This window comes from Dasypus novemcinctus, chromosome 15, assembly GCF_030445035.2.
Source record: "Dasypus novemcinctus isolate mDasNov1 chromosome 15, mDasNov1.1.hap2, whole genome shotgun sequence".
NCBI lineage: Eukaryota > Metazoa > Chordata > Mammalia > Cingulata > Dasypodidae > Dasypus > Dasypus novemcinctus.
Window position 1 is genome coordinate 58238367 of NC_080687.1, and position 144179 is coordinate 58382545.

At 36.3% G+C, this 144179-nt stretch overlaps 1 protein-coding gene across 6 annotated transcripts; it reads left to right on the forward strand.

Annotated features, from left to right (window-relative positions):
* Positions 1-8676: 8676 nt before the first annotated feature.
* On the forward strand, positions 8677-97424 carry RBM26 (RNA binding motif protein 26). 6 transcript variants are annotated; one of them, XM_071208239.1, is made up of 24 exons: positions 8677-9089; positions 36701-36819; positions 37483-37619; positions 41633-41721; positions 42282-42499; positions 44619-44879; positions 45607-45846; positions 46282-46422; positions 46756-46911; positions 52622-52733; positions 53899-54058; positions 59123-59287; positions 59971-60102; positions 61328-61399; positions 67539-67664; positions 67994-68068; positions 69798-69965; positions 71475-71579; positions 75518-75718; positions 77028-77114; positions 86990-87103; positions 88702-89861; positions 90498-90556; positions 94278-97424. In XM_071208239.1, exons 1-22 carry the CDS (start codon positions 9019-9021, stop codon positions 88789-88791), a joined length of 3039 nt encoding a protein of 1012 aa, XP_071064340.1. In that variant the 5' UTR covers positions 8677-9018; the 3' UTR covers positions 88792-89861; positions 90498-90556; positions 94278-97424. The 6 variants fall into 6 exon arrangements, with proteins under 6 accessions (XP_071064340.1, XP_071064341.1, XP_071064342.1 ...); XM_071208240.1 differs by having other exon boundaries at positions 59980-60102; XM_071208241.1 differs by having other exon boundaries at positions 46771-46911.
* The last annotated feature ends 46755 nt before the right edge of the window (positions 97425-144179 follow it).

Consider the following 144179-nt stretch of genomic DNA (forward strand, 5'->3'; position numbering starts at 1 on the left):
GTACAATACAGTGAACCCTTTTGTAAACAATGAACTATAGTTTTTAATAGTATTATTATAAAAATGTTCTTTCATGCATTATATCAAATGTAGACACTAATGCAAGGTGTTAATATAGGTTGGTATATGGGAAGTCTGTATTTTATATTTTTATGCATGAAACTTGCAACTCTAATAAAGAAATTATTAATTAAATAAATAGAAATGCAGTAGTGGTATGGGCTAACTGGAATAAAATATTTTTGTCAAGAAACCTTTGACCCTCAATCAGGGCATCCCTATTTTCAAAGGGATTAAAATTTAGAGGGATTCTAACTTACATAAAAAACAACTACTAAGTACTCTTCTCCCTTTCCTAAATAATACCAGGATATGGAGAAATCCCCCTGAGAGACTCTATTCCTAGGACAGGTAAAAATACAAAGCTGTATCAGGTGGTCCTTTACAGAGAGAAATATTAGACCTTGTAAAGGAATTGTGTATAAATGATAGATTGAAATTTATTTTGTTGTTGCCTGGAAAAAACTCTTCTTCTAGAGTTTAGGACAAGAAGGGAGGCTGGACACCACCCAGGGGAGACTGGGGCAAAGGAAAAGAATCAGGAGGGCAAAACTGTGAGTTAAATGCTGCAGCTGAAAATGCTGGCGCCCTGCCCTATGATATAGACACATTTGATCAGGCCTCAGGGCTGGTGGCTACAAAGGGGATCCCAGGGATCTATTTCCCCAGGAAAGGGGAGAGAGAGGGACACAGCCTAAGGCTGACTCAGCTTCTGACCCATAAATTTGGTCTAGTGTGTCCCACAGCCCTTCCAGGCAGGGTGGGGCTGCACCATTGTTAGCCTTGGGAGCCTGCAAGGGACTAAAGGGATCAGACCCTCTCAATCTCCCTCCCTACTGACCAGTGGTTGTGGAGGATGCAAAGGGGAGTGGAATTTGTTACTATTTGGGAAAAGGGAGTGGGCTGCCTGCAAAGGTTGGAGAACTGCCTCTGAAAATGTTTGAATTACAAGGCTCTTAGCCTCCAGGCAGGAACCAGTGTCACATTGATCTGGTGGATTTTGCAGCAAATGAGAAAAAGAAATTATAGTCCAATATCTCTAATGAATATAGAAGGAAAAATCCTCAACAAAAATACCTGCAAACAGAATCCATAAGCACATTAAAAGAATTATAAACCATGAAGAAGTGGGTTTTATACCAGGTATGCAAGGGTGGTTCAACACAAGAAAATCAATTCTTCTAATAAAACACATTGATAACTTGAAGAAGAAAAATCATATGATCCTCTTTGTTGATGCAAAGGCATTTGACAAAATACAGCACACTTTTTTGATAAAAGCACTCCAAAAGATAGAAATAGAAGAAAATTCTCTCAATATGGTAAAGTGCATATATGAAAACCTACAGCTAGCATTATATTCTACAGTGAAAGACTGAAAGCTTTCCCACTGAGATCAGGAACAAGACAAGGATGCCCACTGTCACCATTATTACTCAATATTGTGCTAGAACTTCTAGCTAGAGCAATAGGTGAGGATGTGGAGAGATAGGAATACTTATTCACTGTTGTTTAGATGTAGAATGGTACAGCCACTCTGGAGAACTGTTTGGCAGTCCCTAAGGAAGCTGAATATAGACTTGCCGTGGGACCCAGAAATACCATTGCTAGGTATATACCCAGAAGTACTGACAGCAGTGACAGGAATAGACATCTGCATACTGATGTTCCTAGCAGCATTATTCACAATAGTAAAAAGTTGGAAACAACCCAGGTGTCCATCTAATGATGAATAGATAAATAAATAGTGGAGTATATATATAATGGAATATTATGCATCAGTAAGAAGAAATGAAGTTGTGAAACATATGACAACATGGATGAACCTGGAGGACATTGAGTGAAGCAAGCCAGACACAAAAGGACAATACATTCTGATAGCCCTATTATGAACTAAATATATTATATGAAATATAAATTATGTGAAATATGAATACAGGTAAAATTGCATATATAAGACCATTTTCCTTGGAACTTGAACAAATGTAGTTTAATACTATGAAATATTAATATCAGAAAAGAAAAAAACCATTATACTAAGTGAAGGAGACCAGACAGAGCTCTAAATATTGTATAATTCCATTTATACAAAATGTAAATATAAATCAATTTATAAAGATGAAATTAGATTAGTCATTATGTAGGGCTGGGGAAGGAATGCTAAGGGGTGGGGAGTCTTTCTTTTGGAGGAATGAAACTTCTAAAATTTTTGAGATGATGAATGTACAACAAAACATTGTACTCTTGTAGTCAGTGGGGAAAGGATGAAACCTTTCCCTCTAAGGTCAGGGACTAAACAAGGATGCCCTCTGTTACTGTTGTTCTACAACATTGTGCTAGAATTCTAGGTAGAGCAATTAGACAAACAAATAAACAAATAAATAGACAAATAAATAAATAAAAGGCATCCAAATAGGAAAAGAGGAAGTAAAACTCTATTTATGGATGACATAATCCTATATTCAGAAAATTCTTAAATGTCTGCAACAAAACTACTTGAGCTCACTAACAAGTTAAGCAAAGTGCCAGGATATAAGATCAAAATGAAAAGCTCATTAATATTTCTGTACACTAGTAGTGAACAATTTGAGGAGGAAATCAGGAAAAAATTCCATTTACAATAGCAACAAAAAGACTCAATACCTAGGAATCAACTTAACTAAACATATATAGGACCTATATGCAGAAAACTACAAAATAATGCTAAAAGAAATCAGTTAAGACCTACAGAAGTGGAAAGACACTCTATGTTCATCAATTGGAAGACTAAATATCATAAAGACGTCAATCCTAAACAAACTGACTTATAGATTCAAAGCAATACAAATTAAAATTCCAAAATCCTACTTGACAGAAATAGAAAAAGCAATCACCAACTTTATTTGGAAGGGAAAGTGAACCTGAATAGCCAAAAGCATTCTAAAAATGAAGGGCGACATGGGAGGAATTTTAATGCCTGACCTTGAAACATATTACAAAAGCAACAATGGTCAAAACAGCATGGTACTGGCATAAAGATAGACACATTGATCAGTGGAATAGAAATGAGAGTCTAGAAATAAACCCTCATCCCTATAGCCAACTGGTTTTTTATTTTATTTTATTTATTTTAAAGATTTAAAGATTTATTTTATTCCCTGCCCCCCCCCATTTGTCTGCTCTCTGTGTCCATTCGCTGTTGTTCTTCTACGTCTGCTTGTATTATCAGGCCACACTGGGAAACTGCCTCTCTTTTTTGTTGCGTCATCTTGCTGTGTCAGCTCTCCATGTGTGATGTGCCTCTCTCAGATGGACTTGCTTTTTTCATACAGGGCAGCTCTCCTTGCAGGGTGCACTCCTTGCAGGTGGGGTTCCCCAACGTGGGGGACACCCCTGTGTGGCACAGCACTCCTTGTGTGTGGCAGCACTGCATGTGGGACAGCTCACCACACAGGTCAGAAGGCCCTGGGTATAGAACCCTGGGCCTTCATATGCTAGGTGGATGCTCTATTAGTTGAGCCACATCCGCTTCCCCCAACTGGTTTATGACAAACTTGCCAAGTCCAAGTTGATGGGACAAAACAGTCTCTTTAAGAAATGGTGCTGGAAGACCTGGATATCTACAACCAAAAGAATGAAAGAGGACCTCTATCTCATTCCTTATACAAGAATCAACTCAAAATGGATCAAAGACCTAAATATAAAAGCCAGGACCATAAAACTACTAGAAGAAAATGTAGGGAAACATCTTAAAAACCTTGAGGTAGGAGGTGGTTTCTTGGACATTATACCCAAAGCACCCGCAACAAAAGAAAACATAGATAAAAGGCACTGCCTCAAAATTCAACACTTTTGCACCTCAAAGGACTTTGTCAAAAGGGTGAAAAGGCAGCCAACTTAATGGAAGAAAATATTTGGAAATCACATGTCTGATAAGGGTTTATATCCATCATATATAAAGAAATGCAATAACTCAACAAAAAAATGGCAAACGAACCAATAAAAAATGAGCTAAAGACTTGAACAGACATTTGTTCAAAGAAGAAATACAAATGGCAAAATATATGAAAAAATGTTCAATATCACTAGTGATTAGGGAAGTGCAAATCAAAACTATGAGGTATCATTTCATACCAATTAGACTGGCCTCTATTAAAAAGTCAGAGAACTGTAAAGGTTGGAGAGGATGTTGAGAGATGGGAATGCTTATTCCCTGTTGGTGGGAATGTAGAATAGTATAGGCATTCTGGAGGACTGTTTGGCAGTTCCTAAAGAAGTTGAATATAGATTTGCCATGTGACTTACCAATACCACTACTGGGTATATGAGAGCAGTGACACAAGCAGACATCTACACATGATGTTCACAGCATTATTCATGCTTGCCAAAAGTTGGAAATATCCCAGGTGTCCATCAAATGATGGATAAACAAACTGTGGTGTAGTTATATAATGGAGTATTATGCAGCTGTAAGAAGAAATGAAGTCATAAAGCATATGACAACATGGATGAACCTGAGGGACATTAAGTTGTGTGAAGTAAGCCAGAAACAAAAGGACAGATATTGTATGATTGTGCTATTATGAACCAAATATATTATATTAATATAGTGTCATGAAGTTACTAATTTGAATTTGGGTCAGCAGAAAATACAATGAGTTTAGAGAATGGAAAAGTGTGGGTTAACTTGTTCAGAACTGGTAATCTTCAGAAATGAATAGAAAAGTTGAAAGCCCAACATAATGTTTTTAACTAGCGGTACTATTATGTGGGTATGAAAGTGGTTTTTTTTTTTTTGTTTTTTTTTGTTTTTTAAAGATTTATTTATTTATTTAATTCCCCCCCTCCCCTGGTTGTCTGTTCTTGGTGTCTATTTGCTGCGTCTTGTTTCTTTGTCCGCTTCTGTTGTCGTCAGCGGCACGGGAAGTGTGGGCGGCGCCATTCCTGGGCAGGCTGCTCTTTCTTTTCACGCTGGGCGGCTTTCCTCACGGGCGCACTCCTTGCGCGTGGGGCTCCCCCACGCGGGGGACACCCTTGCGTGGCACGGCACTCCTTGCGCGCATCAGCGCTGCGCATGGCCAGCTCCACACAGGTCAAGGAGGCCCGGGGTTTGAACTGCGGACCTCCCATGTGGTAGACGACGCCCTAACCACTGGGCCAAAGTCCGTTTCCCCTGAAAGTGGTTTTAATTGAAAGTCTAGGTGGCGGACTTGGCCCACTGGTTAGGGTGTCCGTTTACCACATGGGGGGTCCGCAGTTCAAACCCCGGGCCTCCTTGACCTGTGTGGAGCTGGCCCATGCGCAGTGCTGATGCGCGCAAGCTGGCCCATGTGCAGTGTTGATGAGTGCAAGGAGTGCCATGCCACGCAGGGGTGTCCTCCGCATAGGGAAGCCCCACACGCAAGGAGTGCTCCCCGTAAGGAGAGCTGCCCAGTGCGAAAGAAAGTGCAGCCTGCCCAGGAATGGTGCCGCACACACAGAGAACTGACACAATAAAAAGAAACACAGATTCCCGAGCCACTGACAACAACAGAAGCGGACAAAGAAGACAAAGCAAATAGACATAGAGAACAGACAACCAGGGGTGAAGGGGGAGGGGGAGAGAAATAAATAAATAAATCTTTAAAAAAAAAAAGTCTAAGGTCATGTATATTATTAAAAGGAAAACTAAAAAATATAACATGGAAATGTATAGCATAGTAAAACCACATGTGAAATATGAATACGGGTAAAATTGCATATACAAGACCATTTTTCTATGTAGCTGAACAAATATATGTTTATACTAAAAATATTAATATTAGAGAAAAAAACACATTACGCTAAGTGAAAGAAACCAGACATAAAGTACTACATACTGTCAGATTCCATTTATATAAAATGTAAATACAGGGAATGGCTGTGGCTCAGTGGTTGAGCACTTGCTTTCTATATATAAGGTCCCAGGTTCAATCGCCTGTATCTCCTAAAAAAAAAAATTAAACATAAATCAGATCAGATGAAATTAGATTAGTGGTTATGTAGGGCTGGGGAAGGAATGCTAAGGGGAGTGAAGTTTTTCTTTTTGGAGCAATGAAATTGTTCTAAAATTTCTTGTGGTGATGGATGCACAGCATTGTGATAATACTAAAAACCATTGATTATATACTTTGGATAGATAATATGGCATGTGAATATATCTTAATAAAACTGCTTAATGAATAAATAAATAAATGTGCAATAGCCAGAAATAGCAGCTATGTACTGTAGGGCAAACAGAGAGGTTAAGAGGTGAAGAATTTTGTTTGTTTGTGTTTACTCATATTCATATTGAAATAATGAAAATGCTCTAATAATGATTGAAGTGATAAATGCACAACTATGTGATTATACCAAATACCACTGATTAAATACTTTGGATGAATTATGTGCTTTATGAATATGGATCAATAAAATTGATTTGTTTAAAAAAAGTGACTGAAGTTTCTATCTGATTAGTAAGCTGGGTATAGACTCAACATACCATTGAGCTGATGAATACAACATACTTATTACTATAATGATGTATTCATTGGCTAGGAAAGAGAACAGGAAGAACCAAAGGAGTTAAACACAGCATAGAAAATATGCCTGGGATTAGGACAGTTTAAACGGTTAAGGCAACTCATGGAAAGAAACCATAAAGAAATATAGGTTTGTTAGGATATATATCTTCTTGACTTGTTATCCAAAATATTTTTCCCTGCCTTTGTTTCCTTCTTACTTAAAAGGAAGCACATATTACTCAATATACATTTCTGAGTGCAGTACACTGCTAAATGCAGGAAGTACCAGGAGGAATAAGCTTGAGTTCTTTTTCTTATACAGCTCATAATCTAATTAAGTAGACAGAGGAGAAAACACAGTGTTTTAACTTCTATTCTACTGGTAGAAACAAAGAAGCAATTATCCTTTTACAACATGTTAAAGAATTTTGATTTTTATATTGAAAATGTGGGAGCTGATGAAGATTCTAAGTAGGGAAGTGACAAGATTAGATCCATTTATTTTGAACGCAATGTGAAGATGAACTGACGTGGGGCACTCCAAGGAGCAGAGAAATTAAAATGTAACTGCAATTGCTTAGGAAAAATAAGACTTCAGACATGACAGTTGCAGTGGGATCAGAAAAAAGGATGGGCAGGATTCAAGCAGTCAGAGAAAGAATTCCCTGTGGGAATTGATATGAGCAGATGTTTGGAGAAAGGGAGGATGAGTAAATCAATTTACCTGGAGTATACAGTATTTGATAGAACAGTGAATAGATTAGAAAGGCTGGAGTGGAGAGTCAGTGTCATAGGACAGTTAGTGAAGTTGAAAATATTGATGGAATCAGTCTGTGGCAAGACTATTCAACAAATAGGCTAAAGAATAAGATTTTTATCTTTCCCTCAGCAATATTAAATCTATAAATCACTTTAATCAACCCCCTTGATATTCAATAGTTAAGATTCAAATTTGCAAACTACTCTACATGCAAGATTTTAAAAACAAATGTCTAGCTTTTCTTACTTGATAACCTTTTCCACCTATTGCTTAAGGACAAGTTATAAACTCAAAGAACATAACGAAAATTTAGTCCATTGCTGTGTCTGCCATGCAGAGATTTTACTGGGCTACTTAGTGTAAACGTCTTTGTGACTTATATTTATCACTATAGTTCACCTAGACTCTGCAAAATTCCACCTTATACTTTAACGGTAGTATTTAAGTTAATATAACAACTCAGGCAGGAATCAAAGTTATCTAACCACAATGGAAAACTCTTTAGGCCAGGAGTGGGGAAGTTTAATTGGGATGCTCGTATGAAGGCACACCCTCTCTTTTGGTACTATGTAATTTCCCTATCTGGGGCTGTCTGCTCCAAATGAAAAAAAAAAAAAAAAAAAAATCCCCCTTTTCAATTTTAGTTGAGGTAAAGTCCAAAAGAGAAACATTTGAGATCTCACCGTTCTCTTGGGACACCCCTAGGTCATAAGTGCGTTCCCAAAAAGTCGAGTAAATTTGGACACGACACTAATCATTTGGAGGTCTCAATGGGTTAGACTGTCTTGTACTTCCCAATCGTTTCCACATCATAGCACACACAGAATATGACACTGGGGTAAACGGAGGAGGCCACACTAGGGAGCACACCTGGAACCCTCCGGCCGCACCCATGCTTCATGGCACACCGGCGTGGAGGTTCTGAAAGAGTGCTCATCAATCAAATTCATTTAGCAGATGCGATAGGGCCATCTCTTACAGAGACCGAGCTGGGGCTCCCGCTCTTTCTGAAGTTAGCAGCCTGATAAAGTGAGGTTGTCTTTCGCCCTCTTTGAAAAGAGAAAGCCTTTATTCACTAAGAGAACCGAAGGATGAAAAAGCATCAAGACCGCGAATCACACACTAACTAGGCTCCCGCCGTCCGTCTGCGCGTTCTCCGCCGAGCTTACGTCTCTTCCCAGCAGGCTCCGGGAGTCGCCGCGAGACTTCATCAATTCTCGCGAGATTTATCGGCAGCCATCTTCTTGGGGGTGCTGGGAGCCGGAAAGACCCCCTGAAACGTCCCTATTGAGCTGTCCTTCGTCTTCGCTTTCTTCACTTTTCCTTCTTCTGCGTTGCCAACAAGCACCTGGTCCCGAGACTGAGAGAAAACCCAGGTCTAGGCGCGTGCTGCGCTCCCGCTCCGGGAAGATTATCTGGGGTACAAGGAAGGGGGAGGGCCTGGGCAAACCGTCGCTACCTCAGCCCCGGCCAGGCTCCGGGGAGGTGCGCTCTTGGCACCCTGTGCACTCGCGGCCTGCTCCTGTCCCCGCGGAGCTGGTCGACGAACGGGACTCGCGGGAACCTGCCACCGGCGCCTCCCACCGCGGCCCACGCGGGCGGCGCGCGGAGGAGGGGGCGGGGGCAGCGGCGGCTGTAGCGGCCGCGACCTGGGAGGGCAGAGGAGGAGTGAGACGGGCCTCGGGGCCGCTGTGGATGGTTTCTAAAATGATCATTGAAAACTTCGAGGCTCTCAAATCCTGGCTGAGTAAGACTCTCGAGCCCATGTGAGTATACCTGGGATATCCTTGTAGGGATAGCAGTGGGTAATAAGCGGACACACAGACCTGTACCGTTTTCCCTAGTGCTTGAGATGGAGGCCGAAGCGGTGAACAGAGTTCCGGGTGCTCTGTGTTCTCTTCCCCTTCCACCCTCGCTCCCAGGTTGAGGATACCCCTGAGAGCCTGGACTGACCTTTCTTTTCTATCTGAACTGGTTCTTAAACCGCTGTCTCCCGCTCTTGTTCTCCCGTTACGTGTAGAGTGAATCCAGCCTCCACGCATACACCCACATGAACATACTTAATTTTGCCGAGGGCCCTAAAAACGGTCTCTTTACTTTAGTGAAATAGGGCATAGCCTCATGTCCACAGACTGTTTTATCCTCTTTCTTTAATGAAGTGACGGCCCTTATTTATTAAGACAGTTGTAGTCTAAGTCACGTCTTATTTAAATACTATCTCTGAAAGAAAGGCCACGTCTCCCATGTGCTTTCTGGTTTAACAACACCTCTTTTAACTGAAGACGTAACAGGTGCTAAGGTACCAGGTAAAATCCTCCTTTTCTGTCTACACGTTCATTCATTGGAGAAAAATTCAATCTCCATCCATATGGAATATTTAGCAGTTTCAAGTGGGATACTATAGGTAGACTGTGGGTGTGGGAGTTGAGAGTGCCGAATGTCTTAGATTGGAAAATTTAAGGAGTGTTTTAAGAAGCTATCTATTAATACACAAAAAATATATCAGGAGGCAGATGTTTTATGTGAATTGGTTGATACATAAAAATAAAATGCATTGGGAAAAGTTCATTAATTTAATGTTTATAATCTCTACTGTGTAATGCCGGAGGCTTTGGAGAGAGAGCATTTGTATTCCAAAGGAGGCAAGGTGTAATAATGATAAACAAATAGATATTTTCAGATGATTATATGCACTGTGAAGATTGTAATATTGTAAAAGAAAAGTAAAAGACTGTTGGAGCAGCCTCACATTGGGTGCTCAGGGAAGGTATCTCAGAAAGGTGACATTTGTCAATGATATATATTTCTACCATTTTTTAAAACAATAGCCATTTTTCCACATTAGTTCAGGAGTAGCTTCAAGTTTTATGTTTCGGGTAAATTCAAGACAGTCTGTTTATAAGTAACAGTTTCCTGACAGAGGCCCCCTCCTCCACCCCTAAAAATTTCTGTATCCTAAGTGATAAACTCTTCTTGTACATTCAGCAAACTTTACATTGGAAAAGGAAAAAAAAAAAACTGAGATAGGTATTTCCTTTTCTTTCATGCACAGTAATAAATATAGCTGAGCTTCTCTCTTACTTTGCAATGATGTTTACATAAAATCATATCTTATCAAGTTACAATGGTGATTTCTTCAAATGTAGATATGAAAGCTATATAATCCACTGAAATTCCCCCTCTACTTTTTAAATCTGAAATTAAACCATCATTATAAAGAACGGTTTCATCCCAAGATGCTTCCCCTTTCCTTTAAGCAACTTCTCTCTACAAGCTGAATCCTCTCTCAGAAGAATAGTTGACATTTGAGAAGTACCTAAGGGACAATCCATGTGAATGTCTGGGGGAAATAGTGTATTGTGTAGAAAAAGCAAGTGCAAAGGCTCTGTAGCAGAAATGAATGTGGTATGTTCAGGAAGAGAGAAGCCACTGTGGCTGCATGGAGTGTCCTAATGGAGAGAATAAAAGGGTATGAACTTGGAAAAACAGACAAATCCATGAAGGATCTTCTAGACCATGGTCAAGAGTTTGAAGTTCATTGAGAGCATAATGGGAAGATGAGATTTAAAGCAGGCAAGGATTGATATGATTGTGTTTTACTTCTGCCTGCTTTGTGGAGAATAAGGGAATAAAAATAGAAGCAAGGAGACCATAGTGAAAGGTATCACAGGCAGAGATGATGGTAGCTTCATTAGACTGATAGTAGAGACATAGAGAACCAGATAATATTTTATATCTGGATCTGATAGAGCTTGCTGGTGGATTGAGAAAGGGAAAATTGATGAAGACATCTAAGAAGTTAGTCTAAATAACTGGATGGATGGTGGTAGAGAAGACTGGGAGAGAACAGGGTTAAAAGAGGAGGGAAGGGTAATTAGGTTTGGTCATTAAGTATGAGGGGTGACATCTTGGTGAGAGTTCAGATGGTTTAATAGATGAATTTAGATTTCAGAGGCAAGGACAGAAAGATTTGAAGTGATGTTGCTAGTATTTAAAGCCATGTGATTGTGGGATTATTTCCTAGGAAAAGTGTGTAGATAGGGAAGAGGGCCCACGCCTGAGGTAGTAGGAAAACTGGGAGATACCGTGTCACTAAAGAAAAGAACAAATAAATTTATTACAAAAGAGGGGAGTGTCACCTGGATTGAATGCTGTGTTGCAGAGTATGTGAAAAAGAAGGACGCAGGTAAGTCTCCCTTAGATTTGTCGTGGTTGAAGTTATTGGTGACCTTTGCAAAATCTCTGTAGTAGAGTGCAGATAGATGCCCTATTTCATTAGAGACAGAGTGGGCAGTTTAGTGTAGTGGTTGTATGAGAGGGAGAACTCTGCCAGCATGGCAGGTTTAACTCTCCTAGCAGCTGTATAAAAATGGATAAGTTACTTATCTCAGTGCCTCCCTTTCTTCATCTGTAAAACGGGGAAAATACGGAACATATGTTAAGAAAATCTTGAGTTACTGCTTGGTGTATAATAAGCACTGCATAATTACTAGGTAAATAGATAATTTTTAAAAATGTTTTGGGTTGAAATTTCCTTTTTTTAAAAGACTTTAGTTTTCCATTATTTATGAGCTTTACCATTTTTTTCACTAACCTAAAAGATAAAATTTATAGTTACTTAGTGTGTATGCTTGAAAAGTTTTCATAAAACATATTCCAGGTAGATAGCAGTCATTACTGTTGGAATAAAGAAGGCACCACTGGTAGAGCAGTGGTAGGAATTGGGATTGGTTCTTTTATAATGTACATTGCTGTGGTTAAATTTAGTCCTTATCCAAGTCTCTGTCCCTTTAATTGCATCTTAGGTGGATCCTTCTAGGTGATGACTTAAAAAAGCTGATTTCAATTATTTAAAATCAGTGGTTTTTAACCTTGGTTTTGTGAAATTTTAAAATGTGTTATCTAAAGGAGTGTTTTTGTTTTACTTTAAAATTGTAATCACCAAGTATCACCTGTTTGAGGGAGGAACATTTGAAAGACCAAGGATAAGGTATAACTCAAAAGTTGTATAGGTACTTTTTAGTTATTGTATGCTAGTAAAGTATCTCATGATTTTGAATATATCCTGTATTTTGAATATTTAGCAAACTTACTGAGCATTTAGCTTACTATATGCCTATCAATGTGCTAGACATTGGGAAAATAGTAAGAAATCAAGAAATTAGTATCTTCATATTGTTTACCATTCACCAGGGAAGACATGTTGAACAAGTAATTACAGATCTAGTTAGTGTTGTAGAGAAGTCTAGAATGCTGCCATATATATGTCTGGGTAAGTCAGGAAAGACTTTCCCTGGCACGGTCATTTCATCTTAGTCTGGAATGATGAAGAGCGGTGTTCTGGAGCAGACAGATGGAATGGGATCTAGTAAGAGTATTCTAGGTTTTGGAGAATAGATTGTATGAAGCCCTAAAATGAAAGGAATAAGGTGCCTTGGAGAATTGAAAAAGTAAGAGCAGCCACAGCATTGGATAACTCCAGAGAGAGTAGCCAGATCATACATGGCTTTGTTGAGTCACGATAGTGGGAAGTCAGTGAAGGGTTTTAAGGCAGGAGAGTTTTTGGGTTGAGTTAAAAAAAAAAAGTATTATGTTTGATTATAAGTGCTGTAGAAAGTATTATGTTTGATTGTAATGTTAGATCATCATGGTTTTGAGTTTACTTTTTCATAAATTTTGGAAAATGTGGGTGTTAAAATTGTCTTGAAATAATGTATGATATTTTATTCTCACAATTTGCTTTATCAGACTTGCTAATAAAACTAGATGTTCATCTTCTAATTTACATTTTTTTTCCATAAGGTGCATTTTGTTGATTTTTTTTTAAACAAAAGTATTTCTGGTATATTTTAAAACTTTATGTGTTTACATAGTACTAAGTGTAGTAATTCGATAAATCATTAACTTTTTTAGTTGAAGGGAAACTTCAAGATCTCATAAACTACCTTAATTTTTCAGAAAATAAGTTGAGAGCAGATGAATATAATTATATGCCCAGATTGTGACTTTAATAGTAAAGACCAGAATTCCGAGTCTCTTGCTCCTTCCATTATTGTAGTGCTGTGAAGGTAGTAGTAGTGTTTAGTAGAAAGAAAAGATGCTTTGCAACCACATACATCAGTGTTCAAATCTCAACTCTGCCATTTATTACCAGGGTGATCTAGACAAATGAATCTCCCTTTTCCTTATTGCTGTGATGGGGAGAAAATAAACTCCTTTCCATCTATAGTTGAGAGGATATATTTAGAGCCCAGCCTTAGGGCTCCTTAACCACTGGTTGATTAAAAACAGAGAAGTTACATTACTCCTATTGCTACTGTTACTGTTGTCATCTCCACTGCTGCTATCACTACCACCTAACATTTGTATGCATTGCTGTAAGAGCTTTGTATGTATACCTAGAGTTCTATGACATACGTAAGCATTATCTCAGTTTTGTAGGTGCTGAAACTGAGACACTGAGGCTGGAAGTTAAGATACCCATAGTTTCATGGCTTTATCATGTGACTAAATAGTGGTTTAAACTTGGACTTTTTTTCCTCCAGATCCGGTGTTCGTAATTTACTGTACCATACAGCTTCCTAGTATTCTCTTTTATTACTGTATGCTACATTTTACTATTACATTTTCGTAGTAGAACTTATGTTGTTGCAGAGGAGCAGTCTATGTTATAAAGCACCATAGTTATCCGAGCTTTACAGAGTTTATGAAAGAAATCTCTGGTGTTTTTGCACCTTGTTGTTAATGTAGTCTTTCCCACTTCATCCACACTTAATTACTACACCTTTCTCACGACACTGATTTTTTTTTTTTATATACAGCGGATTGATCCCAAGACCGCTTATGTGGGAAACAGTTGATTAACCACTGAGCTACATCTGCTCCCCAATGAGAGTTAGGTTTTTTTCCCATTTTTTTTTTTTTTAGGAGTTACTGGGATCGAACATGTGACCTCGTACATGAGAAGCAGATGCTCAGTCACTTGAGCCACATCTGCTTCTCTGAAATTTATTTTTGTTCCTGTCTTATAGAGCTGTTCTTTTGGATATGCAAGGTGTTTGATCTTTTTTGCTCCTGAAGTTTTGATCCCATTTCACACCTTTGATCTTTCCCTTTCTACCAACACCTCTTGGTTTATAGAGTCAGTCTCCTATTAAGGAAGTAAAACACTCAGCAACAAGGACAGCAAAACCTAAAACAAACAAGAAACATATGTATTGTCACTATATTGCTAGCTTTCTTGACCTTTAATTTTTATTTTACTTGTCCCCAGCCATTTATTTCTTAATACCTTGTGATGTAGTTTCTTCTCACTTATAGTCATTTATCTCAGTGAATTTATATTAAAGTTTTTAATCAATGAATTTGTTTATTAAAGACTTTATATGCTTTATATTATTTGACCTGTTGTGTAACACTAGACCAAGGATTCTTAACCAGGGGTCCATGGAAAGATTTCAGGGGGTCCATGAGCTTGAATTGAAAATTCAAAAAAAACATTATTCTTGTGGGGACGTGTTGGTGTGGACGTGATGTATTTGTTAAATAATACACAGTGTAGTGTGAACTTAGTATGATTCTTATTTTGATGTAGCATATTCTTGAGTGCAGTGGTTAACTGCCTGCAAAAAGGTTGGGAAGGATGGCAGAGGTGGTTTTATGACACCATGGGAAAACTCAAATTTCTAAACATTTGCCAGAAACGACCATTGAACAGAGGTTGAGCTGTTGAGATTATCACGTATTAAAATTATGGGAAGGTTGTAAATTGTAATTTTGAATAATCCTAAAATTTAAAGACATGCCAATGTTGGGTGTTATAAAACTATCTGCCACTACATTCTGAGAAGGGGTCCTTGGATCATAAAGGGTTAAGAACCAGGGAAGTGGATTTGGCTCAACGGATAGAACATCCGCCTACCACGTGGGAGGTCCAGGGTTCAAACCCAGGGCCTCCTGACCCATGTGGTGAGCTGGCCGATGCGCAGTGCTGATGTGCGATGCGCAGTGCTGATGTGCGATGCGCAGTGCTGATGTGCGCAAGGAGTGCTGTTCCACTCAGGGATGTCCCCCGCCTAGGGTAGCCCCACATGCAAAGAGTGCACTCCGTAAGGAGAGCTGCCCAGCGTGAAAGAAAGTTCAGTCTGCCCAGAGTGGCACCTCACACACACAGAGCTGATGCAGCAAGATGACGCAACAAAGATATACAGATTCCTCGTGCCGCTGACAAGAATACAAGCAGACACAGAAGAACATACAGCGAATGGACACAGAGAGCAGACAACTGGGGCTGAGGGAAGAGGAGAGAAATAAATAAAAAATACATCTTTAAAATAAAAAAAAGGTTAAGAACTCTTGCAGTAGACATTGTTGATTCTGACTTTTAAAAAAATTTCTCATTTGTCTTGAATCCCTAACACCTTGGTTCTCTCCTCAAATCATTCCTATTCCCTTTTTGTTCCTTCCTCTGCCTTCTAATTGTATGTTTTGAAGTTCTGTTACCAGGTTGTTTTCCCTTTCTCTCAGCCATTTCTATGCCTAACATCTCATTCATTCCCAGTGGTGGATTCTATTACAATCTATAACGCTTGCCCTTTAAAACCTTTCTGCGTGCTATAGATATTTGAGAGTTTCGTTAAAGAATCTTTTGCCATTTAGTTGCATATGCTTGCAAATTTGCGTTGAATTGTAGAGCTTTTTCAACCTCTTGAGCCTGTTAGTGAACTCCAAATTAGATCCTTCATGCATTTATTTTTCCACATAAGTATGTTTAAATAATTTAACTGCTTTTCATAATATTAAACCTTTTTTTTTTAAGGAGGTACTATAGGGGATTGAACCTAGGATCTGCCACGAGTGAAGGACATGCAGTCACTGAGCTGCACCACCTTTCCAAAACTTTAAGCTTTTATTTCCACTTGTGAGCTGCATATCCACCTTATCTCTCACATGAACTTCAGACGGATTCATTTATTTCCATTTATCCAAATTATCTAGGCTTAAAATTTTATTTCATTTTTTACTAGTACTCTCTGTTCCCCATTCAGTTAATCATTAGGTGTGCTTATGTGCGCTCTCTCAAGGCATTGTCTATCTAGTTGAGGGCCTCCCCTTCACACTCTTTACCTAACCATTGCAGTTTTTTTAACTAACATCCCTATATCCAGTTCTACCTTTCAGTTTTTCCATCATGTTCAACTTTGTTTATATTCTGTTGCTTGATAAAAACCTTCAGGATTTCTTATAATAAAAATTGCACACTCTTTAGCTTGGCTTTCAGAACTCTGATTTTATTCAAATGATCTTTCCAGTTTATATTGTCCATCTTTTCATTTGAGTCTTAATTTCGGCAACACTGAACTTTTCATCATGATTGTCACTTTGTTTTTATTGTTCCTTCCCCCCCATTTTAAATAGTAGATAACATTCATCAGGTGTTTACTATATACCAGTCATTGTGCATTAGTTGTATATGGGATGGGTCTGTTATCCAAATTTTTAAAGATGAGGAAATTAAGTTTTAAGGTTAGAATAAAATAACACATAGTAAGTGATGGAGACAGGATTCAAAACATTTTGATTCTAGAGCCTTTCTCCATTTCCTTTATATATGTTGAAATCAAAGATCAAACGTGAGATGCCAGTTCTTCCAGAAAGCTACTACCTATGATCTATCCACCTGGGAGCAGTGATCACTTCCCCAGGGCTCTCCTCCCCCAGCACTTGTTTGTATCATTTATGACACTAATCACTTGCATACTTACTTAGTTGTTACTTATTTTATCTTCATTATTAAAGTCTAAGCTTCTTGAAAGCAGACTCCAAATTTTAGATTTAGAGGTCTCTGTTTTGTACAGCACCTAAGCACAATACCTTGTACATGGTATGCTCTTGAGTATTAAATGCATTATTTCTAATTTCTAGTTTGTGTACCCATGGCCTAAACAGGGAAGAGGCAATCATTTGTATAAAACTGTAAGATTCCATTCTACTATACCTTGAGTTTTGTTTTGTTTCAGAGAAGCAGAGATGTGAGCAGTTTGAAAATTTATCTCTGCCTCTATTTCTCTTTGTTTTGTTTTGGTTTTTTTGTTTATAGCACTGTCAGATTATGTAAAGCTTAAATTCAGGTAACTTGCTAATTTTTGGGCAAGGTGGGAGGATACTGAAGAGTAGTATTCTTGTTGAATACTACTCATGCAAGATTGCAGGCTTCCATGAAGCTGTACAAAAGAAAATTACACAACAGTCTTACTTGATAAATTTTAGAGCTAGTGGAAGGGTTAATATTTTATAATTATTGGCTAAAATACTCTTTATTGCTTTCCTCTTTTTTTGTTTATTTAGTTGGGTTTTTTAAAAAAATATCAATGTTAAATTTACCCAATTAAAACAAGATAATTACAATAACAATAAATCTGCTTTAGGCACCCATTACACTCCCTGCTTACTTTTGTTTGTTCCTCAATCTTGAGGGATTTGGGACAATGTCTACTCTGCTTCAGGCTGAGAAGGGATGTAGCTGTTGTGGGGCAGAGTGTTTTGTTTGCAGTTGAAGATAAACCTTGCTCTGGGGATGGGGCTGGTCTTTCATATTGTTTTGTTAGTTGTCCCTGGCAGGCCCAAAGAACTGGAGAGTAGGAGTTGGCTGCATATCTGCTGGTTTCAGAGCTCAACTGGCTAGGAACAATCCAAAGACTTTAAGTCTCAGAAATACACTTAGCAGGTAAATTGAAAATTATATATGCAAATAAAAGAAGAGAAGAATCTTGATTAGAGGATTTATAAGTGAGTATAACTGTTATGTTGGGGAAAGAGTTTTTCTTATAGTCCTGAATAGAGACTTTACTTTTGATGAGTTGACTTTCATTGCCTCATTTAATGCTGCAGTTTCATTTGGCTTTTTCATCAGAGTGCTGAATAGTTAAAATGCATTTAGTGTTTTCTATATTTTTTTAGCACTTTATCTTCAGCTTACAGTACTTTTCAAACTTATTTTATATGCATAAGCCAAGAGACAGGGACAGTATTGTGAGTGCAATGGAAAATAAGATAGTCTTTTGTTTGGTGTGAAATACTTAAATGGCATCTAGAAGCTTTTTTATTTTTTACTTTTTTTCCCTTCCTCCCTCTGCACCAGAGGAAAGGGAATGAATGAGAGAAATGAGTGGGTGGGGATGGTAAAAACTTTCTTCTTACTACCATCTTCCTTATTTCTGTGGAAAATCCTTTTCAATTTAAAAACAGTCAATTTCTGAAGGAAGTTTTATTTTTAAGTTGGGATTATAGTTATTTGTGTATATGTGTGAGATAATGGAATAGTTTCTAGACCTATGACTCTTCTACAGATGCTTTATATACAGGCAAATTACGCGTATGTATTTTTTATACAATTGATGGCATATTAGAAATCATTTTAAATAATATGTAAAAGACTTGCCTTTTTAAAAAAGGTAGCATAGTGTCTTAAAGTAATGGATAAATTGTAATTAACCATCCCCCGTTGATGAACTGGACAAATAATGCTGCAGTGTAAATAAGTTTATATTAACATAAAATGAATGGCTCCTAAGTGTTCAGTTAGATAAGCTTCAACAGTTATACATCTGTATAATGACCACCACCCCCAAAATCTAAAACGTTATCTAGAAAAGTCTTGTGTCCTGTTCCATGCATCCCTTCCCCCTACACCAACAAAGGCAATCACTTTTCTGACTTTTGTCACCATAGATTAATTTTGCCTGTTTAGACTCCATGTAAGTAAATATTATGTACTCTTTTGTGTCTGATGTTATTGCATTCCTCCATGTTGCTTCTTCAGTAACTTATTTGTTGCTGGAAGGTATTCCATTGTGTGAATATATTCTACAATTTGTCCATCCTCTAGTTGATTACTTTTGGGTATTGAATCCTGTCCTTCATAAAAGGCATGTTCAGGTGCCAGTCCCTGGTCCTGTGGGTGTCGGTCCATTTGTAAATAGGACCTTTGATGTTATTAATCAAGGTGTGTCCAAACTGAATGAGGGTGGTTCTTAATCCAGTATGGCTGAAGGCCTTATAAGGAAAAGAAATTGAACACAGAAGAAGCCACAGGTGAAACCAGAAGCTGGAAGTGAATGGAACCCCACCCCTGGTAACCTCTACTCCACTTTTTGTCTCTAATATTTTCTTTGTGTTACCATGAATCTTAAATTTAACATCTTAAAAATACAACAGTCTCATTTGCTTTGATACCAATTTCAATGGCAAAAACTGTTCCTATATCAGTGTCCCTTTTTATGTATTTATCACAAATTATATGTTTATACATTGAGTCAAATCATTGATTCATACTACATTTTTTGCATTTGCCTTTTAGAATCCTGTAGGAAATAAAGAATGGAGTTACAAATAAAAAATAGAATACTGCTAATATTTATATATATGTATGTCATTATCTTTGCCAGAGATCTTTATTTCATTATGTGACTTTAGTCAGTTGTCTAGGGTCCTTTTAACCTGTGAAACTCCATTTAGCATTTCTTATAGGGCCAGTCTAATGGTTAGGAAATCTCTCCGTTTTTCAGCTTTTTTTTTTTTTTTTCAAGGAGGTACCTGGGATTGAACCCAGCACCTCATACATTTGAAACATGCACTCAACCACTGAGCTATACCCACTCTACCTTCAGCTTTTGTTGATTATCTGGGGATTGCTTAATCCCTTCCTCATTTTCAAAGACAGCTTTGCTGGACACAGATTTTGGTTGGCCGTTTTTTGCTTTCAGCGCTTTATGTCTTCTGCTGTCTTCTGCCTCCTTAGTTTCCAATGAAAAATTGGCATTTAATCTCCCCTATGTATGATACGTTGCTTCACTTGTGTGGCTTTCAGAATTCTTTATCTTTTCCATTAAGCAGTTTTGTTTTTTTTTTTGAAAATGATAAGTAAAATTACTTTATTCACAGGTGACATGATCATTTATGTAAAAACCATAGGAAGTCTACCAAAAAAAAAAAAACTACCAGGATGAATAAGTAAATTTGGTAAGATCACAGAATATAAGGTTCAATCTATAAAATTCAGTTGTATTTCTATATACTGGCAGAAAACAATTGGAAAATAAAAATTTAACATAATACCATTTATAACAGCATTGAAGATATTTAAGATTGAATTTAGCAAAAGACACGACCTCTATACTGCAAATTACAAAATAGTGTTGAGCTAAATTAAAGAAAGCTTAAGTAAATGGATCCTAAGACTCAGTGTTTTTAAGATATTAACTCCCAAAATTCATCTACAGATTCAATATAATCCCCATCCGAATCCAATTTCAAGAAACTTTTTTTGAAGAACTAGGAAGCTGATTGTAAAATTATTATGAAAATGCAAAATATCTGTAATAGACAAAACAATTTTGAAAAAGAACAAAGTTGGAGATCTCACTGTATCTGATTTCAAGACTTATTAAAAGCTGTGGTAATCAAGACAATGATAAGGATGTAAGGATAGACCTATAGATCAAGGGAACACAGTAGAGAGGACAGAAATAAACTCAAACATAAACAAGAAATTGATCTTTGGCGAAAGCAACAAAGCAACAAGGAATTGAATGATAAAATAACGTTTCTAACATATGGTAGTAAAATAATTCAGTAAACATATGAGCTAAAACTGAATCTTGATCCGTACTGCAAACCTTACAAAATTCATTGTTGGTTATAGACTTAAATGTAAAAACCTAAAACTACACAACTTCTTGAAGAACTCATAGGAGAATATATAAACTGCTTTAGGGGTAGAAGAACATTTATTAGACAAGATAGAAAAAGCACTAACCATAAAAGAAAAAGTAGATTAATTTGAAGTAATTAAAAACATAAATCTTCTCTTTAAAAGAAATGATTAAAAAGAAGAAAAGACAAGCCACAGTCTGACAGATGACTTGGGTTAAAAAATATATAAAAAACAACTTCAAGTCAAAAAAATACCAGCAACCTAATAAAAATGTGCAAAAACTTTTGAACAGAATCTTCACCAAAAAAGATGTACACATGCCCAATTAGCACATGAATATATGCTCAGCATATCAGCAGTTTGATTGTAACGTGGCACAGTGTGGGTCTATTTGGGTTGATCCTTTTTGGGGTTCATTTTGTATCTTGGATGTGTGTATTCCTGTCTTTTGTTAAATTTGGAAAATTTTCAGTCATTATTTCTTTGAATATTCTCTCTGCCCCTTTCTCTCCTCCTTATGGAATTCTCACACCGTGTATATTGGTGTGTGATGGTGTCCCACAGGTTGCTCAGGCCTTGTTCACTTTTCTTCATTTCTTCCTACTGCTCCTTAGACTAGATAATTTCAAATGTCTTATCTTAAAAGTTAACTGGTTCTTCTGCTAACCCCGATCTACTATGGAACCCCTCTAGGGAAATATTAATTTCTTGTATTATTGTCATCTGCTCTGTTTTGTTCCTCTTCATAATGTCTGTCTCTCTTTTGGTACTCTCTTTATGTTCATTTATCATTTTCCTGATTTCCTTTGGTTCCTTGTCCATGTTTTCCTTCAGCTTTGAGCATATTTAGGGCCTTTTTTTTTTTTTCCCCCTTGTCTTTGCCTGGGATGTTCCAGGTCTGGTCCTCCTTGTCAATGGTTTCTAATGCTTTAGCTTTTTCCTTTGTCTCAGTCATTGCTTTATGTTTCCTTGTATTTTTTGTTTTTTTTTTTTTGTTTTTTTTTTTTTTTGAGGTACTGGGACTGGGGATTGAACCCAGGACCTCATATGTGGGAAGCGGGCGCTCAACCATTGAGCTATACTGGCTTCCCTTCTGTATTTTTCGTTACCTTTTTTTGAAACCTGGTTTGGTATTTTAGTGTGCTGTCTCTGGAGTTTAGACACTGAGATGTTTGTTCCATAAGTTTGTCTCTGGTTCATGTTAAGACAGAGCTTTCCTTGAATATCAGGAGATTAAAAAAAAAAAAAAGATAAAAGACACTTTATTTTGGAAAGTTCTCTGCTCCATTTTCTCTCTTCTTTCTGAGATTGTATATTAGATTGTTCGATAATGACTTCCATGTCTTGGATGTATTTTTTTTTTTTTTAATTTTTTTCTTCTTTTGCTCTTGGTTTGGATACTTTTTGTTTTCCTAACTTGAAATTCACCAATATTTTTCTCTACACTGTGGACTGTGCTTTAAAGCTCATCTAATGAATTCTTTGTTTGAGATATATTTTTCTTTTCTGAGATTTTCCATTTGGCTCTTTTTTAATAGTTTCTGTGTCTCAGCTGAGGTTTCCCATCTCTTTATGCATGTTGTCCATCTTTTCCAATAAATTATTTAGTATTTTTATCGTAGTTGTCTTAAAGTTCCGGTTTGGAATTCTCTTTATCTGAGACATCTCTGGGTCTTTTTCTGTTGACTGTTTCTTCTCATATGGTTCACAGTTTCTTGCTATTTCATATGCTTTATTTGATTGTGTGCTGGGCTTTTTATGTAAAAGAACTGTAAAGACTGAAGTAAATGAGATCTGTCTTATTAAGGGACTTGTCTTTTCTTTTGTTAGGTCACTGGGATAGAGACCAGTCATTTTCTCTGTAGTTGAACTGGTTCTGGGCTTTTTTATAACAGCTTTAGTTTAATTCAGTTAACCACTGTCTTCAAATATTTTGCGATCAGAATTTTCGCTTTGGCAAGGCCTAGAATCTGAACACTACTGAGATTCTGGATATCTGCCTGAGCTTTACCTCCAAGCTCCTTGCTTTTGGAACTGTGGGTGATGTCTCTTTGTTTCACTGCCCTGCTGCCAGATTTTTGAGTTGCTGAGATCTCTTCAGTCCCACTTCCTCCCTTTAATACTTAGGCGCATTCTTGGCATGAATTATTTCTTCTCCTGTCTTTTGTAAAATAACCACTCAATACTTTGCTTAGCCCTCCTGCCCTTCCTCCAGACTCTGGCAGTTGAAAACTGGAAGTGCCTTGGCAATAAATTCAAGTTCTTTCTCCCTTCTTCCAGTTTTGGAAGAAGAACTACTCCTGAGTTCTTGGTTGGAGAGTAAGGTTTTTTACTTCACATAATGTTTCTGAGACTTATCCAGTGTTCTGTATATCTAGTAGTTTGTTCCTTTTTATTCCTGAGTAGTGTTCCATTGTAGAAGCATGCCATGATAATGGATGTACTATTTTTAGGCCTGATAAGTTAATTTAACACAGTTTATTTTCAGATCTTTAAATTAAAATTAATAAATGTGCCCCCAAAACCTACTTAAATAGTATAGAAATAAAGTGAGTCTTCTAACCCCTTACCAAGGCACCATAAGTAAATATCTGAATATACATATATCTGTAAAAATAAGCATACCTAGTTTGTATGTGTTTTAAAAATGTAATTTTTTACATTGATGGCATCATATTCATGTTTCTGCAATTAATATTTCAGTTAACACACTCTGGACAGCCTTTCATGTAAGTACATTTCTTAAGTAGGTTCCCCTTTTCCACTGGTTACATACTATTAAGTCATGTGACTATTCTTTCATTTGTTTTAATAATGCTTTATTTATGATGTGCCCACTACTTTATAGGAAAAAATTGCCTTTTTAAAAATTTATTAAAGTACTCCCTGCATATAGTTAAAATGAAGGAAACTTACCAGGGGGCTCTGAATTGAAACATAAAGTCCTCTTCACACTTCCTACCCCAGCACTTTTAGTATTAATACATAGTCTTTATACTTTAAAAACAGCTGAGGGAAACAGACTTTGGCCCAGTGGTTAGGGCGTCCGTCTACCATATGGGAGGTCCGCGGTTCAAACCCCGGGCCTCCTTGACCCGTGTGGAGCTGGCCATGCGCAGTGCTGATGCGTGCAAAGGAGTGCCGTGCCACGCAGGGGTGTCCCCCGCGTGGGGGAGCCCCACGCGCAGGGAGTGCGCCCGTGAGGAAAGCCACCCAGCGTGAAAAGAAAGAGCAGCCTGCCGAGGAATGGCGCCGCCCACACTTCCCGTGCTGCTGACGACAACAGAAGCGGACAAAGAAACAAGACGCAGCAAATAGACACCAAGAACAGACAACCAGGGGAGGGGGGAAGTTAAATAAATAAATAAATCTTTAAAAAAAATAAAAATAAAAAATAAAAACAGCTGAAATCCAATTTTACTGAGTTAACATACCATAGTTTACTTAACTGTTATTATGTTTTATGTGTCATTTAGGTTGTTTTATTTTTGTTTTTTGAGGTAACAGGGCTGGACATTGAGCCTGGGACCTTGTATCCTCATATGTGGGAAGCCAGTGCTCAACCACTGAGCCACATAGGCTTCCCTGAGTTGGTTTTTTCGTTTGTTTGCTTGTCGTTTGTTTTTGTTCTTCTAGGAGGTGCCAGAACCAAACCGGGGACCTCCTATGTGGGGAAGCAGGCACTCAACTGCTTGAGTCACATCCACTCCCTGTTATTTTTTAAGTTTTACTCTTTATAATAGTAGTCAGACCGTGAAAGAGTATATCCCATTTTGAAAACGACTTCGTAAACTTGCTGTAACCAGTCTGTAAAGATTTTCATGTACTTTCTCGAAGTGAATTGTACTAAAGCTTTGATGCTTCTGGTGACATTAAGTAACCCAAATTGGAAAAACAGATAATGTCTGTGAGAATACTTGGTGTGGGGGAATTAGGAATATTCAATATGATTAAAGAGTAGGAAAAGTCTTTTCAATACAGCTAGCTTTGTTGGTTTCAGATTAAGAAGGGGTTTTATTGCCATGTTGAAGTGTTTGGATGTTTTGGGTGGTGTAGGGTATGGGATACTGAGGAAGATTATTTAAAGCAGGGGAGTAACTTTGATCAGATCTCTGTTTTAGAATGATGCTTTTGGAATGTGGCGATTTAATTAGATTGGAGCATTTTAGAGAAAGGAAGACTAGCTAACAATTTTTTATTCTAGTTTAAGGGTGAGTTGTGAAATGCCTGAACTTGGAATGTGTGCACGGGCTGTCTAAGCATTATATGACTTTGGAGTTGTCCTAAATGATATTGCAGGGTCAGATGCTGGACATTATATATCCAGCCATAACCCGCTGAATGTATCGGGGAATAGTGTGAACTTCAGAGTAAACTATTATCCACGTGGTGCAACAGTGCTCCAAAATGTGTTTGCCAAGTGAGATGAGTGTGCCACAGCAATGGGGGAGGTTGTTAGTGTGGGAGGAGTGGGTGGGGGGAATACGAGAAACTTTTATGTTTTTAATAATGTAACCTTTTTTGTGATGTCCGTATCTTCAAAAAAAATACAATTTACAAAAATAATGGGGGTGGGATGTGGGTTATATGGGAACCTCTTATGTATTTTTTTTAAATGTAACATTCTATGTGATCTATTTAATTTAAAAAAAGGTAAGTCTGAAGGACTTGTCAAAATGTCAGAGAAGTTATTATCGATTTCTTTTTTATATGTTACAGATCTGAGAACTTGTTAGTACACCTTTATATTTCATCATAATTGGGTTTGACATAAACTGTGAGAGTTGTTTTTTGTGAGTTTTGGTTAAAACACTTCTCATTTAATATGCCCTTATATATAATGTCGGTATGGTTGGTAGATAACTTTTAAACACATCCTGATAGGTTCTGGGGGAAAAGGGGAGTATTTACTTAGAATCCCTGTAGGGGAAACAAGACAAACATACCAATACTTCGAATGTAACTGTGGTTAGAAATATGTACAGCTCATTAAGCTTACAGAGAAGATATCTAACTGGGATGGGCAAGTTAGGGTGGAATACACAAAATACTAATTTTAGTTACTCTTTAACCCTCTCAAAGGTTCAGAGGACCTGCACCGTGAAGAAATGGTCCCTTGAGATTCTACTAGTCTGCATACTGAATTACTTTGAAATTCAGTTAAATCGGGGTTCTTAACATTTTTGTTCCACGGTAGCCTTTGACAGGAAATGAATAATACTGTAATTTATTTATTGCATTCATTCATAAGTGAAGGAAATGCTAGATTTCAGTTAGAGGTCAGAAAAAATATAGTAAATTTTTTTTTTTCCATTCAAGCTCACGGACGCCCCCTGAAATCTTTCCGTGGACCCCTGGTTAAGAATCCCTGAGTTAAGTAAAGTTACTGGGGAGGGAGTACAGTGATGGTGAAAGCTTAGCATTTTATTACTGAACAGAACCCACTTTTTCAGATCATATTCACAGGATCAGTGACTTCCTTTTAAAAATGAAAATACTGAAGCTCAGGGAAATATAATGCTAACCCAGGATTATATAACTAGTGAACCAGTCTAGAAGTCTGAGAACTCCACTTTTTTGACGTCCAATCCAGTGCCCTTTTTTTTTTTTTTTTTTTTTTAATAGCAATATTAGCCTGCCTCATGGAAAGGCTAACAGTTTGGCTTAGAAGACAGATTTTAAACCAAGCATATTCTTAGGGTTTTGGCATCTTATAACTTTTAAAAGGTTTTATCATATTCCATCCATTAGTAATTCCTAAATATTTGTTATGGTGTTTGGCAGGCTTATAAAGTGCTTTCTTATTTGTAATCTTATCCGTCCTTATTTGGCCCTCTGATTATTTCTAAACTGGCAGCCAGCTCTTAACTCAGATGAAGAAACTGAGGCCCAGTTTTCTTAGTCCTGGAGTCCGTGAGCTAAAAAATGTGTTGAACAATTTGTTTTTAAAGGATGATTTTTCAACATGATTTTGGCAGCAATATTAGAAAAGGACTGATAAGTGAATATATGCCATATGCAGCCACATTGCAATAGCCAGACCTTTTCCCCTCTTTTTTTAAATATATGAAGAAACAGGTCTTAAGGACTCAGCCAAGTTGACACAGTGTAACTGAACTAGCATTTTCAGATTTCTGTCCTCCTAGTGCTGTCTCTTTTGGGTAATTCTGCTGCTGTGATCATGAGAGAAAATGTTTCCCATCCTCTCTTCTCCCTTTTTAGTAACTGAAGGGATGAATTACCTAGGCTCTGCTTTGTAACTAGGTGGTCTGTGCACTGGCATATCAGTAAACAAAGGGGTAGCCTTTAGGAATCAGCCCTTTCCCAGAAAACTTAACTTTTCCTCAACTGTGAATGGAATAGAAATATGCCTAAATGTGGAGTTACATTTTGGGCTGCCATATTAGCATTTCATTGCAGTTCCACTTCTCTTTTATGAGGTAATTCTGTAGTATGCTGAAACTGCAACTGTCTGTGCTGTTTGCCATTTGGACTACTACTATTTGTACTCAACAGTATAGGGTTTTACTTTGGTTTTGTCATTTAATTATTTGAGTATGAAGATTGTCTTTGTCTTTGAATTTGACACTTAATAGATGTTTTCTAAGTAAACTTCTAAAACAGTGTGGTCTGAGAACTCCTGGAGTTTCCTGAGACCCTTTTATGGGATCTTTGAGGTCCTTACTTTTTCAATTATGTATATGTAAAAGCAGAATTTTCCTCACACATTTCAACCAATCACCATATCACAACAGATGGAATGCAGAAGCAGATACGAGAATCTGTTGGTCTTCTATTAAACCAGACATTAAGGAGATTTGCAAAAATGTAAAACATTGATACTTTTCTCACTGAAGTTTTGTTTTAGAAAATATATTTTAAAATAAAAATAGGTATTTATCTTAAATTGTAATAGGTTTATTTTTTACACTAAATACTTAAAACTTTTTCAAGTTTTAATTCTTAATATGGTAGTAAATATTAATAGTTATAACCTTTTCAAACCAAAGCTCTTTGGAGTTCCCTGTACTTTTTAAAGTGCAAAAAGAGCCTGAGACCAAAAAGTTTGAGAATCACTCTTCTAAAGAAGGAATCACTGCTATTTGTTGTGGTCTAGGGGAATAAAGGAACTGACTTAGAATATTTTTCAGTGTTATAATTACATATTGTGATGAGTTTTTACAGTAGTAAAAGTGGTTTGTGTGATGCTCATTGAGGGTATTTAGATATGCTTATTTTGTGATGGTGATTTTATTTTGTAGGATGAACTCTATATAATAATTTAACCGTAAGTTTAACTTTTATTCTAATTAATATGTACAAATGACCTCGTTTTGCCTTTCTATTTGAATTGATTGAAGCTATATAGTAAACTGAGGTAACTGAATTTTTCATTATATGTGTTACATTGTTTGCAGTGAAATTTGGATTTTTGAAAGGTAATCCTAAGTTCAGAATAATAAAATCATGACTTTGATGCAAATTAGATATTTTTCTTGAATATAAAATGAAAATTTGGTAGGAACAGATGTGGGTGTATATCCGTGTTCTAAAGTTACTGAGTTAACATATTTAAATTTAATTTTTAATTCCCCACTACCACCCCCAGCTTCTCCTTTTTTGAAGGTTACTGAAAATGGAAGCTTGGGTTAAATTCCATCAGTTATCTTTTACCGAATTCTGAAAGCTCCAAGAAACTTGAACAAAACAACAAACTTCTTTTCTATATATTTTGTGTTTTAGCTTTCTTTATTTTGTTTTATTACTATTTTGAAAAATGTAAATTATGTAAAAACTAAAACTAACATTAATATATGATTAGTGTGGTAGGAGGATTAATTTCAACCTTTATATCTCTGGGTAATTTGATTCATATTATTTAAAATATTAAGAAAATGCTGTTCCTTTGGGAGATTTTATTATAAATTTATTTTCTGCATTGCTTTGGCTTCTCTAACTGATGTAATTGGGTCTATATCCCTCCCCATATACAAATGGTCACCCCTGTGCTTTTTAAGGGTGGGTATACATGAAGCTGGAGCCTTCAACTCATTTCTTAAAATCAAAATGCTTTTCTTATTCTGTCCTTAATACATGTATTTCAATATTGATGGAGGTTTTATTTTTATGCCTTTAAAATCACTGGTTTGGATGACTTTATAGTGATTTGGATATTACATTTGCCAAAGGTCACTAAAGTTATCTGCTATGTGTCAGACACTGTTCTAGATCTGAGATATATAACTTAGAAGAAAAAAAAATAAAGTCCCTGTCCCCACAGAATTTACTTGGGGATATAAGGTGGGAAGAGAGTCTGTAAATGCACAAATACATACATACATACAATATATCTGGAAAAGGGCAGCCTAGGCAGAAGGACCAGACAAAAAGGGCCCTGGGGTAGGATACTTACATAAATAAGGAACAATAAGGAGTCCAGTAGGATGAAGCAAAGTGAGACTTTCATAAACACTTGGATTTCTAACCTCTTACTTCTCCAAATATTGCAGCCCCACTTTTCTTCCAAACATTTTCAGGATGTTAGCAGTGTAGCATAGGGTGAAGTCTAGCTGTGACAAGAAATGTAACATTTATATCACAGTACATTTGCTACAGTTCATGAAAGAACATTTTAAAAAATAATTATACCATTAACTGTAGTCTATTGTTTATAGTTGTTTATGATAGGTTTCACTGTTTGTGTTGCGTAGTCCTATTGAGTCATACGTTATGTTGTCTTTTTTCCCCCTTTATTCTTTAAAAATTTTATTTATGTGTTTTTTTGTGTGTCTGGCTTCTTTCACTTAGTATGATGTTTCCAGGGTTCATCTGTATTATAGAATGTATCAGTACGTCATCATTTTTTATGATTAGATAATATTCCATTGTATGGATATACCACATTTTATTTTTCCATTCATCAGTTGATAGGTGTTTGGGTTGTCTCCGTTTTGGGGATATGTTAATAATGTTGCTGTTCTCCCTGTCACTTCTACTGGACCTGTGTTGGTGCTGGGATTTAGTGTATACCTGGGACCTGAATCTCTGGATAGCCAGGCCCTGACCCTCAACAGACTTGCAACTCCTACCCTCTGGTTTATTGGACTTACCCCAGCCAGCAACATGGAGGTGAAGAAGGTCAACCACCACACCAGGGAGCCAAGAGTGCCTACAACTAAAAGCAGGAGAATTGCATCCAGCATCCATGTGGAATCTAAGCCCCCTCTTGATATAGATATGGAGTGGACATAACCATTCCAGGGTCCACAGGATGGAGGAATAGAGTTTGGATTAGAGTGGACTTACTGATACTCTATTCATGCACTATTGTGATTTGTAATCAGTGAAAATGTAGCATTGACGTGGAGAAAGTGACCATGGTAACTGCTGAGGGTGGGGAGTGGGAAGAAGAGATGTGATGTGGGGGCATTTTTCAGGACTTGGAGTTGTCCTGGGTGGTACTGCAGGGACAGTTACCAGACATTGTATGTCCTCCCATGGCCCACTGGATCGACTGGGGGAGAGTGTAAACTATAATGTGGACCATTGACCATGTGGTGCAGCAGTGCTCAGCGATGTATTCACCGAGTGTAATGAATGTCCCATGGTGATGGAGGATGATGGCGGGTTGGGGGGTATATGGGGACCTCATATTTTTTTAATGTAACATTAAAAATAAGACAAAAAAGTAATGTTGCTGTTAACATTCATATGTTAGTCTTTGGGTAGATAACTAGAAGAGGAATTGCTGTGTCTTACAGTAAATTTTTATGAAACTGACAAACTATTTTCAAAATGGCTGCACTGTTTTACATTCTTACCAGCAATGTGTAAGAGCTTCAGTTTCTTCATATGGTTGCCAGCATTTGTTATTGTCTTTTTTTTTAGGAGAAAAAGTTGAGGTTTACAGAAAAATCATGCATTAAAAATACAGGGTTCATGTGTGGAGCTGGCCCATGCGCAGTGCTGATGTGTGCAAGGAGTGCCGTGCCACGCACGGGCGTACTGCGTAGGGGAGCCCCACGCGCAAGGTGTGCGCCCCGTAGGGAGAGCTGCCCAGCGTGAAAAAGTGCAGCCTGCCCAGGAATGGCACCACATACACGGAGAGCTGACACAGCAAGATGATGCAACAAAAAGAAACACAGATTCCCATCCCGCTGACAACAACAGAAGCGGACAAAGAAGACACAGCAAATAGACACAGAGAACAGACAACCGGGGTGAGGGGGGGAGAGAAATAAATAAAATCTTTAAAAAAAATACAGGTTCACTCATTTATAAATTCTCCACATATGGCTCTTCTGCCCCTTTTATTTGAACCTGTAATTAGCACTGTACTTGATAAATACATGTCCCAGAGAAATCCTTGGTCCGTTCATGTGGCATTTGAACCCTGAATGTCAGCAGAGTTGCAGCACCTACTCTCCAGTTCATTGGACTCACCCAGGACAACTAACAAGGAGATGATGATGGACAACACCCATCACAAGAAACAGAAGAGTGTCTGCAACTGCAAGCAAGATGGTTCCATCTATCTGCCCCATGGTATCTGAGCTCCCTCTCAGAAGCAGAATGGGCATCACCATCTCCAAATCCTCAAGATTGGGGAATGAACAATGGACTAAAGTAGACTTTATATTCTCTTATAGACTTCTTATTATTCTAGCAATGGAAGAATTCTTATTAATTTAAAGGCAGTGGCCACCAGAAGTTCTGACGGATGGGATAGGGAAGAATAGGCTTAATATGGGGGCATTTTTGGGACATTGGATTTGTTCTGCATGACATTGCAGTGAAGGATACAGGCCTGGCCTTTATATATTTTGTCAAAACCTACTATGTGGGACAGAGTGCAAACTATAATGTAAATTGTAGTCCATGGGTAGTAGCAGTGCTTCAATATGTGTTCGTCAATTTTAACAAATGTACCAGACTATTGAAAGGATGTTAATGTGAGAAGGTATGGGAGGGGGAGGAAGTGGGGCATATGGGAACCCCTTATATTTTTTTATGTAACATTTATGTAATATGAAGCTTCTTTAAAAATTAAAAAATTAAAAAACAAACACAGTGTTCCCATGTACCACCATATTATTAGCTCCTTGCATAGGTGTGGTGCATTCATTACAGTGTTTAAAACATTTTTTCTTCCCTAATGCAGACATTTTTTAAAAAATAACCGACCCCTTATTATCTGAGTAAAATCTTTTGATTAGGTAATTTAAATGTTTTTATTCCATTAATTTTGCAGTGCAGCTTATTGCTACATGTTCAAATAACACAGCCCTGGTACTTTTAATTAATAAGACAAAAAGGAGATCACATGTCCCAGATCTATAATATTCTGATATATTATTTTAAAATATGATTCATTTTTTTATTTTATATTTGCAAGTATATGCTTTTCTTTGTTTTCAAATATATTGAAATAAAAATTGAATGGCTTATAGGACTTAAGAAAAATTGCAAATACAGCTGTTGCTGCTAAATGTGAAATTTATTATAAAACCTGGTTTCTGTTATATATCTTGAACTCTTAAAATTTTAAAATTAACCTGCCATTCGGACTGGAATTTTTGTGTGTGGTAGTTGATTTTGTGTGTGGTAGTTGATTTGTTGTTATTGTGGCTTCATTGGGGTTTTTATTTGATTCCAAGTGATTTCCTACAGATGAAGTTGAGCAAAGAATGATCAGAACACGTAATATGAAATTGTATCTTGCTGTTTTATAAAGCTGTTGTCTGTAGACCTTAATAATTACAAAAATCACAAAGGTCTTTCTCTAGATTCTTAGCAGCTAACATTTTTATTCACTAATACAGTGTCCTATTTTTAAAACAATAGGGTGGAGAATGGAACAAATTTGGTGTTTGATTAAGAGAAATGTAAAATGACATTTATAAACAGCAGTAGCAGTGTAACAGAATATAACACAGATGATAGTGTTATATATCATGATTTCCAGCAAACTAAATATATTTAGCTTGATGTCAAACTAGGTTGATATCTAGTTGATTATGCTGATTCAGGTTACCTTAATATGAATAAGTACTGTTTCATGGTCTTGTGCAAATTTACCAGTTTGCCGATGCATGTATATCCATAGACATACCATAAGGATATTGTCTCATTTTGTCATGCTCATTTCATCACAGATCTAAGTATTTCCATGTGCATTAAGATAAAACATAAAAAATTAATTTATTTTATGCCATTTCGTGTGTATTTATAAAGGTTTTTTTTTTGTAAGTATATAAAGTAAATTTGAAAGAAAAAGTAAAAGTTTTTTAAAATCTCTTATGTGCCATTAAAATAGATATTATTTTCCCTGTTTCTTGTTTTGGTCATAACTTAACTCAGGTCTTAGTAATAAATGGAAATAGATTTGTGAGAAAAGTTGATTTATGATTACTGAGTAATAAATTACCCTGAAACTTAGTAGCTTTAAACAGACATTTGTCATCTCACAGTTTCTGTGGGTGAGGATTTGATAGCAGCTTAGCTGGATGTTTCTGGTCAGTCTCTCATGAGGTTGCAGGCAAGCTGTCAGCCGGGGCAGTCTTCTCAAGGTTCAGCTGGCACTGTAGACTCCTCTTCTAATTTCATTTATGCATGGCTTTTGGCTGGAGGACTCATATCATCACCACATGGTCCTTTTCATAAGTTTGCTCAAGTGTTTTTGGGACATAATGGACAACTTCTCCAGAACAAGTCATCCAAGAGAGAGAAAGGATGCCACACTGTTTTTTACGATATAATCTCAAAAGTTAGATACGGTTACTTCTGCCATATTTGTTAGAAGCAAGTCACTAAGTCCAACTCCTTCCTTCAAACTTCTGTGCAGGCTTTATAAAACAAATAACAGAACACAGATGGTTAAATTAGGTCTTTTGATTCACTTGTGATTACCTATTTTTCATAGGTGGTTATACTGTGCAATCAAAGCTGTCTTCTGTCTTAAGATGTACGTTAAAGTCAATGACGTGGCTTCTATATTTTTATAGAATTATATATTCCAGATATGTTTAAAATGTGTTTTTGATATGTGTTCATTTTTCTAGATTTATTTTAATGTGTATGGGTTCTTCACTAATACTACAGCATTTGTACTTTAGGTACAACATGTGTAATCTCTTTTTTGTGTTTATTGTTAGAGTTAAAATTGCCCACATTCCAAAAATAAAGCAATAAAAATGAAGGAAAGAATGTTAAATATATCATGTATGTATCTGTTCCTCAAATGAACTGCTAAGTTATTCCTTTCTCAGCTGTTATCTCATGTCACTTTCCTCTGTTCTGCTTCCCTTAGTGCCATTCCTATATCTTTTTAAAAGCTGATTGTTAAACTTTTTTGTGTTATCAGTATCATTGAAAATCTGATTTATTTACCATCACTTATGGCATGGAAGTAAGCCATTGTATTTTTGCTACCAAGCTAGGAAATTAAGTCTAAGCCGAAACCTTTGATTTGATTACTAGGTTGGGATTTTGCCACACTTGTGAGATAGAAGACTAATGGAAGGAAAGTGAGGCACAGGTGGTTGAGGAATTGTTTAGAGGCAACTTAAAATAATGGACTTTGAAAATTAAGCTTGAAAGGGGAGGTTCCTGGAGGATGTAAGCTGTAGGAACTGTGTCTTGGGCAGCAACTGAGGATGAAAGGAGGTGGAGGCATTGTGGATAGTTTTTAAAAGGAGTAATTGGGTAAATGGGGAGTTGATGGCTGACTCTTGATTTTTACAGCAGTAGTAAAATGCAGATCTGGTTTCTGGATAGCTTGTAAAAGTTTACTTAACTGTTGTGGTTAAAGGCATGGACTTTGGAATAAGAGATATAGGTTTAAATTCTCATTCTGTTACTTGTCATGTTGTCTTTGGCAGTGCTTAGCTTTTTCCCAACCTCAGTTTCTTCATTTATAAAATGAGAGAGTGCTAAATACGGTATGTAACACAAGGACCCACTGTATGGCACAAACTAGGTTTTGAGTAAATGTTAGTGGTTAACCGTCGCTGCTATTTTATTATTTATTTAACCTACCTTATAAAATGATCTTTACTAGAAATTTTTTTAGCTTAGTTAACAATTGTTAACCTGTTTTTTTTTTTGAGTAGCATGAACATAGTTCAGGTACCAGAAACTTCCCTTCTTGATCCTGTCCCCCTTCACTTATTTCCCATCCCCAAACAAGTAGACCATTGTTATTAGCTATTTGTTTATCCTTTCATGTATTTATTATTCAAACATAAAACCATTCCAAATATATTATTTCACCATTTTTCATGTAACTGGTAACATACTGTGCAAATTTTTTCTCTGTCTTGCTTTTGAAGCTATATATATTGAAATTTTCTCCAAAATACAAAAAGTTCCTCATTTTTTACTTTTATATACTTTTGCTGTATGCCATTCCCTTTTGTGGATTTAGTATAATTTATTTTTCCAGTCCTTTGTCAGCGGATATTTGTTCATTTTTTCCTTTACAGTATTGCGCCAATGGATAACTTGCATCCACGTTATTTTGAACATATACATATATCTGTAGGATAAATTCATAGAAGTAAACTTTGTATCCACGGGTGTAGATAGGCATTTGTGACTCTGCTAGATAACTGCCAAAATACTCTCTAGGGTACTACAAGTGTACTTACACCAGCAGCAATGTATGAAATCAGCCTATAGTTTTGCCTCCAGAATATATTTTCCTATTTTTTTGGATTTTGCCAACCTGATAGTAAAAAATAGTATTTTTCTGTAGTATAAATGCATTTATCTTATGAACAAGGTTGTAGTTTTACTCATGTTTTAGAGCCATTTCTATTTCTTTTTCTATAAAGTATCTGTTTATATCCTTTGACCTTTCTGTCTTGTGGGGTTGGTCTTATTAATAGAAACTCTGTATTTTAGGGAGATATATTTGAGCTATTTTCATGTCTTTTGACTCTTCATTCCAGAGTTTTAAAATTTTATATAATTAACCTTTTTCATGTGTGTATTTTATATCATGATTTTATTACTTTATAGTTATAAAATAACTTTAATGTTTTCTTCTAGTACTCTAATGATTTCATGTTTTTACATTTTAATCTCTAATTGTGATATAAGGAATGAATTATGGGTCCAGATTGATTTTATAAAAGATAACTGCGAAGTTGTCTTAGCACCATTTATTGTAAAATCTCTTCCTTATTGATTTGGTGGATGCTACTTTTATAAAATCTAAATTTCTTTAATTATTTGGGTTTATTTGTAGACTTTTTTTCTACTGTTTGTTTAATATACTGTACAGTGTGGTTTCCCTTCATTCTTCTCTATCATTTTTCGGGGTCTGTTTGTGTGTGTAGAGTAGCCTTTTCGTGTTTATTAGAACCATACTAATTATATTAGTTTATGATGCTTTAATATTGTTTATACTTTGTTATGATTTTTAAAAATAAGACATTGATTTTTTAAAAATATAAATAGTATATATTATTTGGAAGGATGCTGAATGATGATTACATATACCATGTAATATATGTTAATATAAAAGAGACAAACTTCTGTTTGTACATATATTAAAATATTTAACTATTTTATCATATCTACTAAGTTAGTTTGACTGGAATTTGTAAAATTTGCAGCTTTTTAATGGCTAAATTTTCTTAATATTGCTTTTTTCTTCAGCTGTGATGCAGATCCATCAGCCCTAGCAAAGTATGTTCTGGCTTTGGTAAAGAAAGACAAAAGTGAAAAAGAGTTAAAGGCATTATGTATTGATCAGCTAGATGTATTTCTTCAGAAAGGTAAGATCTTCTGTTTAAAAATATTACTTTTATTTTTTAAAAATTATTTTAAAATAAGAATATCCAGAGTCCTAAAGAAATCCAGTAAAAGACAGGATCTAATTGTAACAAAGTTGAACAAAGTTATTACTGATTATATCCGTAGCTCACCTAAAATGGAAGCCATCTGTTCTATTAGGATTCTTATGTTCATTCTTAAAGTATGCTGATAGTTTTCCTTACATAGGTAAAAAGATGAAGAAAATGACTGAACCCTTTATTTAAAGATATTATTGCCTAGGAAACTACTTTGAATAATATATTGCATATTACTTCTCAACTTTTTTCACTTTGCTTATTATGTCTGAAGAATGATAATATTTGTGTGTGGCACAATGGGTAGGGTATATGGAAAAGACTGGTCCTGGCTAGAAGCGACTGGCCCTTAGGCTTTGGCCATTCCAACCTCCACCAACGTGAAAGTTGAAGTTGAATGGATCAGTGTTAAAATGGGGCTTGTGTTATGGTACACTGGTTGCAGAGCTATTACTAGCTTTAGTATAATTTCTAGATTTATAAATGTCCAGTTATCTTTCACCCTGTTAGAGGTCTGATGTGTAGAAGTGGAGAATTAGTATCTTAGCACATGTCTTTTAATATATGGCACTTTGGTTTTACTTTTAGAGACACAGATATTTGTGGAAAAACTTTTTGATGCTGTGAATACAAAGAGTTACCTACCTCCTCCAGAACAGCCGTCATCAGGAAGCCTAAAGGTAGAATTTTTTCAGCACCAAGAAAAAGATATTAAAAAAGAAGAGGTGAGGATTTGTGTTATTCTTTAATGTTCTTTAAATACATATCAGGAAAAATTAAACAGTTTTATTTTCTTGGGAGTCCCCAAGACCACCTACAGGTTTGATGATTCACTTGGAAGACTCATAGTTTATAGTTACATTCATGGCTGTATTTATTAGAGTGAAAGCCTATAAACAAAATCAGCAAATGAAAAAGGCACATGAGGTGAAGTCTGGGGAAAAACAAGTGCAAACTTTCAAGAGTCCTCTCCCAGTAGAGTCATCAGGACACTTTTAATTCCCCCAGCAATGAGTTGTGGCAACCAGTGTGAAATGTCTACCAAGGAAGTTTATTAGAGTCTCAGTGCCCTGAATTTTTATTCAATTATGGTCACATAAGTACCCTCTGCCTAGAATGTATCCAAATTCCAGACTCTCAGAAAGAAAGCAGGTATTAACCATAAACCATATTGTTTATAAAAACAGTTCAGGTACAGTAAGCCACTCTTATCTGGAAATGATGGGAACTCTTCCAAAATGCAGGTTCCCAGATGACAGACAGCCAAGGGCTGGCCTTGTGAGCGACCTTTCTAAGGATAAGTCTCAGGCCTGCTATTAATGCTTTTCTGCACAGGATTTAATAGCCATGGAGTCCTACCAGGATTCTATGAAAATAATTAGACTGATAGATCTGCTTCTGTACTACATGCATTTATTAGGTGACTTTTTCTTTTTCCTTTTAAAGATTTATTTTATTTCTGCCCCCATCCCCCATTCCCCCTGTTGTCTGCTCTCTGTGTCCATTTGCTGTGTGTTCTTCTGTGTCTCCTTGTATTCTCATTAGGTGGTTCCAGGGACCGATCCTGGGACCTTCCAGAGTGGGAGAGAGGCACTTCAACTCTCTGTTCTGCTGTGTCATCTTATTTTCTCTCTCCTGTCTCTCTTATTGTGTCATCTTGCTGTGCCAGTGCTCCGTGTTTCCTGGCACTCCTCTGCAGGGTGGCTTTCCCATGTTGGGCAGCATTCCCATGCAGAGCGGGTGGCACTCCTATGCCAGGCAGCATTCCTGTGTGGGCCAGCACTCCCGCATGGACCAGCACTCTGCTTGGGGCAGCTTGCTGTGTGGACTAGCCTGCCCTCACCAGGAGGCCCTGGGCTTTGAACCCTGGACCTATCCTATATGGTAGGCAGGAACCCAATTGATTGAGCCATGTCCGTTTCCTGGTGACTGTTTTTTAAGATAGTCAAACGAACTTTCACAGGGCAGTGGATTTCATATTTTCAAATTTTTTCCTGTATTATATAAGCCTCTCTATTCACTCTATAATAGTTTCATCTAATTCTGATAGTCTCAATTTGGTTTTAAAACTTCTGATTACAGCAAAAATAATTTCTGACAATTAAGCTGTTAGATTTCTTCAGTTAGCACAGCTTTAAACAAATCTTCGTTAAAATTTTGATTCTACTATCCCCTGCTTCATGACCTTGAGAACATTACTTTTCTGAACCTCAGTTTGCTCAACTGTGAAATGGAAATATCAGAGTTGTTGTGAGGAATAAATAAAACAATGTATATAATATTGTAGCAGTTTGATATTATTGATAAATTCCAAAAAGAAATATTGGATTATGTTTGTAAACTGATCTTCTCCTCAGTGCATATTAAATTATATTGGATTCATAGGTTTACTTGATTAAGTTACATGTAAACCTCTTGTGCCAGTAGGGCATTGAGTCCCCACCTTTTGGTGGGTGGGGACTCACAGATAAAAGACATGGCAAAGGACAGAGTTGAGGGTTTTTGATGTTGGAGTTTTGATGTTGGAATTTGATGCTGAAGCCTTAAGCTGGAGCCCCAGGAAGTAAACTCACAGAGGCAACAGAAACAAGCCTGGGGAAGGGAGGAACCCAGGAATCCTGAACCCTAGCAGATATCAGCAGCCATCCTGCTCCAACACATGAATATGGACTTTGGTGAGGGAAGTAACTTACGCTTTATGGCCTGGTACCTGTAAGCTCCTACCCCAAATAAATACCCTTTATAAAAAACCAACCAATTTCTGATATTTTGCATCAGCACCCATTTTGGCTGACTAATTCAATGACCTGGTAGGTTCTAAAAAAATGGTACTGGTTATTATCATTAGAAGATTGTTGTGCTGTGGAAACTGGTTGTGACCTTTGTTTTCTTTCCTGATACTCTGTTATTCTTTTCCCAGATATATAAGTAGTACATATATATATTGCAATGATACATATACTATTATATAATAATTCACAAATATATTTTTCCATCTCTGTATGTCTGAATGTGACATCCTGTAATATTTTTCATATATATTACTCTAGTTTTTCCTGTTCCTAAGAATATTTCCCCCCCCAAATACTATCATACTGTATAATTGGGACACTTGCTTTTTTTAGTTAAAAATTTCTTAAATCTTTTTTATATTTCATTGTTTATATTCTTTTAAATCAGCGACATAATTTTATACGGTGTAATGTATTGGAATTAGATTCAGTTTATGATACTAATAGTAAAAGCACAAAAGATCTATTTTTCTGTGATATGTACAAGAGTTCTGAAGTAGACAGCTGGGGTAGAATGGTGGTTTCAGATCTTAAAGGACCTGGAGTTCTTTAATTTTCTTCTGCACCATCCTTAGTGTCCATCTACCTGGAATGCAGGCAGGATAATTGGGTGGCAGCAGTAGGAAGGAAAATAGAGCAAGGACAAGGGGTGTGCATCCCAACTGAGTTAGCCACCTTAAAAGAACTTTCCTGGAAGCTCCCACTCACTGCCTCTGTTTACTCTTCACTGGTCACTTCTATCTGCAAGAGAAGACCAGAAGTGTAGTTTTATAACTATATATTTCATAACCAAATGTATAGGGAATTTGTTAGTAAGAAAGAAAGGGAGAGTGGATATTGTGTTGGCAACTGTTTATGCCACAGAGAGATGATATAGAATCATTTATTTGTTTGCCTGTTGGTGGGTGTTTGGATTGTTTCTGCATTTTTGCTATATAAATTGCATATATATTTAGAGAAGTTGTAGAATTATATTTTAATTCTCAAAAAATCTTTAATAAATTAAAGGGCTCTTGGTTTGAGAAGCAGTCTTCCCTTAAAGTAATACTTCACCAACCTTTTGTTTACCAGTTGTAGAAGATATTTATCCTTGATCTTTCTGAACTGTTAAAATGTCAGCTAGCAGTCTGGGTTTGTTTATTTTTTTTATTTTTTTTCAGTCTGGGTTTTTTGTTGTTGTTTTTTCTTTATTCGGAGGTACCAGGGATTGAACACAAAAGTTCATTCCACTGAGCTATGTTTGCTCCCCAGTAAGAGTTGTATTTTTTTTCTTTGTTTGCTTTTGTTTTTTTAGAAGATACTGGGGATTGAACCCAGGACCTTGCATGGAAAGTGGATGCTCAACCAGTTGAGCTACATCTGTTCCCCAGTCTGGGTTTTAAATGTAGGTGTAGTGAAAGTTCTCAAATGTGAAATATGATGATTGGTCAATATAAATTACTTGCAGGAGTACAAATAGAAGGGAAGTGCATCAGGAGGGTTATGTTTGTACCTGTTTTCTTCAGCAGGCAGAGGGAGATGTAGAGGTAGGTAAGGAAAGTCCTTAAATGAGAAAAAGGCAAACTATTAAGAGAGAATGTTGAAGTGTTTTTTTCTCATAGTTTGGCCTCTTAATAGGGTTTGCATATATTCTATCATTCCAAATGGGACACTTTGGCTTTTCACTCATTTTCTCAAAATGAGGATACTTACTTAAAATGTTTTCTCACCACCGTTATCTAGGGTGAGCATTTATGAGTTTCTTTATCATTCACTTTAACTTTTAAGAGGCATGCCTTTGTGGCTAAGTAGAATGATTATACTTTGTAAAGGAATTAATTTTGTTTCAATAACTTTTAAAAGAAGACAGTTTAGCTCCTGTGTTTTAATATTTAAGCCATTAAAAGAGCACTGTGGCAAAGAGTAACTGTTGCTAAACTTCTATACATTTTTTTTTTGTACTGCAGATAACAAAGGAGGAAGAGCGAGAGAAGAAGTTTTCCAGAAGGCTAAATCACAGTCCTCCCCAGTCAAGCTCCCGATACAGAGAAAATAGGTGATCCGTTCATTGAGCGATTCTCAATATAGTAGCAAGTAATTTATACTCTAACTAGTATAGGAAAGTTCCTTTTTTACCAAGAAAATCTAGGTCAAATTTATAGATCATTGAAGTGACATTTAGAGCAGTACATGACATACAGAAAACACTTGATAAATATTAATTTTTATTTTTATTTCTACCTTCAAATCTTAATGTGAGACCTTTTTCTTGCTGGAAGTTCTGTTGAATGTGAATACATTGTTTTTTCACTTGAAGGCTTCAAAGTCATTTAGAATAGAATGTATGTGATGTGTTCCTATATATGTATGTGACTAAGTATATAAGACATTTTGTTCTGTAAGTAGTGTAAGACAGATGTCTATATTTAAAGATCCCTTTAAAGGGATATTAGAGTGCTTAAACAGCTTATTCATTTTTTCTTCAATTGTCTTTCAATATTTATTTTCAGATAGTGGGATAAAGAATAATGGTACAGTAATTGTGACTTTTGCGTTTAATTTTCTGTTTTATCCCTTTAAAATTATTTACATAAAATTAATCATGTATTTTTTTAGGAGTCGTGATGAGAGGAAAAAAGATGATCGTTCACGGAAAAGAGATTATGATCGAAATCCTCCTCGAAGAGATTCTTACAGAGACCGATACAATAGAAGACGGGGACGGAGTCGTAGTTACAGCAGGAGTCGCAGTCGAAGTTGGAGTAAAGAGAGGTTGCGTGACCGGGATAGAGATAGGAGCCGGACTAGGAGCAGAAGCAGAACACGGAGCAGGGGTAAATAATACATATATATGTGCATTTTGTTGGTGGTCTTTTTTGGCATGAGAAAAACTTTTATTTGAAGATTTTTGTTGCATTTTGTTAATCTTTTCCTTTTTTTTTTTTTTCTGTTTTTCTGTTTTCATGCATTTTGTGGTCCAAGTGAATGCTTTTTAAAATTTCTTAAAAAAATTTTTTTTTTTTTAAAGATTTATTTATTTTATTTAATTTCCCCCCCTCCCCTGGTTGTCTGTTCTTGGTGTCTGTTTGCTGCGTCTTGTTTCTTTGTCCGCTTCTGTTGTCGTCATCGGCACAGGAAGTGTGGGTGGCGCCATTCCTGGGCAGGCTGCACTTTCTTTTCACGCTGGGCGGCTCCTCACGGGCGCACTCCTTGCGCGTGGGGCTCCCCCACTGGGGGACACCCTTGCGTGGCATGGCACTCCTTTGCGTGGCATGGCACTCCTTGCGCGCATCAGCACTGCGCATGGCCAGCTCCACACGGGTCAAGGAGGCCCGGGGTTTGAACCGCGGACCTCCCATATGGTAGACGGACGCCCTAACCACTGGGCCAAAGTCCGTTTCCCTCTTTAAAATTTTTAATACCGTGAAAATTAAAATTACATTGAGTTACTACTACACACCCATCAGAATGGATAAACTTAAGAGACTGAATATGCCAAGTATGGGTAAGGATGGAGATGAACTGGAACTCTTCAGAAAACAGTTGGGCAGTATTTTCAAATGTTAAACATAGACCTTTCATATGAGCTAGCCATTCAACTGCAAGTATTTACCCAAGAAAATGAAAGCATATGTCTACCCAAAGACTTGTACATAAATGTTTAATGCAGCTTTATTTGTAATAGCCAAAAACTGGAAACTGTATATCAACATGTGGATGGGAAAACAGATTATAAAGTATTTGTACAATGGAATATTACTCAGCAATAATAAGGAACGGACTGCTCATAGATGCAACAGCATGGATGAATCTCAAAATAATTAAGCCAAGTGAAAGAAGCCAGACAAAATAGAGTATACATATGTATATAAAATTTTAGAAAGTGCAAACTTAATTTTTGGTAACAGAAAGCAAGTCAATGATTGCCTAGGGATGGATTACAAAGGGGCATGAGGAAACTTTTGGGGATGATGAGTATGTCATTATCTTCATTGCAGTGGAGGTTTCACAAGTTTATACATAGGCCAGAACTTATTAAATACACCTTAAATATGTATACTTTATTGTATATCACATACTTCAGAACTCAGAGAAATGAAAAAATTAGATGTGCATGTTCATGAGAACATGTTATTTCCAACATGTTTCAATATGTATTATTGAAGATGTTGTAGGCAGTAAAACAACTAAAATACCTGTGAGTAAGGCACCATTACTCAAGCTTAGATTTTTGTTACTTTTGGAACCTTTTTTGTACATTTACCTTCAGGTTTTAGAAACCACTGTTTTTGGCATTTTATGATGCCAAAGTTATTATAAGTTCTGTATTTCTTGGTTAATTATTTTCTTAGGGGTGTTCCCCTTCTACAGGCGTGCGAGACCTCTCTGCACATTACTGTTTGTCTAACCTCCTTTGTTCTTTTCTCGTTTCTTGAGATCATATAAAGCCTAGTTAGTGTCTTTGTTCATGTTTAATATGAATTCCTCTGCTTTTCCTCTTTGCTTGTCCGTTTTTATCTCCAGTAAGTAGTGGTCAATGTAGGAAGTCCTACTAGGGTCTTTAGTTGCATTGTAACTAAATGTTCATTTCAGGAAAAATAATCATGCTTTTACATGCATGTTTTATTTTATGGGTTGAAGTAATTATGCATACTAAGGTTGTGATGAAGAAAATTTAAAAAATCTTTTTTTTCCAAAAGCAGAAACTCCAAGAAAAAACACAATTGCAATAGCTTTCTGCTTATTTTTATAGTTTAGGTCATATTGAATAGAAATAACTTATCTTGGAACATTAGGGATTATGTGAACGATTTTTAAAAGAAGAGGTTTGTGCAAAAATGTAAACAGTTTGTTCATATTTAACAAAATATCACTATTATTTAGAACTGGGACTTCCTTTTGTTTTGTATTTAATAGTGTATAGTTTTATAAATCATTTCTGTTTTGTTGCAGAAAGGGACCTGGTAAAGCCCAAGTATGATCTGGATAGGACAGATCCATTAGAAAACAATTATACTCCCGTGTCTTCAGTACCTACCATTTCATCTGGCCACTACCCTGTACCTACATTGAGCAGTACTATTACAGTAATTGCTCCTACTCATCATGGTAATAACACTACCGAAAGTTGGTCTGAATTTCATGAAGACCAGGTGGACCATAACTCTTATGCAAGACCACCAATGCCAAAGAAACGATGTAGAGACTATGATGGTGAGTCTTTTGACTGCTTCATGAAGTACTGAATTAATATTTAATGTCAGACTTACCTCTGGTATTGGCAGTAGTAGGAAATTACTGCTAACCACTTCATGAATCCCTTAATATTATTGAAACATTCTTCAGTCATCGGTATTGTTTATCAAGATAATGTTTATTTGTATGTCAGTATTAATCTATTGTTGTAATTTTCCAGTTAAGAATAAATATCTCCTGAAATATTTGTCAGAGGGAGTATGGTACTGAAACATGGTTGCCAGAACCCACTGGTTCTTGGAATGTAGAAACGAATGGGTGTTCCATATAGAATGGTTATTGGCACATAGGTAGGGTCTAGAAATGCGAATATCACTGTATCACCTATGTAATAATTTTATAAAAGAATAGAATATAAGACTTTAAGAATTTACTCTAAAATTTGGAAAATAATATTAAAACTGTAGTAGTATGAGTATTCTTAAAGTTTTATGTGAGCAGTTTACATGAAGCATGTTTCTAATGACAAAATATGACAAAATTTGATCTCTTTCTAGCTAGGTATATATACATAATTTGGTATTTAGATATATTATCACTTGTTAATAATGGAATTAGCCTAAAGCTCTTAGAAATGGGTGTATCTATTAAAAATGCTTACACTTAAAATAATCTTATTTAAGTTAGCTTAGGGAACATTTATATATCTGTGCTTTTCACATTTCTTAATTATTTTTCCTCACAGAAAAGGGTTTCTGTATGAGAGGAGACATGTGCCCTTTTGATCATGGAAGTGACCCAGTAGTTGTAGAGGATGTGAATCTTCCTGGTATGCTGCCTTTCCCAGCACAACCTCCTGTTGTTGAAGGACCACCTCCTCCTGGACTCCCCCCACCTCCACCAATTCTTACACCCCCGCCTGTGAATCTCAGACCCCCAGTGCCTCCTCCAGGTCCATTACCACCCAGTCTCCCACCTGTCACAGGTAAGTAAATATGTTTGTTTGCCTATATTTATGGTGTGTCTGTTCATAGTCTTTTTTTATATAATGAGTTTGATACTTGCTTTTGTTAAAATTTAAACTAATCCTTATAGATGACTGCTAGAAACTAAGAGGCAGATGCTCCCATTTGGAATACCCCAACTTTGTAGGGGATGCCAAACCGCTTAACTGTGGTTTGGAGTGGATCTAAATTATGCATGTCTTTGACAAACCCCCCTGCCTGCAGTCCTTTATTAATTAAGGCAAACCTGTTTGGAATATATTAAAAGGGTATTTTGCCTAAGAAAACTAGTTTAGTTGTGAGAGTTTGGTGATTATAGAAATGATTAATGGAAATACTGTGTTTGGATATACATATAGTAACTTATTTTATTTGTTTGCTTTCAGATGATATTTCTTATTCTTTGGTTTTGACAGGACCACCCCCTCCACTTCCTCCTTTGCAACCATCTGGCATGGATGCTCCCCCAAATTCTGCAACCAGTTCTGTTCCCACTGTAGTAACAACTGGCATTCATCATCAGCCTCCTCCAGCTCCACCCTCTCTTTTTACTGCAGGTGCAGTTTTGACCCTTTATATATTCATTAGTTATTATAGCTTTAGATGAGAAAATTTAAAATGTCAGGGAATGAGTTGCTCTGTTAAGACAATGTTGTCCAGTAAAATTATATATAAAATGCAATGTAGATATGGTGAGTATCTATTAAGTTTAAGTCATCAGCTGTGAGTTTTTTTAAGGAACTCATATTTTCTTTTTAAAAATAAAATTTTTTATTTTTCTAAAACTTTTTAGATTATATATAACATTATATATTAGTAATATGTTATGTAGTTTTTGTATTATTATTAAAATTACCAAGTGGAATTTTATAATTGTTTTTTAATTACAGTTTTTGTATTACCAGATACATATGACACAGATGGCTACAATCCTGAAGCTCCAAGCATAACAAACACTTCCAGACCTATGTATAGACACAGAGTGCATGCACAAAGACCTAACTTGATAGGACTTACATCAGGGGATATGGATTTGCCACCCAGAGGTACTATGATTAATCTTTCTTAGAGTTTTCATAATATTGAGAGTGGCAAAACATTTGTAAAGAACGGACAGTCCTTTGTTTATTGGACTTGAGTAAAGGATGGTGATTATGTTTATTCCCTAAATCCTTTGGTCTCCCTTCAGAAAAGATAAGGTTCCCTGTTTGTTGTTTCGATGATACTTTTTACTACCATCGAGAAAGGAATTTCTCAACAGTACATATTTGCTCAGGTAGTTTTTTTTTTTCATTTGTATTTTGTGTGATTCTTAGTCTTAATTGGTTTGTTTAAACTCTTTGAAGTAATACTTTATAATTTCTAAAGATTTATAATTTCTACAGATTTCTAAAGATATACTTTCTAAAAACTCTTCCCTAGTTTGTATAATAATATCAACTATAGGAACTTAAACTTTTTGCATACTTTATTTTTGTTTATTTTTTACATATTAGAATTTGATATTGGTTGACTTATTGTTAAAGCAAAAGGAATACTGTTTTAGGTGACACATTACATTTTAAAATTTTTTCTTAGAGGAGACAGGCTTTTTCATAAAATTTCTAACAGGAAGAGGACAGCTGGTACAGTCATAAGCTAGGGCTGCATAAATGCTATACTTGAGATGCAAAGTGATAGAGAAAGGTTAGAAGAAGAGAGTTCACATTAATTTGAAAGATGTAGCCTTGCTACAGATAGCATTTGAAATAGGGAACCAAGAGATTGTCAGACGTAATAGAAAATATTGTGTGAACTATTTTCTCCCAACCAGCTCGACTAATTTTCAAATCCCATTTTCTTTCCTATCTTTTCTAGTCAGAAAAAAATCATTCCTCATTAATCATGAAAAAAATTCCAACTTAAATAGTAGCTGTTAATGGATAATGTGGTTTAGAGATTTGTCATTACTTTGCATATCTTAATTTGTCCCTTGGAAGGTGTCTGTTTAAGGTATTCAGAGCATCTGCCTAGAATGTTTAAGGTACCTTTTATGATGAAGTATGAGGAAAATTTTAATTCAGATTTATATCTTCTTTGAGATCATAGGACATTCAATGTAGACCTCCACCTTCTTGTTAATTCTCCTTGAGGCATTGCAATAGGTAGCATTAACAACAACAGCAGAAAAATATTTTTAACTTATATGCAGATTACGTGTAATTGAAAAGTGGTGACTTGATATTGTGGCTGTTCGTGATGTTTATCCATCCTCCAAACCTCCCCCCCCATCTTCTGCCACAAACTGCTCCCCTGCTCCCTTTCCCTCTTTGACTTACTGCTTGGCATTTAATTCCTTTACGTTATACCGGTACTTCTTGATTTTATTGGGGCTCCTACTTTGTCCTCTCACCTGCTCTGGAAGTAACTATATGCCACCACAGATGAATATTTATTAGATCCTTTCCAATGCTAGGCCAGTTTCTGTTTGTGATAGAGGGAAGGAAGAGTGGCCAAACCTTTTGCGTATAAAGCTTATCCTGTAGAACTTGGAGTTATGGTAATTTTAACTCCACATGCCTATAATGACAACTTACAGAAAGAGGCCCTGTCTAAAGAAATGTCTGTGTACCTATTTACAAGTTAGGATGTTTTTTCTCACAGAAGTATTTTTGAAAATAGTGATTATTTTAGTACTGTTATTTAGATAAATCATGGCCTTTTTTTTAGCTAATTAGGAATTTGTTTTCCGTTAATAACATTATTTTTATGAACCAGACAACTAATTTAGCAATCCATTCTGAAAATGGTGATTATTTTAGTACTGTTCTTTAGATAAATCATGGACTATTTTTTTTAGCTAGTTAGGAATTTGTTCTCCATTAATAACATTATTTTGTGAACCAAACAACTAATTTAGCAATCTATTCAAATTGAAGCTTTCCTATATTCCTTATCTTTTTTCAAGCCCTGCCTCCCCATCCCCAGTATGCATTCATCTGTTCCCCATTTGGATTTGAAATTTACTGCCCTGGATTATAACAGATTTTCGAAGGAAATGTTACACAAACATGATTTTATAATCATTAGAGTCGTGGTCCTTAGGATTTTTTGTTATATAATTAGTATAAATTACTGATAGCCTCTAGAAGGTCTTTATTTAAACTTGCTATAGACTCTTTTGTGGTAATTGTATTTTTATGCTGAATATTTTAAATCTTGCAGGGAAATTATCATTATTAAAAAATTGAAAAATGTTCTAGGGTCTTTTGGGCCATGGAGTTAAAGTACAAATGTGATTGTGGCCCAGGACTCCTGATAATTGTTCTTTGCAGATTTCTGAAGAGGTGGAGAGCTTGATAAAAGCTTCCATGATAGGTAGGAGAAAAGGTTAAGTAGTTCACAGCTTTTGGGGAAAAAACACATTATTGCCTCTCTTACTGGCTATACTACATATTTTTTTCCAGGGATATTAGGTAGCTCAAAGACTCTAAAAAGGATAGTGAACTGGGCTTGAGAGGCTATTTGGGTAGAAGAAGTCCTTCAGAATTGGTTCTATGAAGATACACCACTAGGCGAAGAAGCTGCAGCTTGCATTGTGCATTTCACCAATACAAGATACTGAATATTCCCACCTATTCTGCTGAGGAGTTAGCCAGAGAAAGGGTTAAAGTGGGAAGTGAATAAGATTTAAGCTTAGTGAAAAGAATTGACACTTAGTAATTTGTCAGATTTTGGGAACTTAGAATGGGGGTAATTGAAGAGGGTACAATTAAAGCCACTTGGTTTCTGCCTTGGATTATTGGGCAGATGATATCTTTCACTGAGAGAAAAAACAGATTTTGTAGGAAGATGAAATTAGTTTTGGAAGTGTTTAATTTATGTCCCCATGCATTGTTTGAGTACAAATGTCCAGGGGAAGATTGAATATCGATATTGGGAAGATTGGATATAGATATTAGAGCCCCATGAGAGACAGCAGATTAGAAAATAGTATGTAGAGGACAGTGGTCATGGAGGAAGATGGAATGAGCCATACTCAAATCTCCAGGCCTGACTTCCTAACTTACATAGGTTCCGAAAGGCTTTCTTATGTGATTCTGATAGTACCTCCTCTGTACTGCCCCCCTCAACACCCCAAGAATCACTGAAAGAAAGAAATAAAGCCATGGCAATAGATGAGATGTCTTAGGAAGATGGTATAGGTGGGGTTCTTAACAAGGGATCCCTGAGCCTTAATTGAAATTCAAATTTTTGGTGGGTGGGGACAGAACTGTGTTGTTTCAGGTGTGATATATTTATTAAATAACGCACAGTATAGTGTGGACTTAGTAAGGGGTCTGTGATTTTCACGTAATTGGTAAAAGGGTCCATGGAACAAAAAAAGCTAAGAACCTCTGCTTTAGAGTGAGATGAGAAGACCCAGGCAAATAATTTGAAGACCGCCAACACTGAAGTAGTAGACAGAGAAAGGGGAAATGTATACAGGGCACTGAGAAAAGAGTCAAAAAAAGCAGGAGTGGGTAGTCCTGAAAATCGAGGAGAGAAAGGTGACCAGTAGTGTCAGATGCTCCTGTGAGGAGAGTTAAAAAAATGACTGGGAAGTAGTCATAGGCTTAAGCAACAAGTTAGGACATCAGCAATTATGGCATGAGCAATTTAAGTGCAGTAATTGGGAATAGCTGCTGGTTATCAGAGGCTTAGGGAATGAGTGGGTGGTAAGGAAGCAGAGTTAGCAAGTGTAGACAGCTCTTATGAAAAGGAGAGAGAAGGCTGTAGCTGGAGAAGAAAGTGGTTTGATGAGTAGGTTTCTTTTTATTTTAAATTTGAGTAGTTTGAGCATGTTTAAATGTTGATGGTAGGTGACTGTAGAAGCAGAAGTTGAAGATGGAGAAGAGCTGGATTCAGGCATTGGTTTTCATAGCTCTGTATAAATAGGATGAATTAATGGCAGGAGAGGCTAGAAATAGAAGCCCAGTAAGGACAGTAATCTAAGTGAAAAGATGCAAAGTTGTATCTTTCAAGGGTATCTCAGCAGGAAATTAAAGGAAATGCATGCAAGATGAATTGAAAGGATGAGGGAAAGGTAGGAATCAAATGTGACTGACAGGTGATTGGCAGATACAAGTTTCATTAAAGAAATGTTTAGCAGAGATTTTTTTTTTCCTCTCAAAGTATTTATTTTACACCTGTTATACCATACAGCATAGCATTTTTAAGCGTGACTTATATAACTCCCTAATAAGATAAAGCAAAAACAAAATTGTTTATCTTATTAGAAACCGGATACATAATCACTTTATATTCTTCAAACATTATTGCACTTTAACTTTCATAATTTGACAGTATATCCATGAAACAATCTGCAGACAACTACTTTAGCAGAGATTTTAAGATAACTTGAACTTTTTGCATGTTAGTTTTGAAGTACTTGTAGCATTTCCAGAAGATGGCCAGGAAAAAAAAAAGCAATTAATGAGAAATTTGGGATATTCCTCAGAGCAGAGTTGATAGATGTGTGGTAAAGATTTGTGATCCTGTATGGAATTCATAGTTGGAGCCATAAGAGAGCGTGTGCTCAAACAAATCTTAAGTTCTTTTGGTTAATTATATGTTTAGAAATATGTAAAGATGGGATTTTATACAATCAGTTCATCCATCTTTAAAAAAGAAATTTTAGAATTATATTTTTCCATTGGATTAATAAAATTTGGTGTCATTTGGAAATAACAGGTTAATTGTACTATGATCATTGTTCTCCGTGTAAATAAATCTTGAAATAGCAGGTATTTACAGATATTTTGCACTGCATTTCTACTGATAACCATTTTTATGTTAGTCTTGAATATTTTCATTTTTTAACTCATGTGCTTTCATTATGTTAATATGGTTTTTTCCAAGTCTTTTAAAAAAAATTTTAAGACACATAAATTACATAAAATATTACATTGAAAAATACAAGAGGTTCCCATATACCCCACTTCCCACACCCCCCATTCCTCCCACAGCAACAACTTCTTTTGTTAGTGTGGTACATTTGTTGCATTTGATGAATACATTTCGGTGCACTGCTGCACAGCATGGATTATAGTTTATTGCACTCTCTCCCAGTCCATTCAGTGGGCTGTGGCAGGATATGTAATGTCCTGCATCTATCCCTGCAATATCATTGAGAACAATTTCAAGTCCCGAAAATGCCCCCATATCACATCTCTATGTTAATATGTTGATGTATTTTTAAAATAAGCAGCTTGCTTTAATTGCAGCTCTACTAAATTATAAATTCTTGAAGTAAGTTCACTGGATTAGTGTTTAAATTTTGAAAAATTTTAGCTTGTGTATCTAATTTTAAGACTTGTGATAAAAAGGACAGAAGTAAATACTTCCAAGAAAATTATAAACTTGATAGAACCCAAAGATGATTGATTTAATTGTATATATATTTACTTGTGAAAGTGATGGCAGATGGGAACATTAGCGTGGGTTTTAGTTCTAAAGAAGTAGTCTGTAGTCTGCAGAATCATATTTAAATTTGGCATGTGAAAATTAATTGATTATTCCAAAGTTCGCTGGGTGTCAAAGGAAAGAATGTTTCTTTGCATTGAAATAGATTAAAATTTCTTAGATTACTATGTTTGAATGTACATTTATTTCTCTCTACAAAAAGGTATATTTGGTCAAAAGGTCAAAACTTTGTTTTTCTGTATGGATTTTAGAAAGTAGCTATGATACTCAGAAAATATTAACCTTTGCTTTCTTTCTTTTGTTTTGAAACAGAAAAGCCTCCTAATAAAAGCAGTATGAGGATAGTAGTGGACTCAGAATCGAGGAAAAGAACCATTGGTTCTGGGGAGCCTGGAGCTCCTCCAAAGAAGACTTGGTTTGATAAGTAAGAGAAAATTGAGGGATTTTATTGTACACTAATTTTTAGGATCATTGAGGTATTATTAACAGTACAGTATTATCTTTCAAAAAGAGAAAACAATTTTATGCTAATTCAGTTCTGTAGGCATTCTCCAACTTAGAGTGTAAGTTGTTTTCTAAAAATTCTATAAATTAGTTGGCTGGTACTGGCAAGTTTTTTTTTTTTTAATTATTGTTTTTTTTTTTTAAACAAATCAGTTTTATTGATACATATTAAGAACAGCATTTTCCTTTAGGAGCAGTATGGTGGTTTAGGACACAATTTATCCTGTTCTCCTTCTCCCCCCACCCTTCCCTGCCAAAATCCTTTCTTATAAATGTGGTTAAATATTAGAAATAAAGAATAGTTGCAAGCCCATCATCAGGGCAAGGAAGTGTGGATGGAGTCTGGGAGAAGACTTTAGCATGTAGGCCATTCCTTTTAAGAGATAAAGAGAGTTTTGGGGGGATGGGAGGGGTGGCTGCTGGTTAGGCACTGAAGTTGTCAAGGAAGGAGAGAAAAGAGAGAGGCTAGGAAATTAGAATATTACTGTGTGTGATGATTCACATATAAGTTTGCATGTTTGAGGAGAGACTAGAATCACAATTATAAAGCTTTAACAATCTGTTTAAGGTGGTTCTGGCTTTGCCTTTAATTCTGTCATCAAAGGCAAGCAAGTAACTTCTGGGCCAGTTTTGTCATTTCTTTAAAGTATTAAATGTTTGGTCTGTAGCTCTTAAGACTTTTTTTAAAATCTGGAGAGAGGTTGTGGCAGTCATTCCTTGCTTTTAATCAAAGTTTAAAATAAGGTATATTTCAGTAAGCTAGCTTCTACCAATATGAGCAAGGATTATATATGCAGATTGACTGCTAAGAATTAAAAGACGGTGGATAGGAAGTAGAAAGCAACAAATCATATGGAAGAACCATTTTTCTCAGTTGGCTTCCATGAATGATGCTATCCCTACTTATTTGGAAATTTTATTGTTTGGGGGAAATTTTAAGTTTCCTTTATCAACTGGTAATTTCAGTTTGGGGAGAAAATTGGAACTTAAGTGGACATTTATTTTGCATGTAAAAACTTTGATCTTTTGTAATTGATTGGAATCAGGATTTTTAAATGTATTAATTAATTTGGTTTTTATTGCAGACCAAATTTTAATAGAACAAATAGCCCAGGCTTCCAGAAGAAGGTTCAATTTGGAAATGAAAATACCAAACTTGAACTTAGAAAAGTTCCTCCAGAATTAAATAATATCAGCAAGCTTAATGAGCATTTTAGTCGATTTGGAACCTTGGTTAACTTACAGGTAAGAGCCATGAAATGATTTCTGTTGTGTCTGTTAATTTTTTTGGAAACCGAATATATTAAGACTATAACTTTAATATAGAAATATGTAAGTTTTGCTAATTATTAAATTTGGAAAAATATGTATGAAATGTAAAATTTCGAATAAGTTTTTGACTTTTCAAAAGGCAGGAATTTTTTTTTCTCTCATAAAACACATCTAGCTTGTTTCCAATTTCATAATTGAAGTACAGTCAACTGTATATATTTAAAATGTACAGTTTTATCAATTTTGACATAGGTATATACCGTAGTGAAGCCATCACCACAAACAAGGTGTATCAGTCTACCAAAGGGCTTCTGATGCAAAGCACCAGAAATCTGTTCATTTTATAAAGGGTATTCATTTAGGGTAAAAGTTTACAGTTACAAGGCTGTAAAAATTCCACTTCAAGGTGGTTCTGTCAAGTTGAGTTGCCATATGTTGAAGCAAGATGGTCTGCTGATATCTGGCTGGTATCTGCCTCCCCTCTCCCCTTTACTTACCCCCCACCCTGCGGCTTCCTCTTTCTCTTGAGGCTTCTTGCTTAAGCGAAGTCCTCTCTCTTCTGGCATAGGGCTTGCCTCTCACAGCTTCCTTTATCAGTCTTGGCTCTTTTCCCAAGGTCAGTTGTAAACTATTAGGCAAAATGGTTCATCTCCAGGGCTTTAGCTGTTTTGATACTCCTCCTTTCTATCACATGGCCAGAACGAAAATGACAGAGCTCTCTTTTCCTGTGTGTATGTCTTGTCCCTTTGAGTCCTTTTATATCAGACCCAGGAAGGGGGCGGGGATGAAACCTGAGTCCCGCCTTACTGAAGTATTCGAATCAAAGCCCTAATCTTAACAGGTAATCTAATCAAAGACACCTCAACCTAATTTAAAGCATTCAAAGGGTATCACACCCAGAAGAATAGGTTAGTTCCAAGTATAATCTTTCTTTTTTGGGGGGTGGGGGCATTTATAAAACAATATCAAACTACCACACAAGGTAATAAATACATCGATTATTTCCAAAAGTTTCCTTGAGAAGTCATTAAAATTTGACTTATATTTTGGTTACTTGTTTATATAGCTATCTACCATATTGAATTATCTTTTTTTTTTTTTTAAATGTATGTATGTATGTATGTATCTGTCTATCTCCTCTTCCTCCACCCCATTGTCTGTCTGCTTTCTGTGTGTGTTCGTCAGTGTCTGCTTGGATTCTTGTCAGCGGCACCGGGAACCTATGTTGTTGTGTCACCTTGCTACCTCTGCTCTCCATGTGTGTGGCGCCACACCTGGGCAGGCTGCTCTTTTTTTGCATGGAGTGGCTCTCCTTATGGGGTGCACTCCTTGTGCGTGGGTCTCCCCTATGCAAGGGATACCCCAGCGTGGCAGGGCACTCCTTGTGCACATCAGCACTGTATGTGGGCCAGCTCATCACACGGGTCAGGAGACCCTGGATTTGAACCTTGGGCCTCCCATGTGGTAGGTGGACGCTCTATCAGTTGAGCCAAATCTGCTTCCCTATTTATTTTTTAACTTTATTTTTAAAGAGATTTTAAATTACTAAAAAGTTACATTGACAATCTAGGGGACTCCCATATACCCTATACCTCCCCCTCTCACATTTTCCCTTATTTATAACTTCTTACATTAGTGTGGTACATTGTTATAGTTGATGAACAAATGTTGAAGCATTGCTCCTAACCATGATCTGTAGTTTATATTATCGTTTACACTTTGTACCGTACAATTTTATAGGTATGACAAAATGTATAATGGTCTGTATCTGATATTACAGTATCATACAGAACTATTCAGATGCCCTAAAAATGCCCTATGTTCTACCTTTTCTTCCCTCCCCCTCCCCTCAGAACTTCTGGTGACCACAGTCTTTATATCAGTGTTACATTTCTTCCGTTACTGCAATAATAATAAGTCTACTTTGTTCCATGAATGCATTCCTCCCCCTAATTTTTGTTCATTCCTCAGTCTTGAGGATTTTAGGGTTGTGATGATTGCTCTGCTTCAGATTGAGAGGGGGCTTAGATCTTATGGGACAGATAGAAGGAACTGTTTTGCATGAAGTTGTAGATACTTTTTGCTTTTGGGGATGGGGGTTGTCCCCCATCATCATTTTGTTAGTTGTCCTGAGCAAGTCTGATGAACTGGAGAGTAGATGTTGACTACAACTCTGCTGAGGTTCAGGGGTCAACCATCATATGGACAGATCAAAGATTTAAGTCTTTGTGACATATATTGAATGTGGGTATAATGCTGATTATAGGTTCAAATAAAAGGGGTAGAGGAATCATGTGTAGTGAAGTTATAAACGAATCTAACTCTGTTATATTGAGGAAATAGGTTATCTTATTTTCCAAGGTAAGGCCCACTGATGGGATGCTGATTTCACAGGGTTGTGTACCTTGCCTATAGTGTCCATATGTCTCTAGAGCTCTCGGAGCACCCCTCTTTGAGGCAAGCAGGAGTTTTGATTGATCATGTTATGGTAAACTTTTCACATAATGGAAGTTATAAAATTACAGCAAAAGTGAAATAATCTTACTCTGTAAAAGTAATAGTAGATTTTCTACTAAAAATGATTTCAACAAAATTTCAATCAAATTGTTTTTGCCACTTCTGAGGTCGCATGGATTTAACAGGTACTTTGGGAGCCTAAATACCGTGTAATCCATCAATTTTTAAATATTTACTTTTTCCACTACCATTTTTGGAAATCCTTTGAGATACAAATGTCATTGAAATTTGTATTTGACCACATCTACAATTATACCTTAGTTTGGGTGCCTATACCTTGTGCTGTTATTTCCTGTTGAGTTTCCATTATGTGATATGTTGACTGTGCTGAAATACGTTGGGCTCCACTCGCCCTCATGCCAAAATTTGTGTAACATTCTTCTTTTCAGCTGAAATAATTAACTCCTATAATTTGATAAAATTAATACATTTTAGAGGGTAAAGGTCATCTAAAGTTGATATTTTGGAAAATTTTGTTTTCTTGCTGTTTAAAATATCCTGTTATAAAAGTAATAGCTGAAAAACTGCGCTCGTTAGGTGTGGGGCAGTGGAAATATATGTAGACTAAAGGAAATGTTTCCCATCAACTCTTTGTGCCCTCACATTCCCCTCCTCATTTGATTATTACATTATTAACAATTTACATATCAGTCTGTATTTTTTGTTATGCACTTCTCTAAGTTGTAGATCTATCATTCAATATACAAACTTCAGAAAAAAAACATGGGTCCATACTATGCCTAATACAATCCTCTGTAACTATTAATCCAAATCAATCTGGTCTACCATATTTCAATCTAGATATAAAATAGTCCTCAATGCATTCTTTTCCCTACACAATTAAGCACAGTGGTAATGTTAAAATTTTAAAACTTTTAAAAGCTGATGGGCAAAACATATCTAATTAATGCTTTAAATTGCATTTCCTAAATTAATGAGATTAATATGGTCTTTATGGGCCCCTTTGCTCTATCTGCATACCATTATTGTTTATGAAGTGAGTGGTGGTGGTCTTTTTTTTAAGTTCTTTTTTTTTTTGAGGTACCAGTAACCAGGGATTGAACCCAGGACCTCATATGTGGGAAGCTGCTACTCAACCACTGAGCCACATCATCTTCCCTGAGTTGGTTTTTTTGATTGTTTTGCTTGTTGTTTGCTTTTTGATTTTTTCAGGAGGCACTGGGAACCAAACCTATGTGGGAGGTGGGTGCTCAACCAGTTAAGCCACATGTGCTCTCATGGAGTTTGTTTTTTTTTTTAAAACACTTTACAAAAGCCTTAGCTTTACTGTAAGTGAAAATAATTCTTGATAATTTTAAATTCCAATAAATGCATAATTATTAATCAGCTACTGAAAATGTCCTTCAGAATAGTTGGTAATATTTCCTGAACACTTACTGTATACTATCTGTTCTACGTGAGGTTTTAGTTCATTCTTAAAACCATTACAGGGTGAGTACTGGTATTATCCCCACTTTTGGAAGGGGAAACGGAGTCACAGAAAGGTTAAATAAGTTGCTCATGCTTATGTGAGGTAGTACCCAAGGTTTGAAGTGGGCAATTTGACTCATAGTTCAGGCTCTTAATTTCTATTCTTTATTGCTTCACACCATCAGTGGTTTCTGTGGCACAGTATGGGAAACACTTTTTGTTGAAAGAAAAGGAAATTAAAGGGAAAAGCCTGGATATTACCTAAAAGTAGTCTACAGAATAATATACTCATTGAATCTCAGATTTGTCTTATAAAATGTGCTTGATGCAGTTACATAAGTTTCTTTTTTTTCCTTAAGTTTTCTCATTAATACTATTTTGAGAATTACAAATTTACAAATACAGGATATTGTGCTAATGGGTTTTTCTTTAATTTCTAATTAGAGATCATTCCTTTCAAAGTAGTTTTCTGCATTCCTCTGGCTGTGGGTCCTGACCACGCCATTCATTGACAGGGATTATTTCTCATAGTATTAAAATTGGGAGAGAAAATGAAACATTCTGCATGTCCTGTATGAAACTTCTGTGTGGTCAGTATTCTCTATTAAGTGCTGTATAGAGGATTCTCTCATTTCACTGTAAACAATTCTTGATTACCATTTCTCCTAGATTGGGAGGATATTGGAGTTAGAACTCCTAAAGAAAGACTATGGCGGGGCAGATGTGGCTCAAGCAGTTGGACTCCTGGCTTCCCAGGTTCAGTTTCTGGTGCCTCCTGAAAAAATTAAAAAACAAATAATAAGCAGAAGAAAAAAAGAGAAAAAACCCCTGTTCATGGAAGCCGATGTGGCTCAGTGATTGCGTGCCAGCTTCCCATATACAGGGTCCCAGGTTCAATCCCTGGGCCCTGTATATCAAAAAAAAAAAAAAAAAAATAGAAAGAAAGAAAGGCAAGGCTATGGTAATAATCTGAGTATAAGGAAATGTAAAGATAGAATCTAATTTGGAAAGACCAGTATTTCTTTTTTTATTGGATGAAGTGACAGATTATTTTGGAAGTTCAGTGGTCTTTAATATTTTACATCTTAGGTTGCTTATAATGGTGATCCTGAAGGTGCCCTTATCCAATTTGCAACATACGAAGAAGCAAAAAAAGCAATATCAAGTACAGAAGCAGTACTGAACAATCGCTTTATTAAGGTCTATTGGCACAGAGAAGGAAGCACCCAACAGTTACAAACTACTTCCCCAAAGGTAAGACAGAAGTTTGTGTAAATTTAAATGCTTTTCTTAGAAAATTCTTAGCATAGTGTTTAAGGGCCCAAGGCATTAGTGTCAAACTTGAGTAGATCCTGGCTGCTATCTGAATGGACTTGAAGAATTACTTAATCTCTCTAGCCTGTTCTCTTATTTAATTGTGGAGTTAATCCTTAGTTTCAAGAATTAAAATATGATATCTATAAAACATGTAGAACAGTCCCTTGAAAATAGGAAGTACTTAGTAAATAGTAGCTATACTTATTCCAGAAATATATATATATACACACACATATCCAGATTATGGGTTCATCTTGGAAATTCTTCTTTTCTCAAACTCTGTTTCTCTCTCAATAATGAAAGAATCATATCAATACATAATGTTATATTACTTGTAGAGCTGTATTGCAGCAGTTTAGGTTTAGGTTTCGATTTAACTCTCACTTTTATAAAAAAAGAGAGACAAGGTAGTAAAGGGTAGATAACTTAAAATGAGTAAGTTATTTAATGCAAAGAAAACATCTTTGTGTGAAGGAAATTGGAAGGGGGTTATTTTTCGATTACAAGTTGCATTTTAAAACTTCTTTTTGTATGGGCAATTTAGTAACATAACTAAAACGGTTATTTTTTCTATGCTAATGAGCAGAGCATCTTGTTTAAAATTTTTTTCTTGTTCTGAGGTAATGCAGCCTTTAGTCCAACAACCCATATTGCCTGTTGTGAAGCAGTCAGTCAAAGAGCGTTTGGGTCCAGTACCTTCAAGTAATATTGAGCCTGCAGAAGCCCAGAGTGCCAGTTCAGACCTTCCTCAGGTAAATAAAAGATCTTATCATCAAACCTGTCACATAGTAGGTTCTCAGTTTCCCTTGATAATTTGAATTATAGTTAAAATTGTATATATTTTATGTAGAAATATAGTCTTTATATTATTTGAATCCCACCTATTGAATTTTTTTTTTTTTAACCATTACTGTAACATTTTCACAGCCTTTATTTTTCCTGTAGTATTTGAATGTTAAATTCTTCTGTCTGGGTAATAGTTATTCATGAGAAAGTTTTCACTCTCACTTTGTGGAGGAGATATATTTCAGCAAAGTTGCCTGAAAAGTTCAGTACAATAAATCATATTTTTCTCATCATCTTATTTTACTTAATTAAAATTCTGTTCCAGAGATAATTGTACATTAGACTGAATTGAAAGCTTTTAGGAAGGGAGGGCTTAAACTTAACATCAGATTAAAGCAAACTTTATATACTGTTTTAAGTACTTATGTAGTGCTCTTAGAACTTGAATCACTTATTCCTGACTTTTCTCCATATGCCATTCCCTTTTCACTCCCTTCTACACTTGAGTGGCAATTTCTTGTTTCTATACTCATTTTCTGAAATTTAGTTTTCCTTTGTCTCCAGATGCTTCAGCATTTGCTGTGTGAACTAGAGTTAGGGTGTAGTAGCCTACTTAGCTAATGGAAGCCACCTTATTAAAATAGTCCCTAGAAAACTCCTGAAAATAAGGTATTCAGCTTCTGTAAAAATCGTGCAGAATGTAAATAAGGTAAATTATTGGTTATTTTTTAAAAATCTACATTCCTAAATATCCCAAATCACCACCATGTGCAGTATGTACTTGAATATAAAACACAGATACTTTAGCTTATTTTTAAGCTGGAGAAGCAGCCAAATATTTTACTTGCTCAAATCTAATATTTAAAATATTCAGACTTTCTACTTGCTAACATAGCAGGATTTTAAGAATTTATGACTCTATATTAGTGAAAGGGGCCTCATCAGTCACCTAATTCAAATCTCTGTTTTACATAATTTTTCATGATTGAATAATTTTGCATTGTTTATTTTTGTTTTTATGTGCACATTTTATCTCTCTCTCTCACTCTCTTAAATCCTCCCAACATTTTGTGATTAGCGTCAGTATACTCATTGACTTAGTACATATTAATATAATCAGAATGTTCAAATTCCCAGCAGATTTTTGTTTGTTTGGGGAAACACTGAATATGTCCATTTTAATTTTTTTAGAATGTAACTAAGTTATCTGTGAAGGACAGGTTGGGTTTTGTATCAAAGCCATCTGTTTCAGCAACTGAAAAGGTAAGAAGAATAGCATGATGTGTTTGTCTTGGCTTCATAAATGTTTTCAGATGGCACCTTAATTTAAAATTTTTTTTCATTGTTCCAAGCTCTTGCTTCTTAATAGTACCTGTATCTCTTATTCCTACCTTTTTGCTTTCCATTTGCTGAAAAAGAAAAATACTTGTCTTTTCTAAAACATTTTTGCTTCAGCACTTTTGTACTTGCCTTTTGCTGTGTTTCCATGTGCTCCGTTCTTTTTGTTTTTCTATTTCCTTTATTTTCTTTTAGGGATATTGTACCTTTAATTTTTAAATTCTGCAGCCTAATAGAAAGAGCCATGGATTAGGAATTTTACCTGGGTTGAGCTCTGACTCCTCACTAACGGCATGATGTTGGGCAGTGCTTTTTAACCTCTGAATCTTTTTCCTTCTTGGCAAAATGGTGATGATGATATTTGTCTTGCTCACAGGGATTTGTGAGGTTCTAATAAAATCGTTTATTTAAAAGTATTTTGTAAGCTGGAAAAGATGACGTAAATGTAAGTTTTTGTTACTAACAGTTACTGATATAACCTAACAAGTAATAAATTTAGTCAATTGTTTTTTAAATGTAGATAGATACTAAGTTAAGACCATTTGTGAAGCTGATTAATAGTTCTATATGAAAATGCCTTTTCTGTTTATGTGTGAGTGAAGCCCTGATCTTTAGTCCTTCTACTCTGAGGTATGTGAAATCACAGAATATTATCATCAGGTAATTTTACTCATTTCTATATTATCTTAAAGGAAGCTACGGCCCAAATAGTTTTATGGTTTGACCTATACACAGGGAGTTACTGAGTCAAGATTGGAATCTGGGTCTTCTATTTTCAGTCCATGGCTCTTTCCATTATGAAGATTACAAAGGAAATGGGCTTCATACGTAAATAGGGCATCCCATGAGATAGCTGACCTGTTTTCAGTGAATCCTCAATATAGTGTTTTTCTTGTTTATTGTTTTCAGCTTCGACAGTTCTAGAAATTTGAGTCTGAATTTCATTCATTATGTCAGGCTTTCCTCTTGGGCATTTCAGTATTACTTCAGGCATAACAGATCTAAAATGAATTCATTATTTCTTATATAAACTAGTGTCTCCTAGCCCAAACTCTGGAGGTGATACCACCATTTTTAAAGTTATACAGACTGAAAGCTGTAGAGTAATTTACTTGCTTTTGTAGTATATACTTCCTTTTTTCTGCCACTTTCAGTACCCTGACCTCTGGATTCAGTATGCTATCTGGTATCCTGGAGTTCTCTTTCTTTAGTTTGCATAGCCACTATCTTAGTCTCAGACTTATTTTAATGTTAAATCATTGTAGAAACTGTCAGTTTCTCTGCTTTACTTTCTGTACTTTGCTTGATTCTGAGCCTGTCACACCTAAATTTTTCTGGTTCTGATACTTCAGGGGTCTTTTCCTTCTACACCAGGGAGTACTTTTCTGCTCATTGCCTTTGCCTTTTCTTCCTCTCGTCCCTCTCCTTTTTTATTGGTGAATTTTCCATGTAGTGACTCACCTTTTCTCTGAATTTCTGTATTGGGTCTATGCTATTACTAACTTTAGCAGTACCTATTTCCTTTGGTAACCTTTTTACTTCATGATAACAAGTAGCTCAGGAATAAAAAAAATACTATAAGGTCTGCTATACTAGCAATTCTGGGGACTTACAAATATCTGATTAAGTTAAGGATATGCTTATGTCAAGTTTTGCAATCTTAAATTGAAGTCTCCGCTAATCATAGCTTTAACAAATTGTTACAGTATATTTTGCTGTTTCATTACTACTTTTAACATGTTTTTTATATTTTCAAAATCAAATCATTGTAATTTAACTTTAATAATTATGGGTGATTTATGAAAAAGAAATTTACTCAATAAATACTATAAAGAATTTAAGGCAAAAATGATAAGTATACAAACTTCCAGTTATCTTCAGTTAACCTCTTTACAGAGCAGCTATTTATTTTTGTTTATTCTTGGTTGTTTTATTTTTTTTTAATGCATTGGCCTGTGTCAGGATTATTACCTTCACTTTTTCTTACAGAAAATTATGATTTATTTTTAATTATTTGTTTTCATGAACTTTTTTGGAACTAATCTATTATAGCAAAAATTGATTACTGTGTGTACAAATTTTTTCTTTGATGTTAAACTATTTCTCTGCAAGATGTTTAATCCCTTTGTTACTTTTAAGCTGCTTAGTATTCTTGAAAGAAATGAAACTTCTAATCACAAAAATATTTTATAAATTTAACTTTAAAATCTGTTGTTCTTGCCAGAAATCCCAGCTGATGAACGTTTGCTATCAATGTGCTGTTTTAAGAGAATATCATGAATTTAAATCATTCAGTGTTACTGAAAAGATGACTGTTTGCTTAATATTAAAACTGGTTAGGTATAGTAATTGGATTAATAAATTTGTAAGACATAACTTCTTAGGTACTATATTTTTAGTGCATAAAGCTAGGTACTTCTGGTTTAGAAACCTCTTAGAGCTAGCTTATTGTAAGTGTGGCTTTAAAGCATTATACCTAGATTTCTTTTGAATTTGATTCTTAGACTTTGGTTGTTAAAGTATGATATTTGGGTGACATCTTTTGTAGTAATTTTTACCAGAAACTTTTTTTCTTTTCTTTTTTGTTAGAGAGAAATGGCCGTTTTCTTTCTTTACAAGTACTGGTAGTAGTTATGCCTGATAATATTTTACATAGGAAATAAGAAGAGGGGGATGTTAATGGATTATAACTGCTACTTCTTTAGGGGATTGTTTTTTGTCTTGGGAAGTAAGAGGTATTAGTGATGTATATTTTGAAAACACAGCACTTGATACTTCTCAGTAATTTTATGAGTACAACATAACTTTGAGTACAACAAAACCTGACAAAAGATATTACATAAAAGGAAAATTACGGGTACTATCTCTTGAACATAGACACAAAAATACAAAGTAATCCACATATCCAGTGATATATAAAAAAGTTAGTACATCATCATGACCACTTAGGATTTATTCCAGAAAGGTAAGATTGTATTAACATTTGAAATTCAGTTTAGTTCACCAGGTTAAAAAGGGAGTTGGGGAATGGGTAAGAATAAACCCATAATGATCATCTTGATAGATGCAGAAAAAGCATTTGATGAAATTTATTACAGTTATATTAAAGACCCTACAAACTAGGAAAGGAAGGAAACTTCCTTGATCTGATTAAAGATATTGACAGCTAATATACTCCTTGATGAGAAACTAGATGCTTTCCTAAGATCAGTACCAAAGCAAGGATATCCCGTCACTACACATACTGGAGGGCCTAATCAGTAAAATTAAGAAAGCAAGAAATAAATGGTTTAAAAACTGGAAAGGAAGAAACAACTGTATTTACTCACAGATGGCATAAATATATGTGTAGAAAATCCCAAAGATTTCATAAATAATTAGAATTAATAAGCGAATTTAGTGTGGTCACTGGAAATCCTGTTAGAATGTAAAAAATACAGCACATGTAGAAACCTGTGTAAAAAATAGAGAAGATACAGTTGTTTGGCAAATGCATTGCCTGTGCTTTGACTCTATTCTTAGGAATTGTAAGCATCCTTCTTTTCCGTTAGATTTGTTACTTCCTTCCATAGTTTGATTTTTAAAAGGTTTTTTTCCTCTTTTATCGCAACACTATCCTCAGCTTTTGAAATTACAGATACTCCTAACTGTCCATACTCTTACTTTCTAAACCACATAGATTCAGATAGTGAGGGTGTTTATAAATCTTAGTTCATAATTTCTAGGATGCATTTTATTTTCACGTTTTAACACATCTGAAATTGCGTTGCATCTAATGGTTGTTGGTTTTATGATTATAATTGGGATTTTTTTTTTTTTTTTTGCTTTAGGAGGGGTACATTAATTGTTATTATTGTAGTCAGTGATGTCTTAGGTTCAGTGAAATATATTAGTTGATGTTCTATTTTAGAAGAATATTCCTGGATAAAGTAGAGGAGTAGGAATACTTTTAGGAATAATTGGGTTCTTGTCATTCTTAATCAGGTACTTTTACTCACTTTGAACCAGCACTCCTTAGTATGACATGAGGTGTTCATAAGGATGCTGTGAAAGAAAGTATTTCCTACTCACTGAAATTGGAAAATGCTGGATTTAACAAATTATATGGGTTGCTTTATTGTCAGCCTTCTCAGAGCTTTTATTATGATAATGTAACACATTTTTAAAGTAGAGAATAGGGTTATGATAGTCATTACTTCTTTCCAGTTTACTCTGACAAATCTTTTTTTGTTAAAAACTCAATAGAACTGTCTTGAAGGAAATAGCTTATGAAACATTTGGACTCTGTCTTAAGCAGATTATTTTGACTCTCTTTTGTAAAGTTAATTGTTTCACCCTTATATAATCATACACTTGGGTATTGGGTGGTGTGTGTGTGTGGGAGTGTAAGTTATAATGAAGGGAATTAAAGAGAATGGTGACTGAAGTTAGACTACAAATAAATTGGTGTTCTGTATTTACTTAATGCAGCCATTTCATTTATGTTAGTGATATCTGAGTAGTAACTGTTACTAAAGTAAGAAAATTATCAAGTTTTGGTACATGTCAAGTGTCCTAAAGAACCTTATTTTTAAACACCACGTGCACCATATCGAAACAGTATATGTGGTATTCTTGGTTGTTTTTTTTTTTAGTCTCATTGAGAAGTTAAAACATTCTTGAATAATCATGGGTTGATGAGACTTAAAGGCCATATATAGTCTCCTTAGCTTTGTGACATTCCCTAATGTAAATTCATCATGAAAAAGTAAAAAGTTTCCTTCAGGTTGCTACTTCAGGTATACCCAGATATTAACATTTTAGTGGCTAAAAAGTAGGGCCTTTTGAGAAATCTCAGTGATACTTTTCCATTTTAGTAGTTTCTTTAAAGGAGTCAGGAACAACTTTGGAAGCTATGTTTTTTCCTTCTGGCTTTCTTGTTTTTATGGCATTCATAATCCCTAAAGGGGCCTTTTTAAGAACCAGTAATCAACCTCTCCATGGAATTTACAACTGTTTTGTTTTTGAAGGACAAAAAGACAGCATATAAATATTTTTGTTTTCTTGAATTGACCATTATGTAGAAGAGGTTGTCCATCCCTGACCTAGAATCATTTCGGTGCAATTTAGTGCAAAAGTGTTTATTGCTATCTATTATGTGTCCAAGCACTGTTAAACTATCAAACAAACCAAAAACCCTCTACCTTCATAGGATTAATTTTTGAGATTGTAAAGACGATACCATCAAGTTGAACTGCCTCATTTTATAGATGATGAAACTGAGTCCCAGAAAGGTGATTGATTTTACCCAAGTTCTCATAATTGGTTATACGGCTTAGGTACTAGAAGAAGCACAAAAGAGGAGAAAGACATGGTCCTTGCTTTTCAAGGTCCTTACAGTATAGACAGGGAGACAGGGAGAGAGACACATAATGCACTATCAGGTCAGTTTTATTAAATATTATAATATGTGGAGGAATAAATTTCAGAGAAGCAGTGAATGTAACAAAAGCTGAATGAATTGGGCTTGCGGGGAGGGGGAGCCTTGATTATGTTATGCTGTACCTGATCTGGGTTTAAGGGAATAAGGTCAGTTCAGGTAGAAGGAGAAATGCTAGTTGAAAAGGAATGGAGTAAAAAAGCAATAGAGTTTTTTCAGAACTGCAAACTGCAAATGATCTTGTTAAATTGTTTGAAGGACAACATCCAGTTTCTTCCTGTGATATATTCTATGCTGGTTTTGCTTTAATCACCAGGAGTCATAGTAAATATATTTACCAATTAATATTTTCTCACTGATGCAGTGTTGGCAGTGCTTTTTCCCTAATTTGAAGTTTTTGTGTTTTGTTTTTGCTTTTTCCCCCTGTATTTCATGTTGTTTTGAGAAATTTTCATTTTAGGGTTAATCTATTCCTCACATATACCTTTCCTTTGAAATTATTAAATGTGATTCAGTGTCTAATGCGTTTAATTCATGGTGCTAAATTTTGTCTGAAGTGTTTAAAGTTGAATTTTGAAGAAAATAGGACTTAGGAAATCATGAATGATGGTTGTTTTTTTTAAGAAATTTAATTTGTATTGGTAGGTGTTGTCTACATCTACTGGCCTAACAAAAACAGTGTATAATCCAGCTGCTTTGAAGGCTGCACAAAAATCTTTACTTGTTTCCACCTCTGCAGTCGATAATAATGAAGCACAGAAGAAAAAGCAGGTAAGTACAGCTAGTATAATGCAGAAAATTGGCATTTAAAGCTTTTCTGCTCTGTATATTTTTTTCAGTGCTTATCACAAAATAGGACTAAAAAACGTTTGTTTGATAGTGTGACTATAAATATTAAGTTTTTCTTGTAATTAAAGATTTTCCTGATTGAGCTTTGAGACTTGGTACATATTTTTCAGTTTTATTTAAAGTAGCAAAACTTTGCATTTAGTTTTTGTTGCCACACTTTTGCAATTACAACTTCTTTTTTCCTCTTGAATAAATTTATCAGAAAAATAAATCTAGTAATCTCATGTTATTTTTGATCACTATCCCTCTAGGAGGCGCTGAAGCTTCAGCAGGATGTAAGGAAAAGGAAACAAGAAATTTTAGAAAAGCACATTGAAACACAAAAGGTAAAATGTCAAAGTTCAATTTGGCAAAATAAATTTACAAATTATACAGTTTTGAGTGAATTTGATCTTACAATGCGTAGATATTTTTGAGAAACATTTTCTGTAGTGAGTAATGGTAAAGCTGAAATATTTATCAATGTATTGGAGGTTAAGCACATGCATTAAATGGCAGAACCATGGTTCTCAACTTGAAATGAAGATAAGGTAATATTTGTCCAGGTATCTTGCTGCCCACAGTTTGTCAGATAATTTTTATGTATGTACCTTTCTTTATTGATTTGTAATCACTAATCCTGAGTACCTGAAATATCTTCAGTCTGAATTAAGATGTTCTGTAAGTGTATAATACATGCCAGATTTCAAAGACTTAGTACAAAAAAAAGGAGAATGTCAATTTTTAAATATTGATTGCGATTGCAGGTATTGGTTAAATTAAGATATATTATTAAATTAATTTTACCGGTTTCTTTTTACTTGTTAAATGTGGCTGCTAGAAATTTAAACTTATTTATGTGACTTGCATTACTTCTATTGGGACACTGTTGCTCTAATTTATGACCTTTATTTAGAGTCAGGTAATTACGTCTGATAATGAAAGCTAGCAATATGATGTTTCAAACTATTGAAAATATAGAAAACTTTCACATTATTTGAAATGTATATTTTTTCTGATTTAAGTTGTCATATATATATGATAAAGAGATCATATTGCTTTCCAACAAAAACTGAAGCCATCTTGACTCAGAAAACCTGGAATAATATGTGGCTTTTCTCACCCCTTGTTATCTTGATTATTTTCTTGTTTCCTAGCCATGTTGGGGCTTTTGTCCTCATGCTGGCCAGTTATTGTTCACTGTGACAAAGAAAGTAATTGAACATTGAATTTTTCTATATTTTAGTATATAAAGGGAACCATAAAACTTTCCTCAGGATCTTTCTGGATTGCAGGCTATATTTAGAGTAGAAATACTTAAAAACAGTAATGTCAGCAGATGGATTAGAAAATGAAAATGTTGACATTATCTTAAGTTGACAAATTTCTAGTGATTAGACTTCATCTGATTTTGTGCTTTGAATTTATGTCCTAAAAGACTCAAATAATAATATAATTCTTCATAAATTAAAATCAGTTTTAAGGCTCCAATTCAGATAATTAGCATCACCAAACCTGCTACTTTGCCCTCTTTACTTACAGTTAGCATTGTCATGAATGCATACACTAAAGATAGTTATATTTTTATTTATGTATTTAATTTGAAGCCTTTTTTTTTTTTAAGATTTTTAAAAAAAATTTATTTCTCCCCCAGTTGTCTGCTCTCTCTGTCCATTCACTGTGTGTTCTTCTGTAGGAATCTGTGTCTCTCTTTGTTGCGTCTTCTTGCTGTGTCAGCTCTCCGTGTGCGCGCAGCACCATTTCTGGGCAGGCTGCACTTTTTTTTTGTGCTGGGCCACTCTCCTTACGGGGCACACTCCTTTTGCATGGGGCTCCCCTATGCAGGAAATATCCCTGTATGGCACGGCAGTCCTTGTGCGCATCAGAACTGCGCGTGGGCTAGCTTCACCACACGGGTCAGGAGGCCCTGGGTCTGAACCTGCTCCCATGTGGTAGGCGGATGCTCTATCCTTGGAGCCAAATCAGCGTACCTATATTTTTATATTTCCTTTGCTTTGTTTACTTTGCTAATAATAATAGGAGAAAATACCTTCTAATACTTTTTTTAATTGACAGATGTTAATTTCAAAACTAGAAAAAAACAAAGCAATGAAGTCTGAAGATAAAGCAGAAATAATGAAAACATTAGAGGTTTTGACAAAAAATATTACTAAGTTGAAAGATGAAGTCAAAGCCGCTTCTCCTGGACGTTGTCTTCCAAAAAGTATAAAAACAAAGACTCAGGTATTTTAATTTGTGTTGTTATTCATTACATATTAAAAAACATTAAACACTATATTGCTTTATTTAGATGTTTAGTTTTTTAGGTAATATAGTTAGCTCAAAATCTGATCATTGTATGCTATCTTTCCACACCCCCATTAAAAAATAAGTAAATTAATACCAACCAACTCTGCTTGTATTTTTAATCCTTCAATGTATAGTTGGAAAGTCAGTAATTAGGAAATTAGGGATAAGCTTGAAAAGATACTTGAGGACAAAATAATAAACATTTTGAATGCTTGAACAAGACGTTTGAACTTTATTTTGTAAGCAATTGATGGTATAAAAGGTTGTTGAATAGAAAAGTAACATTCTGACAGTACTGTGTAGAAAATAAATAGATTGAAAGGGGGAAAATTGAGATAAATGTCACCTTTTAGGTTTAAATAAGTGAAAAACGTAAATTTGGATGGTGAGTGATTAAAAAAAACACAAAACTACGGAGCTAAATAATAGTTATATGTGGTATATATATGTCAGTGTATGTGTAAAATCATGAATTCATATTGATAATTCTAATTTTAATCTAACACCACAGGGTTCTCCTTTTCTTTTACTATTCCATATTTTTTTTTAAGTCTCCCTAATCCCAGATGGCTGGCTTGTTCCCACTAACATCAAGGTATTACTCATTTGCACAGTCTTATAATTCAAACAAAAATAGTTCCAGAATTGCTACAACAATACTAACAACCGCTAACTAACGAGATTCAAAATTTGTTTTCTATACAGCCTCATAGTTTAGACCATAAGGGTTTAGAGACAGAATTGTATTCTAAGATTACTTGGATTTTTTTTCCCCATTTTTTTGTGGTTGTGATATCCATTTGCTAAAGTGGGTCTCTTTCTATTTGTATTCAATTTTGAATTTCCCCCCATTCCTGTTGATTTGGTTTGAGTTTTTGAATAAGCAAAACAACTAGGCTCAAAAATCAAAACTTCATTAAAGGATATATTCAGAAGACTCTTTCCCCTTTGGTGTCTGATAGTCTAGCCCTATCTATCCCCTAAAAGTAATTGTTATCATCATTGACTTATGATTATTCTTCTAATATTTCTTTTTATGGTTATTAGTAGATATACAATACATAATATATAAATAAAAACATACATGTGTGTATGTGTATATTCTTTCTTATACAGAAACATATGTTGTTAGCACTTTCGGGGTTTTTGTTTTGTTTTATTTTTCCTTTTAATGGTTATTTCCTGAAATTTTTCCTTATCAATTCATAGAAGTATTACTCTGGTTGCTTTATGGAGAATGAATCACAGAGAAATCAGTGGAAGTAATGGGTTAGGAAGTTTTTGCTGCAGTAATTTCAACCATAGTTGTCGTCGTGAACTACGGGGGTAGTACTGGAGAGTGAATGTATGGATTAAATGGGGAATGTGAAAGTTCTTTGTAAAAGGTTTTTTATAAATGCAGGATAATTTTTTTCACCTAAAATATTAATTACTGTTTTTTAGATGCAGAAGGAATTGCTTGACACAGAACTGGATTTATATAAAAAGATGCAGGCTGGAGAAGAAGTCACTGAACTTAGGAGAAAGTACACAGAATTACAACTGGAGGTATGTTTCATCACAGCTATGCAGTATGTTAAAAAGGAGCAGGTGGAGTTGTGGTGGTTAATCTGAATATATATTTTCTTTGTTCTAGACAGCAGTGTTGGTACTTCTTGGCATACATATTGAAATGTTCGTGTAGGGCAAAGGGAGGATGTTAACGTATTTTCAGAGCTAGTAGAGAAAATCTCTTCTTTAGTGAGGAGTGACAGCGGTTCTCTCTAGACTGGAGCCCTTCCATTTCTAATGAATTTTGCTGTTTCTCTGAACTCGGATCTAAACTTCTGTGGAGCCAACAATTGTTATTGCCCTTTTGACTATTTTTATAGAGATACTCTGTGCTTATACAGGCATACTATATTTAGGGTTGCTCTAGGGTCAGACTTTCAGTGGTAGAATTGTATTGAAGAGCATGCTTACTTAACTTTTGCCTATAGATGGTGCTATGCATGTTTGTAAAAGAAAAATTAGACCATTTTCTTATAATTTGGTTCTTTTATGTAAGAAACAAATTCCTAGTGTAATTGCTCCATATTACCTGAGAAATTTTAATATTTAGCAAAAAACTGTTTTAGAAGTTGGAATTGTATTTTAAAATATAGAAAAAAGAACATTAATACATAGTTGATAGTTGTCTGTGTTTCTCATTGATGCAACAGAATTTCAAATCTTTGTTTGCATTTTGGATTATTAATTTGATTTAATCTGAGAAAAATACTCTTCCAAATCTTTTAGCATTCTGATCATTACATTTGGAAACAGTAGAAATCTATATTTATAGAGTCTTTAATATCTAGATATTAAAGACAACGTATAAGGCTTTATCTTGTCTAAAAGTCAAAAGAAGCCATTAGATATCCTAAAACTGCATTCATTCATATTTTCTGGGAACTTGATCTGGTTGTATGTGTGCTGCCTACAATTACAATTTTGAAAAGATTTCTTTATGTTAATATAGAAATAGTTTTTCCCCCATTCTGGAGATTTTATACCAGTGTTTGGTGGGGGCTTTTCAAAATAAACGGTAGTTTAAAAAATTCTGGCCCATATTATGTAAATGAACAATAAGCAATAAACCAAAATGCTTTGTTAGTCCATATTTTGGTTCCTTATCAAGATATAGCTAAACACTGAATGGCATTTTCAGTTTTTTCTTCTATGAAAGTTAACATGCAGTTTGTAATTAATATAAGTATATGCAATAATGTGGTATTTGAGTGTTCACCACATTAATTCCATTAGTTAATATTAATGAAAAAGGTTCTGGGGAACGGGTGTAGTTCAGTGGTTTGAGCATCTACTTCCATGTATGAGGTCCCAAGTTCAATCCCCAGTACCTCCTTAAAAAAAAAAAAAAAAAAAAAGGTTCTGAGGCCAGTTAAATTTGGAAATGGTTATACTAAACAGGGTTCTTGGCTATAGGGTTTCTCACAGTCTTTTAATTTGTGAATTACCAGAAATACAATAGTATTCATTGTAGCTCAAATTTAACTTGTCCAAGGACTGCCTATTTCAAGGAGCATTTTTGAGATGTTAATGTTCCTCAGGGAATACTTTTATATGTACTGCTTTACTATCTACATTGACCATTGATTAACCTTTTAAGTTTATTATTTGTTTTTTCTTGTTTTTATGTTTGTTTTGGGGTGTTTTTTGTTTTTGTTGTTTACTTGGGTTTTAGCTAATGTTAAGATTAACTGTTTTAGGATGAAACTGAAATACTGATAATAGCAAAGATTTGGCAGTGTTGTCTGTTGGATATTTTTACTTGGGTGTTTCACATCCTTAGGCTGGATATGTTCCAAATTGTGCTTATCTTGCCCCTAAACCTGATATATATCTGTCGAATTACCCAAATCAGTAATCTGGGAGTCATAAGTGACTCCTCCCTTTCTTTGACTGCCCTAGTCCAATTAATTACCAAGTTTTATAGATGTTATTCCCAAATACACCTTAACTGTGTTTACCTCTATCTCCATTGTCACCATATATAGTCTAAGCTTCCATCTTCAGTTGCTGGGATTACTTTCTTGGCCTACTGACTGGCTTCCTGGATTGTTCTCTCTTTGGGCATTCTGTTCTTAAAATTCTAGCCAGAATAATACTTTTGACATTAATTTGATTATATCCTTCCATTTCTCTGCTTGAAATCCTTTTTGATTTTCATGGAACTTGGAATCAGAATCAGAATTCTTAATGTGGTTCCTAAAGTTATGCATGATCTGGCTGTGCCTATTTCTCCAGCCTCATCCTACCATTCCATGTCATCCAGTTACACATTCTTTGTAGGACCATGTTCCTTGGGACCTTGGTTCATGCTGTAACCTCCACTTCACCCTTTATTTTTTCATTTCCTTCTTTGATTCATTGAACAAAAATTAAATCCAGTGTGCCAGCTACTATAGGAGGTGCTGGGGATGAAACAGAAAAAAAAACCAAAACATTTCCATAGAACTTTCAATCTAGCAGTTTTGTTCTACTGCCGATCTTTAAAGTGCTGTTCAAATTTTCAAGTAAAACATTTCCTCACTTCTTAAGTCACTTTTAATTAATGTAACTAAGTAATTTTTTTTTTTAAGATTTATTTTTTTAATTTTAATTCCCCTCCCCTCCCCCAGTTGTCTTGTTTTCTGTGTCTTTTTGCTGCATCTTGTTTCTTTTCTCTGCTTCTGTTGTTGTCAGCAGCACGGGAAGTGTGGGCGGTGCCATTCCTGGGCAGGCTGCACTTTCTTTCGCGCTGGGCGTCTCTCCTTACAGGTGCACTCCTTGCGCGTGGGGCTCCCCTACGCGGGGGACACCCCTGCGTGGCACAGCACTCCTTGCGCGCATCAGCACTGTGCATGGGCCAGCTCCACGTGGGTCAAGGAGGCCTGGGGCTTGAACTGCGGACCTCCCATGTGGTAGACGGACGCCCTAACCACTGGACCAAAGTCTGTTTCCCAATAACTAAGTAATTTAAGTGTTTAATGTCTCCTTACCCTTCTAAGATTTGAGATTCATGAGGGTGGATTTGCATATAGAAAGTGCTCATTAAATTATTTGTGTAATGAAGAAATGGTGTACTATTCATACAGAGTAGTGTGGGGGAATATAAATTGCAATGCTACATTGGTTCTATATTAATGATGAATGATCAAAATGACGAATTTAAGGTTACTACCAACTGAAATCAACAGGCGAACAAATATAATACTGTACTTGGATGTCGTATCTGGAATAATACATTTATTATGCATGTAGGTATCTATGTATTAACCTGTCTCTCCTACCACCCCTTGTGACTTTTTGCATGCTGTCTGCTCTCTTGTCCATTCACTGTGCGTTCTTCTCTGTCTATTTATTTATTTAATTTCCTCTACCCCCTTAGGACTTGCTTGCTCTCTGCTCTCTCTATCCATTCACTGCCTACTCTTCTGTGGTTTTTTTTTGTTTTTTTGTTTTTTTAAATTTTTTTGCTTGTCTCCCTTTTTTGTTTCATCACCTTGCTGAGTCGGCTCTCCGCCCGCTTCTGTGGCGTGCGGTCCTTCACAAGGAGGCCCCAGGACATGAACACAGGGCCTCCCATATGGCAGACGGGAGCCCAGCTGATTGAGCCATAGGTGCTTCCCTTAACCTGTCTTTTGATGTAACATACAACATTCTATATTACATGGAAATCCAGAGTTCCTGGTCTTGTGATGAATTTTATTATCTTAGAGATAATAACGGGCAGCCACTTCAAAACTTTGCTTAAATCAGTATTATTTTATTTTCTAAATTCGTAAGCTAATAACTTTTGCTTTGACTTATTAAAAACTATAACATCAAATTATGTGAACATTTTAAAAGGCATGATTTGAATATCATGTCAAATTGCATACAAGTTTCATCTGCCAATGTTCAGTACATTTGGATTGTGTTAGTAATTGCATCATTGTTTAAACAGTGTGTTTAATCTCTTCTAGGCTGCAAAACGAGGGATTCTTTCATCTGGTCGGGGTAGAGGAATTCATTCAAGAGGTCGAGGTGCAGCTCATGGCAGAGGCAGGGGTCGAGGTCGAGGTCGAGGTGTTCCTGGCCATGCTGTGGTGGATCACCGTCCTAGGGCTTTGGAGATTTCTGCATTTACAGAGAGTGATAGAGAGGATCTTCTTCCTCATTTTGCGGTACTTTCTTAATGCCCAGCAAAACAAATACTAATAATCACTTTGGGGGATAACGAAATGGGAAATTTGTAGACAACATGAGTAATTAATGCCCATTAACCTCAACATAGGGTTTGATTAATCTATAATAATCTTTTGTTAATTTCTTAGAAGTTAGAAACTATAAGACTTTTGTAAAAAATTAATATCTGGAAGAAATGTTATTACCTTATCCTTAGTAGGCCTTCATATATTGTGGAATAAATGATTTAACTTTGTTATTTTAGAGGGAGAGGTCCCATAGTTTAGTTTCATTTGATATTTACTTGAAGGAAATGTTTAACCACTGAACAGGCCCTCCAGATTTTTCTTCTATTAAAATGGAATTTTCTTCTTTGATATTGTATTCTTGCTCTAGATGTCCCAGAAATGAAACAACAGAATTTTGGTATATGATCTTCAGGTTGATATAGTCAGTGCCAGGATATAATTAATCTAATGGTAACATACTGGTTTATGAGAAAGAATGGGCTCTTGGTCCTTCTTAACCCACTGTTTAGTTTGGACTTCCTGGGATTTAGTGGATTTATGTGCAAAATGGAGATGATTTTATCTATGTATGTATTTAATCGAATTATGGTTGTAATTTTATTTTTGAATAAGAAATAGGGAAATTATTTTTCTATATATTAGTAATATATAAAGGACTAAAATTTAATACATTTAGTTTTTAAATGTTAGTTTTTTAATGTCTTGTGGCGTATATAGCAAGAATAAAAGCATGGTCCTTTAGAGTGTCAAATTTCTAAATCAGAAGACCTGGGCTCTCATCTTGATAATTAATTTAATTACTTTGGGGATATTACTTGAATTTTCTGAATCTGTATTTCCCTGTCTTTATATTGGGAATAATAATAAACAATTCATAGAATGTTCTAAGAATTAAATATTCGGCTTAAAAAAGAATTTAGATATACTGGGATTGGAGTATTAGGGATAAGAAGAAGTTCAATAGGGAAACTAAGGTTTTGACAGTTGTTTCCTTCATTTAAAGAAGAGTTAAATCACGTATAAGCTTCCTTAATTCTAGAAAGTGTACAGTTTTAATTGGTTTGCAATATTAAAATTGAAAGCTAGAATCACCCTGTATCTTAAAATATGAAGTACTAAAATGATCTAGTCACCATTCTTTACTATTAACCAGCCTGAATTATTATATTTTCTGGGTTATTTTTATTGGTATTTTAATGTTTTAAAAGTCATTACAATTTTGCATGTTTCAGAATGTTTATTTGGGAGAAGTACTTCATTTTATTTTTTTAATTTAAAGCAATATGGTGAAATTGAAGATTGTCAGATTGATGACTCTTCGCTTCATGCAGTAATTACATTCAAGACAAGAGCAGAGGCTGAAGCAGTAAGTATTAAAAGTAATTTATTGAAAATTCAAACTTAACTGTTCTTTAAGTATGTTATTTTATAATAAATGAATGTTTTAACTTACCAAATAAGTATGCCTTAATGGAGATAGAACATATGAAGTAGAATTTATGCCCACAAAGAACTTTCTGTTAGGCATCTCTGTATATAAAATTATATAAATAAGCACCAAAGTGACTTTCAAGTTATATTATCTTCAGACACCAGGAATCCTCCTTCCATTCTCTTTTATAGGAGATAGGGCCACCCCATTTTCTATTATCCTTTTTCTTAATTGGCCCAGGGCAGAAATCTACTGTGGCAGAATGAGTGGTGTGGGATAAAGTAGAAACTGGGAGTGCAATCCTGGTGTTTGCCCTTCTTTTTTTTTTTTTTTTTTTTTAAGATTTATTTATTTATTTAATCCCCTTTGCCCCCCCCCCCCCCCCCGTTGTCTGTTCTCTGTGTCTATTTGCTGTGTCTTGTTTTTTGTCCGCTTCTGTTGTCGTCAGCGGCACGGGAAGTGTGGGCGGCGCCATTCCTGGGCGGGCTGCACTTTCTTTCATGCTGGGCGGCTCTCTTTACGGGGCGCACTCCTTGCATGTGGGGCTCCCCCATGCAGGGGACACCCCTGTGTGGCACGGCACTCCTTGCGCGCATCAGCACTGCACATGTGCCAGCTCCACGTGGGTCAAGGAGGCCCGGGGTTTGAACCGCGGACCTCCCATGTGGTAGACGGACGCCCTAACCACTGAGCCAAGTCCGTTTCCCTGTTTGACCTTTTTAACCATCCCTTATCTACTACTTCCAAGGCTCAGCAGGTGAACTCTTAAGAAGTGTCCCTACAGTGTACTAGGTTTCTTTTTTTTTTGGCCCATGATATGATATATTTATAGCTCTAGCTTTTCAAATTACCCTCAGCATAGTTCTTAAAACTTTGTATCTTAAATTATCTTTCCAAAGACTGACCAGAAATATATGCAGCCTTGTCTTTCATTTTGCATGTAAAGGTTTAAAAAAAGGAATGTTGGAGTAGTGCACTATGGAAGATTTGTGGAATCTTTAGCCCTGTGTGTTCTTCCTTCAGGAATCATAGACTCTCTTATGCTTGGAAAAATGCTTTTACAAGTTCAAACATTTAACCTTATGTGAATGAGAGAGTGAGATGCTTTTTAGAAGTTTAAGTTGATTGTGGTCTGAAGTTCTGAAAAACCTTCTAAATTGGTTTATCCTCTTTATAGTAAATACTATACTTGCTAGCACCTTGGTACACTGCTAGAAGGCTCATCTGGTAGTAATTGCTCTCTGGGTGTTTTAGCCAGTGTTAACTGTATGGGCCTGATAAGTCTTCAGAAAGGGGTTCAGCTGGGAGTCCTGAAATAACCTGGTTGGAGTGGATGGCAGGTTATTTTACAGAATAGGAATTACCTGTTTTAGGGATTTTGTCTTTTTCAATCTAGTTTCGAGCAAGTTAAAAGATCCTTGGGGACCAGATGTGACTCAAGTGGTTGAATGCCTGCTTCCCACATGGGAGGACTTGGGTTTGGTCCCCAGTGTCTCCTTTAAAAAACAAAATAAAAAATAAACAGAAAGCAATACAAACTGAGAAAAACAACTCAGGGAAGCCAGTGTGGTTCAGTGGTTGAGCAACGGCTTCCCACACACAAGGTCCCTTGTTCACTCCCCAGCCTCCTGAACCTCAAAAAAAAGATCTTTGATCAGGTTTTCTCTCAAAAGTATTTTTGAATACAAGTTTAGAATAGACTTTAAGTGATGGCTTCAGTAATAAAATTCAGTTTATTGTTAGGTAAGGAGATTGAGTTCCATCTCTTTTCATCTTATTTTCTAGGAAATAGTAATATTATGAAACAATGGTAGTTGTTATTGTACAAATGGTTAAAACATTACCAGGTTCGTGGACTTATACAAACTGAAAAAATATGTACTACTTCTCCTTGCTTGCTTATGTGACTGAAAAAAATTCTTGTCTCTTAAATTTTGGAAGTTTTGCTCTTGGTAAAACATATTGATATATACCTTCTTTCTTGAGGTCTGGCTTTTTTTCCTCCTCAGATGTATATTTTATGCATTTTCATACAATGTATGTATTTTCCAAAATGAATAACAACCATTAAAAAGACCAAGAATTAATGTATAATAAAGACTTTAACTCTAAATTAAATGAAGGTTAAATAAGGGACAAATTAACTAATGTCAAGTTTAGTTTTCAAGTTAGGTTTATCCAAATGATAAACATTTGGATTTTAAGTTATAGAAGCTGTTAAATCATAAATATTTCATTAATCCAAAATGCTTCTTTTAAAAGTTTATAACATTCTATTTTAGAAAAGAATAGGAAATTAACTTGAAGCTTAATTTATACCAGTGGAGTAAGACTAGGTCAGTGGTTGTCAAACTTACGGATTTCGGGGGACATTAAGATTTAGGAATAAAAAATTAGTGTGTTTGATATGAAGGTGCGAATATTTTTTATTATTTTGCCAAGGAAGGATGTTTAAAAAAAAACAGATTGCTATGTGCCATCACCATCATTATGTAAAATAAAGGAAATTTTTAACCCCAGAAATGTAGGTGGTTTTAAGCTCAAGATAAAGGATAGCCCTTCCCAAGAAAGGAAGTTGTCAACCTTTGCCAACATTTATATCTAAATACTAAATTTTTTTCTTATTTTCTTAACCATTGTTCTACATGACGGAATGAATTTCTTCTTAATTGCTGTAATGTTAGATACATAGAATTTCAAGGCAAAAGTATGGGAATTAGTTAATTGAGACATTCAGATATAGCTGAACAGCAAGAAATTTTCCCCAGGAAAGAGATTTACGCATTGTAAGGAATAAAATAATTATAAATGGGACACTTTAAATTTAAGTTATGATTGTTATGGTTTGACTGTGGCTACTATTTTATTTTCTTTTTTCCTGTTTTGTCTATCAGTGCCCCAATGTAGTAAGCTTGAGTAAGTACCCAAACAGGACAGAAGGAAGTAGCCGCTACCTATGACTGCTCCAGAATGTTATTTTCCCTACCCTTACTTGTTCCTATGCCTCTGCCAGGAGTCCAGGATCCAGTGTCAGAATAGGGATGGTTAAATCCCTAATTTAGAAGAATCATTCACAAAGATGAAATGCTTTAGTCCAATACTCAAAGGGATATATATCTTCTTAGGTCAAAGGAAGGAGAATTAATCTTGTTTTACTGACCCATTTTGACCACTCTTGTCCCAACTCACACTAGTTAAGATTTACTCATTCAAAGCCTGTATGTTATTTAGACTAATGCCTGGAATAGTCTTACTGTTAGCTCTCATTAATATTTTTGTGCTTTTTTTTTTTTTTCCAGAATGAGGAATGATTGTTAAATCAATGAAAATGAATAGAAACAAAATAGAGTAAGAGGTTTTAAAACTCTCTCTTTAGACCTGAAGTTAGAAGCACTAAATTGGATTCCTAGAGGATAGTGCAGCATAAACAGTCAAGTTGATGGGGCAGACTGAGTAAATAGTAACTTTATAGCAAGAAAAATATGTAAGTAGATTCAAGAGTAATCAAATCATGTACATGGCGGAGTTTTTTGGTTTGTTTTTACCACTTCATTTAATAGTTAAGTACTGCTGTATCATGTGCTCTGTGCTACCAGAATTAGTTCATCCATGTCTGAAGCCTGTGAGAAATGGCCATATGGTTTGAACTCAAGAGTTAAGAGAATGAAAGTCTTTCCTTTTAAGACCTAAAAATTAGATTTTATGTGGTGTTTTATAACTCTGGTAATTTAATGTAACTCCTCATGCCGACACACTGTATATTGAGTATTACAGACATTAATAAACTTACTTTCTTTTATAGATTAGTTCTAGCATTATTGTTACTAAAAATTTAAGGTACACTGGAACTGCAGATTCAATTCTTCTGTAATTTTCTCCACATCAGGGCAATTTTCTCTGTATTTGCTGAATGCTGGTTCTGCAAGAGCTACATTAACAAGGTTTATCTTGTCAGATCACTTTGTGAAAAGCTATGTTCTATATACTCCATTTAGAATCACAGTCTCCAAATGACTTTGAAAAGTCAGGAGGTAAACAGGAGATAAACAGACATATTTAATTTACCTAAAATGGTTAATATTTCCTAAATATTCTCAAATATCCCATCAATATTTACATTTCCCTGATATTCTTTTAAATTATTTTAAAAGATTAAATAACGTGTAAGATGATGTTTTAGAGAAAGATTTAGTATTACTAAAAGGACAGTTCTCATAGATTATTTTGTATTTCTGGAACTAGATAAACTTATTGTAAAGTTTTTATATGAGTGTATATATTATAAAATCTGTCAGGCATACAAACTATTCTTGTTTTATTAAAAGCTATGGAGATTTTTAATTGTTTTAATCAGAAATGGAGTTTGTCATATTATTTATAGATATAAAGATGATTTTCCCCTTTCATCTATTTATATTATTTCCAAATACAGAACTGTGTTCACTTCTATAAATGCCATCTTATTTTATTTTTCTTTGATAAATCACTGAAGGCTGTTTAAATATCTTTTTTTCTTCAAATTTTTACCCTTTAAATGGATTTTCAAAAGAATGATTGTTGTTGGGAAGTGGATGTGGCTCAACAGAGCATCTGCCTATCAAATAGGAGGTCCAAGGATTTGATACCCGGGGCCTCCTGGCTTGTGTGGGGAGCTGGCCCATGCACAGCACTACTGCACGGAAGGAGTGCTGGCTCACACAGGGATGCCCCCACGTAAGGGTTCCCCCTCGCATGGAACTGCAGCCCACCCAGGAGTGGTGCCACACATGGAGAGCTGACGCAGCAAGATGACGCAGCGAAAGGAGACACAGATCCCCAGTGCTGCCTAATGAGAATACAAGCAGACACAGAAAAACACAGTGAATGGACACAGAGAGCAGAAAATGGTGGGGGAGTGGGGAGAGAAAGAAATCTTTAAAAAAAAAAAAAAAAGATTGTTTTGTGGATTTGCAGGGAGTGGGCACTATTGTCATTAGTATCAACATCATGCTAACTTTATAAAGAATAATTGGAAAGTTTTCATCTTTGTGCTCCGAGACAATTTAAGTAGCATGGGAACTGTTTCTTAGAAGTTTAATAACTGAAACTATCAGGGTCTGTTGACTTTTTTAAGACCATGTGTCTTTTAAAAAAAAACAACAAAACTTTGTCTTTTCTGTAGAAATGGTTTAGTTTTTTTTTTTTCCTGGTTTCAATTTAGTACTTTGTTAGTTTTTCAAAAATTGCCTTTTTCATCTTTATTTTCACCTGTATTTGTATTGAGATGAGAAAATAAGTTTTGTCTTCACCTGAGATTATTTCCCCCACTCCTTTTTCATTTTGGCTCTTCCACCTTGTTCAAGTAAGCATTCTATAGAGCGCATTTAAATGTAATGTTCTTTATTCATTTTTTAAAAATAATTTTTAAGAAATATTTATCCCCCACCCCCCTTTGTGGCTTGCTTGCTGTCTGCTCTCTGTCTCCATTCACTGCACATTCTTCTGTGTCTACTTGTTTCCCTTTGCTGCATCATCTTGGCTGCATCAGCTGTTTGCGGGCACTGGCAGCTCTCCGTAGGCACAGGCCAGCTTGCCTTCACAACGAGCCCCAGGGCCTCCCATACGGTAGACAGGAGCCCAGTCGATTGAGCCACAGCTGCTTCCCTTCGTTATTCATTTTTATTAAGTCCATTTTAATGAAATGCTTGAAGAACTCTTGATACACTACACTACTACAGTACGTTGTTAGGAACACCACTGATCTAGTTCATAGTATTTTTGTGACAGTAACGAAGACAGTATGATACTGGACTTGCCAAAAGATTCCAAAAGTCACAAGGACAAAATAATGTCAAAATAATCGAGAATATACTGTGAAGATGAAGAAATGATTTTGAATTCAAAATAAGGTAATCAAAATAATAATGGCATGAAATAGATAATAGAGCAAAATAGAGTTTCGAAATAGATTTAAGAATTTTAGTGGATCACATAAGAGATGTTTTAAATTAGAGTAAAACAGATTCAGTAATTGGTGTTAGAACAGCAGATTAGCTACTTCAAAAATATAAGGTATTGTGTACATTTTATGTCAAAATTAATTCAAGTTGGATTGAAGTTTAATTTTCTTAATATATAAAACACAGTTGAAAAAATGTAATTTCTGAAGGAAATTTTCATGTGGAGAAGGCTTTTCAAGGCATGAAAGCATAATATCTAGACACCATAAAAGAAAATTATAAATTTGAGTACATGAAAATTTAAAATTTCTTCATTACAAAACAAAAGAATAACCACCCCTTCTCCTCCAATAAAAAGCAGAATCAAAACCCAATGGTGGGGGAGGAGTGGACGTGGCGCAAGTGATAAGAGTTTCTGTGTATCATATGGGAGGATCTGGGTTCACCTACAATATTGGAGGACCTGAGTTTGATCCCTGGGGCCTCTGGTGAAAAAGAAGAGAAAGCATGCCTGCACAGTGAGCCATTGGCTGTGTAGATTGCCCTCACAAGTGCCTGCATGGTGAGCCAGTGCCGGTGTAAGTGAGTCATGCAGCAAGATGATGACTCAACAAAAGAGAGACATGGGGAAAGTTAAGGTGAAGCGTGGGCAGAAACCAGGAACTCAGGTGGCACAATTGATAGGGAACCTCTCTCCACATTGGGAGTTTACAGAATTGAATCCCAGTGAATTCTAGAGAGAAAATGAAGAAGAGAAGACAACACAGACAGTAAAAACAGCAGGGTGGAGACGAAGGGGAGAGTTGAGGTGACGTAAGTAACAGGGAACCTCTCTTTATATCAAAGGTCCCCAGGATTGAATCCTGGTGAATTCTAGAGTAGAAAAACAAGAAGACCAAAAAAAAAAAAAAGAAGAGGGAAAGAAATAGATGCAGAAGATCATACAACGAATGGACATGGCAAAAATCAGCAGGGGGGGAGACCACCCAATTGGGGAAAAAATATTTCTCCAAAAATAGGATAAAACACTAATTAGAAAATATACAAGTAAACCAGATGGAACAAGTAAACCAAGGAACAATCTGATAGAAGTCATGCAAGGTATACAAGTACATGAGGCTGTTAAAATCTATTAATAAAACATTGGTTTGATTATGCTAAAAATATAATGTGTATATATGTATTCAATAGAGGTGACTAATTGGTATGGATATGGAAAGATACCTATGAAAAACTTAGTAAGTTATAAAACCATTAAGGTATGTTCCTATATATGTTTCACGTATATGTTTATGCACATATGTGTAGAAAATTTTTTTTTTAAGGAGGTACTTGGGAATGAACCCAGGACTATACGGAAAGCAGGCACTCAGCCACTGAACCACATTGGTTCCCCAGTGAGAATTGGTTCCCTTGTTTGTTTGTTTGTTTGTTTGTTTTCAGGATGCACTGGGGAATGAACCTCATACCTTGTACCTCGTACCAGGGAAGCATGCACTCAACCACTTGAGCCACATCTGCTCCCCAGAAAACTGTTTTAGTATGTGCATAGAAAACTATTTGTAGGACTTCATTCCAAACTCTTCATAGAATAGTGGTTATGTTGTACAAATTGGATAATCATGGATTATGATTTTTTTTTTTTTTTTTTACTTTATATGGCCTGATGTTTTTGGGTTTTTAGAAAGTAAAATGATGGGTTGTAGATGAAATTTGGAAACTTGAAGATTTTGTGTTGTGAATTACCTGAAATACTGGTTGCTTGAACTCTTCTGTTTATTAATTATTAAATACATAGTTTTCATTGAAAACAATTTGGGAATATGTTTCTTATATCTTCTTAGGAATGGTTCTCAAATTTGCATCTTCAAAAAGCAAAAACTCAATTATGAAATTTACAGTTTTAAAAAGCAAGTTTCTAATGGTGCAAAGTCAATAAAGTGTTAAATATACCTAGATTTGAAAATTGTACTATAAATAATTTTAAAATGGAAACTCTAGAATATGGTAGACTCATAAATGTGAAAAAGTGTGTGGTGAATGTAGAGATTTATAAAGTTAGGTCATCAAAACTTTTTGTTAAGAACTTGTGCCAGTAACATTTTTTTACCTTTTTAGCTGAATAAATAGACAAGTTTTTTGAGTAGTCATTTTGTATGAAGCAATTAGAATTCCTTACAGTAATATGATATGTTTTAAGTAATAGTTGTAGGTTAAAAAATTATAAGTTGCTTCTGAACTTAAATATCACAGAGTTCTTTTAAAAAATTCTGTTTGAATATTGGCACTGTGATGAAGCCATGAACTAAAAACTACTGAGCTGCATTTTAATAGGTGTGAAGTCTAACTGGAAACTTGATATCACACAACTCATGTTCAGACATCATTGAACTTATCATTGTTTCTACATTTCACCTTATGTAGTACTTTGAGATTGTGTTATAAATCTTTTGTGTCTATGAGTTACTTCACTATGTTGCTAACATTGATTTATATTAATTAATGTTACCTTAATTTAAATGCACTATTTCCAACCTGCCACTTAATGTAGAAAGCTCTTAGAGTCAAATGTTTCCTAAGCTTTTAAGTTTTATCATTTTCAATCATATAAGATTTGTAGGAAATACTGTGTTTTGCAGTAGGAATGTTTAGGGTATTTTTTCTTATATATGCTAATACTGGTACATCAGAAATTTTACGGTGGTTGGGATCAGTTGATATAATTTGAAAATAATATACTTTACACATGCAAAATTATTCTTTTGTTGGCCAATAATTATATGAAAAGATGTTCAACATCATTAGCCACAAGGGAAATGGAAATCAAAGCCACAAGATAACACTTTACATCCACATTTAAAAAAAAAAAGCAAAAACAGTAACAGGTGTAGGAAATGATGTAGAGAAATTGAAACAATGCATTGTTGGAATGTAAAATGGTGCCGCCACTGTGTAAAGCAGTAAGGCAGCTCCTTAAAATGTTATAGAATTACCATATAACCCAGCAATTCCACCCCTAGCTATATATCCAAAGAGAATGAAAACAGGGTCTCAAGCAGATAATTGTACACCAATGTTTGTAGCAACATTATTCACAATAGCTAAAAGGTAGAAACTACCATCAACCAAAAAAGGGCTAGACAAAATGATATATACACCATGGTAAATTATTTAGCTTAAGGAGTGAAGTTCTGAGACATGTTGGATGAACTATGATAATAATATTCTGAGTAAAATAAGCACACACAATAGGACAAATGTTTTATGATATCACATACATGAGATACCTAGAAGTAACAAATTTACAGAGACAGAAAATAGATTAGAGGTTACCAGGGATGGGAGAGTGAGTTTTTGGTTGGTGGGTATAGCGTTTGTAATTAAAAATAAATTATTTACATTTGTGAAGGATTTCCAGTTAATAGTTACTAGATATACCATTTGTGAATTAACAAAGGCAATGCAATAAAATACATTTAGCTGTTGATTTTAATTTTAAACTTTGACTTTGAAGCTACAGCCAGGATCTTGAAGTACCTTGGAATTGTCCTGAATAACAGTTTTCATTGTATTGTAAACATGTGGCCATCATTCTTAGAGCTAGTAATGAACTAGCTCTACTCAGTTAAGAGAAAATGTTCTTGTTTTCTTTTTAAATGAATGCCCAATCACTAGGTTATTTTTAGAAGTAAAAACCATGAAAAATGAAATAAGTATATATGTTGAGAAGTAAATAACCACAAGCAAATAAATAAGATAGACATCTTCCGTTGTATTTAGCTATTTTTTATATTATGAACTACAAAATTTAAATTTTTTCTTCATGAATTATTAATGTTTTCCATAATCCATTGTCCTTCATTGTTTCAGGCTGCAGTTCATGGAGCACGTTTCAAAGGGCAGGATCTAAAACTGGCATGGAATAAACCAGTAACTAATATTTCAGCTGTTGAAACAGAAGAAGTTGAACCTGATGAAGAGGAAGTATGTTTTTTCCCCCACTTGTTTTTGCTTTTAAGTGTTCATGGTTTTTGTGTAAAATGTGATTTTATGGCTGTAATTTTATTTTATTTATTCCTGAGCCATATTCCACGCAGGGGATATCAGATAAATGCAGTCAACTTTAAATTTTCTGGATGTATGAGAATAACTGTAGATTGCTAATCCAAAGACAATATATGAAAGTCATATATATGCTTACTTTTCATTCTTAAAGACAATAATTATTCATTAGAATTTCATTCACAGGAAATCTTGTAACATCTTAAGATTTAGCCTATTCTACTCAGTTGCTTTATTAACATTTCAACTTTTCTTTAATTCATATCTTTTTCAGTTCAGTAGAATGAATGCCTGCTATATGGTAGATATTGTGATAGGCACAAAAATGAATAAGACACGGTCCCTGTAATCAAGGAGCTTATAATTTGGAAAGGGGGTTGGTGGCAAACACACTAATTCTAATAAAAGGCAGACTGTTAAACGCTGAATACAGATTTGAACAACATGCTTCCAGAACTCAGAGGAAGAAGTGATTGTTTTTGTCCGAAAGAATCATGAAGGGATGGGACAGTAGAGCTGGGCCCTAAGTGATAAAACTTTGCATAATCAAGAGTTGGGCTGGTAAAGTTGAGAAAGGCATTTTAGGCAGAGGAATAAACTTTAGGAAGGGTGTCAAAGAATGTGTTTTTCTTGGGTATCAGTAATTAGTCTGATGACTGAGAGGTATGGGTATATAGAAAAATGAAATAGGAGAGCCTTTTGAAACCAAGAACTTAAAAATAAGAACTCTGTTTTATTTAATCATAAATTGTATTAAAAACATTGAGAAGGTTGAGAAATAAAGGTAAGGTGGGAAAAGTAAATGACTCCATATTTTATGTTAGATTTTCATAAATGCTACTTCATTTCATTTGAAGGATATTTCAGGAGTATTATGCATATCCGTAGTTCAAATGCAAGAATAAAATGTATCTTTTGAAACTCATATACATGATTTGTCATTTTATATTTTAGATTATACCTTTGTCCTTCCATGAGTTTGAATTGATTGGGGAGAAAAGCAGGAGAGCTCCTGGTATTAGGTACTTTGAAAAGTTTGAAAAAGCAGTCTAAGAAGCTTTTATGAAGGCAATTGAGAAAAAAGAGGAATGCTCTAAAAGAAAAAGTTGGTTAAATTCAGTAGAAGAGAAATCTTGGTAGAATTTTATGCATATTTTTTATTTAGTTAGATGAGAGAAGCCAAAGAGGACTAAATGATGTTGTTTTCTTTTAAAAAAAAATTGAGCAATACTTTGAAGGCTAAAAGATGGCATAATTTGGTAGAGAGAGGCAGGAGAAAGGGCATGTACAGATGCTTCCTTTGGTATTTCTTTAGGGACAGTTTTATGCCAGCAATAGAATAGATAACACTAGGAAAGCCATTGGATAAAGGTTGCTCTTCTTTGTTTCTTGAATGTTCTAGCTGTAGAAATACCTTTATATTCGACTCTGTTGAAAGAGATCAGTATTTAAAAGTATCACCTTTTTTCTTTTCTTTTCTTTTCTTTTGGGTAAATTCCTAAATACATTTTAACCTAAAGTTTCAGGAAGAGTCTTTGGTGGATGACTCATTACTTCAAGATGATGATGAAGAAGAAGAGGACAATGAATCTCGTTCTTGGAGAAGATGATTTGACTGATCATTGAGCTGCATATGCTAGAACTCTACCTGTGTTTCATTAGTATTATCTAATGTACTTTTACATATTTGTAAAAACAATTTTTGGTAAAATGTGATGAAGATGGATTTCACAAATAGACAAAAGAGAAGAAAACTACCTTCTGATCCTGTATTTTGAAAGATGGATGTTTGCATTTTATTTCAGTAAACAGTTGCTAAAGACATCACACTAGAAACATATGCAATGTTTTTATTACCTACTTCTACTGAAAGTTACAGAATTCTTTGGGTTCTTTGTAATTTAATGAATAGGTCTGAAAACTTATGACCAATACTTGTTATAATTTAGAAGATTTTTGTTTTACTCCAAATAAGGAATGAATTTGCATTTAAAACCTTAATGAATGTTTTCAAAAATGAATAGATAACATAGTACTCTAACTAAGTCTTCAAGTTATGTATTCATAATATTACATAGTAGTATGCTTAGGCTTTACTATGTATTAGCCTTTTGTTGGACTTGTGTATGTATTTTACCATATGGGTTTTAATGATAATGGTGTATGACTGCTTTGCATATGAGTCCTTATGCATTCAGATGTTAAAAATAAAGTGGAATGGTCTTTTAAAAGAAAAGAAAAGAAAAAAAAAAAAGCAATGACCAAAAAACGGCCAAGACAATGTTCCTTGATTTAAAAAAAAGAAAAAAAGAAAAAAAAATTAAAATAAATAGACCATTCCAGGTGGTGATCTACCCTTCCCCTCAATTATCACAAAAGGAGCTATAATCACTAACTTATTCTTAATAATAATGGTTACTGGTACCTTTTCAATAATGTACTATCCAATGTTTAAAATTTATACCACTTCAGTTTGGTTTGATCCTATAAATTTTCAACAGATGTCTTAAAATTTAAAAGCAGGCTGATTAGTTTGGAACCAGACTTCAAGTAGAGCTAACATTTGATGAATAAGAAAACATCACATTACATTTTGGATGTATGAAAGAAAACTTGACCATTTGAAGATGTATGAATAAAGAAATGTACTATAGATACTACTTTAGGAAAACACTGTTTGGTAAGTGTTCCAGTCTGATATTTTAAGTGTGCATTTCCTATACCTGTATAAAAACCTTTCACATTTGCACAAATATTGTGATTTTTAAATGGATTTCTCTGGCAAGTGAATGTAATCATTGATAGTTGAAACAGAAGTTTCCAGGAAATAAATGAGTTCTTTGTAGAATGAGAGGGTGGGAGAATACATATTTATCTTTTTAAATTCATCATTATGCTTACAAATGTTTGTGCCCCTACTGAGAGTATAGTGATTGTATAAAAAGTCACATTTTTCAAATCACTTTCTTCTAATACTTAGTCCTCACATCACAACCTAATTCAACCACCACCATAGTTTCCACAAAATGGAGTAACTAGTGGATGCTGTTCTTAATCTTCTTCTTCCCACACTTGAGGGTTAAAGTTGTATATATTCCTCATGGTAATACTGTATTATAGGAATGTTTTAGCTTACAATTGGTGTATATATTTATATTTAAAATTTCACAACTAGACTTCAGATGCCAAAATAGTGACTTTCCTCAAAAACTTCTTTTCTATACTTAGATCTATGATATATTTTTATATAGTCTCTTGTATGTTGACTATGTGCTATTCTGATTCATTAGGTAAGTGTGTTTTCTTTTCTTTTTAGTAGTCGTGAAAGGTGCCAAATTGGCAGAGGCTCACGTTTCTTCTCTTTACACCAAACAGGTATTACAAAGAAAGTAAATCTTTCAAAGGCCAGTTAAATCTCCATGCTGATTTTTGGCTATCTAATTTGATGAGTGAATTTAGCCTATTTTTTTTTTATTATTGTAAAAATTCCCTTATGTAAATGAAATCACCTACTCTGTTTATTAATATCTGTACATAGCTAATCAATGTCCCTAGACTTAAATTCAGTAGTAACCTAAAACTTAATGTTTTGAGCCAGGTTGCTTTAAATGAATCAAAAGACAAGTATGTTTCAATTTGGTCCCAAAGTATGGGGACTAAATATGAGTAACATTCATTAGGTTCACAAATTCTGTGTTTATTAACATTACTATCATTTTAATTATAAATATTAGTATGTAATTGCTATTGGATATTTTATTAATGAGATGTTTACAAATAATACTCTACATGTACTTTCATTTGTTCTTATTTAAACCTTAAGATATCCCTTTGAAGTATTTGTTAATTCCCATTTTACAGATAAGGAAACTTAGACTAATAGAAATGGAGTGACTTGCCCAAAGTCACAGTAAGTCGAAGGACTGGGTTTGAAAGCAGGCATTCTACTTTCAGTGCCAGCTTTTCTTTTTTTTTTTTTTTTTACTCTATCTCACTATCTCCTCTCTAAGTACTCATTCAGCATGAGGTTATGTTTACAGTAAATGCTGTTAGTTCCTATCTGAAAAGATTAGTAGACTTTTGTCATTAGCCAGTTCATAACATAGCTTTACCCTCCCTTTTAAAACAGCACTTTGTTCATATCTCTGTTACAGTACTTACGTTGTAATATAATTTATCTGGTTTATATGTCTGTCTTCCCCACTAGATTACAAGCTCCTTAAGGAAGGGGGACCATGTCTTATTCATATTTTTATCTCTAGTGCTTATCACAAAGCCTGGATCATAGTGGGCACTCAGGTGGTTGTTGGATGAATTAATGAATGAATGCATATTTAAATCTCCCTCTAAATAAAGGAGTGACAATTACCTCCCTTGTTAATTCTTATCAATTTTTCAAAATTTCCTTAAAAGTTCTCCTCAGTTTTGGACAATTTTACTTAATAGTTGATACAGTTAAGTTTCTCACCATTGGGGTTGCAAGTACTGATGGAGGTATATGCATGTAGTCTTAGTGGAATTTCCACAGTTAGGAAGGCATTAATGTTTTGGAGTACTAGATATTGTGGTCAGTTTCAGGGGTTAAATTAGAAATGCTAAGAGCCATCAATCTAGTCCATCTCAGTTTTTATATCCAAAGATGAAAGTGCTTGACAAGGCTTAAGAGATTTGGCTTTTGATCCCAACTCTGCAGCTAACTCTGGCCTTGGATGACTCTTTTAACTTATCCGGGGCTGTTTCCTTGTCTGTAAAATGAAAGGGGTTGGACTAGATGATCTTGAAAGGTCCCTTTCACTCTGATTCCCCTGGTGGTATATTAATGTTTGATCTGAAATAATTTAATGTATTTAAACTGATTCTATCTATTGTTGGTATTATTTCTATCTTACCAATGGTAGCAACTTAGATTTGGTTATAACAATTCAGATGTCTCATTACAGTTTTGTGTGTAGTGTTCCCAGATGTTTGCTGGCACAAATTCTATTCAACCTATAAAATATAGGTTAACTTCTATATTCACTAGCACTTAACCCTCCCTAATTATAACTTTTCCTTTTGCTCCTAAACTCAAACTCTGAAAATACAAGTATTTGCCAATAATGACAAAAGTTTTACCAATATAGATTTAAGTCCTCCTCGTCATCTCAATTTACTTTATTCTTTTATAATATGCTACCTAAATCCTGAGACATACATTTAATTCTAAAGCTCCATTACAAAATTCTGTGCTGTAGTAGGGCTCTGGGCTGTGTAGAATGAGTTGTAAGTGGGGAAAAGATTGAGGACAATGTAGGTAGCTACTTGCAGGGAAAAAAAATGAGGGAAATTGTATTTTACTGGTTAAAAGATTGATTAGGATTACCTCAAGGGATGGTTGAGTTGTCATTTTAAATTTTTCACTCAATATTTTACGTCTCTACTTAAGCGATGGTGTTTTAAATGTATTGGATAATTGTAACATTTTGAAAATTAAGTATTTAACTGATGCCCAAAGCATTTAATGAAAACATGTTGTAGGATGGGAGAGTATTCCATAGCTTTTGTTTCATTGTAATATGATTAAATGTAGCATGCAGTAGTTTACTATAAAAACAAGACTTCATTGTTTTAGCTGATAACCTGTAGAAAGTATGGCTGGGCTATTTGAAGGAAATTTCTTGTTACTAGAACTGTTATGTGGGGACTGTATTTCCAGTCTTATTTGAAACAGTAATTAGTGACTTATATAAAGATTACACAAAGAAAGCAAACAGTTGCTTGTTTGATGTGTTGAAATACTGATGACCGTTTAGAATATTACACAAACTTGATCAATATTTTTCCCCCCTTTCCATATCATGCAGACTAATTTTTGAAAATTAGTTGTAGTCCTAGAATTTATATAAATAAACGTGCTTTTTTCCTCTTATAAAAGTCTTTTAAAACAAATATGTCCTGCATGAAATTCTGTTGAAGTAGTTCTACTGGCTTCTTTCTCAGGGCTTTTCTGGTTCTTGTTCTTCTAAAACCCTATAAATGAAAGATAGAAATTTAATCTATCATTAAATCTCTACCATTAAATCACCATTGTACGGTATTTGTAAGGCAAAAAATTGTCCTTTCCCTAGATCTCAAGAACTACCTTGTTCTTGTTAATTTCTTGAACTGGCTAGTTAATTACTCTAACGTATATATACAGGCCTTATATGCATGGAGGGAAGAAAGTAGTTTTTTTTTTCTTCTGGTTATTATATACCTGTCAGATGACAGCAGATAATCTTTCCAAAATACAAGTCACATGAAAGAAATCTTGGTGAGCTTTGAAGTTGACTGCTCTTCTCTCTAATTTCTAATGAAAATACTGTATCTGTCTAGTAGAAAAAGTTCCTAATTTGGTAAATAACTTTCTTGCAGTTTATCAGTGTTGTGTGCTCATTATTTAGTGTAACTGAAAGCATTTTACTTCTTCTGTATCAAACTTATACTTGCTCCTTCCTAACTACCTCCCTCCCTATATCTTTATTTTGTCCATCCACTCATCTTCTCATCATCCTAGTCTTCTTTCATATAAGAGGCACTGTTCCATTTTATTGTGCTCCCTTTTTATTTTTTATCGACCTTTGTCCTCAGAAAGGAATTTGTCATATAGCGTGATTAAATAATGACTTGATTTCATATGGAAATTAGACATACCTTGCAATTACTTGAAAATCTTTGAGAAACTTAAGAAAATTGTTCTTGCCTTTATTTTTATTTACAATATCTTGAAATTTGTGCATGATTTCTTAGACTTTGCCTACCCAGGCCTCTGTGAAATTTTACTATCTGGTCAGTTACTCAGTTTCCTAACCAAAATTTTAGATCATTGCCCTGTTGTAGTGCTGCCATCTTTGAGCTTAGTGTTTAAGAAAGCATGATACAGAGAGATTTTGTTAAAATCATTTTAATCCAAAACTGATTTATTTTGTAACTTGTCTGCAACTTTGGTTTTGATTCTTTCCTCAGATAGATTTTTTTTTTAATGTTCAGAGAAGTTGGGAATCAATTTATACTGTGATTGAATTTTTAGCTTTATTTCCTATTTTCAAAAAATTTTAATAATCTTCTCTTTTTCCAGCAGAGAGAGATCATCATTGCCTGAATTTAGCTTTGTGACTGCAACAGCAAGACCTTGTTCCTGTCTGCAGATGACTGTTAAAATAATATCATCTTACCGTTTTGTTTGCCTTTTCTCAATTTGAATTGATATTTATGTGTAATATAATTGGCATTTTTGCAATTCTCTAGGGATACACCTAAGTCCAGAAGTGTGTGTGCGCTTTGTCTGACGTTCTTAAATGTTCCTCTCCCACCACCTCCTTTATAACCATTTGTTTTTTAAACACTTTAGGAAGGAACAAGGCCTCTTGGTTTCCAAATATGACTTAAGTTCAGTCTCAGCCAAATTGAGAATTGTGTCTCGGAAATCTGTAAAACCATGATTCTTTGTTCATTACCTTGAAAAAATTAGAATTAAGAAAATGATTAAAAAGTTAACTTTGGTTTGGTTTTAATTTTTCTGAGCTTTAGAATTTATTTCTAGTGTTAGGATAGCCACTTAAAATAATTTTGAACAGATGATAATATACTTTTTTACATGCTGTAATAGCTTGCTTTCCTGCTAAATATACTTTAGTGAAGTCATTGCCAAGGCCTCTTACCTAAACACTTTAAAAAAAAATTTTTTTTTAGTTCTTCCACACCAACAAAGAGATTACTTTTCTTGCTTTTCAGATATAACTGATGACCTGTGGATTATAAATATTGAAAAAATATCTATTAAATGTCTACACAGTTTTTCCATGTTTTCCTTCACTTGCAATCAAGACAATCTTAAAAGCAAGGGGAAATAGTGTGTGTCTAACATTGTTAAAGACTATATAGTTTTTCCTGTTTTCAAAAGCGTATGTCTGAATTACTTATGGTTTAGAATTATTTATAAGGACTGATTAAATTTCATTCCGAATAGTTACCCCAAATAATCCTTTTATAATGGGCAACATAAAAAGGTTTCACAGAACTAATTTCTGAGTATTCCATCATAGATTCTCATGAGGCATTTGAGAAGTCAGAAGTTATGCTTAGTAATAGCCCTTCCTTGATTATAAAAGTGCAAATTATACTTGTTCTCCTCACCATTGCTTTTTTAGTTCCATCTAGTCATGTTCTTTTTTTTTTTTTTTTTTTTTTGCCTTTTTATGCCAGATTGATACTCTGCAAACACTTTTTTTTCCTTGAGAATGCATTGCATTGCTCTTCATGAGAAATGAAAAGAATGTAGTGAACACAACAGTAGGTGGACACTTCTTGGTTAACATAAGGCTTGGTTTAAAGGAAAAGGATGCATTTTGGAAGTCTTTTAATATAATTATGACCTAAGAGCCTAACAGATTTTTTTATTTTACGTTTTTTTGGGGTGGGGGGCAGGGGAAGATTGTTCGATTTCCAGACTAGCAGATAGCTGTGGGTTGTTCCTAAATACCATCCCAGATTAGTTCGGTGCTTTTTCTTCTCAAGGAAAGATTCTCAGCCCTATAACAACCCACCGCCCCCCCCCCCAAAAGAAAACATTGAAGAGATGATGTTTGCTGTTAAGAGTTTATTTTGATTAATGGATGTGGACCACATACCAGCACCCTCAACTTTGTCTTTTATTACTATTGTTATTCGCTTTTCATTTAAAAACAATAAAGCAAAATTGAATGTGCCATCGAGAATCAGTTAAGATGATGAGATTCTCTTTAAGATCATTGCGCTTTTTCAAAATTGCTGTGAGATCTAAGACAGTTACATATTTAAATTCCCACGTGTCAATTAATCTAGTTAAAAATAAGGATAGTCATTAATTTCCTTGAACAGGATTCCCATGGAACTATGTAGATAACTGTACAGAATCACTTTTGTGTAATTGAATGAAAGCAGTTTACCTCTGCATGATTGCATTATGGAAACCTTTTATATATCTTTATATTTTCAATATACTTAGATTTTACACTATTAGCTGCTCTAGTCATGCTATATTTGTTTTTTTTAATAGAGTTTATAAATATATGCTCAAAATACAGATCAACTGAATATTTTTGGTCTTGTTTACAAGATAACACTATAAAGTGATGCAGCCCCTCAAGTGTCTTAGGAAAAAAGTCATTGGTGCTACAAAACCTTTCAGTGTCATTTTTGAACCTGTCTAGACTTTACTAGACTTTATGATCGCTTGTGACTCATTCTAATCTAGCAGCATAATTATAAGTGATCTGTGGTTAAAGAGCCCAGTCCATTTGAAATGCCTCATAATTGAAAGATAGGATGCAAAATGACTGTACACTTTTTATTTGTTCCCAGCTTCTTCATTCGTGCCCCAAAATATAGTTCAGCTTATCATTAGGTCTTTTGATAAGAGGCAGGGTGGTAATTTGGCTAAAATAAAAAAATGATCAATTCAGCATGGCTCAATTTTCCCACATTTCAAATGGAAAACTTTCTAGTCCTAAAATATGATGTAATCCTGCTCTGCTTTAACTTCCCATGTTTCATACAAAGAAGGCAGAGTAATTCTTAAAATAGTTACAGAACATTTGATGAATTATAGAAGTTTTTTTTTGCATTGTATAAGTTTTGCATTGATGTATAGATTTGTTTTATCCCCAAGACTTCATTCCAGCACCTTAGTGAATGTTCTTAAGATACAGTTTTTAAGTATCAGCAAAGCATTCATAGATGTTTACTTTTGATTCTTGGAGTCCTGAACCTGTTTTGGGTGTAATATTACACAGATCATATTGTCTGGCACAAGATTTATAAGTGGTTTATTTTAACACAATTTCTGTGGATTGTTGAATCTGAAAACACCAAAGGAGTCTTTTCTTGCCTGGAGACTGGATTGTTCCAGTTTTTAATACCTGTGCCCATAAGTATCCCATTTCATGAATGTGTGTTGGCATGGGGGAAAAAATTCCCTGCTCTTCAAGTGGAGCGAAAGTAATTGGTTAAGCTGTAGCAGCTTTTTTGTTTATTTTTAAAAGTGATAAAACTTGAACTGAAAAAGGTAAAACTTGAACTAGAAAACTCTTGTATGCTTAGAATGTTTATAGTATTACATGTTTATGTGGGGTTGTCAACATTTTTATTATTTATAGTTGAATTATGTTGTTTTGTTTGTTAAATATCCATAATGTTTATTATTTTTATATGTTGAAAATTTTAAAAATAAAAGTCTTATAAAACAGTTGTTAAATTTTTAAAATTCTCCTGCATCTTACATCAATTATATTAATATAGATTAGAAAGAAGAAAAATAAGCCCTCTGGCATTACAGAATTCTGAAAATGTTTATACAAGGAAATGGCTTCTCATTGCCTAATCCCCTCTTATTGCCCTTCATTTTCACCTGGCCTAAGTAGTTCTGAATCAACTAAGTTACTAATGTGTTATCGGCCTGTAATGACTCCTTTTCTTACACATACACAAATTCTCATTACTACCCTTTCCCCTAATTCCTGACTCTTTACTGTTAAGTTTTCTGTTTGTTCCATATAAGGGCTGAAATGTTCTTGTCGTGAGTTCTAAGTATAAAAATAATACTGTGACGTCAAGAAAGGAATGAAGTTAGAAAAATGCTTAAAACTGTTAACCTCCAAAGACATTGAAAGTTTTCAAAACTTAATTTCACAATTTTCACCTGAGCATTTATCTAATTTGGCTTTTTATATTTCATTTTTTTGAATGACTAGTAAGGCAATGTTTTCTTTTTTTCATTGCAGGTGTATATATATATATATAATATATATTATATATAAAGGAGGTACTGGGGATAGAACCTGGGGCCTTGTATATGTGGAGCATGTGCTTAACCACTGAGCTATGTCTGCTCCCCCAGATACACTTTTTACCATCTATAAAGTAGATTTTTAAAACAGTAACCTGTCCTCCATTTTTTACATTGTTTTCAAGGGAAAGTACATTGTCATCTCAAAAGTTTTGATAAAACTTGTTGAGGAGACCTGTTTGTGAGATAGAGGACTCCTGGCTTAAAGTAGTAAAGAACATTGGTTAGTGAACATTGACATACTTGGTAGAATAAAAGAAAATTACAGTTAGATGCACATTATATACATACGTGATGTATTTGCAGGTTGTGTTCATGTCAGCCATCACAACCTGAAAAATATGCACAAAGTGAATAAATCTGATGATAATGTTAAGGAGAAGCTAGTAAACTTTGTTATAAAAGGTCTAGAATGATAGCTAACATCCAGGGATGATCACTAGACATTTAAGTGGAGGACTATTGTATATTTTTTCATGTGTGGTAAGTATGCCTTTTTAAAAAGTTTAGCATAGTAATGTATACTATACAGAGACTTCGTACTCTACCCACTTACACTGTACAATTCTTCAGTAATCAGTTACATTCACAATACCGTGCCCCCATCACCCCACCTGTTACCAAAACAAACTGCCCATTAGGCATTGATTTAATTTCCTAGGCTGCTCAAGCAAAAACCATTAAATGAATTGGTTTATACAATGGGAATGTATCAACTTACTATTTTGAAGTCATAGAGCTCGTTTCAAGGCAATGTGTTGGTTTTTTCCCCCAGTAAAGATGTTTTCTTCCTGAAGACTGGCCTGGGCTGGTAGCTGGCAAACCTTGGCTACTCTGTCCTAAGGCAAGGCATGTGGCAGCATCTCTTGGACCTTTCTGGGTTTGGTTGTTTGCAGTAATAGGGTTAAAGTCCATCCTTATTGAGGTGGGTCACAATTAAAGTAGCCTCATCAAAAGGTCCTACCTACAATAGGTTCACCCCCACTGGAATGGATTATAGAACATATTTTTTTCTGGGGTGCATACAGTGTAAAACCACCACAAGCAGTAATCTCCTATTTCCACCCATACTCTCAGCTCCCGATAACCTGTAATCTACTTTCTGTCTCTGAATTAGGTTATCCTAGTTATTTCATAACTAGAATTGTGTCCTTTGGCATCCTGCTTATATTATTTCATGTGTTGTCTTTACAGTTCATGTGATGTAGCATATCAGAACTTGATTCCTTTATATGGCTGAATAGTACACCATTGTATAATTTTGTGGATGGTTTTATCTGTTCATCTGTTGATGGACACAGGTTTCCATCATTTGGCTCTTGCTAGTGATGCTGCTGTGTACATTGGTGTACAAATAACTGCTGGGTTCTCTGCTTTCACGTCCTTCAGGTATATACCTAGAAAGGGAATTGTGAGCTCATATGGTAATTCTATTTTTAATTTCCTAAGAAACTCTTTTCCTACAACTGCACTATTTTAATTTCCACCAACAATGTATTAACAAGGGTTTTTATTTTTATCAACACTTATTTTCAAATTTGCATTTCCCTAATGGCTAATGATGTTGAACATCTTTTTCATGTGCTTCTTGGTCATTTTTGTATCTTTGAGAAATTGTAAAGGTCTTTCCCATTTTAAAGTTGGGTTGTCTTTTTCTTGTTAAGCTATAGGACTTATTTATTTATTATGGTTATTAAGTCCTTGCCAGATAGATGATTTCCAAATGTTTCTCTCCCATTCTATAACTTGGCTCTTCACTTTCCTTGATAATGCTGCAATGCTCGAAGGTTTTAATTTTGATGAAGTCCAATTTATCCATTCTTCTTTTGCTCATGATTTTGGTGTAAAATCTAAGGATCAATTGCCTAATACAAGACCATAAAGATTTTTCCATTGTCTTAATAATTTTATGGTTTTACCTCATGTATGAGTCAGCCAAAGGGGTGCTGATGCAAAATACCAGAAATCAGTTGGTTTTTATAAAGTATTTATTTGGGGTAGGAGTTTACAGATACCAGACCATAAAGCATGTTGCTTCCCTTACCAAAGTCTTTCTACATGTTGGAGCAAGATGGCTGCCAACATCTGTGAGGGTTCAGGCGTCCTGAGTTCCTCCCTTCTTGAGGCTTCTTTTTCCTGGACTCAGGGTTCCTCTCTTTCTGGGGCTTGCTTCTGTTTCTTCTGTGAGCTTACTTCCCGGGGCTCCAGCTTAAGGCTTCAACATCAAACTCCAACATCAAAAACCCTCCAACTCTGTCCTTTGCCATGCCTTTTATTTGTGAGTCCCCACCTAGCAAGGGTGGGGATTCAATGCCCTACTGGCACAAGAGGTTTACTTGATTACTTAAGTAAATCCAGTATAATCTCATATGCCCAGAGGAAAAGACTAGTTTATAAACATCCAGTATTTCTTTTTGGAATTCATCAATAATAACAAACTGATACACCTCATGTCAATAAATTTACTTTTAGTTAATTGATGGAAGACGTGCGAAGTAGAAATCCAGTTTCATTTTCTTGCAAGTGGGTAGCAAAAGTTCCCAGGACCATTTGTTGAAGAAAATGTTCTTTCTCCACTGAGAGTACTTAATCCCATGTCAAAAAGCAATTGGCCATAGATGTGTGGACTTATTTCTGAACCCTCAGTTCTGATCCATTGATCTATTTGTCCGTATGCCAGTGCCACACTGTTTTGATTACTGTAGCTTTGTAATAAACTTTGAAATCAGGACGTGTGATTCCTCCAACTCTGTTCTTTTTAAAAATAGTTTTGGCTATCTGGGACCTCCTTCCCATTATATATGAATCTGATGATTGTCTTTTCCATATTTGGAAAGAAAAAAAAAAGCAGCTGATATTTTTATTGGGATAGCATTGAATCTGTAAATTGCTTTGGGTAGTATTGACATTTACATAATATTAAATCCTCATGAGTACAGGATATCTTTCAATTTATTTAGGTCTTCTTTAATTACTTTGTTTTGTAGTTTTCATCGTACTAGTTGCTTACATCCTTGTTTAAATTTATTCGGAGATATTTTATTCTTTTAGATACTTTTATAAAAGGAATTTTTTTTTCTTGATTTCCCTTTTGGATTTGTCTTAGTTTGCCACAGTACCGCTGATGCAAAGTACCAGAAATGGGTTTGCTTTTGTAATGCTTTTATAATGGAGATTTTATTTAGGGTAAAAGCTTACAGTTCCAAGGACATTTGTGAAATGTCCCAATCAAGGCACCATCAGAGAAACTTTCTCACCAAAGGCAGCTACTGTTGATCCTAGCATCCTGCCACGTGGTGATCAGTCAGAACAGCAGGTCTGCTAGTCTTTACTTTTATCTTTGAACTCAGCTGTGACGATCTGTCCCTGGGTCTCAGCTCCTTGAGCCTCTCAGGGCTTCTCTTCTCAAGCTCAAATGTAGGTGGACCTGGAGTCCTCTCTCATGGTGCCAGATCAAAATGATAGAACTCCCTTTTCGTGTGTGTGTCTATCTGTGTTTCCATTTATATCAGACCCAGTAAGAGGGTGGAGACTCAATCTGAGTCATACCTCACTGACAAAGTCCAATCTAAAGTGTCCCACACCCACAGCAATTTATTAGTTCAACAACATAATATTTTTCTTTCAGGGATTCATAAGATAACTTCAAACTGTCACAGGACTGTTCATTGCTGGTGTTTAGAAAAACACCACTGGTTTTTGGCAGTAATCTTGTACTGAATTTGTTTATTGGATATAGTAGTTTTGTGGATTCTTTGGGATTTTCTAAATATAGGGTCATATCATCTGCAAAGACAGACAGTTTTAGTTCTTTCCAATTTGAATGCCTTTTATTTCTTTTTATTTCCTAATTGCTCTGGCTAGAACTTCCAGTAGAAATTTGAATAGCAATTGTAAAAGTGGTAACTCCTGTCTTGTTCCTCACATGGGGTAAGAAGTTTTCAGTTTGTCACCATTGCCTATGATGTTAGTGATTATCATATATGCCCTTTATCATGTTGAGGAAGTTATTCTGAGTGTTTTAATCAAGAAAGAATGCTGTAATTATCAAATACATTTTATGTGTCAATTGGGATGGTCATGTGTTATTTTTACCTATATTCTATAAAAATATTACATCAATTTTCTTATGTTGAGCCACCCTTGCATTCCTGGGATAAATCCCACTTGGTCATAGTGTATAATCCTTTTGGTGTGCTATTGGATTCAGTTTTCTAGTATTTTGTTAAAGATTCCTGCATGCATATTTATAAGGGATATTTTCTCATGATAACTTTATCTGGCTTTGAAATTAGTATTAATTCCTTGTGAATGTTTGGGAAATTAATCAGTGAAGTCATCTGTCCTGAACTTTTCTTCAGTGGGAAGTTCTGTTTTTTTTTCCAAAATAAATCAATTTTATTGATGCATATTAAGAAAGCTTAAATCCAAAAAAGGTGAACAATTAATGGTGTTTGGTATAAACACATAGTTGTGCATTTACCACTTCACATCCTATTAGGGCATTTTTGTTATTCCAATGATAATAAAAACACAAAAACATTGAAAAATCCATCTCCTCTCAATCTCCATGCTTCCCCTGCCATACACTGCTGCTATTTTGTTTCTACCTTGCTAGTTTTTGTGTATTTATATTTTGTAAAAACTGCCTTTTATATGCAAAATTACCCATATTTGTATTTCATAGGAGTTTTCACCATGTTGTACAGTCCCATGTTGCGTTCTTTAGCTTTTCTTCTAGCAATATACATATCCTTAGACTTTCCCTTCCAATACTACCATACCCATATAATATCTCTGCTATTATAATTACAAAGAATGTGATATGCGCTCACCATTTCTATTCATTTCCAAAGATTTACAAACATCCTGTTCTCCAGTTCTGCACAGATTAACCCTCAGCTTTCCATTTTCTACCCTTATTCTATTTTCTGTTGACCTATATTCTAGTTATTAATACCATGAGTTTACACAATATATTTAGTTCATAATAGCACGATCATACAGTATTTATCCTTTTGTGTCTCATTTGTTTCACTCAACATAATGTCCTTGTGATGGTTAGGCTAATGGGCGACTCGGCCACGTAATTGTGCCCAGTTGTTTGGTCAAGCAAGCACTGGGTTAATTTTAATACAAGGACATTTATGGACTTTAGGGACTTCATAGATCGCAGATTACATCTACATAAATCAGGGAGATGGCGGTCATCAATGAGTGACACTTTATACAATCAATTGAATGCCTTAAAAGGGGAAGTGATCCAGTATTGAGAATTTTCCAGCTCGTCTTTGGACAGCCATCATCTCCCAGAAACTCATCAAGGATCTTCATTGGGCTTTCCTTGGAGCCCCTGGTTTGCAGCCTGCCTGCATCCCCACGGTCATGTGAGAGACTCTTATAAAGTTGCATACTATTGACAGATATCTTGTGTTGATTCTGTTTCCCTAGAGAACCCTAACTAATACAATCCTCCAGGTTCATCCAAGCTGTCATATATTTCATGACTTCATTTCTTCTTACAACTGCATAATATTCCATTGTGTGTATATATCACAATTGGACACCTGGGTTATTTCCATCTTTTGGGAGTTATGAATAATGCCGCTATGAACATTATGCAGATATCTGTGTCACTGCTCTCAGTTCTTCTGGGTATATATATCTGGTAGTGGTATTGCTGGGTCACATAGCAAATCTGTATGCTGAACAGTCTTCCACAGTGGCTGTACCATTCTACTTTCCCATCAACAATGAATAAGCATTCCTATCTTTCCACATCCTCTCCAACACTTGCAGTTTTCTGACTTTTTAATAGTGGCCATTCTAATAGGTGTGAAATATATCGAAATGTAGTTTCGATTTGCATTTCCCTAATCACTAGTGATGTTGAACATTTTTTCATGTATTTTTTCACCCTTTGTAGTTCCTCTTTGGACTACTGTCTATTCCAGTGTTTTGCCCATTTTATATTGGGTTATTTGTCTTTTTATTGTTGAGTAATATATATATATCATGGATATTAAACCCTTATCACATATGAGATTTCCAAATATTTCCAAATACTTTCTACCATTGAGTCAGCTGCTTTTTACCCTTTTGACAAAGTCCTTTGAGGTGCAAAAGCATTTAATTTTGAGGAGGCCCCATTTGTCTATTTTTTCTTTTTCTTTTTTCTTTATTCATTTTTTTATTATTACATTAAAAAAATATGAGGTTCTCATATACCTCCCAACCCCCTCATCCTACTCCCCCCATAGCAACATTCTCCTCCATCATCATGAGACATTCATTGCATTTGGTGAATACATCTCTGAGCATCGTTGCACCTCATGATCAATGGTCCACATCATAGCCCACACCCTCCCACGTTCCATCCAGTGGGCCATGGGAGGACATACAATGTCTGGTAATTGTCCCTGCAGCATCACCCAGGACAACTTCAAGTCCCGAGAACGCCTCCACATCTCATCTCTTCCTCCCATTCCCCACATCCAGCAGCCACCATGGCCACTTTCTCCACACCAATGCCACATTTTCTTCTATTACTAATCACAATAGTTCATGAAAAGAATATCAGTGAGTCCACTCTAATCCGTATTCTATCCCTCCATCCTGTGGACCTTGGATTGGTTGTGTCCACTCCACATCTCTGTCAAGAGGGGGCTTAGATTCCACATGGATGTTGGATGCAATCCTCCTGCTTTCAGTTGTAGGTACTCTTGGCTCCATGGTGTGGTGGTTGACCTTCTTCACCTCCATGTTAGCTGACTGGGGTAAGTCCAATAAACCAGAGTGTAGGAGCTGAAGTCTGTTGAGTCTCAGGGCCTGGCTATCATATGGTCAGTCCAGAGATTCAGATCCCCTGGGTATATATTAAACCCCAGCACCAACTACAATTCCGGTAAAGTAACAGGAAAGGCTTGTGAAAAGAGATCACATCTGAGTCCAGCTCCATCACATAGAAACACCAACTTCAAAGAAGGGCCAACTGACATGGCACTGAACTCCATCTGCCATGACCATAGAACCTGTGGGTCTCTGTAGCTCTCAGAAGAACCGATACCTGGGGTTGTATCTACTTTATCTGTCTCTGGGACTCTACTCAGGTGTGCATAAGGGCAACCCCTCTGATAACGTCCCAGCTCCTTTTTAGAGACTCATAGCCATAGAAACTCATTTGTCCTTTCCATTTCCCCCTTGATTTAGGTCAAAAAGCATTTTTAACTCCTGTTATTATATGTAGACAGAGATATTCTGCTGGTCCGAGTTGAACCTTTTATTCAAGGTCATTTTCTAGTTACTTCATCAGCTGGTACTTGGTAGTAATCCCTCGGCACCAGGGAGGCTCATCCCTGGGAGTCACGTCCCATGCTGGAGGGAAGACAACAAATTTACATGCTGAGTTTGGCTTCGAGACTGGCCACATTTGAGCAACACGGAGGCTCTCAGGAGGTAACTCTTAGGCACACTGCTGCTCTAGGTCTGGTTCTTATTTCAGGTGCACAGGCTCACAAGTACAGTCATTAGTATCACGGGTTCATTGTTGGACCTTCATTCTCTTTTGGTCTTTGCCGTTGCTCTTGGGGGATTGTTGCTGTTCCTTTAGGGACTGTGATAGAGCTCCCCTGGCTAGGAACTCAGCACACCCACAGTTGTTGTTTTTAATTGTTTCCACTATGAAAATATCCAAACATTTTTATGTACCCTGGATATATGCGCTGTAGAACTCCCTGCCAACCGTGTGTCCCCTGTCAATAACATCCCACACCAGTATTCCTCTGCTGCCATTGTTGAACCTCTCTGTGATCCAAAACTTCCTGAAAAGTGAAGCCCAATATATTGCCAGGTTCCCTTAATAGTAAAATAGAATATAGCAATGAGTTTAAAGGTTAGATATAGAATACATATTAATTTGGAAAAATTCTACATCCTATCTTTTTCTTTTCTTTTTTCTAATTATTAAGCTTATCTTCACAAGAGTTTTAGATCACAGTTATTCATATATACAATATACAGTACTCCCACATATCCAACATAAAACCTTTTCCCTTCCACAGTAATACTCTTTTTACATATTCATACCATATTTACTGAAACTGATGTACAGATATTGAGACTATAGCTTTCAAACAAGGTAACATTTGTGTTTACATTGTGGTTTATATTTTAGACTATACAATTTTCTAAATTTTTAGTTATCTTATGTTTTACATTATGATTTTAGCCTATCAGCCCCTATATATTTTTGGTATAATTTTGCATGTCTTATATTCATCCTTGCATACTCTTGTGAAACACTTCTACTGCCCACATAGTTACATTGGTTCCATCTATTCAATACCTATTTCCCCCTCCCCTTAAAGCCCACAGTGACTGTCAATCTTCATTTCTTGAAGAGCCATGTTCAGAGATACTTGCAACATTGTTGAGGGCTTGACATGCTCAACTGCCCTAATGCCCTGGGAGCCACTATTTCTCTTGAGAGATACAGTTCCCTCTATTTGATGGCATCAGTCCTCCCCAGGATGTGGGTATACCTTCACTCTCATTATATGGGTCTCTACCCATTGATATAACCGACTCTGGCAAAATGAGCATTCACAAATTCCCTAGGAGTCTGTCCTGCATCAGATTATCCCCTTTAAGTATCTTAAACAGGTAACTTTCCTTATTATATTTTTGAAGAGGTTTTCTCAGCATTATACTCTCAATGAAATACCTGACAATCTCCTATGTTTGTATGTTGCCCCACCTTCCCCCCAATTTCTTGGGCAATATTACTCATCCTCCCATCCCTAGCCCCCCTCAAACCCACAAAGCTCCACCCAAAGGTAACCCTATGCCCCCATTTTATCCCTTCCTTTTTTTTTTTTTTTTAAAGATTTATTTTTATTATTTATTTATTTAATTCCCCTCCCCTCCCCCGGTTGTCTGTTTTCTGTGTCTTTTTGCTGCGTCTTGTTTCTTTGTCCGCTTCTGTTGTCGTCAGTGGCACGGGAAGTGTGGGCGGCGCCATTCCTCGGCAGGCTGCTCCCTCCGCGCTGGGCGGCTCTCCTTACAGGGTGCACTCCTTGCGCGTAGGGCTCCCTACGCGGGGGACACCCCTGCATGGCAGGGCACTCCCTGCGCACATCAGCGCTGCACATGGGCAGCTCCACACGGGTCAAGGAGGCCCGGGGTTTGAACCGCGGACCTCCCATGTGGTAGACGGACGCCCTAACCACTGGGCCAAAGTCCGTTTCCCATTTATCCCTTCCTTGTACACATACTTACCTCCAGCTTATCATAGATTTCACCCATGTAGATGTCAGCTTACATCCTTCCTCTACCCCCTGATTTCCTGTAAGCCTATCATCCAGTCTCTATCTCTTTGAGGCAGCTTGGCTTACTTATTTCATATCATTGAGGTCATGTAGTATTTTTCCTGTAATGCCTGGGTTGCTTCACTCAACATAAGGTTCTCAAGATTCATCCATGTTCTCACATGTGTTTGTAGTGTATTTGTTCTTAAAGCCGAGTAGTATTCCATTGTATGTATATACCACATTTTATTTATCCATTCATCTGTTGATGGGCATTTGGGTTGATTCCAACTTTTGGCGATAGTTAACAATGCTGCTATGAAAATTGGTGTGCATGTATTGGTTTGTGTCTTTGTTTTCAGTTCTGCTGGGTATATACCCAGCAGTGGAATTGCTGGGTCATATGGCAAATCTATGGTTAGTTTTTTGAGAAACCTCCAAACTGTCCTCCAGAATGGTTGGATCCTTCTGCATTCCAACCAGCAGTGGATGAGTGTTCCCATTCCTCCACATCCTCTCTAGCATTTGTAGTCTTCTATTTTTTTCGTAGCTGCCAATCTTATGGAAGTAAGATGGTATCTCATTGTAGTTTTGATTTGCATTTCCCTGATAGCTAGAGATTTGGAGCATTTTTTTTCATGTGCTTTTTAGCCATTTGTATTTCTTCTTTGGAGAAGTGTCTGTTTAAACCTTTTCCCCATTTTTTGAATGGGTTGTTTATCTTTTTATTTTCAACATATAGGAGTTCTGTATATATGCAAGTTATAAGTCTCCTATCTGATATATGCTTACCAAATATTTTCTCCCATTGTGTAGGCTCTTTTTTCACTTTCTTGACAAACTCCTTTGAGGTGCAGAAGGCTTTAATTTTGAGGAGGTCCCATTTATCTATTTGTTCTTTTGCTGCTCATGCTTTTGGTATGAAGTTCATGAAGACATTTCCTATTACAAGGCCTTGTATATGCTTCCCTAAACTGTTTTCCAAAGTCTTTATGGTCTTGGCTCTTAAATTTAGGTCTTTGATCCATCTTGAGTTGATTTTTGTATAAGGTGTGAGATGGTAATCCTCTTTCATTCCATCGGTGAACCTCTGTCTTTATGCCAATACCATGCCATTTTTACCACTGTAGTTAGTAATATGCTTTAAAGCAGAGGTTCTTAACCTTTTTTGTTCCATAGTCCCCTTTGCCAGTCAGGTGAAAACTATGGACCCCTTACAAAATCCACATTATACTGTGCTTTATTTAATAAATATTTCACACCTGCACCAACACATCCCCACAATATTTCTCAGCTGATCTCCCTTCGCTCTGGGGTGACGAAGGGCCCCCTGCAACGGGTGCGCCGCTGTGTGGGGAGGCCTCCCGAGGTAAGGACGGCAGAGCTCAAGAACACACAGTAACCGCTCTGGAGACACAGGCTGGTAGCGCAGGTCTGATTTATTAGGGAAGTGCAACAGCTTATAAGGGCTAAGGTGGGGGTTGAGGGGAGTGTGGCATGCACTGATTGGCTGGGCATAGGGGACGGAATGTATAGATTGCTCGCTCTTGTTGCTGGGGAGAGGAGCAGCTTTCAGGTTGGCGCGCGCGGGAAGGTAGCACGGGAAGGAGCCAGCTAGCGCTGGAGGCCATCTCAGTACAAGCCAAGCCATTTTGCTAGGCTGAGATGTGCTGCCTACAACACCACAAGAATGATTTTTTCAATTTCAATTCAAGCTCACAGACCCCTTGTTAAGAAGCCCTGCTTTACAGTCGGGACATGAGAGTCCTCCAACTTTGTTCCTTCTTTTTATGACAGTTTTTGCTATTCGGGTCCCCTTACCTTTCCAAATAAATTTGAAATAGGCTTTTCCATTTCTACACAGAAGGCTGTTGGATTTTTGTTGGGATTGTGTTGAATCTATAAATCAGTTTAGGTCAATTTAACAACTATATTTAGTCTTCCAGCCCATGAACACAGAATGGCCTTTCATTTACTTAAGTCTTTTTTGGTTTCTTTTAACAATGTTTTGTAGTTTTCTGAATTCAGGGCAAATTCTGGACCAGCAAATCAGAGATGAGCATCCTGGTCCAGTTCTTCATACTGATTGGTGCAGATATACATGATCTCCAATATTCACATAAGGGTTACTGTCCTCCTCCAGAACCTGAGACCAGGAACCAGCACTGGGAGTGTGGGATAGCTCTGCACTGAGGAGTGGAGAGGTGGGGGAAGGGCCAACAAAAAGTTTTCTTTTTCTTGGTTTGCTGCTCACCCAGTTACTGCAACCCTTTAACTTTTTCCCAGAGCTCTGAGAAAGTTTGTTCTGCCAATTTCTGCTGTTTTTTCAGTGTTGCTGTGGGGAATGGAATCCCAACCTCTTATTTATTCCTCTAGCTGACTCCCTGTAAATAACATTTTTAAGAGTCCTATTTTGTAGAGATGAAACTCAGTGTATTTAATCCTCATTTTGGGCACTTCCCATTTTTTTCCTTACTGTAAACAATGCTGCAGTCATTATCACTGACCATCTTTCCACCTTTGATTATATCTTGATATATTCTCAGAACTGCTCAAAGTATTCACATTTTAAAAGCTTGTGATAAATTTTGAATTTGGTCTTTTACAAAGAAGAATATATACCTAGAGATCTATGGTGAATCTACTGTAAACCTGAGGATTTGCGTAGTACCTTCATAATTTAGGTTTGGATAACAGCGTGAGTTCAGTTCTCTTTACACATGTTGGAATTTATTGAATTTGCTCTGTATTCATATTATAATAGGAACCAATTTATGCCTGATGTAATAGTTAAGCTCTAATGCAATAGTGGCACTATTTTTGAGATTTTTACAATATTTACTAGTTGGGGTTTTATATACCATAGCAAGTTTTTTTAATTGGAACTATGACTTTTTATAATTTCATTATAGCATTTTATAAATTTTAAGAGTGTTTATAATCTCATGTGATAGTTTGAAGTCTTTTTATGAATTCCAAAAAGAAAAATAATATGTTTTGAATTAATGCATTCCTGTGGTTGTGTGGCTCTTTTGATTGGATTACATCAACGAGGTATGACACAGGTTGGGTTTCTGTCCTCTTGCTGGGTCTGCTATAAACAGATAAACAGAGAAAAGAAGCTGCCATTTTTGATCCTACCATGTGAAAGAGAACTCAAGGATCACTAGCAGCTAAAGCTTATTTATGAAGCCCCCCAAGAGGCTGGGCCCATGTAGCTGCTCAAGGCTGAAGAGACAAACTGTGTGTCTGGTGGCCCACAGATGAACTCAGGGAGAAAGCAGAAGAGCCAAGACTTACAGAGGCCCAGAAAGAGACAAGCACTATGCCTAGTTGCCCATAGCTGAGGTTCGGGACATGGTAGGTTCCAGAGGGTAAGGCAGGAAACTTGGCAGAGACTGGCTGCTATCTTTGCCACATGGCAGGACCCCAGGAACATGAGTAGCTGACTTTGGTGAGAAAGCATCACTGAGGGTGCTTTGATTTAGACACTTCATGGCCTCAGAATTGGAAGCTTTTACCCTAAATAAAATCCCCTTTATAAAAGCCAACCAATTTCTGGTACTTGCATTGGCAGCTCTGTGGCAAACTAACACATCTCATAGCTAGTCTATTGAAAGATATGATAGATAACTTTTACCTACACAAAAAAAGGTAAAATAAGTGTCAATAGGCCCTGGAATTTCCATTTCTAATACCATATCCATGACAGGAATGCACGAAGAGGCAACAGATAAAAACTCATATAATTAAAAAAAAAAAATCCTTTTTTTAATCTCAAATCTCCAAACTGCTTTTCCAGAAAAATTTAATTTGCATTTTCCCCATGAAGTTCATGAGCATTTGTTATTGAAACACATAAAGCATGAAAGAGATTATGAAAAAAAGTAATTTGGATTTAAATGGAAAGATAGCAGGTTCCATCTGTTTTTCTATAATGTCATTTTATAAAGAGATAAAGCCAATTTGAAAAGCAAAATCCATTTTATTGGAATAAAGAATAAAAATCCTTGCAAACTATGAGATTTTAAAAAGAATATTTTAAAATTAGTTTTACAGAAAATACAGAGTTCCCATATACCTGTCCATTATTAACATTTTGCAATAGTGTGACCCTGTTGTTAGAATTGATTAAAGAATATTATTTTAATTGTATTATTAACTATAGTCAATTGCTTGTTTCCTCACACTGTCCCAACTGTTTGCAAGCCATTTCTCTACCCTCCAGACAAACTCTGGGAGGGCAAGCCCATGACAATTCTCCTGGCTTAGTCTTTCTGACTTCCACCTGCTAGATTGACAGTGACACCCACTAACCCCAGTATGTGCACAGAGGCCACTCTCCCCCTTCTGGAAGAGCCAAGGACCCACAGTGGGAGTGCAAGCTGGCTCCATCCTGTGCTGTGGAAGAGGCTGAGGAGAGATCAGCAAAGGCACCAAGAGCTTTTCTATGGCTTTTAAGGGTGAGTTTTCTTGATTTGCAGTAGTCCAGTTAATGCAGCCCTTTAACTGTTTTCTGTAGTTTTTAGGAAGGTTACTATCTTTAAGATGCATCTTCTGCCTTTATCCAATGGAAGTTGGAACAATGGTCACTCTCTGAGCTGGTCCCCCTTGATCTGAATTAGCTGATCAAAAGTAGTGATCAGTGATCAGACCAAACCTCCCCAGAGTTTGGAGGACCAGATCTTTATGTCCCAACCTGGCACCAGCAAGCTGTGCCAGGAACCTGAGTGTCAATCCCTCCTGCTGCCCACCCTGAGGCTGGGAAGAGGTGATAGTAGCCTAACAGTGGGGAGGGGAATGAAACTCAATAGTATCTGTAGCAGTTTGATATGGTTATGAATTCCAAAAGTAGATATTGGATTATGTTTGTAATTTGGTCTGTACTTGGGCATGATTAAGTTATGATTAGGGCTTTGATTGGGCCACATCATTAGGGCACCAAGGGTGGGACTCACAGATAAAAGGCATGGCAAAGGACAGAGTTGAGGGTTTTTGATGTTGGTGTTTGATGCTGAAGACTTAACCTGGAACCCTGGGAAGGAAGCTCATAGAGGAAACAGAAGCAAGCCCTGGGAAGAGAGGAACCCTGAACCCAGAGAGTAGCAAGACCCTGGAAGAGAGGAACCCAGGAAGCCTGGACCCTTGCAGACGTCAGCAGCCCTCTCGCTCCAACACGTGAAAATAGATTTTGGTGAGGAAAGTAATTTATGCTCATGGCCTGGTATCTGTAAGCTCCTACCCCAAATAAATTCCCTTTATAAAAACCAACCTGGGAAGTGGATTTGGCTCAACTGATAGAGCATCCACCTACCACGTGGGAGGTCCAGGGTTCAAACCCAGGGCCTCTTGACTTGTGTAGTGAGCGGACCTATGTGCAGTGATGATGCACACAAGTAGTGCTGTGCCATGCAGGGTTGTCCCCTGAGTAGGGGAGCCCCATGCACAAGGAGTGCACCTCATAAGGAGAGCTGCCTCGTGAAAAAAGTGCAGCCTGCCTAGGAGTGCTGCTGCACATATAGAGAGCTGATGCAACAAAAAGAGACACAGATTTGCAGTGCTACTGACAAGAATTCAAGCAGACACAGAAGAACACACGGCAGATGGACAGAGAGAGCAGATAATTGGGGTGGGGAGGTAGGGGGAGAAACAAATAATAAATAAATAAATAAAGTAAAATAAAAAACCAACCAATTTCTGGTATTTTGCATTAGCACCCCTTTGGCTGACTAATACAATATTTATCACAGTTTTCCAACCTTTTTCTCTTGCTCCTCCCTGGATCCTATATAGCATCCCAGTAGACTCCAGAGCTTCAAGATAGTTGAATCAGACAGTTACTGCCAGTTCAGTAGTTGTTTTTGGGGAGAGACTGATTCCTGGAGCTTTCTGCTCCACCATCCTCCCACAGTCCTCTCCTCCTACTGCTTTTTTTTTTTTCCCCCCCCAGGCAAGTGAGTAATGAGTTTATTGAGAAAAGAGAGGAAAAAAATAAGTGTGGGCATCTTGCAGGCACAGAAATGCAACACGGGGCCCCAGAGTAGGCCTTTTTCAGGCTTTTCCCCTCCCCATATTAAGGAGGTATCTCAATTATTTGCTGTCCTGACTGACTGCCTTTCTACTTAAACTTGTTAGCTTTTAGGGAACCAATGGGGAGACCTTTCTGTTTGCAGTTATCCAGGGCTTCTTTTGAGCCAGGGAGTTTCAAATTGGACCTTGTGACCAGGATCTTGGCAAGTTTTTGGATATTGTGATAGTTAGGCTAATGTGTCAACTCGTCCAGGTAATTGTGCCCAGTTGTTTGGTCAAGCAAACTCTGGACTAACTAATACAAGGATTTTTATGGACTTTAGTCACCATTGACTTTGCTGCAGTGGTAAATCACAGATAGCTGATTACAATTACACCAATCAAGGAGATTGCCATCAGCAATGAGTGACACTTTATTCAATCAGTTGAATGCCTTTAAAGGGGAAGTGATTCCAGGACTGAGTGAGAATTTTCAAGCTCATCTTTGGACAGCCAACGTCTACCAGAACTCATCAAGAACCTTCACTGGACTTTCATTGGAGCCCCTGGTTGCAGCCTGCCTGCGGAACCTGGATGTGTGCATCCCCACGGTGGTGGCGTGAGAGACTCTGATGAAATCTCTTACTCTTGAAAGATATCCCTTGTTGACTCCATTCCCTAGAGAACCTGACTAATACAGCTTAGTACTGGGAGTGGTTCTTGAGGAAGAGTATTAAACATGGGGTGTCTGAGGTGGTTCTGCGAGTTTTGCAATTGACTCTCTACTCTAGTTGGACTCAAAGGTACTAATGACTCCCTTTCCAATAATGAAGAGGCTGCTAACAGTCCATGGTGCAAGTTGGCAATTGATATATGCAAAATATCATCACTGGATTCCTCTACTTCTAAGAAGCAAGGATCTGGGTGAGAGTGTTTTCAACATCTTAACAGAGTTTTGTGGCATTAAAAGGGTTAATGATGTGGGCTGGCTCCTCCTAGATACTCTGGATACTTTACAAAAGAAAGAGATGAGTTGAAGTCTTCAAATCTGAAACTTAAACACGTATGAATGATGCAAAAGTTTCTATGTGTGCTCTGAAAGAAAATCTCGTCTCCTATAACCACAAGCTCGAAATATCTGAGAACCAAACGCGGACTCTCATTGTATGAATAGTGGAGTTACAAAGGAAATTAAAATCTCAACACCGCGGGGTTTCTGCAGTGAAAGTGAAGGCATTGATTGGAGAAGAGGGGAACCCAGAGAATGGTATGGAGACATATGGGATAATAATAATATTGGTGGGGATATTGGATCCCTAAATTCTACTGAGACTTTACCAGATAAGCCTGCAATGGCCTGCCCTGTGGAGACCACAGCTTGTCAACCTCATGTCACCCAGCCTCCAGCATGCCCCAGGGAGTCTGGACCTCCTTCCAGCCCTGAGGCAGATATCAGCCAAACTCCAGCATGCACTGCAGAGCCTCCAGTCTGCCCTGAGGAAACTGCCTTCCAACCCCTGCGGGAAGAGATTAATCCTGTTTTACCAGAAGAAAATGCAAGAGAATGCCCTGAGGTCAGTAGTTTGCAAGAGATTTCTAAACCATCTCCTTACCCACCCCCACCTCCTCTCTTTTCTTCAAGACCTATTACTATACTAAAATCATAACAAGCCTCCAAAGATGAAATACAAAGTGTGACCCATGAGGAAGTAAGGTATACTCTGAAAGAACTGCATGAGTTTTCCAATTTACATAGAGAGAAATCAGGGGAATACGTGTGGGAATGGATATTAAGGGTATGGGATAATGGTGGGAAGAATACAAAGTTGGATCAGGCTGAAATTATTGATATGGTCCCACTAAGCAGAAATTATGGATTCAGCGCTGTAGCTCAAGGGGTTAGAAAGGGCTCTAACAGTTTGTTTGGGTGGCTGACTTGAAACATGGACCAAAAGATGGCCTAGAATGTCTGAGTCTGAGATGTCCAATTTGCCCTGGTATACAGTAGAAGAGGGAATTCAAAGTCTTAGAGAGATTAGAATGCTAGAATGGATTTACCATTTGAGAGCTGCCCACCCACACCATGAATGTCCAGAGGACACACCTTCAACCAGGACTGTGAGGAATAGACTTGTAAGACTAACTCCATCTTCCCTGAAGAGCTCTGTGGTTGCTCTTCCCTGTAGTCCAGATGTTACTGTAGGGAGGGCTGTAATGAAATTAGAATCTTTAAACATTATGGGGATGATTGGATATTGGTTCAGTAAAAATCAAATATCGGTAGTTAATTGCCAAAGACAAGGTGGGCATGGTTACCGCAATGAAAGGCAGATTCAAAAAGCACTCAAAATACTGAGTTGCATAGAGTTATGGTGTTGGCTAATACAGCATGGGGTACCTAGAAGTGAAATAGATTGGCAGTCTACTAAATTTCTTCTGGATCTGTATAAATAGTAGAGTTCTAGGTTGAGTGAACAAAATCCTAACTCAAATTACAGATGCAGAGAATCATGGCCCTTTAATCAATTCCCAGATTTGAGACAGTTTACAGACCCAGAGCTCCTTGAATGAGGAGAAGGCCAGGTCTCCTTGGCCTATTAAACTGCCAAAAATGTATACTAGTAACATTCCTCCCACCTTTCCCCAAGGAGACCTACAGCCTTTGACCAGAGTAACAGTGCATTGGGGAAAAGGCAATGATCAGACATTTCGTGGATTATTAGACACTGGTTCAGAAGTGACATTAATTCCAGGAGACCCAAAATGTCATTGTGGTCCACCAGTCAGAGTAGGGGCTTATGGAAGTCAGGTGATTAGTGGAGTTTTAGCTCAGGTCCATCTTACAGTTGGTCCAGTGGGTCCCCGGACCCCATTCTGTGGGTGACATACTCAGTAACTGACAGAATCCCACATTGGATCCCTGACTTGTGGAGTGAGGGCTATTATGGTTGGAAAGGCCAAGTGGAAGCCACTAGAACTGCCCCTACCTAGCAAAAGAGTAAACCAAAAACAATACTGGATTTCTGGAGGGATTGCAGAAATTAGTGCCACCATCAAGGATTTGAAGGATGCAGGGATGGTGATTCCCACCACATCCCCATTCAACTCTCCTATTTGGACTATACAGAAAACAAATGGATCTTGGAGGATGAAAATAGATTACCGTAAACTTAACTAGGTGGTGATTACAATTGCAGCTGCTGTCCCAGATGTGGTATCAGTGCTTGAGTAATCAACACATCACCTGGTACCTGGTATGCAGCTGTCAATTTGGCAAATGCTTTTTTTTCAATTGCTATTAGTAAAGACCACCAGAAACAGTTTGCTTTCAGCTGGCAAGGCCAGCAGTATACCTTTACAGTACTGCCTCAGGGGTATAACAACTCTCCAGCCCTATGTCATAATATTGTCCACAGGGATCTTGATCATCTCTCTCTCACACAAGATATCAACACTCGTCCATTATATTAATGATACTATGGTGATAGAGTATGGGAGATAAATCCAATTAAAATACAAGGTCCTCCCACCTCTGTAAAATTTCTAGGAGTCCAGTGGTGTGGGCATGTCAAGATATCCCTTTTAAAGTGAAGGATAAGCTGTTGAATCTGGCTCTTCCTATGACCAAAACAGAGGTGCAATGCTTAGTTGGTCCTTTGATTTTGGAGACAACACATTCCTCATTTGGGTGTGCTACTCTGGCCCATTTACCCGGTAGCCAGAAAAGCTGCTAGTTTTGATTGGGGACTGGAACAAGAAGAGGCTCTGTGTCAGGTCCAGGCTGCTGTGTAAGCTGCACTTGGGCCACATGATCCAGCAGATCCAATCATGTAGTTTCTGTGGCAAATAGAAATGTTGTCTGGAGCCTTTGGCAGGCCCTTATAGGAGAGTCGCAGCACAGACTCTTAGGATTTTGGAGTGAAGCCCTGCCATCCTCTGCAGATAACTACTCCCCTTTTGAGAAACAGCTTTTGGCCTGCTACTGGGCCTTAGTAGAGACTGACTGCTTAACCATGGGTGGTCAAGTTATCATGAGATCTGAGTTGCCTATCATGAGCTTATATTGTCTGACCCACCAAACCATAAGTTGGGCATACACGGCAGCACTTAATAATAAAGTGGAAGTGGTATATATAAGATAGGGCTCAAACGGGTCCTGAAGGCACAATTAAATTACATGAGGAAGCAGCCCAAATGTCCATGGTCACCACCCCTGCCATGTTACCTTCTCTTTCCAAGCTCACAGCTTTGGCCTCTTGGGGAGTCCCTTACAAATCAGTTGACTGAGGAAGAGAAAACTTGGGACTGGTTTACAGATGGCCTGCACAATATGCAGGTACCACCCAAAAGTGGACAGCTGCAGCACTTCAGCCTCTTTCTGGGACATTCCGAAGGACACTGGTGAAGGTAAATCCTCCCAGTGAGTAGAACTTTGAACAGTGCATCTGGTTGTTCATTTTGCTTGGAAGAAGAAATAGCCAGAGTTGCATTTATATACTGATTAATGGGCTGTTGCCAATGGTTTGGCTGGATGGTCAGGGACTTGGAAGGAATATGATTGGAAAATTGGTGACAAAGAGGTCTGGGGAAGAGGTATTGGATAGACCTTTTTGAGTGGGCAAAAAACATGAAAATATTTGTGTCCCACCTGAATGCTCACCAGAGGATGACTTCAGCAGAGAAAAATTTTAATGTTCAAGTGGACAAGATGACCAGCTCTGTGGCTAATGCTCAGCCTCTTTACCCAGCCACTCCATTGCCCAATGGGCTTATGAACAAAGTGGCCATGGAGGTAGGGATGGAGCCTATACATGGGCTCAGCAACACATAATTCCCTTTACCAAGGCTCAATTGGCTACAGCCACTGCTGAGTGCTCAAACTGCCAGCAGCAAAGACCCACATTCAGCCCCCGATATGGCACCATTCCTCAAGGTGACCAGCTTGCTACTTGGTGGCAGGTTGACTACATTAGACCACTTCCAGCATTGAAAGGGCAGCTTGTTTTAACTGGAATAGACACATTCTCTGGATATGGGTTTGCATTTCCTGCATGCAATGCTTCTTCCAAAACTACCATCCATGACCAAATGTCTTAACTACCACATGGCATTCCACACAGCATTGCTTCTGATCAAGGAACCCATTTCACAGCAAATGATGTGTGGGAACGGGCACATGCCCATGGAATTCACTGGTCTTACCATGTTCCCTGTCACCCTGAAGCAGCTGGATTATTAGAACGGTGGAATAGCCTTTTGAAGACTCAGTTATGGCCCAACTAGGTGGCAATTCTTTGCAGAGCTGGGACAATGTCCTCCAGGAGTCTGTGTATGCCCTAAATCAATGTCCACTGTATGGTGCTGTTTCTCCCATAACCAGGATCCATGGATCCAGGAATCAAGGGGTGGAAATGGGAGTGACACCACTCACTATTACCCTTAGTGATACACAAGGAAAATTTTTTCTTCCTGTCCCTGCAACCTCAAACTCTGCTGGTCTACAGGTTTAAGTCCCAAAGGGAATAGTGCTGTCACCAGGGAACACAACAATAATTCCATTGAACTGGAAGTTAAAACTGCCTCCTGGCCACTTTGGGTTCCTCTAAACTCTGATCAACTGTCAAAGAAGGGAATTAATGTACTAGCTGGGGTGATTGATCCTGACTATCAAGGGGAAATAGAACTACATCTACATAATGGGGGTAAAGAAGTGTTTGCCTGGAATACAGTAGATCCTCTAGAGCATCTCCTACCACTGCCATGTGCTATGATTAAAGTCATTGGAAAATTGCAACAACACAATCCAAGCAGGGTTAACAATGGCCCAGAATCTTCAGGAATGAAAGTTTGGGTCACCCTACCAGGCAAGGAACCATGGCCAGCTGACATGCTTGCTGAGGTAATGGGAACATGGAATGGATAGTGGAAGAAGGTAGTGATAAATATGAACTTTGACCACATGACCAGTTACAGAAACAAGGACTATAATGGTCATGAATCTTTCTTCCTTATTTCATTATGATGATGATTGTATACGTAAACAATACGAATTTCTTTGTCTTCTTCCCTAAACTTTTCCCTTATCATATAACAAGTTGTATCAGTTTCATGTCATAATATTTGAGGATGTCAAGTTCGAGAGTGAATATTACCCAAGAACTTGCACCCTATTCTGTATGGAATTAATGCATTTCCTGTTGTATGCAGGAGGACTGGACATTGTTAGGTGGAAATATATATATATGCATGTCTGTTATTGTTTTTACTTAGAGACTAAGTATGGTTTAAGGTAATGTACATGGTTGCTGAGTTGACCAGGGGTACACTGTAATGGTTAGACTATTGTGTCAACTCTGCCAGGCAATTGTGCCCAGCTGTTTGATCAAACAAGCATTGAGCTAGCTGTAATTCAAGGGCATTTATGGACTTTAATCACCATTGACTTTACTGCAGTGGTAAATCATAGATAGCTGGTTACAATTACATCAATCAGGGTGATTGCCATCAGCAATGAGTGTTGCTTTATCCAAATAGTTGAATGCTTTAAAAGAGGAAGTGATTCCAGCATTGAGTGAGAATTTCCCAGCTTGCCTTTGGACAGCAAATGTCTCCCAGAACTCCTCAAGAACCTTCATTTGATTTTCATTGGATCCCCTGGTTGCAGCCTGCTTGCGGAACCTGGACTTGTACATCCCTACAGTCATGTGAGAGACTCTCATAAAATCACCTACTATTGACAGATATCTTTTGTTGATTGTTTGCCTGGAGAACCCTGACTAATCCAATCCCCAATCAAAAGAGATAGCCTGACAGAATGGATTTTTAAAAAATGAGTCATCCATATGTTGCTTATAAGAGACTTACCTTAGACCCAGTGATACAAACCAGCTGAAAGTGAAAGGTTTTTAAAAAAAAGCTACTCCACACAAATATAACCAAAAAAGAGCAAGGGTAGCTATACTAATATCAGACGAAACAAACTTTAAATGTGAAAGAAGTTATAAGAAGTGCAGAAGGGCATTATATGTTAATAAAAGGGACAATTCACCAAGAAAAAATAATAGTCATAAATATCTACACACATAACCAGGGTGTCCAAAAATACATGAGGCAAACTCTGGTAAAACTGAAGGGAGGAAAAAACATCTTTACAATAATCATTGGTGACTTCAACACACCACTCACATCCTTAGAGAGAACAACTAGACAGAAGATCAGCAAGGAAACAGAACCTGAACAACATGATAAAAGAGTGCAACCTAACAGATATATACAGAATGTTGCTTCCAAACTCGGGGGTTATACATTCTTCTCAAGTACCCATGGATCTTTCTGCAGGATAGACCACATGTTAGGGCATAATGCAGCTCTCAATAAATATAAAAAGATTGAAATTATACAAAGCACTTTCTCAGATCGTAATGAAATGAAACTGGAAATCAATGATAGACAGGAAAAAGATAAATATGTGAATGTGTGGAGGCAAACAACACACTCCTAATTAATCAGTAGGTCAAAGAAGAACTTGCAAGTGAAATCAGTAAATATATTGAGAAAAAAGAAAATGAGAACACAACTTATCAAAAGTTATGGGATACTGTGAAGGCAGTCTCGAGAGGGAAATTCATAGCCCTAACAGCCTATATTAAAAAAAGAAAGAGCTAAATTCAAAGATTTAACTGAATAACTAGAGAAACTAGAAAAAGAACAACAAATCAATCCCAAAGCAAGTGGAAAGAAATAAATAATAAAGACTAGAGTAGAAATATATGAAATTGAGAACAACAACAACAAAAAATAAAGAAAATCATCAAAACCAAAAGCTGGTTCTTTGAGATTATCAGTAAAGTTTACAAATCTCTAGCTAGACTAACAAAGAAAAAGAGAGTGATGATACAAATAAATATAATCAGAATGAAAGGGGGAAGTTACGACTGACCCCACAGAAATAAAAAGGATCATAAGAGGATATTATGAGAAATATCAAATGAGACAACATTTATAAAATGGAAAAATTCCTAGAAATTCACAACCTACACTTACACTACAAGAAATACAAGATCCCAACAAACTCATCACATTTAAAGAGATTGAATCCATCATCAAAGATCCCCCAACAAAGAAAAATCCAGGACCAGATTGCTTCACATGTGAATACTACCAAGCATTTCAAAAAGAATTAACAACAATCCTTATCAAGCTTTTCCAAAAAATTTAAGAGGAAAGAAAATTACCCAACATATATTATGAAGCCAACATCACCCTAATACCAAAGCCAGATAAAGACACTACAAGAAAACTACAGACCATCTCTCTAATGAACCTAGATGCAAAAATTTTCAACCAAATACTTGCAAATCCAATCCAATAGCATATCAAAGGACTGATACATCATGACCAAGTGGGGTTTATTCCTGGTATGCAATTCTGGTTCAACATAAGAAAATTGATCAATGTAATATACCATATTAACAAATTGAAGGGAAAAAATCCACATGATCATCGCAGTCAATGCAGAAAAGGCATTAGACAAAATCCAGCATCCTTTCTTGATAAAAACTCTTCAAAAATAGGAATAGAAGGAAAATTTCTCAGTATGATTAAAGGTATATGTATTAGTCAGCCAAAGGGGTGCTGATGCAAAATACCAGAAGTTGGTTGGTTTCTATAAAGGGTATTTGTTTGGGGTAGGAGCTTACAGATACCAGGCCATAGAGCATAAGTTACTTCCCTCACCAAAGTCTATTTCCATGTGTTGGAGCGAGATGGCTGGCAACACCTGCCAGGGTTCAGACTTCCTGGGTTCCTTTCTTCCCAGGTCTTGCTCTGGGCTCAGGTCCTCTGTTTCCTCCATAAGGTCAGCTGTATAGACTATCAGGAGAATGGCTCTGTCTCTCTCCCTGGGGTTTCTGCCTTGTCTAAGGAGCCATCTCTATTTCTCTGTGTGCTTATTTCCCAGGGCTCCAGCTTAAGCATCAAACTCCAGTATCAAAGCTCCAACATCAAAATGCCTCAACTCTGTCCTTTGCCATGTCTTTTATCTGTGAGTCCCCACCCATTGGTCCCTACCCTAATGATGTAGCCCACTCAAAACCCTAATCACAACTTAATCATGCCCAGGTACAGACCAGATTACAAACATAATCCAATATCTATTTTTGGAATTCATAATCATACATGAAAAAAACCACGGCCAACATCATACTCAATGGGGAAAGGTTAAAAACTTTCCCTCTAAAATCAGGAACAAGAAAAGAATGCTCACTGTCACCACTGTTAATAAATATTTTACTAGAAGTTCTAGCTAGAGCAATTAGTCAAGGAAAAAAAATTTAAAAGCATCCGAATAGGAAAGAGGAAGTAAAACTTTCACTATTTGCAGATGACAAGATCTTATATTTAGAAAATTCTTAAGTTTTCCCAACAAAGCTACTTGAGCTAATAAATGAGTTCAGTAAAGTGGCTGGATATAAGATCAACACCCAAAAATCAGTAATGTTTTCATACACTAGTATTGAACAATCTGAGGAGGAAATAGGGGAAAAAAACTCCACTTACTATAGCAGCAAAAAGACTCAAATACCTAGGAATCAATTCAACAAAAGAAGTACAGGACCTATATGCAGAAAACTACAAAACATTGACAATATCAATGAAGACCTAACCAAATGGAAAGACATTCTGTGTTCATGGATTGGAGAACTATATATTGTCAAAATGTCAATCCTACCCAAACTGATTTATAGATTCAATGCAATACCAATAAAAAATCCAACAGCTTACTTTACAAAAATAGAAAAGGCAATTACCAATTCATTTGGGAAGGAAAGTGCACCCAAATAGCCAAAAGCATTCTAAAAAAGAAGAGTGATATGGGAGGAATTTCACTGCTTGACCTTGAAACATATTACAAAGCTACAGTGGTCAAAATAGCATTGTATTGGCATAAAGACAGATACATCAATCTGTGGAATAGAATTGAGAGTCCAGAAATAAGCCCTCACCTCTACAGCCAACTGGTTTTTGACAAACTTATCAAGTGCATTTTGACAGCACAAAACAGTCTCTTCAATAAATGGTGCTGGGAGAACCAGATATCTATAATCAAAAGAATGAAAAACACCCCAATATCACTCTCTACGTCACAATCAACTCAAAATGGATGAAAGATCTAAATATAAAAGTCAGGTTATAAAACTACCAGAAGAAATTGTAGGGAAATATCATAAAGACTTTGTGTAGGTGGTGGTTTCTTGGACCTTACACCCAAAGCACATGCAACAAAAGAAAAAATAGATAAATGGTACCTCCTCAAAATTCAACACTTTTGCACCTCACAGACTTTTGTCAAAAGGGTGAAAAGGCAGCCAATTCAATGGGAGAGTATATTTGGAAATCACATATCTGATATGGGTTTAATACCCATAATATATGAGATGTTATAACTCGACAATAAAAAGACCACTCAATTTAAAAATGGGCAAAAGACTGAAATAGACATTTGTCCAAAGAAGAAATACAAATGGCAAAAAAAAAAAAAAGAAAAAATGTTCAGTATCATCAATGATAAGGGAAATGCCAATCAAAACTACAATGAGATATCATTTCACACGTATCAGAACGGCCACTGTTAAAAAGACAGAGAACATAAGTGTTGGAGAGGATGTGGAGAGATAGGAACACTTATGCACTGTTGGTGGGAATGCAGAATGGTACAGTCGCTGTCGAGGACTCTTCAGCAGTTCCTGAAGAAGTTGAAGATAGAGTTGCCACATGATCCTGCAATACCACTGCTGGGTATATACCCAGAACTGAGAGCAGGCACATGAATAGACATCTTCACACCTGTGCTTATAGTGGTGTTATTTATGAGTGTTAAAAGTTAGAAACAATCCAGGTGTCCATCAATTGATGAATGAATAAACGAACTGTGGTGTAGTCACACAATGGACTATTATGCAGCTGTAAGAAGAAATGAAGTTGTAAAGCATATGACAACATGGATGAATCTGGGGGATATTATGTTGAGTGAAGCAAACCAGACACAAAAGGACAAACACTGTATAATTGTGTTACTAGGAACTAAATATATTGTGTAACATATTGTATGATTCTGTTTATATAAAATGTACATATAAATCAATTTATAAAGTTGAAATTTTATTAGTGGTTATATAGGTCTAGGGAAGGCATGTTAAAGGGTGTGGAGTTTTTATTTTTGGAGTAATGAAATAATTCCAAAATATTTTGTAATGATGAATGCACGTTGTGATTACACTAAAGGTCATTGAATATACACATTAGATAGATTGTATGGTATGTGAATATATCTCAGTAAAATTGCTTAATAAATAAATAAATAATTGTGCAAGAATAACCAGAAATAACAGCTATGTACGACAGGGGAAACAGAGAGATTGAAGGGTGAGGAATTTTCTTGTTTGTCTGTTTTTGTATATTATTATTATTATTGAAATAATGAAAATGTTCTAATGATTGAAGTGGTGAATGCACAACTATGTGATTATACCAAATACCATTTATTTTACACTTTGGATTAATTGTATGCTTTATTATTATGTATCGATGAAATTAATTTGTTAAAAAAGAAAAAATAATAGCTACCAGGCAAATGGATATAGTTCCATGATTGAGTGCCTGTATCCCATGTATGAGGTCCTGTGTTTAATCCCTGGTACTTCCTTAAAAAAAGAAAAGAGCTACCACTCTTAGGTCTGTAAAAAGTAGTGGGCAGGGAGAATGAAGGAAAGGGGCAGGGGGGAGTGAAAGCAAGCCTGTGAAAAAAAGATAAAGTGGTGGTTCATAAAATTTAGAAGAGAGGGGCATTGCTCTCTGAAGAACTAAGATTGGAAGGGAAGAGATAGTTGCCGTGGGAGAGGGACCACCTCATAACTAGTGCTTGGCCTTCTAATGGGACCAAGCTTAGCTGGTTTGGGAAGTGATAAAAGATGATGGAGGATGTGCACAAGAGTTGGAAATGGAAGAGTCTTCTCTCCCTTTCTTCATTGTTGCATTCTCCGCAACGGTGTCTCCCATTGGCAGAACCTACTGGAAACCAGCTACCAAGTTAATCTGGGAAATATAGTTTGGTAGACCTCAGGTCCCAACTTTACAAAGTCTGGGAGAGATAGCAGGTGAAAAACTGGCATAGCCCCCATCACCATTTCTCCCAGTGATTGTCAGGAAAACAGGATTGCTAATGCCTTGCTCTGATATTTCCAGTCTCTGAAGAGCCTGTCAATAGAGTCACTGTTATATGTTCAGTGATACAAATGGATACATATTGCCCAAATATCAAAGGTCAGTTGCAACTACCTTTTCGGCAAACAGAAAAGTTAGACTTTTCTCCCCAAAGATTATCATTATTATTTACTAATAGTTTATTTTACTTATTCTCAGATGGTTAGCCTTTGTGTGATTTCATGTCCAAGAACTTTGCTTATCTTCTTTTACTTCTTCTTATGCTTCTGGGGTTTCTTTTCCTTACTTTCCTCCACATTTGCCTCTCTATTTCTGGTAATGAGGTATCATGGGTATTGATTTTTTTTTTAGTAACTTTCAGTTTGCTACTTAATAAAAAAGAGGTGCTGTGGAATCGTAAATTTTAATTTATTTCAATTTTTAGGTTTTTTTCTTAACCCTTGACTCACCCACTTGGAAGAAATAAGCTTATCCCTTTGGGGAATTATAAGCTCATTCTCTGAAAAAGAAAACAGTGTCTTGCACTTATTTTTTTAATATATTTCTTGTTTTCTTTTACATCATAGGCATTTGTGTGTTATAAAGATGGACATTCTCAGTATTTGAGCTTTCCAAAAAAATACTAAGACAGTTAAGCTCCTTTATGACTCCCACTTATATCGCACCAATGAGACGATTTGAATATTTAGAGAAAATTAATAATAATTGCTAACTCAACAGCTGATTGACAAAAATAATATGGATAGGTCTTGCTTATATTCTAATTTCCATAGCTATTTTAAAAATACATCTTCAGGATGTTAAGAAGCTATAAGAAAGGTACCAAATAATTAAACTGACCAGTGTTTCTTTATTTATTGCATTATTTTGTATTTTGTTATTTTTTTTATGGCAACCCCATTTTTGATGAGAAAAAAATGGTAGGCTTGTTCCAGACAGCTGGGCCAAGCTGCAACTGAGTTTTGAAAAATTGTGCCTCTGTAGTTTTAAGGGAAGACTGACTTGGTATGACATACTAGTGAAGTCTTTATGATACATTATTTTGCTGATATGATAGGTTGAGAAACAGTAAATGAAGGTTCTAAACTATTAAGGGAAAACAATAATAAACAAAGGCAACATTTACCTTGAAGTATTCATTCTTACTAACCAGCTATAAAATTAAAAGTGTATTCTAGTGAAAGAGACTTTTATGACCTGAATTATAGTTCAGGCTCTAATACTTAATGATGTGACCTAGGTAAAGCCATCTAACCTCTCTGGACCTCATTTTGCTTATCTGTAACAAGAGAGAATGAATTAGACCAGGGATAGCAATGAGGATTTATCTTGACCATTCACTCCAGAAAGCATCTTTTGAGTGTAGAGCTGAGAATACTCAGGCTGAGTCTGAGCTTAATAAGAAAGAGTGCCATAATCAATTAGTGTTGTTTGCTATGGCATGGAGGAGGAGGGTGCCTAGAGTGCCATATACTAGCTGTCACCATAGCCTAGATTACCTCCAGGATCGCTTGTACTATGCCATAAAATTCAAGTTATTCATCACTCTAATTTAAATTTATAGGGAAGTGGATTTTGCCCAACGGATAGGCATCCACCTACCACATGGGAGGTCCAGGGTTCAAACCCAGGGCCTCCTGACCCATGTGGTAAGCTGGCCCATGTGCAGTGCTGATATGCACAAGGAGTGCTGTGCCATGCAGGGGTTTCCCCCATGCAGGGGAGCTCCATGCCCAAGGAGTGCGCCCCATAAGGAGAGCCGCCCAGTGCAAAAAAAAGTGCAGCCTGCCCAGGAATGGCATCGCACACAAGAGAGTTGACGCAGCAAGATGATGCAACAACAAAAAAGACCCAGATTCCGGGTGCCGCTGACAAAAGTACAAGCGGACACAGAAGCGTGCACAGCGAATGGACACAGACAGCAGACTACTTGGGGGGGGGGGGGAGGGGTGGAAGGGGAGAGGAAAAAAAATCTAAAAAAAAGGAAAGACTTAAATTATAAAAAAAATAATGATAATTAAAATTTATAAACATAAACTGGAAAATAAAGCCTTTAGGTTCCCTGGTCTAAGTATAGATTTTAGAAAAGAAACATTTTTTATTTTGGAAGTAGGAATGAAGAAGAAAGTTTCTTTCAGAACTTCTTTGAAAGAGTTTTAAAATAATGCAAATTTATCTTCTTTCACTCTTGCATTGTTCCATGAAATGTTTATTGAGTACCAACTTTGAAATTAACACAGTATTGGATATTGAATATTTGCCAAATTGAATTGGAATGGAGGATACAAAGTTGAATAAGACACAACCCTTGCTCTTGTGTAGTTAATGTCCCCGTGGGGGAAGGCAGAAATCCTAGCAGGTAGTTATAATACAACCTGTTAAATGTGATAATGGTCTTGTGAATCCCAGAAAATGAAAGGACTCACTTGGTCTCAAGGAGTTGGCAGCAGGTTTCACAGAGGAGATGATAGCTTAGCTGAGTGTTAAATGAATAAAAATTTGCCTAGTGGAGAACGATACTTTAGATATCTTGAAACTATAGAAAAAAAGAATTTCTCCCTTCAAATTATTTATATTATTATTATTATTATTTTGGCAGTTTGGATTAAGGTGGAGTCTAGAAAATTGAAGCATTATTCCTGGTTGTTCTGATGTTTATTTAAGATACGTCTGATCGGGATATGTGGTCCTTGAAAAGCAATTTAACTGCCTGGGAGAGGAGGGATGAGGTATTTCAGATGGATGCTTTAATTTTTCTGGATGGTAATACTAGGGAGCAGCTTGGAAGAAGTGATGAATGACAACTGTGCTAACCAAAATTGGAACTCAGAGAGAATGGAAAAGGATGCACTGGCTGAGAAAGGCAGTTGGAAGAATTTTTCAGGGAATTTGTGTGTGTGTGTGTGTGTGTGTGTGTGTGTGTGTGAAGTATGCCCGGGAACTAAGGGTTTTTTTCAGGAAAGGAGCTGATTTCCCCAAGGACATAGAGAAGGAAACAGAACCTTGTGCTAGAGAATGACAATAAGGTAAACTATTGAATTATGAGAGTGACTCCCAAGTCAGGTCAATAAGAGTCAGTCACCAGAAGAAAGTTGCTAAGTGGAGCCAGAGAGGGACAAGCTGGTTGTGCACTATCAAATAAAAACATCATTTTTAATATGTGGAAAAAAACACACAAAACACCCAGCACACACACACATCCTCTGTAGGCCATGCTGGTTTCCAGGCAGATGTGGGAAAATTCTCACCCAGGGCTTCTTGGAGGAAAGAGATCCAAATCCCAGGCCCTTTTCCCAGGAGACGTGAAACGGATCTACCTGCTAGCAATGTCACTGACATTGACGCAAATGTTGTTTGGAGGGTTTCATTGTTGATGTTTTGTGTTGTGACCATGTATTGATATGCCCAGTAAATGGAACTAGCACTTGGGTTTGCTGCTTATGCTGCATGTACCCACTTTTTTTTAAAGCTAAAAGATACATTTTATTGTAGAAATACTGGATGGTTTTTTCAAGTTTCAAAGACAGGGATACATCTGTGCCATAGGCTTGAAATGGTACCAGGGACCAGACTTGGTGGTTAGAGCAAACACTATATGCAAGGACCCTTTCTGGCAGCAGATGAGCCTTGTTAGTGCCATGATTGGATTAAGGGTTGTAGGGACCCTTCCCTGTGTGAGATTGTGCTACGGGGCTGAGCAGAAAGGAATCTGCCCATTTACCCCCAGAAAAAGCACATTGCTAGATGAAAAATGCAGTAGGTCTTTTGTTGTTGTTCTAAACAGATAAAACCAGATATGGGAGAGGAAAAACAATGTAGCTTCTATTCTGAATGGGTACTGTCTGTCACATAACATTAGGATTTGTGAGCAGGTGAATCTAGCTTTAGTCACTCATAACACTTTATGGGAAGCCACTCAGTGAACTGACCATTTTCCTGTATGTTTAATGTACTCCTTCAGCAGATTGTCTCCTAGTTGGCAGCCATGACTACTGCTCTGTTCTTTTCACAGTGAGGCATATACAGTAGGAGTAATCAACATTTCAGTTTCAATTTAGGCATATTATTTTCTGGCTGAGACTTTTGTGTGTGGTGTGTTTATTTAATTGTTTTTGTATTTAATTTTGATACAATTTTTTTCTTGCTTTTTTTTTTTTAATAGCTTAAAAGAAAATTTCACAGGGTAGGTAAGAGCTACTAAAACTATATATTAATATTAAAATAGCTGTTTGTACATACAATGACCAGCAATCCTATTCCTATATACACTTAGGATATATGCACTTTCTAACATGTATATGTTAATTCTATAAAAATTTAAAGCAGGGCTTGTTTAGTACCAAACATTTTATTTATAATATTATTCTAGCCTTGTAAAAATAGATTTATTTGTTGTTCTTATTATTAGGATCAAGTGTTTTTGCACAAGAAATTTTTCTTTTTCTTTAAATACTTATGTGTAGCACTTCGTTTTATGACGGTTTCTATACTAGCTATTTCTGTGGTAAACAAAGATGCAGTTAAAACATGGACTAAGGTAACAAAATAAATTATGTCAAAACTTCTTACAGAAGGGAAAATTTTCTATTACCTAATAAGATCAATTGATTGGGACAGAGTATATTTTCTGTTAATATTTATGCATTTATTTTCTTCAATATGGGTTTTACACAGCTCATTTAAACATAATTTGCCTTTGCTACCATCTTTTCTTTCTGTCTTTCTTCATATACATTTTATTGTTCCATATATTTCCTTTTTCTAAAGTAACTGAAGATTGTATTCTTCCTTTCTGTAGATCTATGTACCCATAAAGTACATATATGCATGCTTTTCTCTCTGCCTTTTTTCACTCTAAAATCACTGAAAGTATTGTGTATGTGTGTGTGTATTGTTAATAGAGAAATCGCAAAGTCAGATGTTGAAAGGAACTGAGGACAAGAGTTCTGATTCCTGCGTTCAGACAGGAGATTTCCTGGGCATTGTCAGAAGTTTAGTGCCTTAAATTAAGAACTTGAAGAGACAATAAAATTATAAGCCCTGGGTGAAGGTCTTAAAACAATAAGCTGTAATGTTTTGCAGCCTTTTTGACTTCATAGAATCATTGAATCTCAGAGCTGTATGGGACAGAGTTCAGGCACCCTACAAATTCATGGACATAGTCCCCCACAGTCTCCTGGGTGCTGACATAAAGGGGGTGCCACTTGAACCTGAACCTCTACACAGAGGCATATTGGTACGATGGAGTAGAAATAGTTAGAGACGACATAGTTGTGCCGACTTTGCAGAGGGGACCTCTGGCTTGCTGAAGATGGAGCCCCTTTAAGAAAGCTGAGATGCCTTGAATTTCTCTCGTTTGTGCTTTACTTTTAAATTTTTAAACTTTGCTTCAGTCTTATAGCCTGTGGCATATGAACACAGCTTTCCAATCTTATCTGTTTTTCCAATGCAGGATAAACATGTTGGGTTTAGTTAAATTATGAATGCTGATAATATTCATTTGGTACAATTTATATTCTTCTTTTATCTTTTTATTTTTGACAGTTTCTGCTGGGACATAAAGCATAATTATGTTCTTGGCATCCTCCCTTAGAAGTTTTAAATCAGTTCATGAGGCTTTCAGCACGGCTCCTGTCATTTATCCATCAGCATCCAGTCCATTTAATCCCGGCCTCTCAGCCCAGCAGCCCAAGCCCCTGTTGTGAGTGATTGGCCTGCTCGAGTGCTCCCAGCTTCTCCTGTCACATCGCATTTGCATAAAAGAGGACAGATAACCAAATTTGAGCACACAAATGAAAATGCTAAGCGTTAAACCTGTCACAGTTGTTGTTCATCTAATTGTGAAAAATTTGATTTGCTCGCCTTTCACTGTTTGTCATATGGACCCCCTTCTCAAATGTGCCTTGGCTTCTGCTTCTAGAAGGGTAGTTTTTAAACTCTTGAGCACAAGCAGTCCACCCTGGGGATTACTTACCTCTCCTACCAGCTTTTAATGTTGGCTCATCTTCTTGACTAAATTAGGCCACCATGGCAAACAAACACATAATTAAAAACCAGGAAAGACAACTGCAGTTGCCCTACTTAAACAGTTTTACAGTACTGAAGTGGGCCTTTTCGTGCACATTTGATAATTTTATTTCTTTATATAGACTTTTGGTAGGAGAAATTTATGGATGGGTGTTGTAGCGAGCTGTTGTTATTTCAAAACTCATGGGCTATTTTGTTTCTTACTTTCTGTTCATCAAAAAGCAAAAATTGTATAATGGGTCTTCAGAAGCACATTCTTATTCCCTGATACCTTACCTGACATATCACTATACAATTTAATCACAGTTCCAAATGATTCCATTTGAAATAATATTAGAAACAGTGGATATACTTCCTTTGCATATAACAATTATCTGAGCTTTGTTTAAACAGTATATATTATGGGTGATTTGAAAATCTGTATGTGTAGTATGTACAATCAGGTTTAGTATTTATTATAATGAGCGTTAACTATTTCCTTTTTATTGGCATTAGGTTGGTGATTTTCTTGATGCCCATTTAAAAAAAAATACATGTGGTATGTTTATAAAGTCACCAAATTTGTTTTACCAAAGTCACATGAGAAAATGTCTTTTTAAAATAACATCTCTGATAGCTTTACCATATTAATTTGTTGCTCATATATGAGGTATGTTATGTTCAAGCAACAATGAAGATGGCATTAACTAAACTTGAATGCTTTTAAAGTTGAATATAGCATAAATTGACTTCGAGAATTGGAGGGCTATAGTCTTGAAATTGGGCTGAAATGAAATGTGACATGTGATGACATTTTGTGGTTTATCAAAGTTGAATGTAACATCATTTTATGCAGTATTCCTTTGGGATTTGTTTTTAGTAGGTCATATGAAATGGATTAGTGGGAGGAATATTTGACTGTATGTACATACCTGCATATATATATTTATATAACTCTTCTATCTTATGCAGTCATAATCTAAAGAAAACAATTTTCCTTTCTTTTTGCCACAACTCCCCTAAGATGGAGAGAAATTAAACTGAACTTAAAAATTTGAGTTGTGCTGATCTCTCAACAATATTTCATCCCTTTTTTTCAGAGAACTTCGATTATGACATAATGCTCACTCTTTTAAAACATCCATGATTAATTTAAGAGTTGAGTTTGAAAAAATCTATTTTTCACAGATATAGGGGTATAAAAATTTTCATCCCTACTACATTTGCTTGTACTTTACAATGCTTTATGTTATTGTGATTTTTCATTTTGTAAACAAAAGTCTATGGGAGCCTGTATGTATATATGGCTAGTTACACAGGAACAATAATGGTAAATCTTAAGTATGAAATGTTTTAATATATCTAAACCAAAAATATGGAAAGGACCACAAAAATTAATTTAACGTTCCAGGAAGGATTGAATGAAACCACTACCAGAGAAATTTCTTATTAAAGCACTTAGTACAGGGCCTAAATACAATGCGCGAACAAAATAAATTAGTAGTCTACACTATTTTCTACTTTCATTCTACTTCCAACTTGTGCTAATTCTTCTTCAGTAATATTTCTTAATCTTTTCCACCGGTATTTCATTTTCATACTGGTTTAATTATGGGACCTATAATTGTGGAGGCAGCACTAACACTGTGGTTAATAGTTTGGACTTTTGAGCCGGACTCCACGGGTTCAAATCCTGCCCTATGCACTCATTAGTTGTGTGATCTTGGGTATAACTCATAACCTCCTTCAGTATTTTTCTCTTTTATGACAAGGAGATGATAGCAACACCTTCCTTGTGAAATAGTATTGAGATTAATGGAGTTCATGGATGATACTTTAAATCAGAATTTGGTCCATTAGTAAATGCTCTGAAATAGCCGTTATTTTAGTTCATACAGGATTGTTTTACATTTGCCATTTGACCTATTTTAAATCCTTTTCTAAGATTTTTCAGCAATCATAGTTAACATTTTAGTGGCTTTATATAAAATTCTATGGTTCACCTATTATTTTGCCAACTTTTGGATATTCGTTTTATTACATAGCTTTCCCCATGATAATAAATAAATGTATCTTTGTTCATTCAGTCTTCATCTCATCCCTCCCGCCTTTGTATTTCCAGAGTGAGATTCCTGGTTCATATAGCATGAACATTTCACATATTTTGGATTGTATTGCAAAATTGTCACCCAAAAGATGAAATCACTTTACAATGGAAACAGGAATCTTTGCCCTTGCCAGAGTTGTCCTTGCTAACATTTCCTGCCTTTGTGTATTCATCATTTCGAAGTCACAGCCCAGGTCAAGGACTCTTCTAAACTACTGCCATGTCTTTTCTTGCAGTTCCGATACCCTCCATCTTCTTATTCATTTCACATTAGCATAATTCTTCACAACCATTGTTTATCTCATGGGACTGTTAGAATTCTTCTTTTGTAGCTTCGAATTCTTTTTAAATAAAGTTAAAAGTTTTTATTATTTAAAACAAACCATCCAAATCAATTGTCGTCTATGATGTCTATGATTTCTATTTTATTCTATTGGGAGATTGTGCAGCCTAGTTCAAAGAGTGCCGACTTTTCAAGTCAGACAGATCCATGTTTGAGTTCTGATGTTATGACTCACCAAGTTGTGTAACCACAGGTAAATAACAGATTCTGTTAACTTCAATTCCTCATGTTTATTATAAACATCTTATCAAGCTTATATGGTTACTGTAATATAAAGTGTGTGAAATCTTGACAGGCATTGGGCACTTGCTATGTAATAGTTCATTTATTCTTTCAATCTCTGCTATATTCCTATTCTTGCTCTTTTCTCAAAATATTACTTGCAAATGTTTTCCCTCTCCTATCTCCAAATGACTCTGGACAATTGAGATTCTTTTTTGTGCTCTGCTGAATTTTTTTTTTCTTTGAAATCTTTTCTTTTTTTCCTCTATATTAGCCCTACCTGCTTCTCTTATTTGGGATTTGAAGATCTCCTAAATGGATGCTTTAAAATATAGACTTTTTTTTTTGTTTGAGTATTAAGCTTAAATTGGAGTAAAATGATGAGGGAATCCATGAATTAATATGAAAATAAAAGTTGTCACTTGTGCCAGGGAGAGAAAAAGGGGAGAGAAAAGGTTTTATGGAATTCTTTCTCTTCCATGGTCAACAATTTTTGGCTTATTATGTTTACATAGCATATGAATACTTTCCACTCATTTTGTCCCATTTAAAATTTTAATTGGATACAATATTTCCATGATTTTAGGAACTTACAAGTTAGTTGTGAAAATAAATGAACACATATTTTTAAAAATACAGATAAAGATTATAAAATAAATATGTCAGTAACATGATATGACATAGAACAAGGTTTGCAAACTCAAGTGGTATATGCTGCATGAATTATTTTAAAATTATTAAAATTTCAACAATAACAACACTAGTTTCACCAAACAAAATATATCTATGAGTGGCATTCTGTGGAATGCTGACTCATGACTCCTCATATATAAACTGTGCTGTATTTATGGAGTCAACCTTGGTTCAGAAAGACTTCATGGAGACATTGGAACTAGGCTTTAAATGGCAAGTGGGATTTGGCTAAAGATGGTAGGCCATATTCCAAGTAGAGGAGATGCATGGGAAAAGACAGAGAAAGAAGAAGATATTTCCTAAGATCTGTGAATTCCTTTCACTTTATTTGAGAAGAAATTCATACTCCTGACAATAACTTCAATGATAAAGAGTTGATGTCTATCCTGTATGCAGTAGCAAGCAATGGAAGCCTTCTCTTCTCTACCCTGGGGTATTAACATAATAAAAGTAAGGTTTTAGGATAATTGTGCAAGTTGTCTGCTGAAATTGGGAAATGGAAAAATATGTGGAGAAAAGGAGAAAAGTTAGAGGATGATTTCAATCCTCTAGTCCCAGGGTGAGATACTAAGCACCATCTAAATATAATGGTGGAAAAAACAAAGAGAAGAACGTAGAAAGGAAACATTTCATAAAAAGAATTAATAGATCTTCAGACCAGATAAAAGATTAAAAAATCAAAGTTCATTGATGTTTCAAGTTTAGGTAAAATATTAACTAAAATAATGAAACAGAGTGAGCTGGCTCTGGGGGAAAATTATGAGTGTGGTTTTAGATATGTGAAGTAAGATAATCAAGTGATGCAGTGTGTCTCAGACTGGGGTGATTGGACTGGAGGTGGAGATTTGATGATCAGATATGAAAGTTGCTGGGAAGGAAAAAATAGATATTGGTGGTCAAGAATCAGGGAATATAACTTGTGCCAGTAATTTAACATTGAAAGAAAAAAGCAAGCTAGGGAGATAGCTTAAGCAAGTAAAAGAATTTTATTTTTCAAGGAAAGAGAGGAGATTGGAAGAAGGTGGTGAATTAGAGATATCTCTTATTTATGAGGGAGGTGATTTTTCCGTTAGTTCTTCTCTTGCCTAACAAATCGCATGCTCATATTGCTTATAAGTCAATTCACATATTGCGTTGGATCAGAAGATTAGGACCCCTTTTTTTTTTTGCTACTCTGATGACAAGGATTTAGGAACTCATTTTTATCTAGCACAGGAGTTAGCAGCAGAGTATAAAGTAGGAAAAGAAGCTGTGCTAAAATCCTTGAAGTTGTGTGTGAATTAAAAATGTTTTAGTAGGTGTTTTAGTTTCCCAACTGCTAAAACAAATACTAAACAATGGGTTGGTTTAACAATAGGAATTTATTAGCTCATGATTTCAGAGGCTAGAAGGCTTGCTTCCTCCTGGGATCAGTATTTTCTGGTTGGCTGGAAATCTTTGCGCTTCCTTGGCTTTTCTGTCACTTGGCAATGCACATGGTAGCATCTACTTCTTTCTCTTCTGGGTTCCATTGACTTCCAGCTTCAGAGGAAGTAGCTTAGTAGTTGAGTGCATGCTTTGCATGTACAAGGTCCCTGGCTCAATTCCCAGTATCTCCTAAAAAAATAATAATAAAAAAGGACCCCTATTTACAATGAGTTTACACCCAACAGACTGTGTGAAGATTAAGAACATGTTTTTCTCAGGTATATACCTCTAAGCCATCACAGTAGAATTCTTCTTTCATGAACTTTAATGACCTGCTTTGGAATTTTGTTAAGCATGCCATTGGATTTGTAATGCAATGATAAATTTTCACTGGGAGCTTGGAAAGATTTTAATTGCCAAGATCCAGTCACTGGATGAATGATTCGTATGGTCATTTATAGCCATGACAGGCACCACCACTCCCCTCCAATGTCTGCTTTCTTCTCCACCTCTGGGCAGATATGTAGGCTGCATATCCCTGCCTCCTGCTGCCCCCCGAGGCTGGGCATGCCCTGTGACTTGCTTTGGCCAAGGAGTATGAGTGGAAGTACTCTGTGGTAGTACGATGCTTCCTTCCAGCTTGCTTGTTCCTCCGGCAGCAATCCTGGGCAGGTGCCCTAAGACAGAGCAGGTGGCTATGGAGATCAGCTGCCCTGGAGCATCGCCTGGACCAATGAGAGATAAATGTTTGTTGTCTTTTGTTTGTGTATTTAACCACTGAATAAAACCACTGAATTAAAGGGGGGGGGGGGGGGGGGGAGAAAAAGGCAATGGCAGGATGCCTAAAGTTCTCTCTTCAGTTCCTGAAATGTTTATAGTGATTCGAAATGTGAATCCTAATTCTTAGAATATAAATGTTATATCACAACATCCAGGCATAAACAAGATAATAATAGCAGCTAATATTTATTAAGCTCTTGCTGTGTGCCAGGCCCTGTTCTAAGTTCTGGTCACCCTCTCATTCAACCCTTAGGACAGTCCTAAGAGATGACTACTGTTAACCTGGCCATTTGGTAGATGAGGAAACTAAGGACCAGAGAAAAGGCTGAGTAACTTGTTAATGGTGGATTCGAGGTTCACATTCAAGTCTGTCTAATTTTAGATTCTGCGTACTTAAAGATGACACAAACTGCCTCACAATGTGCCCATAAAAGGTGAACAGTAACTGACACTCTGAATGCTCTGGAACCAGGCGTTTCTGAAAATAAAACCCTTTTTTCTCTTCTGTTATATTATGTTCACCAAACCTTCAAATCTGAGATCCTTTCTGCTACTACCAATCAGTAAAACTGAAAACTGAAAGATAAGATACAGACTTTTTTCTTTTTGAGGTGAGATAGTTTATAAAGATAAGAACCCTTGATTAGCTTCTGAGTGGGATTAACAAAGCCTAGTAGAAGAAGTTTGGTTGGTTGATTGTCTTTTTTTCCTTTTAATTCTAAAGATTTGTTCGATTTTATTTATTTCTGCCCCCCCCCCCCCCCATTGTTTGTGCTCACTCTCACTCTCAGCTCTCTGTGTATGCTCATCTTCCTTTACCGGGACCCGAACCTGGGACCTCCAATGTGGGAGGGAGGTGCCCAGTCACTTGAGCCACCTCTGCTCCCTGGTTGGTTGGTTCTATACCTATGGGAAACTGAACTCCACAGATAAGATAAGTCTTTGGCCAGGCAGACCACTTCAAGGAGCAATTATTTAGCACTTCTGATGTACAAAGGACGGGGCTAGGTAGTAGGAGGAAGCACAGATAAATAACACATCAAAATACCTTATTTTAAGAGTCACGGTTTTTATGATTATTTTCTACATCCACTTAGAGAAGTGATATATAGTTTTATTGTAAAATAACTGCATGTAGGTAGCAAAAACGAAATGGATCTAAATAAAAATTATATTCAGGTATGTTAATAACTGTGCAGATAGTACTTGTGTGCCTAAAGTATGGAAAACATTGTTCTAGACCACACTGTACTATGGCTGACCAAGGGCTGGGATTATTATTTAGGAGAGGCTAGACTCTGCTGCTGCAACAAACATCCCTAAATCCAGGGGCTTAAGAAAAGTAGTTGATTTATTTACACTACAGACTAATGCTACCTGAGGGGGTGATAGATTATGAGGGTGGAAGCTGGGGCTCTGTTCCATACCTCTTACAACATTCAACATGGGCTGAAATATCAAGTAGGGACCAATCTCTAAAAGGTTAAAGAGTTTGGACCTTATCCTGAAGGCGAAAAAGATCAGTGCTTTCAATGACTTTTGATCTATTCATTATAAGCACAGGCATTGTCCTGGCCTAGGAAGGCCATATAATATGTTGCCTGGGGAACTATCAGTAAAATTTTGTGATTCAAATCTAATTTATGAAAATCCAGATGTTTACTGCAGATAAATATGGGGATTGTTCATACTGCAAAGGAGTTCTTTGCTTAAATAAAGAATTGCAGGGTATCCTTTAGTAGTAAAATCTTTTAGTATGGGCTTTTTGAAATCAATATTTATTTCTGTTTATACCCAACTTTTTAAAAGCTCTTCTGTGATGTGGAATCCTACCCATTTCACAGTGAAGATAGCAATGTAACTATTTAAAATGTGAATATTGATTCCATTAACATGAACAGCAAATGGATTTTTTCCCCATGTGAATGCAATGAAAGTACTGTAATTCAGATTCTGAGCTTTGTAACAAGTATAATTTTGAGGGGCAGGAACTTTTTTTTTAGTTATTATTTGAGTACCCCCAAACTCTTGGTTTCTGTTTCTATGTGTCCTACCTTGTTTCACTGTCTGCTTACATGGCTGTCTTCTCCATTAGCTCCTGGACTTGGGGGGCTATGTTATCTTTGTCTTTCTATCACCTGACACAGGGCCTGGCACCAAGTAGATGCTCAGTAAATATTTGAACACCCTCTTTTGCATTTTAAAAAACAAATTCTAATAGAGAAGGCTTTGCAAAGTTAATTTCATCTCTGCCAACCATGACTTTATTTACAATTCATCAGTCCTTACTTTCTTTGGTTTGTACCTTTGCTAGAGGTAACAGCTGATCTTTAAGCAATCCAAAAGAAAGAACAAATATACTTCAAGAGAGCTAATGCATTCTTATATTGTTGATTCCTGTGACTGAGTGAGAAAAATGAGTGCATCTGTATAGTTGAGAAATAAACATTAAGCAACCTGAGTGTAGTTATCTTGTTTTGAACACTAAGAACAATTTATCAGTCATTACACTCTATAAGTACCAATCAAGTGTATGTTTCTCCTCCAAGCTAAGTAATAGAGAACTCTGATGGCAGGAGTATGCTAAAACTGTCTATTACATGGTCTTCAAATGCTTGTGACTTTAATTTCTAGGAAGATGCTTATTGTGTTTAAATGTCAGTTTCCCAACAGCCATAAATCTCAAGTGGGACAGCCAAATAACTGGACAGTCAAATAACTGGAAAATAACTTGCAAAAAATTGAGCTCTTGCTTTATTACCTATCACTTTCCAAGAATTTTTTTTTTTTCTCCCAGGTACATTTCTATGACATCTCTTATATTCTGAAGTGTCTATACTGATGTGAATTCTCAATTCTGTTCCGTTTGTGCTATTGAGATCTCTGGTGCACAAATAATCCCCATTCCTTTCATTTAAGCTTAAGCATCATTTGTTATCCTTGAAATTTATGTGACAAACCAGAATTGTGGCCATGTTTGCATTTGCTCCTGGGTGTGTAAAACTTACAAAAGAAAGTAGATAGCAGCTGTATTCAGGCACAGGTTAGCACTTGAGTTCAGTAATAAAGGACCTGACAGTAATTAAACCACCTCAGAGTAGTGAAATAATTGTACACAGTACTAAGGAAGGCCCACCCTTGGATTGCCCACCACAGCTAAAAGAAAGGAAGTCCTGGGCTTGGATGGAAGTATCCATGCCAGATATTTTCTTTTGACAGTTTTGAAACATGACGTTGATCAGAGACATTTAAATTAGTGTATATGTGTTTGAATGAAGTGTTTGAATGAAGGATAATGCTGGAGTGACAATATATTTATGTTTTCTAGATGTTTTAGAGCATTTAGGTCTAGGGACCAAATTTTTTGGAGTTCCTTGCTAACCAGAGAGACACCATTAAACCAAAGCAATTTCTTGTGGTAGTGGTGGGGTATGTGTGACAGCCATTGTCCCATAATCAAGCAGGGTGAATCTTCTTTCCCGGCTCTCCTTGTTGTTTCAGTTCAGAAAGCAACACTTTAAGCTATTTTGATAAAGGGGAGTGAATAGGGATGAAGAGACCAATTAACCAATTTTTCTTGGCCTTTTCTCACACATAGACACATTCTGAACAACACCCCAGTTTTGATGTATTATTTTAATTAATCCCAGTCTTTTGATTCCTGCAGAAAGAAGGTTAGCAAATGTAACAATGCTCGAGAGTTTCTTTATCGTAAAAGACACATAATTTCAAGCATTTAATAAGGTAGATTTATTCTGGGTAGTTTAGCTTGCACATTCACTCAAACAGCCCTCCCCAAAGACAACATTAAAAATGTGATTAGTTAGCTGCCATCAATAACACAAAATAGGAAAATGCTCTCTGAAGGGACAGCTTTGTGGAGGGCACTGCACAGTGTGTAGTAAAAATATATGGCCTAATAAGTTTACATTTGCAGGCTCATTTGTTAAAACTCTTGAATTTCTAATTTGTGTCGGAAAGATAAATGGATGGAGCCACAGTAAAGTGTGAGATTAATACTGATGGATGGGGATTCAGTTTTTTGCTAGCCTCTTAGTTCCACACAACCCAGTAGGCAGTTTATAGGAAAACCAAATGTAAATAAAAAGAAGGACATTATTTACTCTGGTTGAAACCATTTACCAGTTATTTTGTTCCTTTCGACCCCACAGTTAAGGAAATTTCTATATAATCTAATTATTATACTCCAGTAATCAAAAGACCTGCAATTTATAATTTGATGGTTATAAGATTGCTCCCCAGCAGCTCTATTATGTAGGGAACAGATGATTTAGGGATTGTCTTGTCCCTAAAAGGTATTTCTGGAAACAGCATGGGAAGAAGGCGTGGGTTCTGAGGAAAGGTATAAAAATAGTGAGCTTTTTCACAGCCCAAACTTTAGGAAAACAGAATGAGACTTCTGTTGTTGAGGGAAGTCGGTAGAAGAAGGAAAAAGTAATGGCTTTTTTTGCTGTCTTGAACTCCCGACACCTGGGTACAACCCTCAAGGCCTCAAGCAGCCCCACATTATGCGTCCTCCTACTGCTACCTGAATTTCCTCCCTTGGTGTCACTGATGACCATTAGATCAGGAGTGATGGCACTGTCAGTGCAAAGATGGATGGGAGTCACTACCCCAAACATTTAGTGTGGCAAAAATCACTCTGACATCATGAGACGAATTCCTGAAACATTTGGAAACTCTAGCCGTTTTAACTGAAGATAGACACCATTCTAATCATGAAATATGCTCTAAATTTTGTGCAAATATATCACAGGATCTCCTTCAGGGGGTGGACATCAGCAAATTAGCCATTCAATAGGTCTTGTTGGAATATAGCTGTTACTCTCGATTCTTCTGACAGGAGCAAAGCAGAGCTGGAGTGCACACAGGAGAGAGCGGAAATGGTAAGGGAAGCCTTTAGCCGGAAGTCTTCCTGTAAAGGCAAACCTGGAGTGCAGCCGGAGCCTGGTCTTCCTGGGAGCCCGCCCAGTCCTCCACAGGAGCATGGAGCATGGGGTCTAAGCATGTAAACACACCCTATGCCTGGCAGGTTCCACTAATGAAAATGTAAATAGAGCTGAGTTTGGTTTTACTCCGCTTTGTCGAATCAGAGTCTTCACTAACGAAAGTTGACAGGAACTCTAAAATTGCAGAGGGTGTTCACAGGTGTGATAAAAGAAAACCTTTTCATGCAATTTAAGATCTCACAGTTTGAGCAATTCATGAATCGGGCGGCCTCCCATGAAGTAAAAGGGAGCTCTGTCAAAAGAGTGGAAAAGGACGCTCATATTGGGCGAGCACAGCAGCAAGTGAGGACAAGTTCTGGCTGGCTGACATTAAGTTTCCGTTTTATATAGGGGCATCTTACATAGTGGGAGCAAATCTACATTGGATAGTATGGTATGCCTGTTCAAGTCGATAACAGTCTACTGGAGCAACACTAGGTTTGTCTCCAGGTGATGCTTGTCAGCATCCCTGTAGGGTTGTTCCAATTTCTTGGAAAATTTCTGCAGGTCACTTGTTTTTGTCTTCTGGATAAGCCCTTCTTGGAAAGAGGTCTTCTCCCAACACTGCCCAATGTAGGTGGCTGTTTTATTTTACTTAACAGATGTGTGGAGGAGTGGTCTGTGTCAGCCATTTCTGCTCACCATTCCTTCAGGTAACTAATGAACATTTTGATTTGTATACCATTCATTCATTTGCTTGTTCATGCATTCAGCAAATAATTGTCAAGTGCCTATAAGGATCCAGGTGTTGGTACTAGGTACTGGGGAATCCATGGTGAGCTGGACATGATCTTCCCATTTTAGAGATGATGCTCTAGAAGGAGAGAAAGACAGTAAACACGTTAATAATGGAATGAGTAAGATCATTTAGATAGATTTCCCTCAGGAAGGGGCACCTGAGCTAAGATTAGGGTCATGAGTAGTAGCCAACCATGTAAGAATCTCTGGAGGAGACCATCCCCAGCAGAGAAGTCTGGAGACCAACAGTGCCTTGGGATATGAAGTTGAAGAGATAGGCCGGGCAAGATCATGTAAGATCTTAAATGTCATGGTCAGGAATCTCACTTTTAGTTTAGATGCCATAGGAAGTAAATGAGGGTTTAAAGCAGAGGGGTGATATACTCCAATTTCTGCCTTAGTTCCCCCTGGCTGCTCTGTCGGGACTGCAGTGAGGCAGGGCAAGTGTTGAAGCAGGGGAGGATGACAGTTTGAACCAGAACTACAAGGTAATTAAAAGATTAGATGTAGCAGTGAGGGAAAGAAGGATCCAGAAATGGTAAGAAGGGTCTAGATTTGGGCTTTTCTGGTGGTGCCTTATATGACTGAGATGGGGAAGATGAGAAGAGATTTGAAAGGGAGGCCAGGAATCAAATGTTCTATTAATGACCAGAGTTAAGGTCAAAATGTCCATCAGACTTCAAGGGGATAAGCGGAGTAGGCAGACCTGAGTATGTATACTTAGGTAAAGAGTGGTCTAGATAAGAGATTAAATTTGGGAATCATATAGATGGGATTGAATAAGATCCCCAAAACAGTGTAGAGAGAAGCTGGAGAAGCACACTAGCATGAAAGTTTTTGTTAGATTTTGCCTCCCTCTTTATTATTTCTCTCCTCCTGTCTACCCCCACCTCTACGCTCCCCTTCCTTTCCCTTTCTCTCTCTGCCAGGGATTTATCACACATCTAAAAGCAGTATCCAGAGAGAAATTCCCCATTTGTCCTTGAATTCCACACTGACTCCACTCCCATCCCAGCATAGCTCAAAGAGTTAGTGTGGGGTTGTGGAAGGAGCTTAGGCTCAGGGAATAGAAAAATCTGGGATGTGTCTTTGATTCCACTGCTTACAAACCATGAGATGGGCAAGCCACCTACCTTCTCAGAGTATTGTGAGGATTCAATAGGATACACATGTAACAGCACTTTATAAAGTAGTTCAATTCCCTGTCTATCCTTCATTAACCTGAAACAAGACATAAAATATTAAAATTATAGAGGGGAATTAAAAAAAAAATCAATGTGGAATAATTGTGTGGCTGTTTCCAAAGGTGCTGGC

Coding starts and splice junctions, on each gene's coding strand:
- RBM26 (XM_071208239.1), top strand. CDS start 9,019: ATGGTTTCTAAAATGATCATTGAAAACTTCGAGGCTCTCAAATCCTGG. Junction 67,665..67,993: donor AAGCACAGAAGAAAAAGCAG/GTAAGTACAGCT, acceptor CTATCCCTCTAG/GAGGCGCTGAAGCTTCAGCA. Junction 69,966..71,474: donor GTATAAAAACAAAGACTCAG/GTATTTTAATTT, acceptor ACTGTTTTTTAG/ATGCAGAAGGAATTGCTTGA.